The 109,036-nt window shown below is 40.6% G+C and overlaps 1 protein-coding gene and 1 long non-coding RNA gene across 2 annotated transcripts; both read left to right on the plus strand.

The window, feature by feature from the left end:
• Positions 1-26,453: 26,453 nt before the first annotated feature.
• On the plus strand, positions 26,454-47,188 carry LOC120304673. Its single transcript, XR_005555792.1, has 3 exons — positions 26,454-26,494; positions 44,897-44,918; positions 47,083-47,188. It is a non-coding gene; the product is annotated as an uncharacterized LOC120304673 (long non-coding RNA).
• A 1,622-nt stretch (positions 47,189-48,810) lies between these two features.
• TNRC6B (trinucleotide repeat containing adaptor 6B) lies at positions 48,811-106,781 on the plus strand. Its single transcript, XM_039335524.1, has 18 exons — positions 48,811-49,145; positions 59,646-61,970; positions 63,692-63,847; positions 71,081-71,259; positions 73,530-73,604; positions 76,784-76,829; positions 77,500-77,648; positions 91,832-91,957; positions 95,332-95,463; positions 95,860-95,967; positions 96,566-96,737; positions 99,818-99,955; positions 100,407-100,583; positions 102,187-102,333; positions 103,537-103,632; positions 104,337-104,561; positions 105,560-105,630; positions 106,638-106,781. Exons 1-18 carry the CDS (start codon positions 48,944-48,946, stop codon positions 106,779-106,781), a joined length of 4,668 nt encoding a protein of 1,555 aa, XP_039191458.1. The 5' UTR covers positions 48,811-48,943.
• Positions 106,782-109,036: the final 2,255 nt, after the last annotated feature.

Below are 109,036 nucleotides of genomic sequence, written 5' to 3' on the forward strand. Positions count from 1 at the left end.
ATCCAATATGATTTAGCATATACTTACAAGACCACCATATGTGATAAAATATACCTGGAGTTTGATTACATTTCCAATATTCATTAGAAGTTTATACATTTTTGCCAGTTTGTCCCGAGTCAAATACCATTGAGACATCATTTTATTAAAAAATTCTTTCAAACTGTAATTCAAAGTAAACTTTAAATTATTAGTCCATACATTCTCCCATTGATCTAACAATATAACCAAAGTTTAACATTTCAGAGTTTCTTTTGTCAGTGGTAGATTCTTTCACATTTTAAATTGATAATTTTTTAATAACATAGGAAACTGAAATCCTGTTTACAGTCTTTGTAGATATTTGATGTTACCCTTTATCATGAATCAACACTCTTTCTATGGAATTGCTAGCCTTTTGCCTGGTGGCTTTATTTATAAATGTGCAAAATTTTGTAAAGAGGAAGTACCTAAACTATATATAGGGAAATATTGTCAAATTCAAGCTCATTTACATAAACTTTAGTTTAACGAGAGGAGAATTAATATGGCATTTTCTTTTTAACAAGCATCTCTTTCTCATTTATCTCACAGATAAAATGGTGAAACATCTTTTCTCCAGCACCGGAGATGGAGAATCCAGCAATGTGTTAGCTCTGCCTTCCTGCCCATTAGACCAAGTCAGCCAAACTTGCCACACCTGTCTTGGGAAAAGCTCCTCCCAGTCTTGACTTGGTCTTCAGCCCAGACGGATGTGATAAGTTTGGCTCCTGGTCTAAGGCAGGTAACAGACTAAAATATTGGTGGATTCTGTTTATCTCATACCACAGTTATTTCAGTAGCGCTGGGATCAGCGCTGTGGGAAATACTTTGTGGAAGGCTGGGGGAGGTGGGTCTCCCCTCTCCCGCACCTGGGGTTATTGCTGAGGCTTCAGCTCCCCCCTAAGGGAAACCCCTGTTCAGCTGTTCAGGGCTGGGACCCTTCGTTGGAAACTCCATATCCATTTGTATTTGATCTGAGGAGAGTCTGCTGGGCTCCGGGGGGGGGGTGGAGATTCAGCCTCCATCATTCCTGAATCGAGGAACCTGCTGGGTTCCTCACCACTTCAGATTGGCGGCAGCTACACTTTGAAAGCAAATTTCTTACCCATCTCTTTGTGAGCCTTTTGAATAGCTGTGATCTTGCTTACTGATTCTCCTCACCGAAGCATTCCCGAGCTAAGTGGCTGCTTCACTACTGCACCAGTTCGTCCCGTTCGCCATTTTGGACACCGGGACACGCTGAAGCAACAGAAGGCACTTCTACCTTCTTCTCCTTCGAATTTCCCGCAGATAGAGCGGAAGCCTCTCTTCTCCAGCATGGAAAGAATGGAGAATCCACTAATGAGTTAAAGAAGTCCTCTAGCCCAATTAGACCAACCAATCAAGTTGCCACGGCCCTGCTGGGCTGGACTGTGCCCCAGTTTTGTTTGGTCTCAGCCCAAGACAGACGTGGAAATTGGCTCCCAAAGCAAACCTTAGGAGGACAGGTCGTATTTTCCCTTTGTTTAATTCCCATTGGTGGATTTTTCATTCTCTTGCCATCGGCACTGTCCCAGTTCGGCAAGTGTTCCAACAAGGCTTGTCTTAGCTTCCCTGAGGCAATATTCCCCTCGCATTGTCAGCTGCAGTTTTAAACGCGACGGGGTTTTTCTTTTTTTGGATTGCATGCCTCATTCCTAAGATTCCTTCTCTTGCAGGAGATCGTGTCCTTAGTTTATTGCTTTCAGTTATTTGCCAGCAAAAGGCTATTACTTCTGGTTCCAACTACTACTTTCAGTTTTCCTTCTGCGGCCGGTGCGGCCGCCATTTTGGATCGCCACACAGTCTGTGGCCATCTTAGTTTCGGTTTCATCTTTCCCTTCTCAAGTTGGTTTTCTCCTTGACAATTTAAATTACTGCTTCTAGATTTCTCAATTGTTGCTTATCTCTGGCTATTAATTGGATTCTTCATCTTAGTTTCGGTTTCTTCATTCCCTTCTCAAATTGGTTTCTCTTTGACAATTAAATTATTGCTTCTAGATTTCTCAATTGATTTTTTATCTCTGGCTATTAATTGGATCCTTCAGACTGTACTGTGGGGTGACTAATTCAGTCCCCACAGTGTGATTTCGCTGACAGGGCAATCCTTCTTGGGAAGGTGCCTTTATTTGGACAGGAGCACCCTGCAATTCAGAATAATTTTTTGCTTAAATAATTACTGCTTATCTCTCCCAGCCTTGAATTATTTCATCTATCAGCTGGGCTCAGTTGACTACTCAATCACAGCTGTCTGCATCTTGTGGACAGGCACTCCTTGGTTATAGCCGCCATTAAGTGAGACATGAAGGATCCGTCACTAAATTGTGTGTGTGTGTGCGTGCGTGTAGGCCTCAGAAAACACATATATATATCTAACAATATAGAAGGGAGGGAGAGGAGACTTCCCTTAGTGATGCGTGGCACCTGTCGCAAAGTGTGACTCGATGCTTAACGGTGGCCGGACTTCACAGATCCTCGTGTAGGCCTGTACCACCCAGGTGGGCTGTAGCCGCATCTCTTGCAGACCAAGAAAGCTTCAGCGATCTGCTGGAAAACTCCTGTTCATTATGGCGGACAATACCGTTCCACAGGCTTCCACCTCCAGTGGAAATAAGAAACACAAGTCACCCAGCCAAAAAGCAGCTGCAAAAATCAAGGCCAAAACCAAAGGGACCTCTAAGGTGGCCAAAAAGCAGACTGGTAGTAGACATCTGACCTGGGACAGTCAAATCCCCTTACATCTGCAGGGACTTCTCGGTCCAGGGATTATCAGTACCCAGATCTGGCCTCATCACCACCTTCCTGTGGGAGCGAGGTGTTCGACTATTCGGAGCAGGTCCTCGAGGAAGGTCTGTGGTCAGATGAGGAGGAGACACATAGAGACTTCTCCTTTGGTCGGATTGTTCAACCCTACTTCTTTCCCTCCTCTCTTACGCAAGGCCTGTGCCACCGGAAAGATCGAACCGGTGAAACCCCAGGTTTCCAACCTGGCATCCGGTCAGGGTGTTGGTCCACTGTTTTCAGAACCAGTCATAAAACACCAGCAGATCCCTTGCCCTCCCATGTTTTTGAAAGCCATACAGGATCAATGGGGATCCCCTGGCACCTTTTCGTCCCTTGGGGGAATAGACTGTAAGCTTATAGATACGGTTTCTACCCTCAATGATGCGCTGGAGGTTCCAGGAGTAGACGAGTCTCTTTCACCCATTTTGTCAGATTCCAAGATTCCAGGGGATATGTCTGAGGCTCTGAGGGCCAAGGACAAAAAAATCCGAGGTTTCTTTGTGCAGCACACACCAGGCTTCAGCGTGGGTGATAAGAGCTTCCACATTGAACTCCTTTTTCGCCAGGATTTCCCTGATATGGCTACGCGAACTCCAGTCCAGAATATCCCCAGACGAGGTAAGGGTACACCAGGGCGTGACCAAGTTGCGGGCAGCCCTAGAATATATGGTGGACGTATCTCTGCAAGCGGCCAAATTTTCGGGCCGTGCCATAGCCTCCAACATTGCCGCATGTAGGTTGTTCTGGCTTAAGAACTGGTGTGCTGACACCAAACGTGAGGGTGGCTGCTGCCCCATACCAGAGCGGTTGCCTCTTTGGGGAGGCACTCACTCCTTACTTGGTGGAAAACAGGGAAAAAAAGAGAGTACTATATCACCTTTCCGAAAGAACAGGCAGGCGTTTTGTCCCATATAGCCGCCGTCCTTCCTTACGGTCAGGTTCAGATCCGGCCTCAGGGAACGTAACGTGGCCCTTTCCGGCAGGACCGGACCGCTCCTTGGATTGGACCGGCTACAGAGACAGACCCAGACAATTTCAGAACAAGCAGCCGTTTCTAGGTAGGAGAGGTTTCCCCTTCCGCAGGTTAAAGTGACTCGGGGCGGGACCCTCCCATAGGCGGGGCGGGACCCTCCCATAGGCGGCAGATTGACATTATTTCCAAAAATGGGAGGACGCCACCATAGATTCTTGGATTCTCACCACCATCAGGGACAGTCTGTCCCTGGAATTCTTAACATCTCCCCCTCGACGCTTCATCACCTGCCCCTTGTCGCAGAATCCAGTAAAGAAGGGTCTCATGAAGGAAGCCATTCAACATCTGTTAAACATAGAGGCCATAGAGTGGGTACCATCAGATCAATGCGGGCAGGGGTTCTACTCCATCCTCTTCATGGTTCCAAAGACCTCGGAGGGATGGAAGGTGATACTCGACTTAAAGGTCCTAAATTCGTACCTATCATATCGCAAGCTCAAGATGCAAACGCTCCAATCCATCTTGGGCAGCATTCATCAGGGGGATTTCCTGACATCAATAGACCTTACAGAGGCATACTTGCACATTCCCATTCACCTGGGTCACAGACAATTCATCAGATTCAGTTATTCCAACCATCATTACCAATACAAGGCTCTACCATTTGGCCTGTCATCGGCTCCCAGAGCCTTTACCAAGGTCCTGGCGGTTCTTGCCGCACACCTCAGGTCAGTTCCAATTCGCGTTCAGTGTTACTTGGATGACATCCTAATCCAGTCGTCCTCAGCACCGAACGTGATGACGGACCTAGCACTAATGATCAAGATGCTTCAGGACCACGGCTTCTTAATCAACTTCCAAAAGAGCCACTTGATTCCAGTAACCGCTTGTTACACTTAAGCATGATAATAGACACCAACCTCTGTCACGTATTCTTATCTCAGGAGCGTCAGGTCAGCATCCGTACTCTGGTCCTCAAGGCCCGCAGAGAGCAATGGGTGACCCTGGCTTTGCTCTCCCAACTGTTGGGGAAACTGATTTCCTGCATTACCATAGTGCCCTGGGCCAAGCTTCACATAAGACAGCTCCGGTGGTTCCTGTTCCCCTACCAAAGGCGGGGCATAAGCTCCTTTCCCCAGAGAGTCCGGGTCCCAGCACAGATGCTCAGATCCCTTCTCTGGTGGCTATCCCCAGCTTTATCCAAGGGCTTCCTTTTCAGAGAGCCCGTTCGTGTGACCTTAACCATGGACGCCAGTCTATTCGGTTGGGGGGCACATCTCCAACTTCAGTTCACCCAGGGCCAGTGGTCCCAGCGGGACCTCAAACAAAACATCAATTGGTTGGAACTAAGGACTTTACATCTGGGACTTCGACATTTCCCCAAAACAATTGGGGTGCCACGTGTTGGTTCTGACGGACAACGTGGTGGCAAAGGCCCATGTAAACCGGCAGGGTGGCACTCGATCTCGGGCCCTGATGTCCAAGGCCAGGTTACTAGGCTCATGGGGGGAGCGACATCTCCTTTCCCTGAAGGCGGAGCACATTTCAGGGGAGGCGAACAAGCAGGCAGATTACCTGAGCCGATCTATGGTAGACCCTCAGTGGTGTCTACATCCCCATCTCTTCCAGGACATCACATATCGGTTCATTCAAGCGAGTGTCGACATGTTCGCCTCTGCAGCGAACGCCCAACTTCCCCAGTTCTTCTCCCATTTCCCCTCGCAAGAGTCGGAGGGAGCAGATGCCCTCTGCAGTCCTTGGCCAGAGGGACTTCTTTATGCCTTCCCACCGTTTCCCTTGATTCCGGCCGTCATCAGGAAGCTATTCCAGGAACAAGTGGAGCTGATATTTGTGGCCCCACATTGGCTGAGGCGACCATGGTTCACGGATCTCGTGAACCTCGCTGTAGCTCCTCCATGGGGGATTCCTCCAGATCGGATAGCCCTGTCACAAGGGGCCATACAACACCCAGACCCGCAGTGGCTCCAGCTAGCTGCCTGGCATCTGAACACCAGTTTCTGACACAGGGTTCATACTCTTCCAGAGTGATCTCAATGATTCAGACCTCTAGGCGGCCGGCGACAAATCAAATTTACGATACCACTTGGAAAAACTTCTGTCACTGGTGTGACCACAATAGTTTGCCCATTTCTTCTGTCACTATCCCGAGAATACTCGAATATCTCTTGCACCCAGCACTATCCATAGGCAAGTGGCAGCACTCCGCGGTTTTCACCTGTGCCAATTCTGCACCGTTGTCTCAGCATCCGAGGGTTCGATCCTTTATCAAGGAGGTTACAAACATCAAGCCTCCTGTAGTCCATCGCTACCCCACTTGAGAGTTACCTCGGGTACTCCAGGCTCTTACAGGATCCCCCTTTGAACCCATCAGATCTTGCACTCTGCGCCTCTTGTCTTATAAGGTGGCCTTCTTGATTGCAGTCACATCGGTGAGGCGTGTTTCGGAACTGGCAGCTCTTTCCATTAGGGAAGACATATGCACCTTCCACCATGACAGAGTGGTCCTGCGGTTGAACCCCTCATTCATTCCCAAGGTTAACACCTTGTTTCATCGGGCACAGGAGATTGTGTTGCCGGACTTTTGTCCCAACCCGTCACATGTCTTGGAGCGGCAATGGCATTCTCTGGATGTGCGCAGGGCACTGCAATATTACCTTACGCAAACTGCTCCCTTTCGTAGATCTGAGGCATTTTTTGTCTCCTTCCATCCGACTTCTAAGGGTCAGAAGGTTTCTTCTTCTACTATTGCTTGGTGGATTAAGGCTTGTATTGCAGGGTCATACCAGGTTCGCTCCTTACCAGTTCCAAGCCGTCTGACGGCACATTCCACGCGCAGTACTTCTACATCAGCTGTGTGGCAACTCAAGCTTCTATAGTTGACATTTGTAGGGCGGCAACGTGGTCATCGCCTTCCCCCTTCATCCGTCATTACAAGCTTGACAAATTTGCTTCTGCAGAGGCCTCTTTTGGCCGCCGTGTCTTAAAAGCAGCAATGATACTTGACCGGCCTGCGTCCCACCCGTAGGGTCACATGGGCTTTGGTATGTCCCATTAGTGGATTCTCCATTCTTTCCATGCTGGAGGGGCGTTGTCTTACCCGAACGCCTTTTCTCAGCATGAAGAATGGAGAATCCACCCTCTCCCCTTTGAAGTTCAAAGTCAGGTCAAGGTCAGTAGTTTGGGAGCCAACACATCACACAATCATTGGCTTCTCTGTTTTCGAAACTGGGGCATGGTCCAGCCCAGCAGGGGCGTGGCAACTTGATTGATTGATTGATCTAATTGGGCTAGAGGACTTCTTTAACCCATTAGTGGATTCTCCGTTCTTCACGCTGAGAAAAGGCGTTCAGGTAAGACAACGCCCCTTCGTGCCGAATTGCTGGCAGCGAAAGGGACACTTCCGCCTTCTTCTTGAGTTACAGGACTGCTCCGGCCATTTTGGTGGCCGGAACAAACGCGACAGCCCAGAAAACCAAGAGGTTCCCGATGGAGGCTTGAGCCTCCCCAGGAACAAGGATATAGTTACCGGCTTACCTTCTCCCCACAGGGGAAGGGAGGGCCACGTGGCAGCACAGGCCATTGCCAGCCATCTTTAGACCCCCCCATCGCCCCCCCTCTCTTCACCATACAAATTTAGACAGCGCTGTCACCATACAGTTAGGCAGCATTGCCAGGCCAAGTCCACCAGAACCAATTAATAAAGACATTAAATAATAATAATTAATGATAATTTTTTAAAAAATAAGAAAAGTTATATTAGTCACAACTCAAGTGCTGAACAATACCTGGTACAACTCGTTATCCTGACCACTCCTCCTCTTAAGCGCCATCAGGCGATCTACGAGCAAGCAGCCGTAGACAAGACCGGACTCAAAGGAGGGGGACAAACAGTCTGCTCCCTTTACCGGTTGGATGGTCAGGAGAGCAGGACAACCATCCCCTGCTTCACCTGCTCAGCCCATCTCGCCAACTGAACCCCTGCCAGAGCTCCCTCTCGGTACTACTGAGATAGCTCACCTAGCTCACCTAGGATGGAGGAGCCCACGGTGTCTCAACCCAAGAACACCGTCTCCCCACCCACCAACCGCAAAAGGCAGAAATCCTCCAAGCAGGAGATGACAGGAAGGATCAAGGCCAAGACCATTTCTGGAAGGAAGCCTTCCAAGTTGGTGGAGAAACAGGCTAGCAGAAGGCACCAGGCCCTGGAGAAGGAATTCTCCAAAGTGCAGAAGCAGGCCAGGGCAAAGGCAGAGCAAACGGATGAGGTGCCCTTCGACCTCCCCTTGGGGTCCTCCTCTTCTGCCCAAGAGATCTGGTTCCCGGAGGGAAACCCTCCTCTGGGACAGATCAATTCCAAGTGATCCAACAAACATCACCACAGGTCACACGTTCTATCCCAGAGGCCACCTTCACCCCCACAGCAACAGGGCTCAGAAGGGCTGGGCCCGAGGGATCTCCTTCTGAGGAGCGACTCCAAACACTAATTGCTCAGGTAGTAGACAGGGCGCTTGCCGCTAGGTCCCAACACCGGCCAAGACCCGAAACCTTGGCTCCCATACCTCCATCATTCTTCCAGTCAGGTCCTCCCGATTACCAGGGCCCTTCCTCTCCATCCCAGTCCTATCATAGTAGGGCCTCATCCCCTACGGAGGAGGACTAACCAGACATGGCTTGGTGGGAAGAGGAAGAACTTTCTCCAGATCCTCCTCCATTTGGAGGGATTTTCAACCCAGCCTTGTTCCTGCCATTGCTCCGCAAGGCCAGTTCCACGGCCAACATAGGCCCTGATCAGGTCCCTCAACCAGACCCACCATCCAGTTCAGACTCGATATTTGTTGAGCCGGTCATGACCCAGCACCACATACCTTACCCGTCACTCTTTCTCAACGCGATCCGGAAACAATGGGGGTCGCCTGGTACCTTTCCCCCTCTGGGGGGAACGGACAAAAACTATTCAGTGTGATGCCAGACCAGTCACAGGACCTCGAGGTACCAATGGTAGATGAACCCTTTGGTCCCCTTTTGTCCTCGTCCACGGTGTCGAGGGAGATGTCAGAGGTGCTAAAGGCCAGTGACAGGAGATGGGAACTGACATTCTGCAGAACTCACCAGGCAGCGGCGTGGACGGTAAGAGCCGCCAGCTGTGCATCCTTCTTTGCCAGAACCTCCTTACTCTGGCTCCGAGAACTACAAGATAGGATCCCTCAGGAGGAGGTAAGTACCCAGCAGGAACTGAGCAAGATTGTGGCAGCATCGGAGTACATCTTGGATGTCATGCTACATGCTGCCAGGTTCTCATCTAGAACCATAGCATCCAACATCTCAGCACGCAAGATGCTATGGCTCAGGCATTGGCAAACTGACCCCAAGGCCAAGTGGCGTTTGGCCACAGCTCCTCGTCAGGGTGAAAAATTGTTTGGGGAGGCCCTGTCGCCTTATTTGATCGAAAATAAGGACAAGAAGAAGGTGTTGGTCCATTCCACCAGGCGGGCCAAAAAGCGCACAAACCCGTACACCCACAGACAGTCCTTTTGACCAGGAATGGGCGTGGGGGCCCCTCAGCCTCCCCGTCCCTTCATGGCCAGACAGGACCACCCGTCAGACAGGACCCATCACATCACGGCTTGAACTATCTTGCTTTGCATATAATGAGTTTATCTCATATATTAGGTTCACCTTTTAAGTTGCATTATTGAAATAAATGAACTTTTGCACGATATTCTAATTTTTTGAGTTTCACCTGTTTCAAGGGTCTTCAACAAGATCCTGGTGGTGCTGGCCGCTCACCTTCGGACAATATGGGTGCGTGTCCAGTGCTACATTCTCATACAGTCCCCCTCTCTTCAGATCGCCCAATCGGACCTAGCATTGATAATCAGGATTCTCCAGGAACACGGGTTCTCGGTCAACTTCTAAAAAAAGTCAGACCAATCCATCCACCCGCCTCTTACACCTGGGCGCCATCATAGATACACTCGAGGGTCAGGTCTACCTGTCACAGGAACGTTGCGACAGCATCCAGGCCCTGGCACTAAAGATATGCAGGGAATAAGCAATCCCACTGGTCATGCTTTCCCAGCTCCTGGGAAAGATGGTATGCATTGCAATAGTTCCTTGGGCCAGGCTACACTCCAGTGAACTCCAATGGTTTCTCCTCCCATTCCAGAGGCTGAGACTCAGCGCCTCCAAAGGAGAATAAGAGTCCCACCCGAAACATTGCGATCCCTCAAATGGTGGGCATCACCAGCAGTAGCCAAAGGGTCACTCTTCAAGGAACCCGACCGGCTCACACAACGGACGCCAGTCTGTTTTGTTGGGGAGCGCATCTGCAGTCCCAGTGGGTAGAGGGACAATGGTCCCAGGTGGATCAGGAACACAACATCAATTGGTTGGAGTTAAGGGCCATACACTTGGCCCTCCACCACTTCCACAACAGGGTAGCGAGGCAACACATACTAGTTCTCACAGACAACGTGTCGGCAAAGGCACACGTGAACCGGCAAGGGGGCACCCAGTCCAGACCCCTCATGACCGAGGCCCAAGCCTCGGGATCCTGGGCAGAGGCGAACCTATTCTCCATCAGGGCCGAACACATCTCGGGGTAAGCAAACAGTCAAGTGGACTTCCTAAGCAGGTCAACCGTGGATCACTCCAAATGGCGTCTGCATCCAGACCTATTCACGGAAATAGTGAGGAAGTTCGGACAGCCACCCATAGACTTGTTCGCCTCCGAGGCGAACGCTCAACTCCTGAGGTTCTTCTCAAGGTTCCCATGGAGAAGCGGATGGACGCCCTGCGTTGCTTATGGCCGGGGGGGTCCACTTTACACGTTTCCTCCTCTTCCATTGATTCCAGCAACCGTCTGCAAAATGCTACAGGAACGGGCACAGGTCATACTCGTGGCCCCATAATGGCCACGAAGACCATGGTTCGCGGACCTGGTGAATCTCTCCAGATCTCCCCCATGGAGGATTCCCCCGAACCGAGTGTCACTCAGTCAGGGAGCTCTGCAACACCCAGAACCCCAGTGGCTTCAGTTAGCCGCCTGGCACTTGAATGCTGGATTTTGAGCAGGAAATCATACCCGTCGAGTAATTTCCATGATTCAGGCATCCCGCTGACCGGCGACAACCCGCATCTATGACTCCACATGGAGAAACTTCTACAGTTGGTGCGAGTGGCAACTACTTGATGCCTCGGATCTGACTGTCCCAAATATCCTAGAGTACTCATTTGATGGCCTGGACAAGGGCCTAGCTCCCAGTACCATCCGCAGACAGGTCACGTCGCTATCCACTCTACTTACATGCGCCAATGCAGCCCCCTTGGCACAACATCCCAGGATTCGCGCCTTCCTTAAGGGCGCCACCAACACAAAACCACCCGTAGTCCACAGGTACCCCAGCTGGGAATTGGCACGGGTTCTCCGGGCCCTCACCAAGGCACCATTTGAGCCCATCAAGTCTTGCACTCTGAGGGACTTATCCCTCAAGGTCACTTTTTTTGGTCGCGATCACCTCAGCCAGGCACATATCTGAACTCACGGCACTGTTGGTCAGGGAGGATCTCTGTTCCTTTCATTAGGACCGTGTGGTTCTCTGCTTGGATCCAACCTTCGTTCCCATGGTCAACACCACGTTCCATAGGGGCCAAGAAATCATCCTACCGGATTTTTCCCCCAATCCGTCCCATGCCCGGGAATGACAATGGCACACACTGGACATTCGTAGGGTGTTACGATACTATATCAAGCGAACGGTGCTCTTCCGCAGGTCGGAAGCCCTCTTTGTCTCCTTCCATCACACCACTAGTGGGCAGAAGGTGTTTGTCTCAACTATAGGTAGGTGGATCAGGGCTTGCATTGCGGAAGCATATCAATCTCTTTCCCTACCAGCACCAGGGCAGATTACAGCACATTCCACTTGCAGTGCTGCGGCCTCCGCGGCGTGAGCCACACAGGCCTCCATCGAGGAGGTTTGCAGAGCGGTGACATGGTCTTCGCTCTCTCCATTCATCCGACACTACAAGATAGACCGCTTTTGCATCTGCTGACGCCTCCTTCGGAAGGTGGGTCCTCCAGCAGGTAATCTCTGAGGACACAGCAGCGGCTTCTCCTGTTTTCCCCCCATTGGGACAGTGAGGCTTTGGTATGTCCCATCGGTGGATTCTCCATCTCCGGTGCTGGAGAAGGGGTGTTGTCTTACCTGAACGCCTTTTCTCAGCACGGAGATGGAGAATCCACTCCCACCCTTAAAAATAACTAGTTCATATCAGGGAACCGGGAGCCAACATATCAAATTGTAGTCAGCAGCTCCTCACTCGTCAAGAATGGGAGTGGTTACCCAAGGACGGGCGTGACAGATTTGACTGACTTGGTCTAATGGGCAGGAAGGTAGAGTTAACCCATCGATGGATTCTCCATCTCCGCATTGAGAAAAGGTGTTCAGGTAAGATAACACCCCTTCTTTTACCCATGTTAACACTGATGCCTTATAGTACAAAACCCACTCCGGTAAATCAAATTCTCCATTTTCCTTGGCATCTTGTAACATTTTCATCTTAATTCTAGCTTTCTTTTCTTGCCAAACAAATTTTAAAATTAGTGAATTTAAATCTTTAAAAAAACATTCTCAAGTTGTATGAGTATTGTTTGAAATAGAAATAAGAATTTTGGCAATACATTCATTTTCACTGTAGCAATTCTTCCTAATATTGACAGTTGCAAATTTTTCCATTTTTCCAAATCCAGTTTTATTTGATTCAATAATTGTATGTAATTATCTTCTTTTATCGTTGAACATCTTGCTGTTAAATGTATACCCAAATATTTAACCTTTTTAACTATCTGTAATTCTGTTTTTTCTGACATTTGTTTGTTTTTGTTTATCTGTAAATTTTTAGTATTACTTTGGTTTTTTCTGTTTATTTTCAGTCCTGCTATTTCTCCATATTGTTCTACCTTTCCCAATAATTTAGGAATCATCTCCAAAAGTTCTTATAAGATAAAGTATATCTTGTAGGGTTTTATATAACTCAGCCAGTAGTCCATCTGGTCCCGGTGTTTTCTCATTTTTATTTTTTTTTTTTTGCCTTCTTATGGCCTCTGTTATTTCCATCATTGTGATTTTTTCCTCTAACATAGCCTTAAATGTTTCTGGAATTTTTGGAAGATTATTTTTTTCTAGATATTGCATCATTTTCTCTCTTGAAGTTTCTTCTATATCATACAGTTTCTTGTAATATTCCTTAATTATCTTTTTTATTTCTTCATTTTTAAATTGTAGACAGCCTTTTTCATCTACTAAATTGTATATCACAACAGATTGAGTTTGTGTTTTATTGCTTCCATTTCTCTTTTCAAAGTCTTTTTCTGCAGGTTTTTTTGCAGTTCTTTTTCTAACTAGTAAATGAAATATTATTGATAACAAATACATATAAATCTTTGTTGTAATAAAGAGAGAAAAAACAGTGAAATAACATTTTTTTTGCTCAGATATGCAAAAGTAAAAAAAAATAAAGATATGAGCTGAATTTACAAACAATGTGGGTACACAGTTTTGGTTGGGTTGCTATTAATTATCCAAGAGGGTGGATTTAATAGGCTATGGTTAAACAAACTGAATTGTTAGTTTATTAAAATACAGTAAGTTTAGTGTAAGCCCTATATCTCATGTTAAGTCTTGAAATATTAAGTATTTTTAATGCTTATTACTGTATTTATTCTGAATAAAATTACAATTTTCTAGGGATTCAGACTACTGTTCAATTTCTATAACTTACCATATCACATTAGTGAGAAATTAGATAGTGCCTAATTAGATAGTGCCTTTATTTCCACATCTGTATTTTTACAAGTTCCTTGTTTCTATCTTCAGAATAATTACCAAGATTCAACAGTGTTTATAGTGTGAAATTTACACATACATAAACACATGCCACATTTGGTATATGAGTATGTTTTGCTTCTCCAGCAGGATGTCTGTAGAATCCACCGGATGGGTTATTAACAGCCTTCTTGCTTAGTAGACTAGGTCAGAACTTTGGCCACGCCCTTCCTTTGGGAGTGACTCCAGTTTTGACTTAGTCTTCAGCTTGGTAGCACACGTTTAAATTTGTTCCAGATAGGATTAGGTTTCCTTTTCAGTTTCAATCAATTAGGCTAATTTTTTCCTTAATTGGCTTCTTTCAAATTGAGTAATCAAATTGTTAGATCTAAATTCTTGGAGGCTGTAGGCAGCCAGCTGGCTGCGTGCCAGGTTTTCTGGCCGATCAGTCGGCTTGCCTGGGAGCGTTGGATCTGCTCCATTTAAAAGCACAGAGCTCCATTTTCAGCAGCTTGCTTTGGGAGCGTGGGATCAACTCCGTTTCAAGCTCAGAGCTTCGGCTCTTCGCCTGCTTCTTCAGGGTGCCCGATTCAGACCGTTTCGTTCGTTTCTCATATCGGCAGCACTAGTAAGACACGAAGAAAATATAAAGCCCTGGGACGGCTGAGATTCATTGAGGAGCCGGCGGATTCCTTTTCCAGACCTAAGGAAACGCAAGTTGTTCAGGGCTCTCCCTACTTACTAGGAGTTATTTGCATTTCTTTAGTATTCTTGTATTTATTTCCTTTAGCCTGGGTTTTCTTATTACGGATCCTACGTTGCTCACTAGTAGAGAGGGCAGCCGCCATCTTGCCCGCGCCGCGTATTCTCCACTGGGGGCGGCCATTTTGACGGTGTCTTTACCTTCTCCAGGACGCCATCTTGAGTGTGTCCTTAGGCCTTCGCCATATTTAGTGCACACTTTACACTGAGTTTTCTTCCTAGTATTTGTTAAAGGTTAATTAGCCCTCTGAGGGGGCTTACATTTATTCGGGAGTCTGTTTTCAGCCCCATATTGTGAGGGGGGGGAACAGCAAGACAACCTCAGATCCTAAGTGGAGAAGTTTCCAAAAATAAAAAAAAATAAAATTAAAAATTATTGAACTGATATATATTATTGACAATATCCGAGTACTGATACTCTACTCAATTGATACCTGGTGAAGGAGCGAGAAGAGAAAACTTTATTCCAACTGTTCTGTTAGTGTGGCATTGTCACAGGCTTAGCAAGGGGTTTTAGCAAATCACTTTACTGTCCGGCCATTGCAGTTGTACAGAGCGAGGATTGATTCTTTCCATCTCTGTCAATTGATCTGCGTACTTGGGTTTCCCCCTCCCCCACAGGTATTTCCTACTCGGTATATCTGTGCGCAATGGCAGACAGTGCCTCGCCTTCAGCTTCGCAGGGCTCCTCTATGCCTCCCCAACAACAACAAAAACGCAGATCCACGGAATCAGAGTTGGGGGGGAAGAAAAAGGCCAAAAGAAAACATTTAACACAGAAGGAGCCCTCAAAAACGGCTGAGCGAGAGGCCTCGAGGAGACATTTGGCATTAGAAAAACAATTTTCCAGAGCACAAAGGCTTAGGGCCAATGAAGGTGACACGGTTTCCCCCGCCCCATTGGAGTCACCCAGACCCGAGTCTGCATTTATTCCTCATCAGGAGGTTCTCAGGACCTGGTCTCCTCGGGGGGAAACTGAGCAGATTGGTTCTCCTCGCTCCTCATCATCTGCATCATTAGATCATTGTCCAGTCACAGTGGGCCGTACTACCAGGTCTCAGGAAGACATTTGGTCTGCTCAGTTTCAGGCCTTTATGCAGAATGCATTCAATCAGTTTATGTCTTCCAAAAGTCAACTGTCGTTTCAACCTTCCTCCCATAAGGGGAGGGCTACGGTTTCCGCCACAGAGGTTTCAGAAACTTCCTCTCAGTTAGGTGAGGTTGAGTCGATTGACCTTGACGTAACTGATATTCCCTTGTCGGATGATGAGACTGTTCCTGAGCAGATTCACACTGCAGGGCTCTTTGACCCTTCTCTTCTTAAATCCCTACTAATCAAGGCAATTTCCACCGTTAATCTCACTTCTGTACAGGAGGAGAGACCTTCCACGAGTAAGGAGTCCAACCCCCTATTCGCAAAGAAGGTGACAGAGAACAAATATATTCCTTGCCCAGAGGTCTTCCGTACATCTGTGGAGGAACAATGGGTATCTTTGGCTGCTCCACCTGCGCCTAACAGCGTAGAAAAGAAACTGTTCAATGTCTCTCCATCATTTTCTTCTCTGTTAGAGGTTCCTACTGTGGATAGTCCTCTGATTTCACTATTCTCTACATCCGCCATCCCAGGGTTCATGGCAGAGGCTCTGAAAGCCGAGGATAAGAAATTTGAGCACTCTCTCCATCGGGCTCACCAGGCTTCGGCATGGGCGGCCAAAGCGGCAACCTCTTCCTCCTTCTTCGCCAGGGCCTGTATCATATGGCTACGCGAATTACAGACCAGTGTCCCACCAGATCAGGTTAGAATTCATCAAACTTTGGCTAAGATTTTGGCTGCTTCACAATACGTAGCAAACGCCACATTGCTCTCCACTAAATATTCTGCAAGATCAATAGCTGCCACAGTTGCCTCACGCAGGCTCCTATGGTTAAAGCATTGGAGGACAGACTTGAAAGCCAAGTGGCGTCTGTCTTCATCTAGATACACAGGGACACATCTGTTTGGCTCCATCCTGGATCCACATGTTAGTGAGGGCAAGGACAAACGCAAGATCCTAGCACATCCCTCCAAGAAACTAGACAGAAGGTCATCTCAGGACTTCCGTAAACAAGCCTTTCATCTCAGCAGTTCCTGGGGGTGGAGGCAGCCCTTTAGATCAGGGCAATCCTGGGACTGGTCGAGAGGCTCGCGATCCTTCTATCCCAGACAGGATCGTTTCCAGGATCGCCAAAACACTGGAGCCAGAGGCCAGTTTCAGGCTAAGCGTCCATTCAGGGGAGCAGGAGGCCGTGCTTACAGGCGGTCTAAGTGACGCCAGGGAGGGCTCTCCCATTGGGGGCAGACTACAAAGTTTCAGCGACGTCTGGGAAAGTACCACCTCAGACGCTTGGGTAGTAGAGACTATCAAGTACGGTCTCACCCTAGAATTTTACTCTACCCAACGAATCGCTTCTTAAAATGCCCTCTCTCCCGAAACAGGGTCAAAACAGACCTGATGACTTCAGCCATATCTCATCTGGTCGAAATTCAGGCTATAGAACCAGTACCAAAGGAGCAGGAGGGAATGCGGTTTTACTCCATTCTGTTTCTGGTCCCCAAGTCCTCAGGGGGATGGAGGGTGATACTGGATTTAAAGGGATTAAATTATTTTGTGACCTACAGAAGGTTCAAGATGCAGTCCCTAAAATCCATATTGGCCAGCATCAGGAAGGGAGACTTTCTCTCTTCGATAGACCTCACAGAGGCTTATCTACATATTCCCATTCACCCTCAGTATCGCAAGTTCCTCAGGTTTTGCTACGCGCACCGACATTACCAGTACAGGGCCCTACCATTCGGCCTGTTCTCAGCCCCAAGAGTCTTCACGAAGGTTTTAGCAGTCATAGCGGCTCATCTCAGGCTGAGGCCGGTGCGCGTGCAATGCTACCTGGACGATATCCTAGTCCAGTCCAGCTCTTTTCAGACAGCAAAACGGGATGTTCAGATCACGATACTCACCCTGCAGAATCACGGGTTCTCCGTGAACTTCAAGAAGAGCCACATCACTCCAACACGGAGACTACAACACCTGGGAGCAATAATAGATTCGTCCCATTGCAGAGTTTATCTCTCTCAGGAGCGTCGGACCAGCATCAGGAAACTGGTTCATCTGGTCCACAACGACAAGAGAGTGTCTTTGGCACAGCTGTCAAAGCTCCTCGGAAAGATGATCTCTTGCATGGGCATTCTTCCGTGGGCCAGGCTCCACTCCAGGCTTTTACAGTGGTTCCTTCTTCTTTACCAAAAGCGAAATCTCAGTGCTTCCAACAGGAATGTCACAGTTCCGCACCACACATTGCGGTGCCTTCTTCGGTGGACAACATCTGCGATGAGCAAGGGAGTCATATTCAGGGAACCAAACCGGGTCATCCTCACAACAGACGCGAGTCTGTTTGGTTGGGGAGCTCACCTGGGCACCCACCTGACACAGGGACAGTGGTCCCGCGTAGATCTTGCCCAAAACATCAACTGGCTCGAACTTCGGGCAATTCACCTGGTGCTCCTTCAATTCTCTTTCCTAGTCAAGGGGAAACATGTCCTCGTCAGGACAGACAACGTGGCGGCCAAAGCACACGTCAACAAAGAAGGAGGGACCAGGTCCTGGGACCTGATGCAAGAGGCATCGGCCCTGGGAATCTGGGCAGAGTCAAACCTGGCCTCCATAAGGGCAGAACACATATCCGGGGAGGCAAACCGCCAGGCAGACTCTCTAAGCAGAGTCAAGTTGGACCATGCGGAATGGCAGCTGGATCCAGCTCTGTTTCAGGAGATCATGTTAAGGTTCGGTCGACCCCACCTGGACCTGTTTGCAACCCCGACAAATACACAGACTCCCAGGTTCTTCTCCAGATTTCAGACACAGGGAGCGGAAGGCACGGATGCCCTTCGCTGCCGGTGGCCGGCACAACTGTTGTATGCCTTCCCGCCTCTTCCTCTGATTCCGGTGACCATACACAAGTTGATCCTGGAAGGAGCAGAGATAATCTTGATTGCTCCACATTGGCCACGGCATCCGTGGTTTGCCGACCTGGTGGATCTTTCGGTATCTCCTCCGTGGAGGATCCCTCCGGACCAAGTGGTCCTCAGCCAGGGCAACCTCCTTCATCCAGATCCGCAGTGGCTCCAACTAGCCGCTTGGCATTTGAGCGGGAAAGTTTAGCCAGGCAGTCTTATTCATCTGAGGTGATCTCTTTGATACAGGCTTCTAGACGTCCTTCAACAAACAGGATCTATGACACCACATGGAAAGGTTTCTGTAAGTGGTGTCTTGTGCATACATTAGATCCACTCTCGGTCACCATTCCAAACATTCTAGATTACCTATTGGAGGGTTTGAATAAGGGTCTATCGCCCAGTACTATCCGCAGGCAACTAGCGGCCCTTTCTTCTATCCTTTCCTGCGACAATTCTAGCCCTTTGTCGCAACATCCGGCAGTCAGCGCTTTCTTGAAGGGCGTGGTCAATACCAGACCTCCCATTGTGCATCGCTATCCTTCTTGGGACCTGACCAAGGTGTTGAAGGCCCTGACTTCAGCCCCATTTGAACCTCTCAGTTCGTGTTCTTTACATTTTTTGTCTTTGATGGTAGCCTTTCTGGTGGCTATTACTTCAGCCAGAAGAATATCAGAATTAGCGGCTCTCTCAGTCAGAGAGGAGTTATGCACTTTCTTCGATGACAGAGTGTTCCTTAGGCTGGATCCCACTTTCATTCCAAAGGTAAAGACTACTTTTCACAGATTTCAGGAATTTATTCTTCCCAACTTCTGTCCTAATCCCAGGCACAGGTTGGAACGTGAGTGGCACAAGCTAGACGTACGCAGGGCCCTGCGTTACTATATGAACCGTACTTCTTCCTTTCGTAAGTCGGAGGCTCTATTTGTATCCTTTCAACTTTCAGCAATGGGGAAGAAAGTTTCTTCTTCTACCATAGGTAGGTGGATTCGGGCCTGTATATCTCAGGCCTATTCTTCCTTGTCTCTCCCTGTTCCTTCACATATCACGGCTCACTCAATACGCAGTGCCGCTGCGTCGGCCGCGTGGTCCACGCAAGCTTCGGTGGAGGAGATTTGCAGAGCCGCAACGTGGTCTTCTCCTTCAGCATTTGTCAGACATTACCATGTGGATGCCTTTGTGGCGGCTGACGCCGCGTTTGGCAGACGTGTACTTCAACAGGTTATTTCTTCACGTGATTCTAGGGCCTAGACTCTTCCCTCCCAAGGGGACATGAGGGCTTTGGTATGTCCCATCCGGTGGATTCTGCAGACATCCTGCTGGAGAAGGGGCGTTGTCTTACCTGAATGCCTTTTCTCAGCAGGATGATGTAGAATCCACACACATCCATATAAATAGTCTATGCAGGTGTATCACGATTGGAGCTATTAAGTTGAGATTCGTCAGAGCTGCTTTGCCTCATCAAAACTGGAGTCACTCCCAAAGGAGGGGCGTGGCCAAAGTTCTGACCTAGTCTACTAAGCAAGAAGGCTGTTAATAACCCATCCGGTGGATTCTACATCATCCTGCTGAGAAAAGTCATTCAGGTAAGACAATGCCCCTTTAGTTCATTAGCTCAAATAATTTTTACAATTTGTAAAAACATAAAAAGTTATTTGGTAAAAGTATAGCTGTAACTAATTTAAAAATACAAAAATATTAATTGATTCAGAGAAATGATGAGTCTTCATTGACTTCTTATTCTGAATTGAGAATAAGTGAAATTCACTGTGTGAATTATTGTGAGGAACTTGGGTGGGAGCTGAAATACATTTCTATTCAGCTTGCTATGTTTGGAAAGATCTATGACAGAGACCTACAAGGATGGATTGGAAAATTGAATTCATGGAGCCACTGACCCCTGCAGAACAAGTATGGAATGAAGCAAAATATTCTTACATTTAATATTTTAACATTGTACATAGTTGAAAGGTATTTTTGAACAATGGATTAAGAAATAATTTTAAGATTGTCTATCTCTATAGAAAGAACAATTCCACCTGACAAGATTGACATTGATTTGAAAGTGGATTTAAAAAGACAGGCTACAAAACTGACATGGAAAAAAATATGCTCCATTGTATATACAAAAAAAAAAAACCAAAACAAAACTCTGACAGATGTCCTAATAATTAAAATGGATATGAAATAAGCCAAGAGAATGATCTGGATAATTTTTCTATATTAGATTTACAAAAGAGGCTTGTTAAAGCTTTGAAGAAGTTTGTGAGATGGGACAAAGAAAAATGAAAAATCAAATTCTAGGACATTATCAGAAGACAATGAAGATAAAGATTATTCAATAAAGTTAGTTTATTTTATCAAAGTTAAAAAAGATTTGTTGTTATCTCTGGTAATCCTTAATGGACTTGTTATTGATATCAACTGAAATGACAAGGCTTTTTGAATTTGTTTATAGATAAAAAGAGAATATTTTCTTTTCTGCATCTTTTTTCTGTTCTTTTTTTTAGTTTGTATTAGTTTTTACTATAATTGTAATTTTAAATAAATTTAGTATTAAAAAAGGAAAGATCTATGATGGTAGATTTTAAAATGTCCTATGGCACAGCTCCACAACCTTTCTGGGTTGGTGACCCATAGGGAAAGGGAGGAGCAGGGAAATGTACGCACAAAACAAGTGCTTGCACAGTGGTGGCCCACGCATACGCGCAAGTGGGCTGCACACACCCATGACGATGCTGGCGCCTGCGCAAGCTGGGCACCAGCGCCCATGTGACACACAGCAGTGCTAGCGCCCCACCCATGTGCAAATGGGGCCACTAGCACCCATGCAACAGCACTAGCAGGAGTCGGGAGAGTGCATGCACATGTGCGCGCACTTGCCAGCCATTCCTGCGGCCCAGTGGCCAAGAGGCCACGGACTGGTACCGGGCCATGGCCCACAGTTTGGGGACTCCTGCTCTATGGGAAAGATCAGTATATAGCAATAATGTGACAAATGTTGCTTAATGCATTTCTGTTCCACTAGTTGCAGCAAGCTTTGTAAATTTTGGATATTACAACATCAGAGTGCTCTGGCTTCGTCAAAGTGGAACCTTCTTCATTTTAAGTAATTTCTCTACAAGTTGTGTTTGTGTATATTGTCTTTACAATATGCCAGGTCTGAAAGCCTTACGGTATTCCTCAAGGATTCAGCAGACTCTATGAATATTGTCTGAAATTTTCCTTTATTTTTAGCAGATCTTTGGGGACAGTTTGTCACCTTTGTTAAACCTATGGAAGAGACTAAAAACAGAATGACTCTTGATTTTTTTAAAAAAAAAAAACAATTTCTTTTATCAGCAGCTAACTGTTGTTAAAGAGAATTTGTTTTAGAGAAATAATTTTAATGCTTCTAAATTACATTTACATTTAGTAATTCTACTGAAGAATTATAATTTAAATGTGAACATCCACTGGATATATGACCGTACATTCAATGGTTGTTTGAAGTTAAAGCCGTGCTGAATAAAGGGACTTACGACCCATGCCCAAAATTGCAGTGGCCCTGTGACCATATGATCAAAAGTCAGGCCCACCTGCATGAACATGGAGACACACTTCAACTCCCATTATCTGCCTATCATTTCTCATCTCTGCCATGCAGTCTACCACATACCACTGCTGTGTTCCATTACTGCCTGTCATTAACTACATCTGACCTTTGTTGTCTTCTTCCTCCTGCTGATGGCCTGGGATCCAAGCAGTGGCTGAGTGTGCAACCTTGGGATGATAAGTTGAGGGTAACAGTGTAGTGGAGCCTTGTCTGCTGAAGGGAGTTTGCCAGCCCCAGCCAGAAAGGAGGCAGTGGGATGGCAAGATGTGGTGCCCTCCATTAACAGCCAAGGCAGGAGAGTCAATAGCAGCTGTCTTGGTGAAGGTGGTGGCTTTATGAAAGGCATTGTTTGGGGTGGGCAGAACTGGAAGAAGGGGAGGGACACAGGTTTCTGAAGACACAGTGTGTATTTCGCAGCTTGTGTTGCAAGCACTGCTGGAAAACAGGCATAGGATTGTAAAATCTGTATACCATATAGCACTTTCCGTGAAGCCTCCACCTTCACCTGGGGAACCGCTGCTGTCTTGCCTGGTGACAGAGGGGGCAGCAGGGATACATGCAGAGTTGAGGGCTCCCAAAAGAATAGAGATAGAGGGGAGAAAGATAAGCAAGTGGGAGGAGATGAAGTGAAGGCAAGTATAGTAGGACATGAGACACCTGAGGTGCTCACCTAACAACAGCAGTTTTTTAGCTTAGGTACCACATTGCTAAGGGGCAGAAGTTCCAGTTCCAATTGTAATCATAAGACAGAGATTGCCCAATTTAAATTGTTTTTAAATTTAAACTTAAAAATGAAAAGATGGATATTTGTAAACATGTGTTTAAAAGATAAGTAAAATAGTCCATCTGTATATCAATTATTGCAAATGTACAGGCACCTTTAGATTTCTGCTAGGAAGCAACAACTGCAATATTACTAAACCAAATTAGATCTATTCATGTAGGGTTTTCCTTCTTTTTGTACTCTTTTTTTAAAGAAAAAAGTAACTCCCTGAAGCTCAGACATGTAGCAGAATCCTTGGAAAACATAGGAAATTTGTACATAGAGAATAAGTATTCATATTACTTTATGTCTCTCAGGAGTTTCAAATTCCATACCGCTCTCCTATATAATTTCTTCTTTCTCTCTTTTATTTAAAATTATGACAACATCAGTATAGCACAGCAGAGAAAGATAAAATAAGTAACAGTAATTAAAAATCCTTTTTCATGGAAAAAGTGCTTTTTCACTGCTCTATGAAAAAATATTTTTAGTTGTCTTAAGATGTTTTTTCTTTCAATCAGCTAAGTCCTAGTAATCTTGAAAACAAGTTTTCACAGGAGAAGGAAGAATATAATATGACTTTGCTTATGGAATTATTCTTACTGACTTTGCTCTTATACATTTTTAATGTGGAGTAGTAACAATATTGACAAAAACGATGCCATGCTTGGAAAACAAGCTAGTCAGTCAGTTCCTTTTGGATCATCATTTCGTTGATATGAAAAAAGTGCACCCTCTATTTGCAGAAACATGTTTGGAAGACAGCAATCCACGCATCTGAGGAAATGACTGGATGAGGAGCATTCCCATACTGCATAGTCGTTTAATTACAAAAACAATGTTATTAAGCATAAGTTTAAGCATAACAATGTTATTAACCAATATTTAATTGGTAATTAAATTGCCAATACACAACAGTAGCAGATCTGGCTTATATTTCAGTTTGTTCAGTCTCATGCAAAATAGAATGATTTCCTAAGATTTAAAAATGCCTAACATTTCCCTAAAATTAAGCTATAAAAATGAAGTAGAATTTGTATCATTAGAACAGTAATGGCACTTCAGCTCTTGTATCTGAATTATTTTACAGGCAATTTAAATACTGGTAGTCCTTGAGTTATAACTACAATTGAGACCAAAATTTCCACTGCTAAATAGTGTTGTGATAAAGGATGATGTCATATGACTACATTGCTTAGCAATGGCAATCTTGACTTTCCCAACTGCCATCATTAAGCAAATTCCACTGGTCTTTAGTTAGGACCCATCCCCATCCCAATTAAAGCCATGCTAGGTTTGGTCCCTCCCAGACTCGAGCCTCAGTAAGGTAAGAGGCTACCTTCATGTCCACCCACTCACCCACCTATCTCCCCTCCTTCTCTGTCCTTTTGGCTACATTGCATCTTGCTTTGTGCTGTGGCAAGCAGCCCCAGAACTGCAAGAAACCCCTGAGCTACAGTATGGTACAAAGCCTCATTAACCTTAACCAGGCCCAGCAGTAGAGTGCAAAGCTCAGGAACCCCGAGCCACACAGTGCAAAGTCCCAAGCCCAGTTTCAGCCACCTTCAATGCCCTGCACTCTACAGCCCCACTTAACTGCTATTTTCTTGCTCCCACCGCTGACAAGGCATGCCTGCACAAGACCCTTTGCAAGGCAGCTGCTGGCCAAGTGAAGCCGTGTCCTCCAGTTCCAGCAAAGAAACTGCCATGTGTGACCTTTGGAAGGAAGCCTTGTGCAATCAGCAGCTGCCTCGCAAGGGACCAGTGTGGGCATGCTTGTCAAGAGTGAGAAGACAGCAAAGGTTAACTAGGGTGACCGATCTTTGAATGCCAGGGGCCAAAAAAGCATAATTGAAAGGAGATGGGATGAGGGGGGAGTTGAAATATCCCTATAATTGTAAATGCAGGTAGACTGCCAAGCATCCAAATACTTGGCAACCAATCACATGACTGGGGATTTGCAATGGCTGTAACTTTGGAGAGTGATCATAAATCCCTTCATTTAGCAACACCATAACTCAAATAACTGCTGAACAAATGATTGTAAATCAAGGGCTACCTGTTCAGCCTCTAGTCTCTACAATGTTTAATGAAGCATCTGCTGTTTGAGCAACATATTGCAAAGTCCATATCAGTTTGAATCAGGAAAATCTAACATTCCCTAGCAACCCTTTTTTTCTAATGAGCCTCTATAACATTGCCTTCATGACAATCTCAATCTATATTGGAGGTAGCTTAATTTATCCTTGGGTGTTCCAGGATTAAAATGGTGTTATCTTCCATAAGACAACATTATCAATTTCAAAGTGTGCAGACGCTGTTGTGAGTTGCTATTTGTAATAGAATCAGGTGATTGTATGCAGTGGGATCAGTCTTGCATTCATCTTACATTTTAAGAAGAGGGGGAGTTTTCACACTGAGCTCTTCCACTGTGCACCCTACCTACTAGACTCTGCAGACTCTGTAGTTCCTGGGAGAGTAAGAACAGTAAACCCATACTCAAACCCATATGACAGATAATCCATGATGTGGAAAATCAGTAAAGGGGGAAAGTTTTTTCTTCATTACTGGGCAGCTCCAAATATCATCTGCTGGTTAAGCTTCTTTTAACAGAAGGTTTAGTGTGTGCTAAATCAGCATACCCTTGAGAGAAATATTGCCCAGTAAAATGGGAGAAAACATTCTGCTTTATTCTTCAGCCTCACTTCTATTGGCTGTCTGACAGGGGAAGGGGTCACAATGGGTTTAGCTTGAAAAGAAGTGTGCCAGGAGCTGATTTTCCAAGAGGCCCACTGAAGCAGCGCTGATATTGGCAGACTGTTTCCCATTGTCTAGTTGCATTCAGAAAGGAGGAATGCATGTATTTCATACCTGAAATTAGAAGTCAAGTTACTTGCTAATAAGCCAAAATAGAGGTAGAATATGAATTGATAGGAAATGTTATACCTGCCAGCTCAAGGATGGGTGGGTAACACTTTGAACCATAATGAAAAGTCCTAAGTGACAACATGAGGTAAATTTTCTTTGTGGAGATGCATACTTTAAAAAAAGATTATCTTTTCTGTGTTATTTCAGACTCAGGGCAGGCATATTTTTGTAGCTTCTCTACCACCACCATCCTGCCCCAGCTGCTGCTGCTATTTTGCTTTACTGGCTTGTTCAGTTGTTTTATATCATTACATTTTTAAAAAAATACTGTAGGATATAGTAAAATTGAAGCAATATATAAATAAAAATAAATCACTTTATTTTTAGTGGTGCCTTTTAGATATTAAAGAGGAGAATCCTTGTAACAGTGTGGGACTGAAGGTCATGTTAGGGCCATATTTTTTTATTGGAGTATATTTGCCTGAAGGTAGTAATATACATTCATGGAGAAGCATCTCACAAAAATAAGTACTAATTATGTTGCCAGTGTGAACTTCTGCCAATTTTAAACATCAGTTTGAAATTAAGAAAGTACAAACTGCGAAAGTTAATGTACATATACATACTAATATACATATAGTATAGGACAGTTTTATTTTCAATCAGCTAACCCTATAATTGATTAAAATATTTACATAATGTAGAGTCAGTCAGTATTACAATGTATTAGTATCTTTTTGGGAATAGAGCGCACACTTAGGAATAAGTTTTAATTTTAACCTTTAACAGAGAGAAGGAGCAAGAAAAGGAAGAACAGTTAATGGAAGACAAGAAAAGAAAAAAAGAGGATAAGAAAAAGAAGGAATCTACTCAGAAGGTAAGGGTATTTGGCTGTTTGTCATTAAGTATTCATTTTTTATAATCAGCAGTTCACTTAAAATAACTGCCTTTATGCCCTCTACATTTTCTACTTGTCCAGCCTTCATTCAGTTTTGTGCTCACAATAAGAAGCCTTTGAGTACACACGATACCTCTTGAATTTTGCATACAGACAAGTGATGATTTGCTATGTATATTTTTCTGCTTGTGTGTTTATCTAAAAACAATTGCTATTCTTGTTGGTAGGTAAGATGAGTAGAAAACGTGAGGATATCACTTTAAACAAAAACAATCTAGAGAATTGGTTTGGGTCTTGAAGGGAGTCCTTTATATATGTAACTTGTAATATATTTTAATTATTTGTTATGTAATAATATTTAGTTGTTAGAGACCAATATTTTCTGCTTACATTTCTTAGCAAAACTTATTTGAACTAATGCAGGAAGTCCTTGACTTACAGCAGTTCATTTAGTGACTGTTCGAAGTTACAACAGCATTAGAAAGTTACTTATGACCATTTTTCACACTTAGGACCATTGCAGCCTCCCCAGACTGAAAAAGATTCAAGAGTTGCTTTTATAAACAAACTCCTGCAGTTTTTAGTAAAAAGAACCACCTCTTCATTCGTTCATCAAAAAACCTTTAGAAGTTAGCTAAGAAAGCCTCTTGCCTAACATATTGGGGGATAAATTGATTCTATCTTGGAAGTAGTTCAGTTACTGTCACATTCATCTTAGGATATTTTGTTAAAGAAGATTCTGTGAAAATTTGCTTAGAAGAAATAATTTTGGTTTAATTAAACTAATATTTGTAAAGGACTATTGTTTGTATATATCAGTATTAGCACCATTTTAAAAACACTTGCTTTTCTAGGTTGTCTATTTCTCTGGTTCTCAGCCTTTTAGGAATGTGTTAGTGATTTTTTTCACCAGCCTGATTATGTATATTTGAAAATAATTGCTAGTATTTAGACAATTAGCTGGACTCGAAAACAAATCCTATCACCAATTTCTGAGAGCTACAAAATATAAAGTTCAAGTAATTCAATATTTGTAGACATCGACCATTTATCTTTAGATACAAAGATATACAGGAACCAAGATAATTTTTATCGATCAAAGATAGCAACTTTGCCAGAATACGAACCGTAACTTTTTCCCTAATCAATTGCTGGTAATTTCAAGAAAACGTTCTGGCAATATCACATATATTATTATCATAAGAAGATGTAGAGTTTTTCATTTGCTGTTTTTCTGAGATTTTAAGGCCAGAAAGTCATGTCTAAAAGAGGAGCACACAACCTGATTTAGGATAACGGACATATTTAATAAGCAGTAGCTTGTGAGATAGGGATAAAAATAATACTATAGAGATAAAATAAATGTTATTTCAGATTCTATTAATTAAAAATTAAGTAAAACTAATATAGTTGATTGCATTGTATTTATCTGCATTGTAATTATCAAAGGTTTTTGCTGCAATATGATAATAAACTTTATACCTAATAAGCCATCCAAGAGGTTACTGTGAAGTTGGATCTCATCACCTTACCCCATCCACCATATAGTTCACACTTGATATTACATTACACTGTGTGTACAATTATTAGGCAAGTGAGTATTTTGGAGGATTAATTTTCTTGAACAACTACAGTGCTCTCGGTCAATCCAAAATGTTAATGAACCTCAAACCTAAATATTTAAGAAAGTAAAAGTGAGGTTTTGGCTTTCTTCAGAGAATATGCATGCAGAATTATAGGGCAACTATTAGTGTGCAGAATTATTATGCAACTAAATGAAAAATGAAAATTTGCCTATCTCACTTGTTTATTTGCATCTGTTAAAGGAAGAATAATAAACAAACAACTCAAAATGTACAAATAAACATTTCTGATATTTACAAAAAAATCAGTGACCAATATAGCCACCCTTCTTTTTAATAACAGTCATAAGCCTTGCACTCATGGAGTCTGTAAGTTTCATGACCTTTTGACAATCAATGCTTTGTGAAGCAGCAACCACAACCTCCCAGACACTATTCAGAGAAGTGTACTGTTCTCCAGCATGATGACTGAAGAGTCCACCAATGGGTTATTTCAGTCCTCCTGCCCAATCAGACCAAGTTGTCAAGTTGTCACGCCTCCTTATTATCTGGGACTTCCCAGTTTTCATCTTGGTCTTCGCCCATGAGGACGTGATTTCTTGACTCTCAGTCATTTGGAGCAGGTCAGACTAGACTTTATTACACCATTGGTGGATTCTTTTTGTTTCTTTTTTTACTTTTGGAGAAAGATTTAGTGGAGATCATTTCCTTGAAAGAATATCTGAATCCCTTTCCTTTCCCTGTAGGGATAGAGTAGCACTCCTCTCCAGGACTGGGGGGGAGTTCCTTCCCTGAGTTCAACCTTCTGAACTCTCTAAAAACTTTTGAATACAAACAGGGGGAGTTTTTTTTCCTTCGTTGCAGAGTGCAGGGGGATCAATATTCATACTCCCCTAGCAGGCGGGCATGTTTCCTAGCTTGTGGCCGCCATTTTGAAGCCTCATAGCTTCTTCTCTGACCGGGCTCACTCAGGGATTTCTGTAGTGGCCGCCATTTTGAATTAATTAGCACAATTTTGCCAAAAGTTCTTTTTTTTTCCGGCCGAAGTACAGCTGTTGCGTCATTTGGAGCAAGCGCCAGGGGGAATTTGACTATTTTTGTTTGCCTTCTGGCTGAAACTGAAGAGGAAGCCTCGCTTCAGCAGCGCTCCATTTTCGCACCTAACAGCTATTAGGCGCAATTTCCAAAACCGCTCTACTCGCTTCAGAAGAGCCTGGAAGCTTGTTTCTTTACATTTTGGGCATGTTTTGCTCATTTTAGGAGCCTAAATTCTCTTCATCTACCCCCCCTCCCCTTCCTGGCTCAGGGAACTCTAGGCGTCCGCCATTTTAAGGCCATTTCCATAGGAAAACGCCCATTCACACCCTGGCCGGATGCCATTTTGTAAGGTTCAACAACTAGTTCAGTTATTTATAATTGTTCTGAATAATTTCACTGATCTAATTGCATAGCTTCGCATTGACCTTGTATCATTTGCACTAATTTTGCGTTTGAGATTAAGTGTTTCAGATTTCAACATCCCTATTGAGGAAATCTATTATCAACCAGAGTGTGGAATCAGCAGAAGCAATGTTCCTTCAAGCCCTGCTCGCTATATTGCCTATATCTGTCCCTCTGCATCTAGTGGTTGCTTCAAGATCCTGACCATCGCCACTATTGTGGGACACGTGTGATTTTGTCACCAACCTGATCCAGGTCCATTGCTGGGTGACAAGTGCTACTGCACCAAGCGTGAGCTCAGGTTAGCCAGTGGGCTGACTCACGCTAATCCACGTAAAGTCAGTCCCTCTTCAAGGGGGTTCCTGACGTCCCTTGCAGAAACGAGTCAGTCCCAAAGTTATCTCTGGGTTGCATCTCGACTGATATGGCAGAAACCACTGAGCCACTTGGACACTGACAACAACCCCATCCAAGCTGAGCCGGCACCCGAGGTGCCTGGAGGTAAGGCCAAAGCCAAATCGAAGTACGGCAGGAAGGCTGGCAATGCAAGCGATAAGCAGGCCGAACATACACACCGAGCCCTGGAGAAGCAATTCTCCCGGGCCCAATGTTTGTCTGCTGAACCAGGTCATATACTGGCATACTCCACACCACCTGACATGGGAGTGCCTCGGCCATCCAGATTGGGAGCTTGGTCACCTGAGAACGTGTATCAGCAGGTCTCGACTCAGACCTTTGGTCAGGAAGGACCACCTCTGTTGGGGGAGGAACTTGAATTGCCCGGCCCGTCAACTGCACCTACTGCTGCCATCGCACCAGCTGCTGCAGGATTACGGCTTCCGCCAGAGCAGTCCCTCTCTGACCAGCTCCAAGGATGGATATCGCAGACTGTGTGCCAAGCCATGGCGTCTGCGGGGCGACAGCAGGCTTCTCCCATTCCAGGGTCTTCTTCAGCACCCACCACCTCCGGACGAACTACATCCCATTCCCCTGAATCCGACTCTTCAAACGCTTCGGATTATGAGGGAGGTAGAGACGGTTGGTCGGATTGTGAGGAACCTACCCATGAATCTCAACCAATGGCGGAGTTCTTCAACGCTTCGCTGTTTCCTTCTTTGCTGTGCAGAACCTGTACTGCGGGCAAGCTTTCCTCCAGTCTGGTCCCAACCCCTCAGCCTTCCTCTGATCAAGAAGCTAACGCTAATCCCCTGTTTGCCGTGCCAGTAGACAAACACCTACAAATTCCCTGTCCCCTATTATTCCTCAAAAATATTCAGGGACAGTGGGAATCACCGGCTGCTCAACTGAGCCAGGGAATGGCGGAGCGCAAAATAGTGGATGTGGCTAAGAATTTGGCAGATTTATTGGAGGTACCAAAAGTAGATGAGTCATTAGGTCCACTTTTTTCGACTGCCAGTCTCCCGGCAGATGGCTCGGACGCCCTTAAGGCGGAAGATAAAAAATTTGAGATGGCCTTACGCAAGGTCTACTTGACATCTGCATGGGCAACTAAGGCGGCAATGGCCACTTCTTTTTTTGCCAGGATTTCAATTACCTGGCTTCGTCAGTTGCAGGACAGGGTTCTGCTGGAAGAGGTCAGAATCCATCAGGATTTAACTAAGTTAATAGCCACATCTGAGTATATGGCGGATGTCTCCCTGTATTCAGCTAAACACTCAGTCCGAGCAATGGCTTCCAGCGTAGTTGCTAGGAGACTCCTTTGGCTCAAAAACATAAGTGGCAGGCGGCGCGGCCCCCTTCAAAGGTGGCAGATTATTTGGGGAGGCCCTAACGCCATACCTCATAGAAAATAAACAAAAGCAAAAGGTTATTTCTCACTTGGCAAGGAGATCTAACAGATGCTTCTTCCCTTACAGTCGCCGGCAGTCCTTTCGGACTGGGACCGCAACAGAATCTGCACAACCATACCGACCCCCAGCCCCTAAGATCGAGCGCTCCTTTGACAGGACAAACTATAAGGACAGAACCCGGTACCAACCCCAAAACAAGCAGTCCTTTCGTGGCAGAGGGAGTCGCCCTTTCCGTCGCTCCAAGTGACTCAGAGGGGACTCCCCCCATTGGCGGCAGACTCACTCTTTTTTATCCGCCAATGGGAAAACACGACCACAGACTCCTGGGTTCTGCGCACCATAAGAGAGGCCTATCCCTGGAGTTCAAATCCAGACCAGTAGATCATTTCGTGTCTTGTCCAGCCATGAGAAACCCTGTAAAAAGGGGGCTCATGGAGGACACCATCCAACACTTACTCACCATCAAGGCTATAGAAGAGGTTCCTCTGAATCAGGCGGGACAGGGGTATTACTCCATTCTATTTGTGATCCCGAAATCTTCAGGGGATGGAGGGCAATCCTCGATCTCAAGGGCCTGAACCTTCACCTGCAATACCGGAGGTTCAAAATGCAGACATTACACTCCATTTTATCCAGAATAAGACGGGGGGATCTATTGACTTCAATAGATCTAAAGGAGGCTTACCTGCACATCCCCATCCTTCCACACCATCGCAGATATCTGAGATTCTGCTATCTCAACCGCCACTTTCAATATAGGGCTCTTCCATTCGGCCTGTCCTCAGCACCCAGAGTCTTTACCAAGATCCTGGCAGTGTTGGCAGCTCATTTAAGGTTAGTCCCTGTTCGGGTCCAGTGCTATCTGGACAATATCCTGATCCAGTCCCTGTCGGTTTCAACCGCCCAGTCGGATTTAGCCCTCACAATAAGAATCCTACAGAACCATGGGTTCTTGATAAATTTTAAAAAGAGCCAACTGACGCCCTCTACCTGCCTGTTACATCTGGGCACGATGATAGACACAGAAGCTTGTCACATGTACCTATCAGAGGAGCGGCGCAGGAGCATCAGAGACCTGGCACTCAGGGTACGCAGAAGCAGGACTGTATCATTGGCCACTTTTTCTCAACTCCTGGGGAAGTTAATATCATGTATAGCCATAGTACTGTGGGCCCGGTTACACGCACGGGACCTTCAGTAGTTCCTGCTCTCGTATCAGAGACAGCGCACCAGTACGTCCAACCAATTGGTGCGTGTTCCTCAACAGGTACGGCACTCGGCTGGTGGACGTTATCAGCCATTCACAGGGGGACTCTATTCAAAGAGCCCAATCGAGTCAAGGTGACCACGGACACAAGTCTCTTCAGTTGGGGGGCACATCTCCAATCCCAGATGGCTTAGGATCAGTGGTCACAGACAGATCTCAGGCACAGCATAAATTGGAGCTCAGGGCGATCCACCTAGCCCTCAAACACTTCCACACAGTAGTCAGGGGGCAACATGTGCTGGTCCTGACGGACAATGTGGCTGCAAATGCTCATGTAAATCTGCAAGGGGGTACCCGGTCCAAGTCCCTCATGACAGAGGCTCGAGCCTTGAGCTTCTGGGCAGAGAAACATCTGCTCTCTATCAGGGCCGAGCACATCTCGGGAGCAGGCAGACTTCCTCAGCAGGTCAACAGTGAACCATTCGGAGTGGATGTTACGTCCAGATATCTTCAAGGAGATCTCGGATAGGTATGTTCATCCGATAGTGGACCTGTTTGCCTCACCGGGGAACAACCAGCTGCCAAGATTCTTTTCTCGGTTCCCCTCCCGGGGAGCAGAGGGGACGGATGCCCTGCGCAGCCAGTGGCCTGTTGTATGCCTTTCCCCCACTGCCTCTACTTCCAGCAGTTATCAGGAAGATCCTGGAGGAACAGGCGGAAGTGATCTTTATAGCTCCTCACTGGCCCAGGAGACCGTGGTTCGCAGATCTGGTGAGTCTCTCATTCTCAGCCCCTTGGAGGATTCCAGACGACCAGGTACGTCTGACGCAGGGGATCTTCTGCATCCAGACCCCCAATGGCTTCAATTGACCTCCTGGCACTTCAACGCCGCACCCTGACCAGGGGTTCATATTCGGCGGAGGTGATAGATATGATCCAGGCGGCTAGGAGACCGGCGACTAACCGTATTTACGACTAACCATATTTACGACCATACGTGGAAGAACTTGTGACAGTCACATGAGTCTGTCACAGGTAACCTTTCCTAGGGTACTAGAATATTTGATGGAGGGCGTCAGAAAGGGGTTGGCGCCCAACACTATCCGCAGACAGCGGCACTTTCCTCGGTGTTCTCGTGGGACTCCTCCGAGTCCTTATCAAGACACCCGACCGTACGGTCATTTCTCATGCGAGTCACCAATAGTAAGCCTCCCGTGGTTCATAGATATCCTTCTTGGAATTTACCTCGGGTTCTTCAGGCACTACCTCACCTCCCTTTGAACCACTTAAATCATGTTCATTACGACATTTGTCGCTCAAAGTCTCATTCCTTATTGCAATTACCTCGGCTAGATGCATTTTGGAATTGGCGGCCTTGTCGGTCAGGAAGGACCTGTGCACGTTTCATGAAGACAGGGTGGTTCTCCGGTTAGACCCTTCCTTTATTCCAAAAATAAAAACAGCATTCCATAGAGCACAAGAGGTCATTCTTCCTGATTTCTGTCCTCATCCGTCACATGACTTGGAATGGAAATGGCACACCCTTGATGTAAGGAGAGCCTTACGTCGCTATATCAAGCACACAGCGCCTTTTCGTAAATCTGAGGCCCCGTTTGTGTCCTTTCAGCCTTCTTCGATGGGTCAAAAGGTGTCAGCCTCCACCATAGGCAGGTGGATCAGGGCCTGCATCGCAGGCGCCTACGTTTCTCTGGCCTTGCCTGTTCCTTCTCATGTGACAGCCCACTCCACATGTGGGCGACCCAGGCATCCATTGAGGACATTTGCAGGGCGGCGACATGGTCTTCGCCATCACCTTTCATTAGGCATTACCGTTTAGACAAATTTGCGTCGGCTGAGGCTGCTTTTGGTAGGCATATTTTACAACAAGTAGTCATACCATCTGGGGGTCGGGCCCCAACTGTCTCCCACCCTTAGGGATTCTGGAAGCTTTGGTACGTCCCATTGGTGGATTCTTCAGTCATCATGCTGGAGAAGGAGTGTTGGCTTACCTGAACCTCTGTTCTCAGCATGATGATGAAGAATCCACGCCCTCCCTTTTAGGAGTCAGTCAGGGGCGGGTTGGACACTTGTTATTGTAGGTTTTTTTCCTAATACCTGTTTGAGAGTCATCACGTCGAACCGTTTTCATTGGCTACACTGTGAATGAAAACTGGGAAGTCCCAGATAATGAGGAGGCTTGACAACTTGGTCTGATTGGGCAGGAGGACTGAAATAACCCATTGGTGGATTCTTCATCATCATGCTGAGAACAGGCGTTCAGGTAAGCCAACGCTCCTTTTCTTTCACCGTAAATCTCCCATTTAAGAAGGGCCCACAAGTTCTCAATAGGGTTTAGGTCACGTGAGGAAGGGGGCCATGTCATTATTCTTTCATCTTTGAGGCCTTTAGTGGCTAGCCACGAAGTGGAATACTTTGATGCATGTGATGGAGCATTGTCCTGCGTAAAAATCATGGTCTTCTTGAAAGATGCAGACATTTTCCTGTATCACTGCTTGAAGAACGTGTTTTTTTAAAAACTGGCAGTAGGTTTAGGAGTTGATTTTGATTCCATGTTCATCCCAAAAAGGCCCAATTAGCTCATCTTTAATAACACCAGCCCATACCAATATCCCACCTCCACCTTACTGGCGTCTGAATCAAAGTGGAGCTCTGTACCTGTTACTGATCCAGCCACATGCCCATCAGTCTGGTCCCTCAAGAGTCACTCTCATTTCATCTCATCTCAATCCATAAATCCTTTGAAAAATCTGTCTTCAGATATTTCTTGGCCCAGTCTTGCTGTTTCAATTTATGTGTCTTGTTCAGTGGTAGTCGGGCTTCAGCTTTCCTTACCTTGGCCTTGTTTTTGAGCACAAGAAGCACCTTGGACTTGTTGCAGTTCCGGAATATGACAGCACTGGAGGATAATGGGTTTATGATAACTTCATGTTTGATTCTTCTCAAATCTTTGTCAGTTAATGTGCGTCTTTTTTTCTCAACACGTTTTTTGCAAACCTGTTGACTATTTGCAACAAAACATTTGATGGTTCTGTGATCACACCCCAATATCTTAGCAATTTCAAGAGTGCTGCATCCCTCTGAAAGACTTTTTACAATTTTTGAGTTTTCAGAGTCAGTTAAATCTCTTTTTTGACCCATTTTGCCTGAGGAAAAGAAGCTGCCTAATAATTATGCACACCTTGATATAGGGTGTTGATCTTAGGCCACACCCTCCCTCTTTACATAAATACACATCATAATGCTTATATCCACTAAGCATTCAGGTTTATACAGCTTGGAAGTGGAAAATATGCATGAAAATGATGATATGGTCAAAATACTCACTTGCCTAATAATTGTGCACAAGTGTATTTCTACCTTTCATGGGTATCTATTTAATTCAAATGAGCTGAAAAGACTGTCAGGAGCTGGTGAAAGAGTCTGTGTATGAAGTTCTTTGGGATGGCATTCAGAAGTTTGTCCATTATTGCTAGTAGTGTGCAGTAAATAGTGTTGATTTATTTGGAGAAGTAAATACTAATAACGAGAGGTAATTTCAAAACTATTTTCCATTCAATTTATTAAAATATTCCTATTTAAAATTATGAGGGTATAGTTATGACTTCATTCAGCCTTGAATATTCCACATTTCTTCAAGAGCTCAAAAAATTTATATGATAATCTTCCTTCGATTAACTCCATAACACCTTTTGTGAGATAGCATTGAGTTGAGAGTAGAGATCCATATTCACCCAGGAAAGATCTCTAGCTTAAAAAGTTTAAATATAGATTTGTCCAGGCCTAGGTTATAATATTTACCAGTACAATACGCTTATTTTGTGACAATAAAAGACACTTGTTCTCCAGCATGATGAATGTAGAATCCACCGGTGGGTAATCTCAGCCTTCCTGCTCAGAAGAGACTAAGTCAGAACTTTAGCCACGTCTCCCTCTGGGAGTGTCCTCTAGTTTTTGACTTAGTCTCAGCTCAGTAGGACACAATTCTTGTGGCTCCTCAGATTAGGTTATTGATGGTTGAATTTCTAATTGGAATTTATTTTTTCAAAGTTTTAAATTAATGTGGCTTATTCTTTATTGATATTTGGAATCAAATTTGGCTTTACATATTCATTAAGAGATTGCCTGGAGAGAGTTCTTCAGGCCTTTCAGGCCTTAATGAGCCTAACAGGCTCCTGCGGAGCAGGCTATAGGCCGTTTTATTGTTTGGGGCTTTTAGCTCCGATTGAACTGCTCAGCAGGAGCTCGGATCAGCAGGACAGCTGGCTTGCTGTTTACAGAAATCCATTGGAGATCAATCATCAAAGCCATGAGGCTCCCTTCGGAAGCAGCAAGTCGGATTGCAGCGGAGGCTGCGCGACCAAACAGCAAGTGCTTTAAGGAATGGGGGGAAGAGGGCTCTGTTTTTGATCACGAGTGCTTTAAAAGCCGTTTCCTTGCCAGGGACCTTGTATTTTCCTCTTCCTCTTTCTTTGGTGCGATAGCCATTATAAGTAAGCACTGAACAGGCGCGGCCGCCATTTTGAATGCATGTTCAGGGCACGGCCGCCATTTTGAGCACGGATTGGGCGCAGACGCCATTTTGGCAGGGACCTCGTGTTCCCCTGAGCTCCATTGGGGCCTGCCATTCTCAGTTGCTCTGGCCTGCTGTGTCAGGCTTTTACTGGGGGGAAGAACTTGTTGCTCCTTTCTGGCTATTTGGTGCTTATTAAGAGAATCACATCAGTGATTGCCTCATTGCACTTGCATGATTATTTTGACTACTCATTGAAATTCAGGTTGTATATCCTTTTTTATTAGTGTGTGTTGAGCAAAGGGGGATTTATTTTAGAATCCACCTGTTTCTGTTTAGTTTGTGGCCTTGGCCCACAAGGCCTTGACAGGCAGTTCTAGTGAACTTTCTGGCTGTTTTTACCATTGCTGTGGTTCAGAGCGAGGGTCAGTTTCCCATCTCTGACTACTGGCTGCATGCTTGGGTTCCCCCCATTTCTAGATATCTCTTGCCCGGATTATCTAGATTGCCATGGCAGACAGTTCCTCGTCCCAGGCATACCAAGGCTCTGGTATCCCCCCCACACAGACAAAGCGCAGATCAACTGATTTGCATGTAGGGGGGAAGAAGAAGAAAAAAAGCCAGGACAAAGTATTTATCTACCAAGGAGATTGCCAAGGCAGCCGGGCGAGAGGCCACAAGGGGACACTAGGCGCTGGAAAGGGAATTCTCCAAAGCCCAAAGGCTCATGTCCAGTGAAGCTGAAGTAGTTCCCCCCGTTCCATTGGACTCTTCTCCATTTGAGCCTCCATTTGCGCCTTCCCATGATGCCCCTAGGGCATGGTGAAACCACGTATGCCTCAACTGAGGCTGGGGTCAGTTCTAGGACCAACAGAATATGTGCTCGGTACAATTTCAGGCATTTATGCAACATGCATTTACTCAGTTTATATCCTCCTCTAGGAGTCAACCACCTTCTCAAGTGGGACATACCTCAGTCCCTGGTTCTGGCGTCTCTGAGACTTCCTCCCAGTTAGGTGAGGAGGGGTCAGTGGACCTAGAGATAGCCGACATGCCTATGTCTGAGGATGAGGAGGCAGCGCCCGAACAGGCGCCAACTTCGGGTCTTTTTGATCCATCTCCTTTCAAGTCTCTACTTATGAAGGCCTGTACCACGGCCAACCTCACTTCGTTGCAGGAAGACAAACCTTCCACCTTCACTAGCCAAGAGTCTAACCCTCTGTTTGCAGAACAGGTTGTGGAGGAGAAACAGATTTCTTGTCCGCATGTCTTTCGTGCTATGGTGGAGAAACAGTGGTCATCTCTGGCTTCTTTGTCTTCTCCCAGTAGTTCAGAGAAGAAACTGTTCAATGTTTCTTTCTCATTCGCTTCTCTCTTAGACGTGCTTTCTGTGGAAACTCCTTTAACTCCTTTGTTTTCCACCTCTGCTATTCCAGGGGATATGGCTGAGGCCCTGAAGGTGGAGGACAAGAAGTTTGAGTTCTTTCTTCGTCGAGCTCACCAATCTTCGGCCTGGGCGATCAGGGCTGCGACTTCATCTTCCTTTTTTGCAAGGGCATCAATCATGTGGCTCCGTGAACTCCAGGCATTCGTTGCCACTGATCAGGTTCGAACACACCAGACACTAGGGAAACTAGTGGCAGCGTCAGAGTGTATGGCAGACGCTTCTCTTCATTCGGCCAGGTATTCTGCAAGATCCATTGCAGCTATTGTCGCTTCTCGCAGACTAATGTGGCTGAAACAGTGGTGGACTGACTTAAAGTCCAAGTGGCATCTGTCGACGTCCGAGTACAGTGGTACACACCTATTCAGTTCAATCCTCAAACCACACATAATTGAGGGCAAGGACAAACGTAAGAGCCTGGCACATCCATCCAAAAGGTCGGACAGGCAGCCCCAGCAGGAGTTTCGTAGGCAGGCCTTCCATCCCAGTGGTTCCTGGGAGTGGAGGCATCCCTTTCAGACCGGCCAGTCCTGGGATTGGCCCAGAGGCTCGCAATCCTTTCCCCCCAGGCAGGATCGCCAACAGGACCGTTAGAACATTGCAGCCAAAGGCCAGTTCCAGTCTAAGTGCCCCTTCAGGGCCTCTGGGGGCCATCCTTATAGGCGGTCCAAGTGACGCCAAGGAGGACTCTCCCATAGGGGGTGACTTGGCACTGTTCAGTGACGTTTGGGAGGTCACCACCAACGACTATTGGGTCAGAGACCATAAAACACGGGCTTCCTCTAGAGTTTTTATTCACCTCCCCCAGATCGTTTCATTCAATGCCCAATATCACAAAACACAACCAAGAAAAATTAGTAGCCACGGCCATCTCCCATTGGGTAGAAATCAAAGCAATAGAGCCTGTACCACAGGAACAGGAAGGAGAGGGGTTTTACTCCATCCTGTTCGTGGTTCCCAAAGCCTCACTGGGATGGAGGGCAATACTGGACTTAAAGAGTCTGAATTACTTCTTGACCTACAGAAGGTTTAAGATGCAGTTCCCAAAGTCCATTCCGGTCAGCATCAGGAAAGGGGACTTTCTTTCCCCAATAGACCTGACAGAGGCATACTTACACATTCCGATATTTCCGGACCATCGCAGGTTCCTTCAGTTTTGTTAGCGCACCTGCATTACCAATACTGGGCCCTTCCCTTTGGCCTCTCTTCAGCTCCAAGGGTCTTCACAAAAGTTTTGGCAGTATTGGCGGCCCACCTCAGGTTGATGCCGATGCACGTGCAGTGCTACCTGGACGATAACCTCGTACAGTCCAGTTCCTTCCAGTCGGCTCTGTCAGACCTGGAAATCACGATACATACCCTTCAGGTTCACAGGTTCTCTGAGAACTTCAAAAAGAGCCACACGATCCACACAAAGCGTCTCCTTCATCTAGGAGCGATTATAGATTCAGATTTTTGCAAGGTTTATCTTTCACGGGAGTGTCGGATCAGCATCCGAATGCTCGTGCATCAGGTTCGGAGAGAGAGAACAGTGCCTTTGGCCCAGCTGTCTCAGCTCCTGGGAAAGATGGTTTCTTGCATGGGGACCGTTCCGTGGGCTAGACTTCACTCCAGAAGCCTTCAATGGTTCCTCCTTCCCTTCCAGAAACGGAACCTCAGTTCATCCACCAGAAAGGTCAGGGTTCCTCATCACACTCTGTTGTCTCTTCTATGGTGGGCTTCATCCGTAACGTCCAGGGGACCATTTTCAAGGAGCCTCTCAGGCTCACCTTGATTACAGACACAAGTCTGTTCGGTTGGGGTGCCCATCTTCAGTCTCACCTTGTTCAGGGACAGTGGTCCCGATCGGATCTACTCCACAACATAAATTGGCTCGAACTCAGAGCCATATACTTAGCTCTTTGTTGGTTTTCCTCCCTAGTGACAGGACAACATGTCCTGGACCTGACAGACAATGTGGCTGCCATGGCTCACGTCAACAAACATGGAGGAACCCGGTCCTGGTCACTCATGCAGGAGGCCTTAGAGCTGGGTCTATGGGCAGAGTCCACTCTGGGTTCCACCAAGGCGGAACACATATCAGGGGAAGCAAATCGGTAAGCAGATTCCCTGAGCAGGGTCACAGTAGACCACTCTGAGTGGTGACTGGACCCATCACTGTTCAGGGAAATTTCAGACAGGTTTGGCCATCCACATCTGGATCTCTTTGCCTCCCCAATGAACGCCCAACTTCCCAGATTCTTCTCCAGGTTTCTGACAAGGGGAGCAGAGGGAACAGATGCCCTCCGGTGCAAGTGGCCGGGGGGGGGCTGCTCTAGGCCTTCCCTCCCGTTGTTGCTGGCAACCATTCGCAACCTGATTCAAGAAGAGGTGGAGATAATTTTACTTGCTCCTCATTGGCCAAGGCGTCTGTGGTTTGCAGACCTTGTGGATCTAATTCTCTCGCCATCGTGGAGGATTTCCCTGGACTGAGTGGCTCTCAGTCAAGGGAATCTTCAACATCCAGGCACACAGTGGCTCCAGTCGGCCACCTGGCACTTGAACGGGACAGTTTAGCTAGGCAATCTTATTCGTCCGGGGTGATCTCGATGATCCAAGCCTCAAGACACTCCTTCGACTAATAGGATTTATGACGTCACGTGGAAGAACTTCTGCATGTGGTACACTAAACAGCAGCTCAAGCCATTATCAGTCACCATTCCTAACATATTGGAGTGTCTCTTGGAAGGTATGAATAAGGGACTATCACCTAGTACCATCCGCAGACAGGTTGTGGCATTGCAAACGGTCCTTACCTGTGACAACCTGGTCCCTCTATCACATCATCCAGCTGTAAGTGCCTTTCTGAAAGGAGCGGTTAATGCCAGGCCACCTGTGGTCTATCGTTATCCCTCTTAGGACTTACCTAGGGTGCTACAAGCCCTGACTTCTCCGCCGTTCGAGCCCCTCGGGTCTTATTCACTTCATTTCCTTTCCTTAAAGGTAGCATTCTTGGTGGCTATCACATCGGCCAGACGGATTTCGGAATTGGCCGCACTCTCAGTTCGGAGTGACTTGGGTACCCTTTTTTTGGATAGGGTGGTCCTTCGTTTGGACCCTTCCTTTGTTCCAAAGGTTAACCCTTGGTTTCATAGGTCACAGGACCTAGTTCTTCCAGATTTTTGTCCTAATCCGTCACATCGTCTGGAGAGACAATGGCATAAGTTAGACGTGCGCAGGGCTCTGCGTCATTACGTTAAGCGAATCTCGGCCTTCCGTAAATCAGAGGCCTTGTTCGTGTCTTTTCAGCCCTCTGCCATGGGTCAGAAGGTATCCTCTTCTACCATTAGTAGCTGGATCAGGGCATGCATTGCTCGGGCCTATCTTTCTCAGTCACTTCCAGTTCCTATGCATATCACCGCTCATTTGACGCGCAGTGCAGCTGCGTCTGCAGCCTGGTCCACTCAGGCATCCCTTTCAGACCGGCCAGTCCTGGGATTGGCCCAGAGGCCAATATTCGAAGAGATTTGTAGGGCAGCGACCTGGTCCTCCCCTTCTTCCTTTGTGAAACACTACAAGATTGGTAGGTTTGCTGCGGCGCATGCCTCGTTTGGTAGGAGAGTTCTGCAGCAAGTAGTTTCTTCTCAGGACACACAAGCCTAGACTTTCCCTCCCCCTAGAGACATGAAGGGGCTTTGGTATGTCCCAGTGGTGGATTCTACATTCATCATGCTGGAGAAGGGGCGTTGTCTTACCTGAATGCCTTTTCTCAGCATGATGATGTAGAATCCACACCCTCCCTTAAGGCAGTTTAGGCAAGTGTCATGTTAATTGGAGCCAGTGTGTCAGACTTCGTCATGGATGCTTCGCCTCGTCAATAACTGGAGGACACTCCCAGAGGGAGGCGTGGCTAAAGTTCTGACTTAGTCTCTTCTGAGCAGGAAGGCTGAGATTACCCACCGGTGGATTCTACATCATCATCCTGAGAAAAGGCGTTCAGGTAAGACAACGCCCCTTTTATGAAGTAAAAGACAATATGAATAAGAGAATAAAAGAGTTGAAAGGCATTGTGGAGGTCTTCTAGTGCCACCCTCTGCTCAAGCAGGAAATCCCATACCATACTGTCTCGGGTACTTCAAATGCTGCTGCTGAGTTTAATATTTAATCTTAAGGCAAAGTGGAAAAGTGTGATACTGGTTTTCCTGATCTCTTTGGCCTCTTAACAACTGATACTAACAAGCTTTTCATATCTCCTTTAACTAAATAAAAGTTAAACAAATTATAAACTATATGATTTGTATCCATTAGTTGAACTGAATGGCAGCAAAAAGGAAAGTGTTAGTTGTATGTACCTTATTCTGGGGATTTGGCTAAGCTGGTTCAAACAGTGGTCACATTATGACTTTGTTGCTGTGTAAATACCCAGCATTGTCAAGAATTAGCAACAAATCAGTACATTATTTTGAGATGAAAACATGACATGTGTTGTTTGAGGGTAAGGAGCCCACTTCATTGTCTTGATTTTTAAAATATATAATCAACTCTTTCAACTTACACTAAGCAAATTTAATATTTAATATTTTATTCTAAAGTAAGCATTTGGAATAGCAAATAGTAGAATTCAAATCAGAATACATATCCCAATTTTATATTGATTCAGCTTTATTTAAAGTTTGTTTGGTTTAGAATCATACCAATAAAAATTTAATAAAAGAACCTAACTATTTTTGTAATTCATATAGGAGACAAAAAGTGGCTTGATCATATGAGATAGCATATGTACTGTATATGCATGTACACTCAAACCTATATATTGGAGAACCGGTGTGGCATAGTGGTTAAGGTGTGGGTTAAAAGTTGCAAGGCCCAGGTTCTGGTTCTTTAGGCACAACATTGGATTCAGGGTTTGGAGTCAATTACTCTCTTAGGCCTAGACAGGAAAGTTGAAAAGAAAGTTATCAACCACACTGGTAGAATACAGTCTACAATCTAAATGAAGAGGCCTTCAACCTGCAGTGGATTGAGTCAGGCTGACAGCTTTTAAACTTTTTTTCCGGTTTACTTTATTGTACTATTTAAATTAAGTAAATTATAGTTACTATTGATCTCCAACCATGATTGATAAACATACTACATATCACAATTTTGAGGTTAATTATAATTATAATTTTTCAATCGGGATGTCATGGCAAGTTGTGGTAATTCAGAAATGAATGGAGCAGACATCAGAACTGACAGTGCATCCTGATCTTTTTTTATTACAGTTTGGGAGAAAAGCAAGGATCAATAGTGTCTGCAAATGGTGGCTTATTGCAGTGAAATATTTACAACACTTTGTATTAATTTAAAAATCTACAGTAACGGAGTTAGAAGTATAATGTTTCTGGTTTATCAGTTAAATGTTGAAAAATAGTGTTTGGCTTAAGTGATCAATTGGCTTGTGGTATGATATGTACCACACTAGGAGGTGGATTGTGATTCAAGATACTATATTGGGATTAGAGAGAAAGTAGCTATGGGTATACTGTACTGTGGTTTTGACTTAGAACCAGTGGTCTGCGGAGCCCTGGGGTATCATGATGTCATCACGGGGGTCTGCGAAGGCTTGAAGAAATGTTATGATTTAAATCTTAAGTCTTGGTGATCTGTGGCACAAAAAAGGTATTTAAAGAGGGGCTATGGTGAAGAAAAGGTTGAGAACCACTGCTGTAAGTGATTTATATAGCCTGCATATTTAACAATAGCAGTAACTAGATTACATTTATATCTCCCCCTTCCTATTATTAAAATGAACAAAGTTTAGGATAAGTGAAATTGGATTATGGATGATTTATGAACAGATTTTTCTTTTGGTACTAGTTCTTTAATCTTAAAAATATATCTTATATCTGCTTCCTGATGAATTAAATAGTTCAGTGGAAAAAATAATACCTTCAGAATTTAATCTATATTGTCATATTCCATAGGATAGTTCACTTTTGTGTTTATATGCTTTATATGTGGCCTTTTCTTCAGGAGGTCAGGTCAGTTTATTTGGGATTGATATGCATTTTATCACCACAACAACACCTCTGTGAGGTGGTTTGAGCTGAGATTGATTGGCCCAGAGTCAATCAGTAAGTTTCTATGGCTGATAGAATTGAATATGGGATTTTCCAGTCCTAACCCAGCATCATAATAGCTACATCATGTTATTAAAAGATGAAAGCTTTTTAAAAATGCATATATAGTATATCTACTGATAGAAATAATAAGTTGCCGGACTGAAATTTTAATATTGGCAGGTACCGCTGTATGTTAGCATTCCACATTTAATAATAATAGTTTTTTAAAATTTTGATAACTTACAAAAACCAAATGACTTTTGTTTTTATTTTTACTTATAGGTCACAGATCAAAAAACCAAAGGTAAGAAGCTTTAATTTTTCGAAAGCTATAGCTTTTCTTGCTATTTTGAGAAATCATTTACTTCTTAAGAAAAATTCATATCCCACATTTATTACTTTTATAAATAACTCAAGGCAATGAACATACCTAATACAACTTCCGTCTCCCATTTAACCACAAAAGCAACTTGAACCAAAGATACTTTTTGGAATTATGGCCAAAATGTTCAACTTTGGTCCTTTTGTGTTATCTAACATAGATGTGCTGTTATCTAACATAGACGTTGGCACTTTTTCTTAGCAAAATCCAATTTGTTCTTTGATCCTCTGCTAGGATATTTCTTCTCAGATTTACTAGCTCTTTGATTTATTGGGAATTAAGAATAGCTCTTTAATTTATTGGGAATCTTTGCTGGCTGGCTTGGAGAGGTACTTTTCATCGGAATTTGATATGTTTGTTTTCCAACATATTTTTAGCTCTCCTGCTTACAATCCAATTTTAACTTTAAAACATTTAAAGCAGAAATAAATATTTTAAATAACTAATTAATAACATGTAATTTGTATTTATTGTAACTTTTATTACAGTATAATTTATTAAAAATGTAAAGATAGCCTCTAGACAAGCTTCATTTGCTGAGAAGTGGGTTAGAAACTGCTACCTGCTGAGATATAATCATATCCCGTATGACTTAAAATGCTTCATACTTACACTGAAAAGAAATGTATCCCATGTAAAAGCTGTACATATAAAGTCCATCAATTTGCTCTTTAAACTCATTTATCACTTAATTTCCTATTTTACTGAGACTGAAGAGATTCTTTGAGGCTTCTTCATGGCTTGTCTAAATAATAATATGTCATCTGACCATTTGTGACCAGATTATTTCTGAACAGGTTTTGTACTAGTAATTAAAGCTATGCAGTCCTATTTTCTCTGAATACTAATCTTCCCATTTTATTAAAAGCTATGTCTACTTAAATAGGATATCTTTGAAGATTTTGATAAAAGATTGTCAAAGTTATTTCATATTTATGTATTTTTAAGATTGTGTTAGGATGGGGGAACTTTTTTAAAAAGTAAAAGCATGCATTTGTTATGTCTCTACTTTTTAGTCTGAATTTGTCAAATGTATGTTTAAACTTATTTTAAAATCATAAAATGAACAAGATGTAAGATACTGAACAAATAAAAAGGTTTTTCTATGTATACTTCACAGAATCCAATCTAATGTGAAAACAAAATTTTTAAAAAGCTATATTTCTGGTTACAAAGTAGTTATTTCTTATAGTGTTTGCAGTATATTTGTCCCACTTAAATACAATGGTGGAATATAGTCTGGTTTCTCAGGAGGGAAGGCTGCTTTCCAGAGAGCAAAGAGGCAGCAGAGGTTGGAAAATTTGATCTGCAAGAAGAGGGTTTAAAACTATTGCTCCTTAGCAGTTCCCACAGTATATCTATAGTTATGCAGACAGTTGCTTTAGTCTGTCAAGTTTTTGTCTACAGATGAAGAACAATAAATGAAATTATTCAGAAATAACTCCACATGTCATTCTTTGTGCCTGGTCCTGACAAATACTGATAGAATAAACATTTTTAAAATACTATCTGAAATGAAAAACAATACAAATCAAATAGTTTTTCTGTTATTTTATTCCCTTATGGACTAGCAGTTGTAATCATTGCTTATTTGCTTTCATTATTTTTTAAAACAAATTTGTTCATATTTATAGATTTTTTTTCTGGATGGGTGTTTCAGTGACAGACTTACTTGGGAAAAGGACATTTAGTCTTTCAGTTTCGCATTCTGGGGAAAAAGCTTCAAATAATTAACAGATACCACTTTAACATATTAATTCATAAATCAGTTTGGGAATTTTGCTTATTTAGCTTCTGTATCCTAATTCTTTAATGCCTAAATTTTCCTTAATTGAGGAATCCCCAGTCCCCATACCCAATTAATGAAGTTCCACATGGATTTTGTTTCCTTGATTTTCCTATGCTGCTAAGGCTTTAACATTTGGATTTTAGTTTGCATTCTTCTCATTCATATGTGCACACATACCATGTTTCCCTGAAAGTAAGACCTGGTCTTATATTATTTTTGCCTCCAAAAGAGGTATTAGGTCTAATTTTGGGGAAGCGTCTTATATTTTTTTCTGACAGTTGCCTTGCCTTGCATCAGTGGCACCAACAGCCCCATCCAGCAGGAGGCCGTGTGGCTGCCAGCCCATTTCTGCTGTGGCCACTCACTGCAGGAGGCCACACGGCACATCGCACCGCTACCCGTACAACGAGGTGAGGCAGATGAGGAGGGGTGGAGCCGCCCCACACACCCTGCACCCGCTTCCTTCAGGCCCCCCCAGCCAGGCCATTCCTTGCTCGGCGACCTTCCCTTTCACTCCCCTCCTGAGCTGGACTGCCATGCTATGGAGGATAGGCGGGGTAGGCCCGGTCCCACTCCACCATTTGGGAGCCATGGGTAAGTGACAGTGAAAGGCTCCGCTGCTGCTGTGCGCCGCTGGAGAGGCTTTCTTCGCACTTTGCCCCACAGATCACCTGCCCAGCAGCAGCAGCAGCCTACTTCTCCGCCAACTCTCCCATAGCTTGCGCCATGACCAGGTGGCATAAGCCTCCCTCGCTGCCTCCACCAGCCCTCCATCGCCGCCGCTGGAGAGAACGGGGAACAGAGTGTCTCTGTGCAGCGATGCAGAGCAGAGAAGAGCACTTGCTTGCTGCCCTGCTTCGCCCCACGTCTCCCTTCTCCATTCTGGAAATGGCAGCCCCGTTTCCTGCCGCTTCTCCCAGCACTGCTATAGACCTTGGCGTACCACCACTCAGCTTCTCCCTCTTCCCGAAATTTCTTCACTAACCTGCTTTCCAGCTCCGGTGTGTTTCTCTCTTGCTGTAGAGAAACTGATAGAAACTGATTTTGTGGGACTAAAAAAAGTTCAGTCAGACCTTCCAACTTCTCACAGGATTTTTTTTTTTTTGCGAGAAGTTGAAAGCTCCATCCCCTCCCCCACCTGCCTCACCTCGTTGTGCCACAGTGGCGCAATGCACAGCATGGCCTCTGGCCCCATTGCAGCAGCAAGGTGGGACAAAGTGGGCGGGGTCCTAATTAGGGCTTATTTTTGGAGTAGGTCTTATATTAGGCCCATCCCCAAAAATCAGGGTAGATCTTTTTTTCAGGGTGGGGCTTATTTTTGTGGAAACATCGTATATACTAACATGCAATCTGCTAACTTTTATCTTAGTTAACTTTAGCACAAAAACTTATTTATTGATGCTGAATGCTCAAGGTGATATTCCTAAATTTGTTTTTTTTTTCTTCGAATTTTCTCCAATAATGGGATACTTTGAATTAATATTCTAATACTTGACCAGAAGGTTGGAAGTTTGAGACCCAAATATGTGTGATAGGGTGAGCTCCCATTCTTGCTCCAGCTTCTGCCAACCTAACAGTTCAAAAGCATGCTAATACAACTAGATAAATAGGTACCACTTTGGTGGGAAGGTAATAGCATTCTGTGTATAGTCATTTTGGCCATGTGACCACGGAAGCCTCTTCAGACAATGCTGGTTCTCTTGGCTAAAAAACTGAGCTGGGTACTGCCCCCTAAAGTCAGACTGAACAGGGGAAACATTTACCTTTTTTCCCCTCTGGTGGAGAATACCATCTTGATAACTATAGCTTGTGGACTGAAAAGCTTTTAATGGATTCTTGGCAAAGTTCTCCAATTTTGATTTTTTTTTTCTTTGTGAATTCATGTCATAGTGATTCTTAATTTTCTTCATGCTTAAAGTTAGAAATATTTCAATAGATCTTATTTATCGTGATTTTATGAGACCGTTAAATTTGCAAACAATACTAAATTCCACCCAATATTTTTTTCATTATAGTGCCCGAAGCGACAAAAACAAGTTTAAGCCAACCAGTGGCCGCCAGCCCAATTGGCAGCTCTCCATCGCCACCTATAAATGGTGGCAATAATGCCAAAAGGGTGGCAGTGCCGAATGGTCAACCACCAAGCGCTGCCCGCTACATGCCTCGGGAGGTGCCGCCGCGATTTCGTTGCCAGCAGGACCACAAAGTGTTATTGAAACGTGGGCAGCCCCCTCCGCCATCTTGTATGCTCCTTGGGAGTGGAGTAGGGCCTACTTCCTCTCCAGCACCTGGAGCAAATCCAAACAACGCACAACCAGTAACAGGAGTGCTACTGCCATGTGACAGTGGGACTGCAACCGGTATGAAACCATTAGCATTCTGCTTATTATTTTGCTATCTGTGCTGTGTCATATATTTTTGTATTTTGAATTTAGAAATTGATTTTTTATTTACTCATTTATATTCTGAAAACTTTGTGGCAACATTTCAAAGAGAATCATAGTCATTGGGAATAAGGCAGGATACAAATCAAATAAATATTGCAATAAATATTTTTAGAAAGTTTTTATTTTAATTATTCACATAATGCTAGGTAAGTAGTTTTTTTATAAAAACAGATTACATTTTTCCAGCATATTTCCTTAGAGAGAAATGCAAAACATTCTAATTTCAAATTATTCTAATTTTACATCAGAGATTTGAAATTTTCTGAATCTGAAAATGTGAATATTAGTTCATATGAATTCAAAAATAACCTGATACTAGATCAGGTTGTTACCAGAACCAATGAATAGATTAAAGTTATCAACTGCCCAAAAGAGACTTGTTTCTAGCAGGAGAAAGAACCATAATGAAATTGAACATTCGATTATGAAATGAACTTGCATTTTGAAACAGCACGGTCACTAGAATTTGTAATGCTGTCATTGTTTTTAAGTTAAAACAAAAGAACGTTTTTATTTCCAGCATGAAACAAAATGTTTCTTTTTCAAGACCTCTCACACTGAGTGCCTGAGGCATTGTATTTAAGTTGTTTTGCAACATGTGATTGGAAATCAAATAAATAAAATAAATATGATTGGACATTTTTTCCTCCAAATCTTTCCAACCTAGCCAGCGCAGGTGTGAGGACTAGTCTTTATTGCTGATGGCTAGGCCAGATTGAAAGATGTGAGTATTGAGAAGAAATAAACACTGAACATGTCCAGATAGTAATAGTAATAATAAAAAAAGTTGGAAGGGACCTTGGAAATCATCTAGTCCAACCCCCTGCTCATTTCAGACAAATGGTTATCCAGTCTTTTCTTAAAATCTTCCAGTGTTGGAATATTCATAGCTTCTGGAGGCAGGTTCTTCCACTGGTTAATTGTTCTAAGTGTCAGGAAGTTTCTCCTTAGTTCTAGGTTGCTTCTCTCTTTGGTTAGTTTCCACCTGTTGCTCCTTGTCCTGCCTTCAGGCGCTTTGGAAAATAGCTTGAATCCCTCTTCTTTGTGGCAGCCCCTGAGATATTGGAACACTGCTATCATATCTCCCCTCGTCCTTCTCTTTGTTAAACTAGACATACCCAATTTCAGCAACCGTTCCTTATATGTTTTAACCTCCAGTCCCCTAATCATCTTTGTTGCTCTTCTCTGTACTCTTTCTAGAGTCTCAACATCTTTTTTACATCGTAGTGACCAAAACTGGATGCAGTATTCCAAGTGTGGCCTTACCAAGGCATTGTAAAGTGGTATTAATACTTCACGTGATCTTAATTCTATCCCTCTGTTAATGCAGCCTAGCACTGTGTTGGCTTTTTTGGCAGCTGCAGCACACTGCTGGCTCATATTTAAATGATTGTCCACTAGCACTCTGAGATCCCTCTCACAGTTACTACTATTGAGCAAGGTACCCCCTATACTATACCTGTACATTTGGTTTTTCTTGCCTAAATGTAGAACCTTACTTTTTTCACCATTGAATTTCATTTTGTTAGATAGCGCCCAGTGTTCAAATCTGTTCAAGTCTGATGCTTTCTAACGTCATTTTTCTATCTTCTCAAGTAGTAGGTTGTGGTCTACTTGTCAAATTCCTTACTGAAGTCCAAGTAAATTATATCCACAGCATTCCTCTGGTCCACTAATTTTGTCACTTGGTCAAAGAATGCAATAAGATTTGTCTGGCATGATCTATTGTTTGCCTGTAGGTGTTCGCTTATTCGTTGTTTGATTATCTTTTCCAAAATCTTCCCAGGTATTGAGGTCAGGCTGATAGTCTGTAATTTCCTGGGGGGGGGGTTCCCCTTTTTTTGAAGATGGGAACTACTTCAGCTCTTTTCCAGTCCTCTGGTAGTTCCCTGATGCTCCAGGATCTCTGAAAAATATAGTTCAGTGGTTCTAAGATCACTCCTGCCAGTTCCTTAAGAACCTTGGGGTGTAATCCATCTGGTCCTGGTGATTTGAACTCGTCTAGGCTGGACAAGTGTTCACTTACCATTTTCTTGCCTATCTTAACTTGTATTTCTATTTTGTTTTTTATGGCACTATTTTTGATAGGTTGGTCTGTTTTTTCCCTTTGTGTAAAGACAGATGCGAAAAACGAGTTAAATAGTTCTGCTTTCTCCCTGTTACTTGTCACCTTCTTGCCACTTTCACCCACTAATGGACCAATCGTTTCCTTCACTTTTTTCTTGTGTTTTACATGTTGAAAGAAACTTTTTTTGTTATTTTTGACTTTGGTTGCAAGCCTTAGTTCATTTTGAGCCTTAGCTTTCCTCACTTTGTCTTTGCAGGCTCGGGCTATTTGCTGATATTCTGACTTAGTTATGTATCCCTCTTTCCACTTTCTATACTTGTCCTTTTTATCTTTCTTATCTTATAGTTGCTTGTTGTTTTTTGATTATTGCTGTGAAGTTAAGATAGTTAGGTAAGTTTTATATATGAACCTGCTCCATTTTGCATGTTAGTCTTGTAAAGGTAAGTGTGTGAGTTACTTTGCTTCAGGGTCACATAACAATATTAACTGTGTAAATTAAAAACATTCAGACCCAACTTGTGAGACCTAAAAGTCTTAATTTCTCTAGGACAACGGTTCTCAACCTGTGGGTCGCAACCCTTTTGGGGGTCGAACGATGCTTTCACAGGGGTCGCCTGAGACCATCGGAAAACACATATTTCCGATGGTCTTAGAACCGAGACACTAGTGAGAATTTCTGCTCAAGGCTAGCTCCGCCAGCCAGCTCGGGCAGACAGGAAAGCAGCCGCCTCAGCAGCGTGGCGGGGCTGCGCTACCCATCGCAGAGCAGCTACTGCTGCATTGCCACGGCTATGAACCTCCTACTTGGCATTTTTCAGGTCCTCTTGCCTGGCTTCTGTCTAGGAGAAGCGCAGGGCCAAGGTTAAAAAAAAAAAAAAAGCCTGGCGAAATACTCCTGAGGAGTAGCGTCAATCTGTAGCGGGAGGTGAAGGGGGTGGGTGGGTGGGTGTCGACCAGAAGGGAACCGGGTCTGATAAGGGCGAAAGTTGACTGAGATTTTCCCCCTCGCCCCTCTCTCCGCCTCCCTTTGTGCAGCGGCGTCTCTGGCTGCTGCCTTCCTGGTTGCCGAGAAAGGGGAAAAAAAGAGCCGTGAGCGAGTTCCTCTTTCTGCCTCGTTGCTTAAAGCTTTTTTTTTTAACGACCACTCTTTTAGAACTCCTCGGGGCTTGTTTGCACGAGCTTGTGGCAGTTCAGTAAATAAAGGGGTGGGGGAGCCAAACCATCCAAGGCATTTGCACCCTGAACGTGTGGACGCTGCTTTCATGACTTGCCACCACTGCCCCCTCTCTTCCCACCCTGCTCTAGCAACGCGCTGCTGCTGCTGGCTGAGCTGAGCTGCGGCGCTGAGCCGGTCCCCATGCCTCCTGGTTGCCCGGCCGCCCTCCGCGCCATGCCGGACCCTCCCCCGCTCCACCCAGCCCGCCGCCCTCGCCATCGGAGGGCATCTGTGTGTGTCTCCAGACCTTATTGGATTACCATCCCCAGCAGCCCTAAAAAGCACTGTGGAAGAGTGGGGAATGCTGGGAGTTGCAGTTCATCACCATCTGGAAAAACATGACTCTCCAAAGATCAATCCTTCCTTTCTTCCTTCCTTTCCCCCTCAATCTCCATCTCCTTCCTTTCCCCTTCAATCTTCCTTCCTTCCTTTCCCCTTCAATCTCCTTCCTTCTCCATCCCTTCCACTTCAATCTCTTTCTCCTTCCTTCCTTTCCCCTTCAATCTCCTTCCTTCTCCATCTCCTTCCTTTCCCCTTCAATCTTCCTTCCCCTTCCCTCCCTCCCAACATTTTTGAGCAAGGAAGAGTAAGCTTCTCCAGCAAGCATTGCTATATTGTTTTTGTGATTAATCACTATGCTTTAATTATGTTCAATTCGTAACAATGAAAATATACCCTGCATATCAGATATTTACATTACTATTCATAACAGTAGCAAAATTACAGTTATGAAGTAGCAACGAAAATAATTTTATGGTTGGGGGTCACCACAACATGAGGAACTGTATTAAAGGGTCGCGGCATTAGGAAGGTTGAGAACCACTGCTCTAGGACTTTCTGTGAGAAACTGCTTTGAATTTTTATAAATTCCTAGTTTTGGGGTGAGGCACACATGTAAAAATCAAGCTAGGGCAGGGGTGGAGCTGCCCACGTGCCCCACACCCACTTACCTTAGGACTGTTGCAGCCAGGCCTCCCACGTCCCGATACCTATCTTGTTGCTGCCTGAGTTCTTCTGTGGCCGCTTGCGGCTGCACGCCATGTGGTGCATTGCACTGCTGCTGCCATTTGCAGCAGGAGGCTTTGTGGCTCATTGTGCCATCGCTGATGCTAGCAACAAGAGGCCCCATGGCTCATCGCACCAATCACGCCGCTGCTGCCAGTTGCAGCAGGAGCCAACAAAGCTCATTGTGCCTCTGCCACCGCTCCTTTTCTTATGGTTCATGGTGTACACATCAATTTTCTCCCAACATTGAAATTCAAAGGCATCAATTTTTCTTTGTTCAGCCATTCTTAGGGCCCTATTTTCATATCTATATATTACCACTAAGATGTAACAAGTACCATACCTCTATTTTATAGCTTCAGTCATGAATTTCTTTACCCAGGAAAATAATTTATTATACTTCACCTTCATATATTTGTTTGGGTTGGCATTGCCTATTACAGTGATGGCAAACCTATGGCACGGGTGCCAGAGGTGGCACTCAGAGCCCTCTCTGTGGGCACACACGCTGTTGCCCCAATCCTAGGCCTTCAGCTGGCTTTTATAAAACCTTTTCGCTTTAGGCCTCTGCCACCATGTGTTAAAAAAAAAAGGTTCAATCAATCAATTTCAACTTCTCGTGGGGAAAAAAAAGATCTTGCAAAGTTGGAATTGATTGATTGAACTTTTTGTCTCACCCAGTCTGCCGTTACCACCGCAGCCACTCCCACCCAGTGGGCCACGCCCAGCCAATGGGCCATACCTACACCGCACTCGACGATGTATAAGTGGGTTTTGGGTTGTAGTTTGGGCACTTGTCTCTAAAAGGTTCGCCACCACTGGCCTATTATTTTAACCTTGCTTTCTGTTAATATTCAGCAATAGTATACTACTGCTGTAGTATCTTCTTTCACCTCCAATAAGGGATTTCTTAGGTTTTCCTTGATTTCAGCTGTCAAGGTGATATACCTTGCATATAAATTAACCTTGGCAACTTCTCTCCCAATTTTGAACTATTGAATTGTTCCATATTTTGTTCTAACTGTTGTTTCCTTGGTCATCATACAACAGGTAGCTGGCATTTTCTTGTTTTAAAAGGGTAGGTCATACAATAGTTTAAAGGGTAGGCCCTAGTCCACATAATCGGTAACTTTAGTATAATCAAGAAAACAAATAATTGCCATCCTTTTGAAACTCTGTGATATGTGTTATTATTTCTTGCTTTTAAAATTTTAAAAATTTGACTTCCGGTTTGCGCCGTCCCTAGTCGTACGAGGAGACTTGTCTCCTCGTCGGCTAGCCTTTTCTCTGCTGGTAGACCCTTATGCGAGTCGAAAGTTGCCCTGGAGGGTGCAATTTCTGTCGAGGAGGCTTTGCTCGGTTGTGGAGGAGTGGCAGCTCCTCCAGCTGTCCGAGCTATCTCTGAGGGCCGACAGAGAAGAAGATCGACCAGTAAAATGGCCGAGCACTCTGCCGCTTCAAACCACAAGTCAAAGAACAAGCTGTAAGAACTCCCGTGGTGAATCCGGAAGAGACTTTTCCTTGCTACTCTCTCTACTCTATTTTGTTGTTTGTGCCTGTAAGAGCCTTGTTGGAATTATTTCCCTGGCTTGAAAAAGCAGCTTCTGCATGTTTGGGAAGAAAGACGTTGTATAAAAATAGAACAAAATTCTAAAGACTATATTTTAATTCCATATTTTGGGGGGGTACAGAAATTTTTTTTCTCTTCCTAAGAACTATACTATCATCTTATGCTGGAAGATTATTTCTTTTTTCACATTATACTTTAAAAGACAGAAAAAAAGGAAATGGTGTCTGGAAAAGATCTTTTTTTAACCTACTGAGGACATCTAGTGGCGAAAACTTAATACTGTAACTTCTGGTTATTCTTTGAAGATGGAATAGATCTGACCTTCCAATTATTTTTGAAGAGAAAGGATAAGCTGTGTAGCTGTGGGAATTGTGGGGGTGGACACTGCCTAATTTTTATTAAATATAGCCTCTACAAAAAAGAAAAAAGAGACTCTTTTTAATTACTATCAAAATGGAGAAACCTCAGTTACAGTTAAACTGTAAACTTATATTGGAAAAGATTTATGAGGCTACTACAGAAATATGTGCTACAATGAAAGAGTTTACTACAGAATTAAGATCCAGAAATCTCACTTCAAACATTCATACTGATGTCCAGACTACATCTGACTATTCTATAAATCGAAACATACTAGAAGAGGAATCAACAGAGATAAAAGAGGAACTTATTCTATCTTATAAACTTTCCATCTGTAACTTTGAGGAACAGAAGAAGCAAAGACTGAGATTTGAAACTACAAAGCAACGAAGCTTTAAGGATCAGAGAAATAGATGCCTAATGCAGAGGATGGGACTCCTATTCTTTCAAAGGCCACTGCAAGCAACAAAGATAGATCCACTGGCTGAAAGGGAAGCTTGGTTATGGAAACCTGTCTGGCACAGAAAAAAAGCCAGAATCGGACTGAAAAGAGAAATTTAAAATTGTGTAATAGATTAAAAGGCAATGTTGGATTTATGGACTGTTTTAAGGATTAAGATTTAGAGTCAGAAGTAAGAAAAAATATACAGGAGGGTGATTATTAGAATAGATATTTTAAATAGATTAAGAATGTACCTTTTGGAATAATAGTTTTATTTTGATGAAACTTATTATGTATTGGAATTGAAAAAATGTTGGCTTTTTAGATTTGGATTGTTTCAATAATTAACTGAGTGTTTTAAATTAGTAAGATGACCTTTCTGTATGATTACATAGATGTGATAAGGCATGATAATCAACTGGATGAAATTTGAATTTTGTTTAATGAACTGAAATGATTTAAGGTTTAACATTATTTTGTTATCTTAAAGAGATTGATCGATTGTGGGATTATATATGTATAGGGTAGTTTAATATTTTATTTTAATTAGGATATCTATTGTGTAGTGGAAGAAGAAATAAATGAGATTGATGATAAAATGAGGAATGTGAGAGATTAAGAATTAGAATATATCTGGAAGGAATACCTGAATTGATAATTTGTTGATTTAAAGTTAAATTTGATTATGATAATTGTAAACTGACAAAGTTTTAAAACAGGTTTAGCAGTAATAGAAATTTAAATTAGAAATGGAATATTTTAAACGTATTTGAGGGAAATAGAGAGGGAACAGTGAATGTATTGAGTTGAGTTGTTTATATATGTTTTCACTTTTGAATGTTTGATTACCCAAACACCACGGTGTGTCCTGAGTACTTTTTCTTAAAAATTAAAAACCAATAAAATGTGTTTTTAAAAAAAAATTGTAAAAACTCCCTCATCTTTTCCATTATCCATCAGATGTTAGCAATGTAATCTTGGATGCCTGTGCTTCTTCTGGGTCAGATTTGTATGTCTGTCAGTTCTTGTTCAATGTATTGTTTAATTTTGAATTTCATAGTTTTACTAACATGTGAGATACATACAATAAATGATTCTACATATAGAAACACTGGAAAGTGATCTGTGTTAAACTAGGGAATGATCTCAAAGCCTGCAAAATGGAATACATTTCCAGTGAAAATTATTTAATTTTCAGTCATTCTGACCAATCCAAAAGATGAATTTAGAAGGGTTGGGGGGGGGGCTTTAGAGTATAGACTTTAGTCTGTTAGCTGTTTGAGCCAAACATAACCCTCTGTAGTTTGGATTACTATAAAAGCCTATAAAGAGGGATGCATCTTCTTTAGTTTGGTGGCAGAATTGATAGCATATCATTAAGCAAACTCATTGCTTGCTGTGGAGCATTTTGCAAGAAACTGGAAGTAAATGCCGAGTTTTGGCAAAAAGACCATAAATCAGGGTCATGGACCAGTTGTAGTTCAAGGACTACATGTATAGCATTCTACCATTCTCTCGCTGCAACTTCCTTCCAAATAATTTCATGAATTTTATTTTTAATTCCATTCATTTTGTTGGAGGCTCTTTTTTTAAGCTTCATTTTCCAAACAGTTTTTAAATCTTTCCATAAACATTGCTCTGCATAATCTCCGGATTTTTCCTTGTTCTCTTTATATTCCTTGCAACACTTTTTTTCTTAGTCTAAATCTTATACAATCACTTTCTCTCAGTCTTGGTATTGCAGCAATGATTATCTTATCTACATTTTCCCTATCTATGCCTATTTCACCTTCCTCATTCCACTAAGCATTCTTTTTCATTAATCTTATTAATGTTCCATCTCCTATTTCTGTGGCATTCTGTAATTTACTGTTTCAAGCAGCTTCCACATCCTCTTTCTATAATTATGTCTCTCTTTCATTCTGATGGAAGATTAACTTATCTTCTAATTCAGGGGTCGTCAACCCCCGGGCCATGGCTTGTTCGAAACCAGGCTGTGTGAGCAATGGGCAAGTGCACGCGTGATGTTTCATTCATGCAAGTGGTGGGTTCTTGCACTTGTGCATGAAGTTCCACTTGCATGAGCAGAAAACATACACAAAGCTGCATTCATGTGAGTGGACCTTTGTGCACAAGTGCAAGCACCCTCCACTCATGTGCAAAGCTCCATTCATGTGAGTGAAGTGCATCCATGCCCACTGCTTGCACCAATGAGCTGTGCTCCTACACGTATCTGCAACTCATACGCCTGCCGCCCCCTGCGCGCGCCCTCACCCACCCACTGCACCTGGTCGGACCACTAAGGTGGAAAGGTTGTGGACCACTATTCTAATTCTCATAGAGGTCTCATATATTGTTTTTGTGCCTTTTTTTACTTTCACTGTTGTTTTTCTCCCAGCCTTTTCCTCCATATTGATTTTGTCCCCAACCCCATTCTTGGCATTAGTAAATAACTCTGTCCCATATTCAGAAACTCTCATCACTATTTTATCCCTCACTAATTCTCACTTTTCAGCACAATTTAAATCAATAATACTTTTAAATTTATATTCATCCATCATGGATATGTATAAATTTATGCTTAAATTGTATACTCAAATTAAGTATTTTTTAAACAATTATCATTCTCATTCTTTCCAGTAACTCTTTCTTTACACACTCTTCATTCCTTCTCCTCTATTTAAATTGTTGAGCAGAATATTTTTTTTTCTCCTTGGTCATGATCATTCATCAATTTGCATAATTTTATCAAAAACCTGGTTTACCTGGTTCTTTTGTTATCATAATTCATTGGAATATAATATTACTAATTTATAGATATCTAATTTCATAAATATCTACAACAACCAATATAGATAGCACTGTTTCATACTTCATGAAAAACACTTTACATTGTTTGTTTATAATTAATTTGCATCTTTACTTCCCTCCAAATGTTCATGTCCACAAGAATACACCATTCCAATCATCCTTTTTACCATTTTCTTTTTTTTTATAATCACATTCTCAATCTTTAATCTTTTGTATAATAATAATAATAATAATAATAATAATAATAATAATAATAATAATAATAATGAAGTTGAAAGGGACCTTGGAGGTCATCTAGACCAACCCCCTGCTCAGGCAGGAAATCCTATAGCATTTCAGATAAATGGCTGTCCAGTCTCTTCTTATTTACTTCCAGTATTGGAGCATTCACAGCTTCTGGAGGTAGGTTGTTCCACTGATGAATTGTTCTGACTGTGAAGAAATTTCTCCTTAGTTCTAGGTTGCTTCTATCTTTGGTTAGTTTCCATACGTTGCTTCTGGTCGATAAATAAAACAACCTAACATGCCATGTTTATCACCATGTGACCCCAAAGGTACTGTCCTCCACTGCACTGATTGTGGATTTAGTTAATTTGGGCTTAGATTATTAGTTGTAGTAGTACCTACACGACATGCAGAATTCTTTTACGGTATCCAATCATTTTGGCATATTGTGAGCAATATAATACAAGTACAACCAATACTAATTTTACTCCAACGCTTTCCAACTATTCAGTGCAGGTTAGGATCTCTTATCTGGAGACTTTAACTTGCAAACCCATGTACCATAGTCTGCATCCAATCAACTAGAAAGTATATGCAGTGAAGAATATCTTTCACAAGATTGTGAAACATTTAAAATTTAAAGTTTCAGCAAATTTGTATATATTATCTAAGATCTTACATGAATTTATAAATAATTTGGTCTGTTGCCTTTTTAGATTCAACAACTGGAGGTGCTGCTGCTTCAAATTATGCAAATTCCACTTGGGGTCCAGGAGTGTCCTCCAACAGCACCAATGTCAACCCTACTCACGTCTGGGACAAGGTGATTGTAGATGGGTCTGACATGGAAGAGTGGCCTTGTATTGCTAGCAAAGATACTGAGTCTTCTTCCGAAAACTCCACAGACAACAACAGTGCCTCAACCTCCAGCTCAGAGAAGAGCGCTCTGCTAGGAAGCACCAGTAGCAACAAAGGAAAAGGAAACCAGTGCCAGTCTGGAAGCTCTGGTAATGAATGTAATCTTGGGGCCTGGAAATCCGACCCTAAGGCTAAACCTGTTCAATCTTCCAGTCCTTCAGCAGAGAATAATGGTAGTCTAGCAAGCTGGAGAAACTTGAGTGGGCAGGATAGAATTGGCCCCAATCCTGGCTTCAGCAACTTTAACCCAAATAGCAACCCATCTGCTTGGCCAGCACTAATTCAGGAGGGCAATTCAAGGAAAGGGACTTCAGAAACTGATAATGGTGGTTCAAATGCACAGATTAATACAACAGGTCAGACTTCTAGGGAACAGCAGTCAAAGATGGAAAATGCGGGTGTTAATTTTGTCTCTGGCAGAGAACATGCTCAAATCCACAACACTGATGGACCAAAAAATGGAAATGCTACATCCTTGAACTTAAGTTCACCAAACCCAGGAGAGAATAAGGGAATGTCCTTTGAAATGGGCTTTGGGAACCCCTCCAGGAGCACTGATACCCCTTCACAAAGCACTGGAGAGAGAAAAACTGGGAATATTGGGTCTTGGGGTACAGCTAGGGGGCCTTCTGGAATGGACAGTGCTTCTAATCAAATTAATTCTGGAAATCATGGGAACAATGGGAAGGATAGGGAAGACTTATGGAAGGGAGCTTCTGTTCAAAAATTGAATGGGTCAAGAAATGAATCTTGGGATAATAGTAATAGATCTACGGGTGATGGGTCTTGGACCATTGGCCCTCAACACTCTGGTGAAAGTAAATGGAATGAAGGGAACAAAATGACATCAGGGATGTCTCAGGGAGAATGGAAACAGCCGTCTGGGTCTGATGAACTGAAGATTGGTGAATGGAATGGTCCAAACCAACCAAATTCTAGCACTGGAGCATGGGACAATCAAAGGGGCCACCCGCTTCCTGAAAACCAAGGTAATTCCCAAGCTCCCTGTTGGGGAAGATCTTCTAGTTCTGCAGGAAGTGAGATTGGAGGTCAAAGCACTGGAAGCAACCATAAAGCAGGAAGCAGTGATAGTCACAATTCTGGACGCCGATCATACAGGCCTACACATCCTGATTGTCAGGCAGTTTTGCAAACTTTATTAAGCAGGACTGATTTAGATCCCCGAGTGCTTTCAAATACTGGTTGGGGTCAAACTCAAATTAAGCAAGATACTGTTTGGGATATAGAAGAGATGCCAAGAGCTGAAGGCAAGTCTGATAAAGGTACTGAGGGGTGGGAGAGTTCTGCCATACAGACAAAGAACTCAGGGGGCTGGGGAGATGCACCCAGCCAAAGCAATCCAATCAAGTCTGGATGGGGTGAGCTTTCAACTCCAGCAGAATGGAAAGAGCCCAAAAACACTGGAGGATGGAATGATTACAAGAGCAGTTGTTCTAACTGGGGAGGAGGAAGACCAGATGAAAAAGTCACAGTATCTTGGAATGAAAATTCCAGCAAAGACCCAGGATGGAATGGGCGGCCACCTAATCAGGGATGGTCTTCTGGGAAGAATGGCTGGGGAGAAGAAGTTGACCAAACAAAAAATGGCAATTGGGAAACTTCAGGAAACAAGTCAACATCAGGTTGGTGTGAAGGTGGCCAAAATGAGATTGGCACTTGGGGTAATAATGCAAATTCAAATTCTTCTAAAGCAGGGTGGGATAATAATAAAAGAACTCCAGCATGGAATGATACTGGTAGACAACCCAGTTCCTGGAATAATCCACAACAACATCATCAGCAGTCAGAGGCACCCAGTTCCTGGGACCCACCACCACCTCCAGCACCACAGCCTCCAGGTAATGGGAGGCTACCCAATTCTAACTGGAACAGTGGGCCACAGTCAACTGTCTCAAAGGATGAAGAACCCAGTGGCTGGGAAGAACCATCCCCCCAGTCAATTAGTCGTAAAATGGATATTGATGATGGCACCTCAGCATGGGGAGACCCCAATAGTTACAACTATAAAAATGTGAACCTGTGGGACAAGAACTCGCAAAGTGGACAAGCTTCACGAGAACAGAACCTCCCTCCTCCAAGGCCTAGCAAAGTAACAGCCTCAGGTAATTTTTTTTAATGATCTTCATGATGATGCAAACTTTTTTTTTTTTTACTAAATTTAGATCTACAATAATTTTCAAATATGTTCTGTAGTTTGTCATACATCTAACGTGTCCTTGAAATAACACTGTAAATGTTGAATACTATGCTTATGAAATGCTTAACTGTTTGTAGGCAATTTTATTCTTGTGACTGCTATGTTGGGAAGAGGAATTTTGGGTTGTCTTTAACTTTTAAAAAAGAATAGAATGACCCAGAGTATGCCAGAATCTAATTCACATTGGCCAAAGAATCAGATTCCTGTGTTGTTCCCATTACTAAGTCGTGCATAGTACATAGATGACGTAAATAAAATTCATAAAGTGTTTATTTCCATAAACTATGAGCTTCTTGTTACAGTTTCTGTTAAGGGGAATAATGGGAGCAGCAGAAGATGGAGTCTCCCCTTGATCAGGACTGGTTGGTTCCTTGGAACCTTCTATCCTCAGGATTGCACACTTTTTTTAATTGCTAGATGGTTTTTTTTAATATAATCTACGAATTATTGGATACTTAAATTTTTCTGATTATTTCTTATTTAGGAAGGGAGCATGAACACACAAAGGATAGATTTCCAATTCTCTGTCCAACAGATAGGTGCTTTTCAGGCTAAAACTGTTTCATCAGTTTACTGGTACAATTCACTGGTATAATATAGATTGGGTGCTTGTAAATATTCATAACAGTAATAGCAATTATTTTGTTATAGAGGCTAATATTGATAACTTTTTCTGTGGAGAACATTTGAGCAACTTATGTGATTCCAATTAGTTATTTTGCTTTTCCAGACATCAGAAGGAGGAATTAAAACCATATCTGCTTATATTTTCTAAATATCATGCATTACTACAATCATGCATATATAAGAATATGTTATATTTTTGCCAATATTTTTCTGAGCAAATTGTGGATTACATAGGTTATATATGATTATGGTATGATATATTCCATATATATCATTAATATTTTTCTGATGATATTCAGAGAATTCTAATCTGAAGTTCTCCTTTTGTCTATTACACTCAATTTGTGATTATATTGAATTCTATTGGCTGTAAATTCAAACTTTACTTTTGATGTAATAACTGTAATGGTGACAAACTGTTAATTTAATTCTTTTGATTTAGCACAATAATGTAGGATTTAGAATAGATACTAAAATTGATGTATGATAAAGTAGAATCAGCTGTGTAGAAAGAGAAAGCTTTACAGATAATCCTCAATTTATGACTACAATTGAATCCCAAATTTCTGTTGCTAAGCAAGATAGCTGTTAAGTGAGTTTGCCCCATTTTATGAGCTTTCTTGCCACAATTGCTAAGTGAATAACTGCAGTTTTTAAGTTAGTAACACACGTCAAGTGAATCTGCTTCCTCACTGAATTTGCTTGATAGAAGATCGCAAAAGGGGATCATGTGACCCTGGAACACTGCAGCCATCAAAATTACATGCCGGTTGCCAAGCGACTGAATTTTGATCATGTGACTATGGGGATGCTGCAACACTCATAAATTTGAAAAGCAGTCATAAGTCACTTTTTTCAGTGCTGTTTTAACTTTGAACAGTCACTAAACAAGTGATTGTAAGTCAAGGCCTAGCTTATTTTGAGATTATGTTGCTCTGAACATTAAAAAGGAACTTTAGTGAATAAATAGCCTAGAATGAAAACTCTCTCTGTATTTAGTCTGGAACAAAAGCACACCTCCTGCACCAGATAATGGTACCGCTGCTTGGGGTGAACCAAATGAAGCCAGTCCTGGTTGGGGTGAAGTAGAGGATGCAGGGACTTCTACCACATGGGGAAATGGATCCTCCAGTGCATCCAATGCCATAAAATCTAGTAAGTAAAATCTAGTTTCCTATTTTAAAACAACAATAATGTTGTTTTTTACTTAAAACTAATTGTTGAAAACGCTAAAAAAAATAGTTCCTAGAAAATAATATAGTTTTATAAAAATATTTTAGAATAAAAGCAATATATGAATAATGTTTAGAGACTGAAATAAAGAACCACTAGTGATTATGATATGAAGTCATTGTTAAATATCAATGACTTCATGTTATAATCACTGGTGAGCCTTTTTGAATATTAGTGCTGATATGGACTACTAGATTTAGTTGCTATTTTATTCTGATTTCAGTATTTACTGTTAATCAGTGGAACAACCTGCCTCCAGAAGCTGTGAATGCTCCAACACTGGAAGTTTTTAAGAAGAGCCTGGACAGCCATTTGTCCAAAATGGTATAGGGTTACCTGCTTGAGCAGGGGGTTGGACTCAATGACCTCCAAGGTCCCAACTTTATTATTATTATTATTATTATTATTACTTTCAGAATTGTCAGCAGTGGCTGCCTTGATTTAGAAGTTCTGGAGGTTGGAATCCATACATTTGAGAGTATGCAAGTTGCAAAAGGCTGGCTGATGGAACATCTGTCTTGGATCCATATTAATATGAAGTGCAGTATTGGAACTAAATTATATGTTTAAACATGCTTATACAAACTTAACTGGATGGCAGGTGAAGTTCTTGTGAGATTGACAGGGACACTCCTCTAAATAGAGCAGTCCTGAGTGTTATAGGCAACTAGGAATTTAATTTTAGAGCAGATTTTAGAGTTACAGTATTTAGTCTCTGATGTAAACATGCAGATAAACAGTGTGGAAAGAGGAAGCAAGAGGGAGAATGAGCATTCTAACAATCAGGAACATTGAGTTATCAGATATAGCTGGAGTCAGTGTTGCTAAATGTATGTGCTAATGTAGTATCTAGAGTAAAAACATAGATACAGTATATTTAAAGGACCTTTTTCATTCAAGAATATGTCATACAAGCTGTTGCTGTTTCCATAAGAAAAAATAGGAATCTAAAGTCATAAATAGATAGGAAGCAAATTAAGTTATCTCACTTTTTCAAGATAGGGTAGATAAATAGTGATTTATGGACTAACTGTTAGTTCATTTTGGATAAATAGGGATTTATGGACTAACAATGTGAGAAGAGGTCCTTGGATTACTAGTTTCATTGGATCCAAAGAAGTGTTGGGGATATTTTTTGAGCCTTTTTCTGGATAAATTGGAAGAATAAACATGTACAAGACCAGGTCTAGGTTTTTTTTCCTGTTACATTTTGGCACTATAATCCCAGAAGGGAACTTCTGAAGAATGCATAAAAAGGTGGCTTGTTGGGCGGCTCACAGTGTGCTGTTTTGCATTTCAAATGAATGAAAACAATCCATGCTTATTTCCATGGTATTCTTTCCACCAACACATAGGAACTGATTTTAATCTCAAAAACAATTCATTACCATGGTTTCTCTGTAACTAAACAAATCTGGGTTAAATGTTATAAAAATTTTATTCCTCTTTTTTAACTTGCTACTTTTAGGTATGTTAAATAATCTTTTATGATCAGTATTATTCTAATATGTTTGTTTGTTTGTTTGTTTTGTATTAGTACCTGTACTTTTTTTATCATATCTACAAAAAATATACCACGGTAAACTGGTGTGTGTGTGTCTGTATATATATATATATATATAGGTCTTTGGTTGTTCAGGTTTTCTCCCACGTAAAATTGGAATTTTACGTTGGAGAAAACCCGAACAACCAAAGACCTATATACAAATACCTGCGAAAACCTCAGAAAACACATATTACAATTACACTAAAAATATGATCCCTGGGTATAAATGTGAGCACCAGGGAGTGCTAAAAAATTTAATAAAATTTAGTAAAATGTCAATAAAATTACAATAAAACCAATAAAATGCCTAGCTTTCGTCAGCAACTGCTGACATCATCAGGGCTCAAAATGCCGGTCAGTGGGAGAGTCCTCTTTATAGATTGGCCAGAGTCTGCACCCGGCTCCTAGATCTTGTCATTGGGCCTGCTGGAATAAGCTGTTTCCCGGTTGCCGGTTTCTCATTAGCAATAATTGCTTTCTTGCATTTCTTGCTTGTGTAACTGTCATCGGATGTTTTCTCTTTGCCAAATTCGGGGTTTGATGGAACGTCCCCCCTCTCTTTTTTTGCTTTATTGCCGCACCCATTTTGTTTAGTTACACCCCTCCATCCTCCCCTTTCCCCACTCCGTTCTGATTGCCCCGTTGCAACACACTGTCTCTTATTTTCTTTGTGTTTTCCCCAATCATGGTCTCCGCAGATGTTATTCAAGTTAATTGCTATCACACCCCTTGTTTCCTCCTTGCTCCCTGCTTGCATGGTGCCGCCTTGAGGGCTCTTCCGTGTTGCCTGTTGATACGGGCAGATCGGCATTGCGAGGTGGGGTGGGCGGGTCATATTCCCCAAACATGCTAATGAGGCTGTTTCTCCCCTTTTTGAGTACGATCTGGTAGTTGTTGCTCCCAGGCGTCTCCTTTCTTTATCTCCGATCTTTATACATTCCATCCTAGTTTTAACCAACTCACCCTGGATGTTCTCTGTACAGCAATCAGGAGCATCAGTCTTCACCACTCTCTCCCCTCCATTCTCGGTGTTCCTCCCATGTGCATCCTCATCGGGGTCACTCCACACCTCCCGTTGGCACATTTGGGTTGGTACTGCTGAACGGGGTGGTCGAGTTGTTACAGGCAGTGGGGCTGGAGAAGCTGCCCTTTCTCTTCCCAAATACGGCAGGCAATTCAATGCCCCCGTCAAGGGTATTTTAAATATGGATCTCTTATCAGGCAGCACTCTCCCCTCCTGATATCCCGGGGTGTGTGTGCAAGCCCCTAGTCCACACGTTAGTGCTCCTGCATCTCTTGACCCTCCTTTAGCTGCTTGGAGATGTCTGACCGTTCTGGGGGGGGGGTCTCAATCGTTGTTTGTGTTCCGTCTGAGTACTCCCGGGCTGTGGATGGTGAGAGGGGGAAGTCTTCTCTACAATCCTCTCCGTTGATATATTCGGTGTTTCCTTAGGCTGTCTCCAGTGGGGTGGGGGATTGCCCATGCTCCAAGCTCTCAACGTTAAGTGGGCTGGGCAAAGATCGATGTGCCGATTAATTGAGTCCTTATTGGATAGCCATGCCTCTTTAAGCAAGCAGCCCCCTTTCGTATTGTCACTGGCCAAGACACGTACGTTTTCAAAGTCAAATCGGTGGCCTGATTCAGTCATATGTGCCGCAATCTGAGAGTATTGTTCGCCCCTCTTTACCGCTAATTTATGTTCATGGACCCTGGTTCTTACTCTCTTGGCGGTCTCACCAACATAGTTCCTGGGGCAGTCCTCACAGTCAATTCTGTAGACGACTGCTGACTTATCCATGGTGGGGAGTGGGTCCTTGGGGCGCATGATTGTGGCATGTAGCATCTGATTGGGTCTATGGGCTACCTTAACATTGTATGGTGCTAGTAATCTAGCAGTTGCCTCAGAAACGTTGCAGATATAGGGGAGGGTAACCAACGTCGTCTGTGGTGTAGGTTCATTTGTACATGGATCCCTTCGAGGTTCAGGTGGCACACTATAGTGCCTAATGAACCTTGTTGGATATCCATTGCGTTTGCATATATGAAAGAGATGGTTTCTTTCCTCTATTTTTGCTCTGGCAGTACTACAGTGGGACTCCACCCATTTAAACAGGGCTCTAATGCAACTAACTTTATGGGCCACTGGATGATTACTCTTATGATGGAGGATTCTGTCCGTGCACGTTGATTTTCGGTATACCCTGGTGTCAAAAGTTCCATCTGACTGTCGATGGACGTCCAGAAATGCCAGTGAACCCTGATTTTCTTCCTCCATCGTGAATTGAATGTCTGGGTATACCGAATTCAGTATGCCTTACCGTTCAGCAGTACCAACCCAAATGTGCCAACGGGAGGTGTGGAGTGACCCCGATGAGGATGCACATGGGAGGAACACCGAGAGTTCGAGGGGAGAGAGTGGTGAAGACTGATGCTCCTGATTGCCGTACAGAGAACATCCAGGGCGAGTTGGTTAAAACTAGGATGGAATGTATAAAGATCGGAGATAAAGAAAGGAGACGCCTGGGAGCAACAACTACCAGATCGTACTCAAAAAGGGGAGAAACAGCCTCATTAGCATATTTGGGGAATACGACCCGCCCACCCCACCTCGCAATGCCGATCTACCCGTATCAACAGGCAACACGGAAGAGCCCTCAAGGCGGCACCATGCAAGCAAGGAGCAAGGAGGAAACAAGGGGTGTGATAGCAATTAACTTGAATAACATCTGCGGAGACCATGATTGGGGAAAACACAAAGAAAATAAGAGACAGTGCGTTGCAACGGGGCAATCAGAACGGAGTGGGGAAAGGAGAGGATGGAGAGGTGTAACTAAACAAAATGGGTGTGGCAATAAAGCAAAAAAAGAGAGGGGGGACGTTCCATCAAACCCCGAATTTGGCAAAGAGAAAACATCCGATGACAGTTACACAAGCAAGAAATGCAAGAAAGCAATTATTGCTAATGAGAAACCGGCAACCGGGAAACAGCCTATTCCAGCAGGCCCAATGACAAGATCTAGGAGCCGGGTGCAGACTCTGGCCAATCTATAAAGAGGACTCTCCCACTGACCGGCATTTTGAGCCCTGATGATGTCAGCAGTTGCTGACGAAAGCTAGGCGTTTTATTGGTTTTATTGTAATTTTATTGACATTTTACTAAATTTTATTAAATTTTTTAGCATTCCCTGGTGCTCATATATATATATATATATGTTTTCTGAGGTTTTCGTGGGTGTTTGTATGTAGGTCTTTGGTTGTTCGGGTTTTCTCCCGCGTAAAATTGGAAGTGTCTTGGCGACGTTTCGATGAAGTCCCATTCGTCATCTTGAGGCTGGTGTTTTCAGCTTCGTGCTTTGAGCAGCACGAAGCTGAAAACACCAGCCTGAAGATGACGAATGGGACTTCATCGAAACGTCGCCAAGACACTTCCAATTTTACGCGGGAGAAAACCCGAACAACCAAAGACCTATATATATATATATCTAAAGGGTATTAAAACTTTGTTTTGCCAATTGGCTTGAGGTTCCAAGGGGGGTGATTATCACTGGAGATGGTTGACAAGATAAGAAGACCATGTCTCTTAGTTTTGGTTTTTCTAAAGTTTTAAAATTTTAATCTGCATAGTTTTTATATTGTAATATATTTTAATTATTAGAAAAATAATTAAACAAATATACATTTTATAACACATAAGCTACCTTGAATTGCCTTATAGGGAAGATAGGCGGCATAAAAATTTAATAAATTTTAAAAATAATGCCTTTAGCTTAAAATAACAGTTTTGAATGAGTAACCATCTTATTAGTATTAGTCGGTAGTTGATTAGAATTATTTAATCACAGCAGAAAGGGTTGGCTGCATTCATACTTAATGCTGAGCCAAACATTATGTATGGCACATTACAGTTTAGGGTGACATGCAACCCCTACCCATTTTAATTCAGATTTCTAGTCACCTTTTGGTATGCCAGGATTAGAAGAAGCTGACTACAACTAGGAACTGAGTAAATTGTTTAGATTCAAGGAGAGTTTGAATAGTATTTCAACTTAATTATATCCTGCTTTGCTTTTTGTAGAATTGATTTTGCAGAATTAATTATCAGTTAGCCATTCTATCTAATCACTGTAATAAGCAACACAATGTAAATTGGATTATGATTAGCTTCAGAATTGCCATTCAGTTTATTCTCACATTTGGAAATAGTGGAATAATTCACTAGTAAAAACGTTTGGGGTTATTATAAAAGAATGGATTGTCTTTTAAAATGGAATGATATGTGATACAACTATAGCAATAGCACTGAAACGTATATGCTGCTTTACAGGGCTTTACAGCCCTCTCTAAGCGGTTTACAGCACATTGCCCCCGACAATCTGGATCCTCATTTTACCGATCTCGGAAGGATGGAAGTCTGAGTCAACCTTCAGCCACTCAGAATCGAACTTCTGGAGGGAGCAGTGAGTGAGTTAGCCTGCAGTATTGCATTCTAACCACTGCGCCACAAACTGTAGTTATAAAATGGAAATTATAACATTTTATTCATAACCCATTTTTAAAAAAATATTGAAACGTGCAAGCAAGAATATATAGAAAGAAGAATTGTAAAAAGCCAGACATTAATATTATCTTAATATTCCTTCCACATATTAATATACTTTACTGTCAAAGAATAACATTAGTCATGAATTATATAACATGTAACATTAACTATGATGATTATAAGTTAAAAGAACTTTCTGGCTTCAACCTGACCTGAATAAAACGCCTTTGCTATGCCAGTTTGCCAGGCCTTATGAAATGAATCTAAAATCATACTGTAGTTCTCTTTTTTCCAAGTTAGCTATGGATATTCTAGTACAGTCATAAAATACTGCTAAGCCTTTAGACAAAATATATTAATTGATTTCTAGAAATATATTCAGAGTGCAATATCTGGACACAGATATATTTTTTTCTTTATGAATTACCGATCTCTGAAAAAAAAATTAGGACCGAAAGGAGGCCTAATGACTAAATATCATTTTAGCAGCATAAACCAATTTATTTATTCATGCATGCTAATTTATCATGTCCATATCCCATCTCTGAAACAATCTAATAAAAATGTCCTTATTTGGGACCAAGAAGGATAGCACTGGTTTCCATTGTTCTGTTTTATTTCTATCTTATTTCTGTCTTGGTCATTGATCTGTTAGCACTCATTTTGTAGGACATTCTAAGACCAATTAAATACGTAAATATTTGTTCCATACTAATAATATACAGTGTTGAAATAAATCTGGTATATACTAGTGATTCTAAAATTACTGTATGCTAGTAATTCAAAATTAGTCAAGAAATCTTTTTCTTTGGGCCTTTATTTCTGGATTAAAATGGAGGGATCTACAACTGCAAATGATAATTTCCAGGAAAAACTGTAAAAAGTTAACCTGTCGGTTACCAGATCCAAGTTAACAGGTTTACTGAAAGTTAAAATCCTTCAATATCTACTGCTGCTTATTCGATCCTGGATTGTAAAATGAAATAATAGAAATAATAGACGTGGGGAATTTAGGGTGGCTGTTGGTCTTTTTGTTAGTATTTTTTTGACATTTATTTTCCATTATAGATTCCAAATCACCTCAAGATGGCTGGGGCGATAATGATGGGCCAGTATCAGGAACACGGCATTCCAGCTGGGAAGAGGAGGAAGAGGGAGGAGTCTGGAACACAGCAGGCTCTCAGGGAAGTAATTCCTCCCATAATTCAACTAGCTGGGGACAAGGAGGAAAGAAACCACAAATTAAGGTGGGAAAAGTCTTGTGTGATGTAGTCTTATAGATAAGTGAATATCATTCTCTTAAACTGCTAGTGGTACAGAATGTTAACTATGTAGGTTTATGCTAAAGGGTAGTATTTAATGTATTGGCTTGATAATTTAATGTATTGAAGGTGCATAATTAACAATGCTTTGACGATGACATGGATGGGTGGGAATGAGAAGAAAGTAGGAAAAAATTGATTGGGCCATTCAGAGGTTAAATGGAAATAGTGAATGATGGTTATCTCCTTAAAAGGATGTTGATTTCAAATGCATGTCCCAAAGGTGCTTTTTCAGGAGGCAACTGGACTTTCTTGTTTTTTCTTTGAAGACATTTCACTTCTCATCCAAGAAACTTCTTCAGCTCTGGCTGGATGGTGGGGAATGGAAGGATTTATATTCCTTGCAGACAGCTGGTCCATTCCTCCCCATCCAGTCAGAGCTGAAGAAGCTTCTTGGTTCAGAAGTGAAACTCTTCAAAGAAAAAACAGGGAAGTCCAGTTGCCTCATGAAAAAGCACATTTGGGATAACTATGACCTGGGTGATTGAGAATCTCCATAGACATTTCAAATGCATGGTTTAAACATGTTTGCATACATATACATGTGGCAGAGGATTGAGAAGAATTATAAAAACATGATTGGCTTTATTGTTTATTACTTATTTTCTGTAGTTTGTATACAATTAAACTGAAGTCATAACACCATAAAACCACATCATTAAGATACACTACTCTGAAACAGATGACAAATAAACTGCAGATAATACTTCTCAAATTTGTCAGAACTGTCTTTTAATAGTTCTGAAGATAATATAGTAAGAAAGGAGTCCTATTAGGAAATAGATTACTTCCTAATAGAATGAAAGTAAAGAAGATGTAAAAAAAGAAGATACTGAAAATTCTTGAAAGAGAATGATAAGAATTATGTAATGAAGTGCCATAGAAGTATGCTTGGATAGAATGAGAAAATTAAAAGTTGCACATAATGAGAAGTGCATGTCAGAGAACCATTGCTGCAGAAAAACAGATGGTAAGAAAGAAACATGCTGAATATTTTCTGAAATTTATGACACTGAAAAAAGATATCAAAAGAAAAAAGGACACACAGAAAAAACTGTGATTTTAATGAAACTGAAAAATAGTTTTGGACATTGATTGAAGAACCTTCAGCAACATGAATAGAATTAAAAATAAAAGCGATGGAATGATTTAGTGAGAGAATGCTGGAAGAATATTTTATAGATTTATTGAGAATGACAGTTGAAGAACAGAACGGAAACAAATGCTATAAACGTTTAGTTTTCAAGAAAAAAGGCACAAGTTGTCAGTACTGTGAGAATGTTGAATGTATAAGTATTGCAACTGAAAAAACATTAAAATATGGATGTAGTCTGTTGATAAAGAGACACTGTGACCTGTCTAATGTGTGAGGTTTGCTTATAGCATTTATGTGTGACCTGTTTTTATAAGTGAATGCTTCATGTATGCATAGTAATTGGAAAAGTGCTGCTATTGTTCCTCTAAAAGAAGGGAAAGGGGACAAGACAGGGAAAAACAACAGGGAAATTGGATTGGAAATTGGAAATTCTGATGTAGAGGGTATGAGAGGTGCCAGTGAGCAAAATTTAGGAAGTACAACGGAGCTTTATGGTGCAGAGGGATGTTCCAACTAGAATTTTATTCTTCAGCAGATAATTGAGAAATAGAATTTCTTTTATTCCAGAGAAAGTATATGATGAAGCATATGAATAGACTTGAGCTATGGAATATTTTTCATGAATAGAGATACCAAATGCAGTAAGACCACTAAGTGAAGCATCTTGAGAATAATTGGAATGCTTAGCAAAAAACTCAACATTGAAGATGGAATAAAACAAGGATGTATGACATCATCTTATTTGTTTAGTGTATTTAAGAATAAAGGCACGTGTCTGGATTGGAAATATAAAAGTATAGATACTTTTGTATGCAGATCATGTTGTATTATACCCTGAGAAGCCAAAAGATTTGCAGTGGATATTAGATAGATTTGATAATAGTAACTGCAGTTAGTAATTCTATACAGCACCTGTAATGTTTTCCCCTAAATAAATCAGTAAGCTATAAGTCTATACTAAACTTGATTGCTTTTTAATTAACAGCTGAAATTAGGATCTGCCAATTTCAGTTTTGTGATGAGTATACAGGATAGCATTATTTAAATTGAAGATTTTGCAGCATAGAATGAAATTTAAACTAATCATTTCTGTTTTCAGTGTTCATTAAAAGGAGGAAGTAGTGATTCGTGGATGAATACCTTATCTGATCAGATTTCAAATATGGGATTGTTGGTAAGGCATTCTGTGTACTTCTTGGTGCAAAAATTATTTACTAATACTTGAAAGGCAAAAATAGCTACCGTACCCAACTGCAAGTGGTGCAAGTGACTGATTTATAATTATTTGTGAAATTTTATTAGTTGTTTATATAACACACACACACACACACACACACACGATAGACTTGTATAATACATAACAGATCAATACCTAGATTGAAGGTTTGTCATTTAAAAAGAAACACAGAACAGCAGCACTAGAAGGGGGGGACCCAGGTAGAGGTATAAATGAGGGAGAGAATGTAGAACTATTTCATTACACATAAATTAACAATTACAATAAGATCAGAGATTATGGCAGATAGGACATCTAACAAAACCAAACACCAGTGATTTTAAAATAGTTGATTTCTGTACTAGTTGAATATTGCTCGCTAAGCTTTAAAAAAGTTTAGAATTTTTATTTTTGTAAACAGGTATTTGGATTCATGTATTGATTATATGTACATTACAGTTAACCAGAATGCTTTTTTTTAAGTAATACCTATCTTTTTGTGCACAACCATAAAAGGGCAGGTGAAATGAGTTTCTGTTTTACAAGAATAGGCTGTGAGAAACCATGGCAATCTAAGCACTATTTACCGTGGTGCTATCTTTATTTATGTGGTTATAGTGCTGCTATTTATGTGCATATGTTGTTGCTTTCTTGGCAAAGGAGTTATGATCATATGTTACACATATATGCTTCTACTTGTTTTCTTCTCTGCATTAGCTTTGAATTGAAAGGCATCCTTCATGCAGTTCCACATGAGAATGCTTTTGTCCCCAGGCTTTGTGCTTGTCCCCTTACTGCAGAATAAGAAGCAGGCTTTTTTATAAGGCCTCTAGGATTGTCTCACTTGCCAAGACATTCTCTCTGCCTATCTGCCCCAATTCTTCTGAAGCCAAATCACTAAATTGACTTAAAGCAGCACATTCAAATAGTACAGAACACAGCAGTAGAAAAATAGAAAATTTGGAAGATTTTTATTTTAGTTGTTTTTAAATCAACTTAAATTGTGTTGGCATGGCACAGTGCCCTAACGTCCAGCATTTTTTTTTCCAATAATGCATCTGAGCCTTGTCAGTTGCCTTCTGGGAAGTAGCTCTCTCTAATATCTATTTTTAATATAAAAATATTATCAAAATTCTGAACACGCACACTTATTAAAAAAAAAACAACCTGAGAGGCCCTCATCTGAATAGGTAACTATGGTTATCAGGAGCCATACTAGCCTGCTGTGTTTATCTGCAGAAGGAACAGGGACAGACCCTATTTTTCAAGTACCCTTCACTTGTCAGTTGAAACTGCAAGAAGCCCTGAGTTGTAGCACAGGACAAATCCTGGAATCCTAGCTGGCCCAGCAGCATGCCCCATCCCAGCCATTCTGTGATCCATGGGTCCTACTGTGCTCAGTGGATCTTCACTGTTTTCCTGTTGCTGCTGACAAAGCATGCCTGGCCTGACTCTGTTACATGTGAGGAACTGCTAGCCACTGAGGACTTTCTTCTGGATGCCACGTGTGCCATTCTCTAAACTACTCATGCTGTTTATTCTCCAAACCATATGCCCCATTTTCACAATCTTTTGGAAAGTTTCTGGTCTTCCTCAGATCTTGCAAGTATGGGTGTACTATTTGGAAAATGGCAGGTAACCCATTCTCACAACGCTTTAGAACTAGGAAGCTTTCTGAAGATCACAAGAATGGGACACGCTATTTGGAAAATGAATGGCATGAATGGCTTGAAGAATGATATAAATAGCATTGGGAAGAAGACCTGGCATGGCCTGCAATCAGTTTACATACAATAGAATCGGGCAGTGCATCGGCAACATCAGGAAAGCAGCAAAGGTCAGCTGGACACAGCGGGGCCAATGGATCACAGATGGCAGGGGTAACTTTGCACAGTGATGCTGAGATGATTGACTGCAATGTGCGATTTGAAGTGGCATTTCTCACTGATAGAGGCAGCACTGCAGTAAAGTAGAAGCTTGGGTGCAGTGGTAGCTGGCTGAGACTGCTGGACAGTTTCAATTTCAGTTCCAGTCCTGATGCTACCACTGAGAAGTGCCACTATGGGGGTTAGCCGTAAGGGCATAGATGCAGGGAAAAAATAGGACAATTGCATTGTCACTGTAGTCATAAGTTCAGGTGGGCTGCCAAACACCCGAATTTTGATCAAGTGACTTGGGATTGCTCTACAGCCATAACTTCAGGCATGGGTAATAAGACCACTTTTTTTAGTGCTGTCAAAATTTTGAACAGTTGTTGAACGAATGATTATAAGTCAAGCACTACTTGTAGGGTGAGCTGTCTTCAGTCTAGTGTTTTCCTTTTGTATTTCCAAGCATTATAAACTTCTCCTGAGAGCCAGTTCTTCACATTATGTCTCATGGTTTGAACCTGTTCATTGATGTCATGAGTAGGAACTCTGGTTTAATTTGTTTTATGATCCACTTGTTTATTTGTTGGGTACTTATGGCATTATTAGAAGTGTTCTTCAACACCAGAATTCAAAAGCATTAATTTTTTTCTATCTTGCTTCTTCGTTTTGTTTGCATAAAACGTAACAGGGAATGTCTGCCCAATTCTCATGTTTTTAGATACAGAATATATCTTCTGCAAAGGAGTAGCCTCCTTTGTCAGTGTGAAGCTAGTTTGTTCATCTTCAGTCTGTACTGTGGCTTCTTAACCTAGTACAGGTTTCATATGTTATGGGATTCCCATAATTCCCTGCTCTTGAGACTTTCTCACTCAAAATTCAGGTATAGATAGCATATAGATTTTAGTTCGAACTCAAATAATTAGTATTGCAGCACTATAGCTTTGTGTCTTTTAAACGTTACAAGAACATTTCATCCCAAATTGCCAAGCAAAGGCTATACTTGGCAGTATAAATTAAACAAATCTAGATTTATCTTTAAAATGACATAACATTCTAGCCAATAGAATATCTTAACAACAGGGGTTTATTTCCAAAAGACTGGGAAATTAGTTTTTCTAGCTTTATGGGTTTTTTTAGACATTTCTTGCTATATTTTGGACATGTCTTCAGTAGTAAAAATAAACTGCACACTAAGATACATTATTTTTCATACTATGCCAAGCTAGAGATTTCTGAGAACTGTTCTTTTTTTTTTTTTTTTTTCAGAATCAAACTGAGGATACTTCAGGCAATAAGGTGGACTTATCAGTAGGTATGTATCTAATAGCACAAGGATGCAGTTTCACTTTATTTAATATTTTTAAAAATAAAACTGAGCAGTATTGCAAGCTTTATGCCAACAGGCTAGTCTTTTTGAATAACTGTGGATCATTAATGTAATTTCCACATAACAATAGAAAAAAAGAAAAAAGAGCTGAGTTGAAGTGGTAACACCTATGGAATGTGAATGGTAATAATCTATTTATTTTTGCACTGATGTTTTGGGAAGTCATGATAATTTGGTTTCATTCTGCTAAAAATTATAAACAATTCTTGAAATTCTGTTGATATTCTAATATAAAACTTCTGTTATTAGATATAAACAGTTATATTTTGCTTAGATGTAATCAGAGAATTATTAGATTATTCATGCAAAACCAGGAAAAGTCAGGGTCTCTTTATGTGCCAGCCAATGCCAAATCCAACTATCTACACATCTATTTCATCTATTTATTCTTCTGTGGAAAAACTATAGGATATTTTTTATTCATAATAAATTTGTGGACATTTCAGTATATTGTTTCATGGTTTTAGGGAAACTTTGTATTTAGGATTATGTATAAATGTATAATTTTTAAATCATTTAATTCAGTAGCATTTTAGCAATTAACAGTAATGTATAATGGTAATTGGCAAGAATACATCTTTTCATACTTCTTCAGGTGGTCTCCAAGATAAGAAGTTTGAGGTAGACAAACGAGGCATGAATCTTGGAGACTTTCATGACATAATGAGAAAGAATAGATCTGGTTTTCGTCCTCCTAACTCCAAAGATATGGGAAACCCAGAAAGTGGGCCTTACTTTGAAAAGGTAAGACATACTTTTATATGATAATCTAAAATAAAAGCTTTTACCCTGTCTAAATTTTCACAGGTAGAAAGCCATGTTTAAATACAAAATTATAGGGAAAATACTGTTTATATGATATAAATTGAAGATAGTGTTTATATTAGTTATTTGGAAAAAAGAAGACTTTTATGAAGACTCAGTATGTTTGTGTGCGTGGTTGTAAATAATTTCATTTATTATCTTACAGTCTTACTGTAGAGTCATCTCTAAGCAAGATGGGTTGCATATAAGTTTAATAAATAATATGAGAATACACCTACAGATACACCGGTTCGTTCTTTCTGACATATATTTCAGCCCTCCTTTATTCATGATTAAACCTACATTTTTACTTTTATACATAAATCTACTGCACAAGATCAGATCTCCTACGTCCAGATGTGTTTACTATTTGCTGTTCTTACATTTCAAATCCATATACCAGGGTTATCAACTATGTTTTCCATTCCACAGCTTTTCATATAAAGTTTTATAATAAGAAAAGGACTAGACTAGATTACCAGTATTAATTACACCCATGTATATGCAGCATTTTCCTACAGCAGAGCTAGTGACTCCACACAATGATACATCTCCCTCACACTTGCTCCAGAGTCAAAATTAGAAGTTTCTGAGGATTTTTTTTTTCCTGTGAACAGCATACTTGCATTCTTAATTATGTCCCTGACTTTTCTCTGGAAAACATATACATCTACAAGCTCTACTAGCCACCTGTATGGTAGATTAGCCAAATATCCATTCTTTTTTTCTGTATTGTTTTTCTTCCATGTGGCCTGCTGCAATTAATATATCCAATAAAATCTGAGACATTATCCATAGTCACAATCTCTGACATTTGAGCCAAGGGATAGCATACCTTTATTCCCTCTAATCTCACAGCCTTATTCCTCCCAGGAGATTTAAACACATTCTGCTCTCAACACATATGACTCTGTTGCAAGGTGCCCATGCTTATCCTCCCTTTACTGAGGGTTGTATATTTGTTTTTATAAAATTTCATATTTAATCTGTATTTTATATTGTTTATATTCCTTCTTTTTCTATTTTTTTTTACTGTTGAACACTTTCCAGAATTGCATTTGTATAGGTGGCTCTACAGATTTGACTAATAAATAAAGGATTAATTCACTGATCTAAATTCAATATATTTGCAATATTGAGAAGTGTATCATTGGTGATACATTGTGGTTGTGTTTTTTCTATTCTAGTATTGAGAGTAATCAAAAGGTGTATAATAAGATCAATTGGTTTTGATCTTATGCTACTCACAAAATTTCACAATTTCTGGACATTCTGGATAGATCATAAGCTTATGAGTATGCTGGATCATAGCAACACGCACCATTTAGATCTTCTCTGCATAGCCTGGAGTATTGATATGTGGATATTTGACAAGTGGTATTTCTGTTGTCTTAAAGATTGCAAAACCACTATGAGCCTGCAAGTTGTATGGTACATTGGTACAACATGTCGAGGATCCTCAATGTTACCCCAAGAGGTGGAGCTTTTACTTGAAATAGCATCCTTAAATGCAGTATTTTAATTTCATCTTTCTTCTTAGCGTTCTTAAGGATTACTTTAGAGTAACATTATGGAACAATAATTATTAATTAATATTAATAATTCTACTTGCATTTAAATTCCAGCAATTATTGGAGGACGGGGGGAAATTACTTACTTGCAGCCTCTCGTGGAGTTTATATGCGATTCTGTTGGCTTTTAGAGCCAATTGCTTCTTTTAAGTAAAGTTGCTTTTTTTCTAGCAAATCTAATATTCAGCTCTAGTAAACTTGTACTTCAATAGATTCTCAACATTATAAGAAAGTTATTTTGTATCTTATATGGCTTTCTTTTGAAAAATTGTTTTTAGATTTTATTTGGGTTAGGATATCACTCTTCATATCTTTAGCAATTTCAGCTTTACATTCTTTATAAATGTGCCATGTTTTAGCTTTTTGTGTGGTCAGGATCTGCTCATTTCTAATAATTAAGATTTTTTTGTTGTTGGAGACCAGCTAGTTGCTTGCCAGCATAATCTCCGAGTAGTTACTGTATTGTTGTATTGTCTTGTATATAACCTGGTCTTTCCCATTTATGTGGAAATTCATTCCATAAGAGTCCATGCTACCTTAATAGCAGCATGGCCAGGGATTTCTACTTATTTGCCAAGTTGCTAAGTGGACTTAGCCTTTCACTTTATTAAATTCAGCTGTCTGAATACTGGAGCCATATTGGATATATTTTTGGAAGGGTACTTCTCTGTTCTACACTAAATTAACTTCCCATCTTAAAGTATAGCTGTTCAGAAATACGGCACACACAAGCACCATATTAAGAAGACCATATTGCTTATCTCTAGTTTTAGTTCTTCAAGTGATCTCACAACTTACCTTTCCATTTCTCTGGAGATTCATTATAGTTGCGTTTTTGTTTTTGGTTTTTTGTTTGTTTGTTTGTTTGTTTTGAAACACATTTTATTGGTTTTTTGAATCTTAGAAAAAGGTGCTCAGGACACACCGTGGTGTTTGGATAATCAAACATTCAACAATAGAACCATATATAAATAACTCAACTCAATACATTCAATGTCCCCTCTCTATTTCCCTCAACTAGCATAATACATTTAAAATATTCCATTTCTAATTTATATTTCTATAATTACTAAACCTGTTTGTAACTTTGTAAATTTACAATTAACGTAATCAAATTTAACTTTAAATCAACAAGTTATCAATTCAGGAATTCCTTCCAGCTATATTCTAATTCTTAATCTCCTATATCCTTCATTTTATCACAAATCTTGTTTATTTCTTCTTCCACTACACAATACATATCCTAATTAAGATAAAATATTAATCTACCCTATACATATATAGTCCATCAATCAATCAGTCTCTTTTAAAATAACAAAATAGTGTAAGTCTTAACTCATTTCAATTCATTAGACAAAATTCAAATTTCATCCAATTAATTATCATGCCTTATCACATCTATATTATCATACAAAAACCTCATCGTACTAATTTAAAACAATTATTAACACAATCCAAAACTAAAAAGCCAGCATTTTTTCCATTCCAATACATAATTTTCATGAAAATAAACCTCTTATTCCAAAAAGTACATTCTTAATCTATTTAAAACATCCGTTCTAATAATCAACCTCCTCTATTTTTTTTCTTACTTCTAACTCTGAATCTTAATCCTTAAAACTGTCCATAAATCAACATTGCCTTTAAACCCATTACACAATTTTAAATTTCTCTTTTCAGTCTTATTCTGGCTTTTTTTTCCTGTGCCAGACAGGTTTATATCACCAAGCTTCCCTTTCAGCCAATAGATCTCTCTTTATTGCTTGTAGTGCCCTTTGAAACAATAGGAATCCCATCCTCTGCATTAAGCATCTATTTCTCTCATCCTTAAAGCTTTGTTGCTTTAAAGTTTCCAGTCTCAATCTTTGATTCTTCTGGTCCTCAAAGCTGCAGATGGAAGATTTGTAAGATAAAATAACTTCCTCATTTATCTCAGTTGTTTCCTCTTCTAATATATTTTGATTTATAGAATAGTCAGATGTAGTCTGGAGATCAGTTTGAAGATTTGAAGTACGACTTCTGGATCTTAATTCTGTAGTAAACTCTTTCATTGTAGCACATATTTCTGCAGTGGCCTCATAAATCTTTTCCAATATAAGTTTGCAGTTTAATTGTAAATAAGCTTTCTCCATTTTGATAGTAATTAAAAAGAGTCTTTTTTCTTCTTGTGGAGACTGTGTTTAATAAAAGTTAAACAGTGTCCACCTCCACAACTCTCACAGCTACATCAGCTTATCTTTTCTCTTCAAAAGTAATTTAAAGGTCCATCTATTCCATCTCCAAAAATTAACCAAAAATTGCCACTAGATGTCCTCAGTAAGTTGAAAAAAAAAACTTTTCCAGACACCATTTTTCCCCTTTTTTTCTTTCTTTTGAAATATAATGTGAAAAAAGAAATAATCTTCCAGCATAAAATGATAGTACGGCTCTTAGGGGAAAAAAATTTTTTTTCTGTACCCCAAAGCATATGAAAGTAAAATATAGTCTTTAAAATTTTATTGTATTCTTTTGTTCAACGCCTTTCTTCCCAAACATGTAGAATCTGCTTTTTCAAGCCAGGGAAATAATTCCAACAAGGCTCTTTCAGGCAAAAAAAAAAAAAAAAAAGCAAGATAAAATGAAGAGAAGAGCAGGAAAAAGAAAAAAAAAATCTCACCCGGATTCACCACGGTGGTTCTTACAGCTTAGATGTTGTTTGACTTGCGGTTTGAAGCGGCAGGGTGATCAGCCATTTTACTGGCCGATCTTCTTCTCCGTCAGCCCTCAGAGATAGCTCGGATAGCTGGAGGAGCCGCCGCTCCTCCACAGCCGAGCAAAGCCTCTTCGACAGAAGTCACACCCTCCAGGGCGACTTTCGACCCGCATAAGGGTCTACCAGCGGAGGGAAGCTAGCCAACGAGGAGACAAGTCTCTTCGTACGGCTAGAGGCACCGGAACCGGAAGTCGAGATTCATTATAGTTTTGATAGACCTATAGAAGTCTCAAAAATAGAGGTAAGATATTAGGGAGAGGTTGATCACTTTGGACCCATAAATAATTAGCTTTGATCTACAAAGTAATGAAGTCTGGATAGAGGCAGAAAAATAAAAATGTCTGAATGCCAAAATGTTCACTTGAAAAATCAATTATAATTAAGCTATCTTTATATAACTTTTGAGAATAGTTTTGAAACTTCCAATCTCAAATCATGCAGCAGGACTCCAAGAAAACTAATATTTCCAGCTAAAGATCTTTGACTTACTAACAATTACTCTAAATGCATAATCACAGAGTCCCAAATTCCAATAAATACTGCTGCCGATGAACCACTAATGATTTTTCCCTGAGACCACAGTTCTAATTGTGTCTTTTATAATCCTAACCCCTTGAGATTTTTAGAAATTGTTGGGTTGGCTCATATTCATTTTATGTGTAGTTAAATGCAAAATAAAACTATGAAAAATCTACCATCTTTATTTTTGTTCTCATGCAGTTTTGGGTGATATTGAAATTGACAGTTACAGATACTAGCGTTAATCTGTATTACCAGATGTTTGTTAACACTGGTCAAAAAACGACATGAAGCAAGCAAATAATCGAGCTTTTACATTCTGCCTAGCCCCAAGTGTACATTGCAAGTTCAGTCTATGGACAGTCTAAAGGGGTAAATGTGTACTAAGCATTTATATTAGTTCATCTGCTTCTTAATGTACCTATTTTGGCATGCATGAATAAGAGAGTAGGCTCCCTGATGAGGAGGGAGCTAAAGTCTTTTGGAGAATTCTGCTTAGGGATGTGGTTTCTGAGATGTAATTCAGATTATCTTGTTCCTGGGATTTTAGTCCAGTATATATGAACAGTCAGTGAGACTGCCTGGGTTGTATGATCTGGAACTGATGATAGTGATGTTTCTTCTCGTTTTCGTTTTGGAGCCTTCTACTCCTTTCAGCATAGGGCTTTTCCTTCAGGAAAGCAATTTTTCAGCTCTGTTCTGATCTCTGATAGTGTTACAGGTAGTTTTCAAAGATCTCATTTGCATACGTACCTGAAACACCCTCCCCCACCTGTGGGAGCTACCCACACACCTTCTCCCTCCTGGCAGCAGTCACAGTCACACCACACCTTAACGGTCCTACATGCACCCCGTAGCTGCCATGCTATATTTGCACTACTTTGATCACGTGTGCATCTGGCAGTAGCCAGCCTCACCACACCTTAATAGCCACCTATGCAGGTAGTCCTTGAGTTACAAATGGAATGGAGCCTGCCCATTCCATTTATAACTCAAGAATTCGTGGGAATGAATCTCGTACCTTGAACGAGATCACTCCCTGCTTTCGCCCACGCATTCGCTAATTGAATGTGTGGTTCGAGGTTCCGGTGGTTCCAGCGATGACGAATGGCGGCGTTTTACAAAGCCGCCCGTTCCTGGTGCGTGTAAAAGCCGCGGGACTTTGACAATCAGCTGTCCCGCGGCTTGAATCTCCTCCCTGGGAAAAAGGGAGGAGGAGAGCTCTCAGGTAGAGGTAAGAGCTCCCCTGGATTCCTGTTATTTTGGGGATCGGAGGGTAGAGCTCCCTCGGAGCCTGAGCAACTCCGCGTTCCAGGGAGACTTCATTCCGAAGTTTTTGGGATGAAGCAAGTTGCCGCTTCCACATCTGCTTTTTTTTCCAGCTGCTTGTGAGTATTTGAAAGCAGACGGAGCAGACCAGGAGAGACTGTGCTTAAGTTTGATGGTGCCTTTAACTTCAGCAAGTTTCCTCTTCCTTTTCTTTTGTTCACTTTCCCTTTAGAAGAAAGGGAAAGTGAAAACTAAAATGGCGATCGTCTTTCTTGCCTGATTTGCATTACAGAGTAAAACCTGAATACAGATTAACTCTTTAAATACAGAAGTAAGAATTTGGCTTTTATTCTTTCCTCTTTTTTTCTCTATTTTTTTTTCTCTTTTTTTTTAAGAACACTTAAAAGAACTGTGCCCTTTTTTTTTTTTCAATAAGAATCTTTCTTCTTGGAACTTAAGAAAATGGCTTCAAAACGTCTACCTCCCGCCCCTAAGGTTCCTATTTCTTCTCCAATGCCTCAGCCTGCATCTCAGAAACCAAAATCACCTCCACCTTCTCCTCCTCCTCCTGCAATTTCTCTTAATGATTTACAAGGTGCTTTAAAACAGCATGCCTTGGATATTAAGGAGGAGGTAAAAGATCTTATAATTGCAGAGAGGGCTAATACAGAAGAATTATTGGAGAAAAAGAATAAACAAGTAAGAGACCATATCCTTCTGACCTTTCAGGGCCTAGCCCTGCACATAGAAAGGATTGATGACCAGATGGAAAAGATTACTGAAAATGCATCAAGGATGGAATTTAGAATGCAGGAGGTAGAGAACAAGATAGAAATTACACAGGATGAACAAATCATTTCACAATATAGGGAGATGGAACACGCATTGCGTATCAGAGGCCTGAGGGAGAACCCTCAGGAAGACTTAAAGATGCTTATTGTGAAAGATATTGCTCCTAATATTGGTTGGCGGCCTGAAATAATTGAGAATGAGATAGAAAAAAAATTTTAGAGTTAATTCACGGGTTGCTAGACAGAGAAATCTACCAAGAGATGTGGTTATTTATTTTTCTAGAAGATCTATCCGTAATGAAATTATACAGGCTTTTTACAAACAAAAGTTTCAAATTGCTGATCAAGACGTGATAATTTTAAAAGAGATACCTCCAAAAATTTTAAGAGCCAGAAAAGATTTTACTTTCTTGTCTGATGAGTTGAAACATCGTCAAATTCAGTTCAGATGGGAGATTCCAAGAGGAATAATAGTAAATTATGAAGGGATACGTCACAGATTAACTACTGTTTCCAAAGCAAGAGATTTTTATCAGTCTATCTTAAAAGCAAGATTGTCACCACCTCCACAAATAAGGATGACGGAAGAGTCTCTTATGGCAGGAGCCTCATCAATGATGGTTATGGAACAAGCTGCACCGAATTCTGACATAAAAGAGCAAAGGATGACACGAGCTGCCCATAAACGTAAAGAAAAAGAGCAGTTGCAGAAGAGTGGTGAAAGTTTGGTTGTTACAGAGCCTGTGGGAGGGGCAAGACCAAAAAGATCTTCGACAGCAGATCTGCAGGCCATGCTCCAGAGGCTCCAGGCCGGTGGAGATGGTCAGGTTCCTGACCTGGAATGTTAATGGCTTAAACGTGCCCCAGAAACGAAGAAAGATTTTCCATTATTTGAAACAACATAATAATGATTTGATATGTTTGCAGGAGACTCATATAACTTTAAAGGATTCTAAATTTTTGATGAATTCCCGTCTGGGCACACATTTTACTGCTCCAGCCCCTGGGAAAAAAGGGGGAGTGGTAATTTATGTGAAGAAAACTTTTTCAGCTAAACTAATTGAGGCTGATTCTGAAGGAAGATATCTTTTTGTGGAATTATTATTACAAGGCCGAAAGGTTCTTATTGTTGGACTATATGCTCCCAATCAACAACAGAAACAATTTTATAAGTTGCTGCATGGCAAGATATCTCAGTTGGATTATAAATCGGTAATTTTGATGGGTGACTGGAATGGGGTTTTAGACCCAACTATAGACAAAAGAAGTTCCTCTAAAACTTTTATTCAAACTAAATTACCTATGACTTTCTTTGATTTGAAGGAAGAATTGGAGCTTATTGATATTTGGCGAGAAAGGAATACAAGTGATAGAGACTTTACCTTTTATTCTGATAGACACCAGTCATTTTCAAGGATTGATTTTTTTTTTATTACTAGTGACTTCCTCCCTAGAGTGAGGAAGGTGAAAATTTTTCCTAGAACATTGTCAGATCATAGTCCCATGTGGATGGAGTTATATTCGGAAGACGGGAATAGAAGATCCTGGAGATTGAATGAGAACTTATTTAATCGGGAGGAGTTCGTACAAAAGTGTAAAGAACATTTAAAGGATTTTTTTACTATAAATATGAATAAGGGAACATCGATGTCTATGGTGTGGGACGCTAGTAAAGCATATATGAGGGGAATTTTGATTCAATTGAATAAAGTTTTTAGGGAAAAAGGGTCACAAAGACGTAGAGAAATAGAAGAAGAGATCAAATCAAAAGAACAAGAGTTGGTTCTTAACCCTACTGATAATAATTTAAAGGTATCTATAAAGATGCTTAAGGAACAATTTAACATGTTGATGGCAGATCAGGTGGCTACCAATCTGTCGTATATGAGACATAATACTTTTTGCAATGCGAATAAGCCTGGGAGGTGGTTGGCTTATCAGTTACGAAAGAAACAGAAAGCTAGAATTATAGAGAAAGTAAAATATAAAGGTACTGAGGTTTTTCAGCAAGATTTGATTAAAAAAAGCTTTTTGGACTTTTACACAAAATTATATTCAAGTGATAATATAAGGGGTTTGGATATAGATAAATATTTACAATCAGTACATTTTCCTAGACTTTCAGAGGAACAACAAAATGGGATGAATAGTTTAATTACTGTGGAGGAAATTGGCTTAGCTATTAAGCAGTTAAAGGTTGGAAAGTCTCCTGGAACAGATGGACTGACTTCTAGGTATTATAAGATTTTATCTGAAGAAATGATAGAGCCACTAAAGGAACTCTTTAATAGTATTTTGTTGGGTATGCAAGTTCCTCCTTCTTGGAAAAGAGCTTTTATATCACTGATTCCGAAGGAAGATCAGGATCTTACAGAGCCTAAGAATTATAGGCCAATTTCATTATTGAATGTTGATTATAAGATCTTTACAAAAATTTTGGCAAATAGATTAATGCAGGTTATGAAAGACTTGATTCATAGTGATCAAGCAGGATTTATAACAGGGAGATATATGAAACATAATGTTAGACAAATTATTAACTTAATTGAGTACTTGGATAAGAATAATCAGATTCCTGTGGCTTTTATCTTTTTGGACGCTGAAAAAGCTTTTGATCAATTGGACTGGCAATTTTTATTTTCTTTGGTAGAGAAAATGAATTTTGGGGATAATTTTTTACATGCACTTAAAGCTATATATCAGCAGCAATCTGCACAAATTGTTGTAAATGGGGGATTGACTGAGAATTTCAATATTCAAAAAGGGACAAGACAAGGATGTCCATTATCCCCATTGTTATTTGTTTTAACATTGGAAATTTTATTGATTCAGATTCGGGAATCGAAGTTAGTTAAGGGTGTAAAGATAAGGAAGAATGAGTATAAATTGCGGGCATTTGCGGATGATTTGGTTTTAATTTTGGAACAGCCGAATCAGGCGATTGATGGTTTATTAGAACTTATAACACAGTATGGGAATGTTTCTGGTTTTAAAGTTAATAATTATAAGACTAAGATATTATCTAAGAATATGTCAGTTAAAGAAAGGGAAAGTTTGATTAAAGCCACAGGTTTTCAGATGGTAAAAAAGGTTAAATACTTGGGAGTATATCTAACTGCTTCAAATGGAAAATTGTACAAGAACAATTATGAACCACTATGGGCAAAAGTCCAAAAGGATTTAATAGATTGGAAAAAATTGCAATTGTCATTGTTGGGGAGAATTTCAGCTGTAAAAATGAATGTTCTACCAAAGTTTCTTTTTTTGTTTCAGATGATACCTATTCTTAAAAAAGAGGCAAATTTGGAGGAATGGCAAAAGGGTATCAATAATTTTATATGGGCCGGGAAGAAACCAAGGGTTAAATTTAAGATATTACAGGATGCTCGAGAAAGAGGGGGACTTAAGGCACCCAATTTGAAATTATATTATGATGCAGCCGCCCTAACTTGGTTAAGTGATTGGCTTAATTTAACAAATATGGATATTCTTTTTTTGGAAGGTTGGGATTTAATATATGGTTGGCATGCATATTTAATTTTTAATAAGAAAGTTGATCGGACTTTTAAATCACATATTTTGAGGAATGCCTTACTTCGTGTTTGGAAGAAGTATTATTATAGATTAAATTATAAAATACCTATCTGGGGGATTCCCAGACATGCAATTGAGGGAACCTCTAAGGGGACAAATTTTGATAAAATTTCATATAAAGAATTGTTAATTTGTTCTGGTTCGAATTGGCATTTGAAATCCCTAGATGTATTAAGGCAGCAAAATATTCTACAGTCATGGTTTCAATATTTACAAATAATGGATAGATGGACTGTAGACAAGAAAGAGGGAATAACACTAGAAGATAGACAATTGGTTATTCAGATTAAAAACCAAGGTCCGGCTCATATAAAAAGAATATATAATGTTTTATTAGAGTTAGATTCGGAAACAGAATTGGTTAAAGATTGTATGATTAAATGGGCTCAGAATATACAGGAGCCGATCTCATTGGATTTATGGGAGATAATTTGGATAAGAAATGTTAAATTTACACAAGCTCAAAATTTGAGAGAAAATTTTTATAAAATGTTTTATAGATGGCATTTAGATTTGGTAGAATTGTAAAAAAGTAAAGGCTTTTTGGATTATGATTTGGTGGAACATTCAAAAGATTTTTAGAAAGAAGATAAAGTTTACTCCTCAACTATTTTTACTTGGTATTTTTGTTGACTTAAATGAAAAAGAAACTACTTTGATGTTGAATTTATTAACTGCAGCAAGGTTACTAGTAGGTCTATATTGGAAGAAAGATTCTTTGCCTACTTTAGAAGAATGGATATTTAAAGTATCTAGTTTTGCAGAAATGGCAAAAATTTCTGCTTATTTAAAGGATCATACACAAGAAAGATATATTACTGTATGGGGAAGGTGGATAGATTATATTCAGAAAAAATATGGAATTAAAAAGTTTTATTTATTTTATGAATGAATATCAAATATTATAGAGAATTGTTTTATAAGTTATGGAGTTAAAGGTTAATTATGATATTTTTTTCTCTTTTTTTTCTTTTTTTTTAATTATTATAATTTTCTTTTTTTTCTTAACACTGTATTCTGCTCTGGGAAGTGAAGGGAGGGGGGGTGGGGGTGGGAGGGAGGGTAAGGGGGGTTCTCTATTTTAAAATTTTATTGTATTTTTATAAATGATTGTATGTTTTAAAAAATAAAAATTTCCAATAAAAAAAATGTGTGGTTCGTTAAGTGCACATGAGGTATCTCAGGGTGGGGAAGACCATGGGGGTCCTAGTGATGGAACAGACCCTCATGGCCTCCCTGACCTACTAAGATACTTCATGCTTCCCCCTGCCTTCCTGCTATGCCAGACTCACTTACCTTGCAAAGATCTGTCTCATCTCTGCCGTGGTTTTTGCCTTTGAGGGAGAGGAGAATCGATGGAAGCTCCTGGGTGCCATAAGTTCAGGCATCCATCCTCTTTTGTAGATAATGGGTCCCCCCCCAACTCCTTTCCGCCACCGCGTTCCACTCCATTTCAAAGTGCCTCATAGGCGCTCAAACACTTTTTATCCAGACGGAGACCTTGGGGAAACTGGAAGGTCCGTCTGCCTACAAATGGGGCACTTGGAAATGGTGTGTTTCGCTCCATTCCCAAGCACCCCATTTGCAGGCAGACAAAGCTTCCAGTCTACCCAAGGTCTCTGGCCAGGTGAAAAGTGTTCCGGCAGTGGCGAAAAGGTGTTGGGGGCAACTAGGAGACAGGCACCACAAATATTTTTTGCCTCCAAAATGAAAGTTTTTGGGATCCATAAACTCGCAAGAATTCAGACATCCATTATCCGCAAAAGAGGATGGGTGCCTGAACTTGTGCGATATTACGGCACCCAGGAGCTTACATCAACTCCTCTCCCTCAAAGGCAACAAAACCACAGCAGAGAGGATTTTTGCAAGGTAAGTGAATCAGGCATGGCAGAATGGGAGGGGGGGAAATAAGGTGAATGTTGCAGAGCCTCTGCAGTTGTTCGTAAGGGCAAACAACTGCTGTGGTGCTGCAACATTCGTAATTTTGGGACTTGCTCGTAAACACTAGGAGTTGCTTATTGTGTAACTTCGAACGAGCACTGAGTGAATGCTCATAACTCGGGATTATCTGTATATACTCCATCACTCAGCAGGAGCCGTCCCCAGGCCTGCTGCACTTCAGTGGCCCCAAGCACACTCAGCAGCAGCCGCCTATCTGCCTCCTGGCTTACTTGAGAGCTGCCTGGCACTTGCAACTTTCTAACAGCTTCCTCATTGACTTTTCTTGTTAGAAGTTGACTGGAAGTTGCAAGGAGGCCCTTGCGTAACAATCACAATGGGGAATGCTGGAATTACTGTAGCTTAAATGTTGCATTAAACATTTGCATTAAAATGACATTGCACTTTACAACTTTATCACTTAGCAACAGAAATTCTGGCCCCAATTAACATAATAACCCAAGGACTTTCTGTATGTGTCTCGGCTGCTCTAAGTGTTACTTAATTGTATGTATGCTGAAAAGGAACGTTTATGATCTGTAAATGGTCCATGGGAATTGAGGCAGTGGGTAAATTGTACAAATATATAGATGATATTTTCCAAAAATCAGGGATACGGTATTTATACCTTTCATTGAAGACTTTTTTCTGTGAGTTTGACATTAACTATGAAAAAAATATTTAAAATAATGTGGTTGTTTGTTTTGTCTCCTTTTAGACCACATCTCCAAAATAAGTAGCATAATCTATTAGAAACTGTCCCTTTAATGCTAAGCAAATACATTTTATGTATTTTTGATCATTCACTGTCACTGTTTTTCTTCTTGCATTCTGTTGCTTCACTAACCTTCAACTGCTACTGATTGGCTAACTACTGCTTCAGCTGACTTTGCCTTTCTCCAATCAAGATGGGTGCCTTGGGGATGAGGCTCCCTGCTCTCCCTTCTCCCCTTCTCCCAATTACAAGCTATCTCCCTCTGGTTCCACATTACCAAATGTCTGCCTTGGGGCAATCGGCTCAGGGCTCAACCCCCAAAACTTCGCTGCTAGACAAGTAAGAAAATCACATTCTTGGTTATATTACTGCTTGGCTAAATCATATATTGATTTTGGAAAGCTGGATTTTTTCCCTCCTGACTCATTTTTAATTAAAATGTGGTTTATGACTATACTAAAATAAACCAATATCTGTTCAAGAGCCTAATGTTTAATCTTTTTCTCTCTCTTCACCTTAACCCCATTTTCTAATAATTCTGTATTTTGCTTTTGTTCCCTTGATCTCTTACTAACACCTTCCAGCAAACCTTTATTTAGAGTCAGTAAATAGACTATTGGGAAATACTACAAGAAAAACTTCTTTTCCTCTTGTTCTGAAGATGTAACTTGAAACTAAAAAGTCAGATTAAATTTGTGCAGGGAAGTCTTTTTCTAGATCCACAATGAAGAGGGCTATTATGTTTTTGTTTCTACTTTTAAAGAAATGAGTGTGATATGAAATCAGCTTCTCGGAAGGGGATAAAGTTGGAAAAAGCTAGTCAGAGCAGAGTGAATTTAAGGTAACCAGCATTCATATGCCCTAAATAATGTAGCACTTAACTGCACATTGAAATATTCCATGAATAATACTAATTAGAGACTGCTTGTAAAATATTTATACAGTTGAATTCATAGTTACTGTTCTGTTTTTAGGGTGGCAATCAAGGTCTGTTTGGAAATAGCACAGCACAATCGAGAGGGATGCACCCACCAGTGCAGTCGCTAAATCCTTCCCCCAATATTCGGGCACAAGTGCCTCCTCAATTTCTTTCCCCCCAGGTAAGCAGCATAAAAGCTTAATTGTAAATAGTTTTACAATTGGTCTCTACAGATCAACATAAGAGGTTACAATTAAACAATTATAAAAGTAGAATTTTGTTCAGTCTGCCTTTTCTCTATATGGTTTCATTAAAAGCCAGATAATAGATGCACTCACTTTCTAGTTAATTCTGAGCAAGAAAATTGCTTTATTGCAATTCTGAACTCAAGATGCTAAATGTGTTTAATCTTATTTTTACATACTTTGCTGTCTCTAGACTATTCCAAATGGGGGGGGAATCTCCCACTGCATTAGCTTCCTTGACAATAAGGGCCACTTCAGTGCAATAGCTACAGTTATTTCCAGTTGACAGACTGTTAGAGGTCTATTGTGATACTTGAAGTATACTGAGCAATACAGTGATGTCTCTGTATTTTAGTTTATATTAACATTTTAAGTTAACTTTGAATGACCTTAGCAGTTGAAATAATTATATTTTCTTATTCATAAAAGATTTTCTTTGGTTTAATTATCAGTTTATTTGACTACAACTCAAATTCAAACGTTTTATCAATTTGCAGCATCAGATGAGCTCTAGCTGCTAATTCTTTTCCATCTCTAGAAATTGCCTTGACAAAGACAGATTTGTCTACCATAATATTTCAACAAGCAATCAAAAAGTCCTTAATTATCCTTACTAATTACAATTCTGCTTTTCATTAAAACATTGGTTTTAAATACCCAAACTGTTTGTGTATATTTACATTTTAAAACAAAAAAAAAAGTCTGCAACACGCAATAAGGGAGTCATATTTTAGTCCCGGAGGCAGGTTATTCCATAATTGGGATATAACTAGAAAAGCATTACATTGTAGGAGATAACCAGTTATTCTGAGCATCCTTTTTTTGGGATTAGTGAACTAAATGGATCAGTTCTACCTAAAGTAGGTCTTTAGGTACCAAGCCTTTAAGGATTCTGTAGGTTAAAAGCAGAATATTCCATGTACCAGAAAACAACCAGGTGCTGTCTGGAATCCATCTAGATATATTGGATGCCTAGAGTGAACCATCCTTGTCTGATTTCCCACCATCTGGAGACTCTTCTAAGCAGTGACTCTCAAAATAACCAGGAGTGCTCTCATTATTACAAATATTACTGAGAAGTAAACACTAAATTTAACATCTGGACACTGTGTTAATCAGGCTTAAGATTATCTGTGACAAGCCCATGATGGCTATAGACTCCTAAGACTGCCCAGAATCCACCCACCCACGGTAATTGAAATACCTTATACTAAAAACTGAGGAATTCCACCAATAGCTCCAAGAGGAGATCCAAGAGATCAGGAAGAGACCCGCAGCAAATTATGCAATATAGTCAGACCCCAATTTAACCCGATGGCCCAATGTCACAACTTCACAGTCCATCACCCCTAAAACCGGGCCCCTGTAATAAGCTGTAGGAATATGCCCTAGTAGAGGGATCCCAAACTCCTGGTCTGTGGGCCAGCACTGGTCCATGGCAAGCCAGTAATCGGGTTGCGCAAACAAGTGAAGCTTCATCCGTGGGATGCAGGCAGTACACGAAACCACACCCCTTCAGGTCCACGGAAAAACCTCTCTCCACGGAACTGGTCCCTGGTGCCCAAAAAGTCGGTGACCACTGCTCTAGTAACATACTCCTTGTTTAGCGACTATCTCAGTTATCTTAACAGTAATAAAAGGTAATTAGAAAATCATTTTCCAATGCTTGCACACATTTACAACCAAATTTTGTGCACTTGATATTGTATGCTAGAGTGAGAATAACACTGACAGCTGTATGAGTTAACTTTATCTGAATGAGATGGTGGCATTTCACTTAAGGATCTGGACATTGGAACAGTTGCTTAACGAGGGGGAGGTTTAACTTTGAGGAATAGGAAGAAGATCTGCATCCAAGACAATGATCAGACGAAAGAAATGTAATTTCTTGTAAATGCATTTCAAGCTTGACCTTCTCTAATTCTCTTGAAGATAGAGAATGTCAAGCCTGAGATATTTTCTTAGGTTACATTTCTGTTTCAGACTCAAATTTCTTTTCTCTGACTGTTGTCTTGGTTGTAGCTCTTCTTCCTGCTGTTCAAAATTATCCCTATATCACATTATAACCCCTGACCACTGCCAGAATGTCCTGAACAATAATCATTACCTTACATCCCTTGATTTGAAGACTGAGGCATGACCAAAACCTGGAGGGACAAATTTTGGAGAGACAACATCCCCACCCTTTCCTAATCAGACTGAGTAATACATGCCATGTATGTTCACTCCAGCAAATTGTAGACAAACGTGATCCTGATATTTACCAACAACTGTGTGATGCTGAGACCATCAGCAATCCAGTTGCCTAGGCACTGGGTTGAAGTTGCTGAGCCAGAAGAGATTTATATACCTTCCCCTGGAACAATCTTTCCAGTACATCTCACCCAAGGGTAATTCTTCTTCTGAGCCTAGAGCTGATCAGATAACATTCACTGTCCAGCTTTTCTCACCATTTGACTGAGACACATCCACCATCTGGCCTCCAACTTCTTTTTCCATCTTCACCCAATCTTGTTTTGTTGGTTGAAGAAAGTCTTAGTCTTGGTCCACCTTCCATGTTGCCACCCATCTCCATTTAGCCACTTTTCATCTTTTAATTCCATTTACCTACCGTATATGCCGGCGTATAAGGCGACTTCCGCAAGCGCTAAAATCAGCGCCAAAGACGGGGGTCGTCTTATACGCCGGAAATACTGGTAGTTTCCGGCGTATAAGACGACGTTCTAGGAATGCGGCCCAGCGACAAAGACGGGGGTCGTCTTATACGCCGGGTCGCCTTGTACGCCGGCATATACGGTAATCTTCACAGATCAAAATTCAAATCCCATGAGTAATTTAGATTCCATAGTTCTATTTTAATTCAAAAAATAGTTCAATTTTATGTTCAGTTTTCAAATACATTTACCTTTATATGGTGGATGTGGAATAATTAATCCACAACCTCTCCTCAACCCAGTTAACTGTTCCTGCTGGCTTTCTATAATTCAGTTGTGAGCTGCCTTCCAGCAATTCCTCCTTGTAAGCAAAAACTTTACAGTATTCTTACATTTTAGAAACGAAAACGGGTATACCATAAATTATTGTGATTGAGTATTGGAAAACCAACCCTGTATCCTGACATAAATCTCAATAAATCCCCAAAATAATACAATGGAAAAAAAAGAGCTTTTACCACTTTAATTTGGCTAAGTTTGGTATATCTTTTTTAAAAAAGTACTAAAGTAATTTGGATTTAGAAGTATTTCTATTCATAAATGATTTTGTTGTTCTGTTACTTATTGGAAATTTGTTTTTTTCTCTCTTCATACAGGTTTCTGCCTCTATGCTTAAGCAATTTCCTAACAGTGGTCTGAATCCAGGCCTTTTCAGTATGGGGCCCCAACTTTCTCCTCAACAGATTGCTATGTTGAGCCAACTTCCACAGTTTTCTCAGTTTCAGCTTGTAAGTAGCTGTTCTCATATGGTGGCCAACTAAATTTTCTTATCCCCCATTCCTGTACATTAGATGCACTTAAGATAATTTTATTGTGGTTGTGTTTTAAATATATGTTGTGGAAAATACATATATACACATAGAAATATGCATGTGCATCAATCCTTAGTAGTAATTTGATAACCATAGTTTTCCAAAGATTATATTTGAAACAAGTATAGATATTAAAAAGGAACAACTCTATTATGTAAAGGCTTTGATAAATTAGTATTAAACATCAGGCTTTTCTATGATGATGTTTTTAATTGTTTTTTGTTTATTTTTGTTATACAAATGTACACTATTCAATTTGAGCTTCTACAAAGTAAACTAGTTTCTTTTCCTTTTTTCATTTGTATTTTGAAGGCTTGTCAATTGCTCCTCCAGCAGCAGCAGCAGCAACAACAACAACAACAACTGTTACAAAATCAGAGAAAGATTTCTCAAGCTGTACGCCAACAACAGGAACAACAGGTAATGTGTGACCTGTGAAATCTGGCAAGTTAATCAGGAAGGTTAATTATTAAGTTCAACTATTTTATGTAATATTCCTTCCATGGAATATAATTGAAGGCCACACTACCTTTTATTTAAATCTTTCTTTAAATATAGTGAATACTTTTTCAATACTCACTAAAACCAAGATCTAATATTGAAATAAATTGAATGTTGCATCAATTTTAAGATTTTAAATGAGTTTAGAAGCATATAGTAATGATAAATACCATCATACTCAAGCTAACACATTCTATTCAGATTATATAGTAATGGATGTATTACTTGAAAGAGAAAATAAATATTTAATCTTGATAAATATTTTTTAGATATTCCTCATTTTTTAAACAAAATAGCCTAGATAGAATCTCATGAACTTGAAAAATTAAAAAACAGTGTTTTAAACTAAGCTTTGAAGCATAAGCATAATTTTATTAATATAGGAATAGGTATTTTCAATAAAAATCATACAAACGTTTTCTTTTAGGTCTGATACAAAATGATTCAAAATATCTTTGCAGCACCAGATTGCCTATTTCTGAGGTCAACCAATTTTTGTTTGTTTCCTTAACTGTAGCTTGCCCGTATGGTAAATGCCCTTCAACAACAGCAAAGACAGCCGGGCATGAAACATTCTCCATCCCATCCAGTTGGACCTAAGCCTCATTTAGACAGTATTGTATCTAGTGGTCTAAATATGGGTTTCTCAGATATATCAACCAAAGGGCAGATTCCTGGATATAATTCAGGTAAACGTTGTAAATATCTGTAATTATTATTTCTTTTTATTTTTACACAATAATAATATAACACTGTATACATGCTGGATTTGCTCATGTTACTTCTTTACTGAAATTTGCCATATTGCATGAAACACTAGCTTTGGCTTCTGTGTTTGCTTAGCATAAACTACCATTATACTGACAGTTTGCTAATCTTATTTTAAACCTATCTTGCTTCATTTGGACTTTTTAATAAATAGTTTATTTGTACAAGGATATAAACAAGTGATTTAGGAGGTGCATCATTATAACCATTCACATGGTTCAAAAACCTAATTAGGAAACACCGTGGAGTTATGGCCTTTTATAGATGTTTAATCTTTTTCTGTTTTCTTATGAAAATAATGTTATGTATAAGAGAATAGAAACAAAAAAATCAGTAAAGGTCAAGCAAGCATACTCTGATTTCTAGTTAATGGCTGCTACACTATAAATTTCTATACATAATGTATCTTTATGGTTTTTCCACAATATAATACACTGTCATCTTTTCATGGAGAGAAGCAACCTAGAACTAAGGACAAACTTCCTGACAGTTAGAACAATTAACCAGTGGAACAACCTGCCTCCAGAAGCAGTGAATGCTCCAATGCTGGAAGTTTTTAAGAAGAGACTAAAGGAATTACAGCCATTTGTCTGTAATGATATAGGGTTTCCTGCCTGAGCAGGGGGTTGGACTAGATCAGGGCTTTTCAACCTTTTCACCTATTGTACCACTTTTAGGATATGGCAACATCCATGTACCACCAGTTGCCTAGCAAGGTGTCAAAAACTTGATGAACAAAAAAAAAATGAAAAAAGTGATATAAGGTACAGGTAGTCCTCGACTTACAACAGTTCGCTTAGTGACTCTTAGAAGTTACAATGGCATTGAAAAAAGTGCCCCCCAAGCCACAGCCAAGCAAGACAACTGCCTGCCCACCCGGCGCCACTCTTCCTCCTGTCCGAAGTTTTCGTTGTTGTGAGAATTTCTGTTGAGGGGTGGCGTGGGGGGCTGTTTGGTTTTTATTCCCCCCGTCTGATGGGTGGTTGCAGCAGGTTTTGGTCAATTCACATGACCCTGGGACACTGACCATCATAAATATGAATCAGTTGCCAAGCATCTGAATATAAATCACAAGACTCTGGAGATGCTGCAACATTCCAGCTGATCGGCGCTTCTTCTGGGCTCAGCAGAAGCGCCAGGATCAGTGCCGCATTCGAGCTGATTGGTGCTTCTTCAGGGTTCAGCAGAAGCACCAGGATCAGCGCCGAGCTCCAACTGGAGCCTGGCACTGATTCTAGCGCTTCCACTGACAGCCCCGAAGAAGCACCAATTAGCTGGAAAACGGCACTGATCTTGATGCTTCTGCTGAGCCCTGACAACCCTGCAGCTCCAGCCATCTCTCGCTCAGGCTTGTGCAGTGCTGCCACCAGTTCAGCTCATTCCCCTCCTCCGCTACCACTTTTCTAGGATGGTCGCGTTACCACCTGCAAGGTGCCAATGTACCACAGGTGGTACCATAACACTGATTGAAAAGCCCTGGATTAGATGACTTCCAAGATCCCTTCTAACTTCTTCTTATTGTTATTATTACTATTATTATTATTATTACTATTACTATTATTCTTGTTTGTGATACAAGTTATTCTATATATGAGATGTTTTGTGTTCAAGCCCTGAACAAAACCAAAAAAAAGAGGGAAAGGTTCTGTGGGTTTGGTTCCAAAGAGTGTTCAACAGACATGTTCCTAGTGAGGAATGAAACCTGATCTCTACTTAAGAATCATCTATAAACCATTGTGAGCGCTTCGAAGGGAGACTAGAGAAAGATACAGGAACCTAATCTAGTCACAATTCAGAATTGAAATCCGTAGAAAATCTCAGTATTTAATTCCAGTTTTCCTTTTCTTTCGATCAGACTGGGATATAAATTACATACGTAGATAATGATGAATATATTGAGTGGGATTAGAATTTAAATTATTTCCTGCACTCAGTAGGGTACATATAAGTTATTCAAATAGCTTTGAGGACTCATAATAAGAATGGATTGTGACAAGATTTATTAAAAAAAATTCTACCACATGTTCTTTTAAAAGTTTTATTTTATCACTTAAAAAGTGGACTTGATTAAATATAAATGAACAATTAATTGTGTCATAATGCATGTAAAATATTGTAAGCCCATTTCCTGTCATCTGCAAATAATGCTGAGAAAGACTTCTATCTGAAATGCTGGGAATCCCTGCTAGCCACTATTAACAATACCAGAGTAAATGGGACAATGCTCTTACTTGATATAAGAGAGGTCTCTATCCCACTAACGTGGGAATATCTGGGTTACATACTTGTGTTTGCAAGAACAGGAAAGTCTGATATTCCATGATTTATAATAGTTCATTTAGTGGCCATTCAAAGTTACAATATCACTGGAAAACTGACTTATGACCATTTTCACATTTATGACCATTGCAGCATCCTCATGGTCATATGATCAAACTTTGGATGTTTGACAACTGATTCATATTTATGACAGTTGCAGCGTCCCTGGGTCACGTGATCACCTTTTGCAAGCTTCTAACAAGAAAAGACAATGGGGAAGCCAGATTCATTTAGCAACCATGTTACTAACTTAACAACTGCTGTGATTCACTTAAGAACTGTGGCAAGAAAGGCCGTAAAATGGGGCAAAATTAACTTAACTGTCTCAATTAGCAACAGAAATTTTGGGCTCAGTTGTGGTTGTAAGTTGAGGACTACTTATATTTTTAGTGAATATTTGAACATAATTGTACTGTTTCAATTAATGTGTTTTGTGTTGCTTAAATTATAGGTTAATATATTCTAAGTCTTTATGTGATCATTTGGTCAGTATACAGCATGTTCTTTTTTTAATGTCAGAATTGCTTACATTACATTAAGGTGCAGGTTAGAGGAGAGAATGAACAATGTTGTTTACACAGATTTATTTAAATTGAGCAAAGGTGTATAGGTTTCCTCATTAGCACTATCCCTATCATCATAGTTGCTCATATATGCATTTAAATGCATTGCTGTTTTAAAGGTTTTGGTTCAAGTAGCATGGATTATGGCATGGTAGGAGGGAAAGAAACTGGAACAGAATCTCGCTTTAAACAGTGGACTTCTATGATGGATGGATTGCCACCTGTAGCTTCCCAAGATGCCAGTATGCACAAAAATGGTGAGAAATTCCATCTTAGATGGTCAGAAACGCTTAGTGATACATTCAGAAAGCAACTTCTTTTTGCTAGTGAAATACCTATTAGAATAACCTGAACATGCTACGATAATGTGCTTGAGTCTAGTAGCATTTGTTTAAACTAGATCTGATTTTAATAGATAAAACTTTTGAAGCAAAATTTTATTTATTCATTTATTAAATTATGTTCCACCCATCTTGCCATCAAGCAACTCTAGACAGTAATAAAATATACTTGTAGCATTCGATTCTACTTTCTACCCGTATGGCCTGCTTGAATGAATTTATTCCAGCTTTCATATGTATCCAAGGCACAAGTCAGCTATATTTCAATATATAGAATTACATAATAGCATTGGTGACAATATGATAACAGCCTCAGCTACCAGCCTGATCATCTTCTATCAGAACATATTTTTCTTCTGTTTTCCAGGGACAATTGTGCCCCCTGGAAAAGCTCGAGGGGGATCTCCCTATAACCAATTTGACATAATTCCTGGCGACCCACTGGGCAGCCATACAGGTCCTGCTGGTGATAGTTGGCTACCAGCCAAATCCCCACCAACAAGTAAAATTGGAAGCAAATCCAGCAATGCCAGCTGGCCACCAGGTAATTTCAGTGTGCTCTATGAATGAGTAGATGGAAAAGGAATGATATCCCTGTTTATATGTTAACTTATTTGTACAGTTTCGACTGTTGAGCAAACACTGTCGTTTGATTCTAAGTCTTCCACTATTTGACCATCTGAATTTGTATGAAATTGCTTAGTTATGAATAAGCTTTTGTATATTCAAATTCAAATAATTGTTTTCTACAGTTTACCAAATTATTTAGTATTATCCCATGATAGTTAGTTACAAGTTAGCTGAAGCTGCTGGTTTAAATACAAAAAATAAGCTGACATAAATCTTGAAGCCAGACAAGTCATCATATAGGATGGGACTAAAATTATCTTCTTGTATTCAGTTTAGTTTTTTCTTTTCATCTGCATCATCTTTTCTGTGACATACTCTTTGATTCGTATCTCTGTTGCTAATTTCTTCCCACTAGGTATTTGTACAGTTATCAAATACAACATAATACACATTAGCTACTCCCTTTTGGAGTGAGAACATTATACAAAACACAGAAAGAAATATGAAGCCTAATATATCAAAGACTGAAAGCCTTAAGAGCCAATTTGGTGTAGCAGTGAAGGTATTGGTCTAAATATCAAGGGATTGTGAGTTCTAGTGTTGCCTTGGGCATGAAAGCTGACTGGGTGACTTTGTACTAGTCACACACTCTCAGCCAACTCACCTCACAAGGTGATTGTTCTGTGAAAAATTGGAGAAGGAAAGAGTATTGGTAGGTTCTCTGTCTTGAGTTGTATGGGGGGGGGGAAGCAGGATTAAAATATTTTTTTAAAAAGATCTGAGATAAGAAAACAGGGAGATAACTGAACTAGTTTATACCTATATGTACCTATATTTATACCTATTTGTAAGATCATTTCTGATCTTACAAACCATCCTTGATTCCATCATGTTCATACACAACTGCATATATTCTCTTTTGATCTTTAGAGTTTAACAAACTACTCATCCAAAATAGTTTAATAAATCATTTTATGAAGAAGATAAAATATAGGCCAATGTCACTGTCTCTTAGCTCTAGGAAGAAGGAAATATCAAACCATTTCCAAAAATGTTTCCCAGTCTGCAAGAACATGTTCTTCTCATCACCACGAGTCAAAGATGACTTGATGGATCATAACATAATAATATTGGAGTATCACCCCCAACAGTCAGCTCCATACATTTCTTATGGGGTTAATAGATTCCTAAGGCTTTTCAAGTCATAAACAACATGTAATTTTTTGGATAACCTGATGGAATTAAATAATGGTGTTAACTACATCATATTAAGGTATGCATATACACAAACCCATCTTGAATAATGTAATATTTCTTTAGGATGTTCAGTTCAGTTTAGTAATTCTGAAAGAAAGGGAGAAAATAACTTGGTGAAATTTTATGGTATAATTGTGCCATCACAATTGTAATCAATTTTTTTAAAAAAATTAATATATTTTATCTGTACTAATACAGATTTTTTTCAAACTATAACATTTTGAGATACATAATTCTGCTTATTGCAGAATACAGTGTATTATTGGAACAATATCATAAACACATTATTTTAAACAGCAGTATTTACTGTTTTGTTTCAGAATTTCAGCCAGGAGTGCCGTGGAAAGGTATTCCAAACATTGATCCAGAATCTGACCCTTATGTGACCCCAGGAAGTGTGCTGGGAGGTACAGTCACAGCCCCCATTGTAGATACGGATCACCAACTTCTGCGGGATAACAGCACAGGTTTGCTGGATTGTAATATGTATTCTATAGTTGCTAGGATTAGAGCCATGCACAATACAGATAGTCCTTGACTTACAATAGTTTATTTAATGACAGTTCAAAGTTACAACAGCACTGAAAAAAGTGACCTATGAACCTTTTCACACGACCTTTGTAGCATCACCATGATCATGTGATCAAAATTCAGATGCTTGGCAATTGACTCATAATTATGACCATTGCTGTGTCCCAAGGTTATGTGATCACTTTTTGCAACCTTTTGCCAAGCAAAATCAACGGGGAAGCTAGATTCACTTAACAACCGTGTTGCTAACTTTCTATGGTGATTAACAGCTGTGACAAGAAAGATCGGAAAATGGAGCAAAACTCACTTAACAAATGTCTCATTTAATAACAGAAATTTTGCGTGGTCATAAGTTGAGGACTACCTGTACAAGCAATAGCCTAATTGTTGGTTGACTAATTATGGAAAAAAAGATTTATTTACTGAAAAGAAAAGTTTATTTGATTTATATCCTCCCTTTATTTATTCCAACTCAAGGTGGTGTGTGTGTGTGTGTGTGTGTGTGTGTGTGTGTGTGTGTGTGTGTGTGTGTGTGTATGTGTATATATATATATATATATATATATATATATATATATATAGATATATATATATATATATATATATATATATATATATATATATATATATATATATATATATATATATATATATATATATATATATATATATAGTGCTCGTTCCTCCTTCTATTTTTCCCACAATAAGAACCTTATAAGATGGGTTGGGCTGAATGAGTGGCCCAAAAATTCCTGATGCTTTAATTTTTCTCATAAGTGCTGATTCTTCACTGCAACTCTTTTTTTCCCTTCTTATGTGATTAGTTTTAAAATCTGTCGCAAGGAGGAAAAAGAGGGGAGAAAGGCTTGTCTGGGAGTGTGACATGTTGCCATGTGAACAATTGAGAATTGCCCATGCAAGATAGTAAAGTACAAACTGGAAATCTTGTTTTACCTCTTAATTTACAAAAATGTAAATTCTAAGATATGAAAACATGAAAGCTGCTACGATTCTAATTCAAAAGGCATATACACAATGGAAACAATTTTAACATGTTATATTCATGTCATTTATAGAAAGCTTTTTTTCAGATTTGAGTATCACTGAGTTTTCTTCTCCTCCTCCATTACTTTCCATAGGGTCTAATTCTTCCCTCAACACCTCGCTGCCTTCACCTGGTGCCTGGCCCTACAGTGCCTCTGACAATTCTTTCACAAATGTTCATAGCACTTCAGGTATAAGAGAATAAAAGAGAGTTGTCTTTCTGTCTCTCTGTAACAGTAAAAAAAGAAAGTTATGATTAAAAGATGGGAGGGGAGGGTGCAAGATGTGCAGGGGGAGAGGTGAAATCTAATATTAGTCCATGAACCACCTCCAACATGATTTAATAGACTGTCCCATAAAACAAGAATAATTGTTTGCTTAATAGTAATGTAATGATAGAATGTAATAATTAAGTTAGTAACAAAATAAAGAAGTACCAACAATGAATACAGTTTACTTAACCAAAGCAAAAACTTCATCACATCCCTTTAGCAAATTTTGAAAGTTTGGAAGCTTGAAAGGAATGTAATCTAGAATAATGTACATGTTGGAGGATTGGTCCTCTTTTTTGTAGGAACTTCTGTCAAGTAAAAAGAAATACCATACATTTTCTTCATAATGTCTATTTTCTCCAAATCTTCTACCACCCCCTCTGTAAAGCATGGAGTGGTAGTCATCTTGTTATGGAAGAAAATCATAAAGTAGCTAGAGACTTGCCTTTATTTTTTTTTCTTAGTCAAATGTAGAGTGATGACAGATGACCCAGATGTATTGCTTCAGATTTTTTTTAAAATCAAGCATTTTATACAAATAGCCTTTGACAAAAACAGCACTTGATTTGTGATGTGTTTATTAATGACTGTTAATTATCACCTTTTCCTTTTATTTGTTTCAGCAAAATTCAGTGATTACAAATCAACATGGTCCCCAGATCCCATAGGACCTAATCCTGCTCATCTCTCTACCAAGTTATGGAAAAACCATATTTCCTCAAGAAACACTACAGGGCTGCCACGCCCACCTCCTGGTCTGAGTAATCCGAAAACATCCTCTCCTTGGAGCAGCACAGCACCCCGCTCACTCAGGGGATGGGGTGCACAGGATTCAAGGCTTGCCCCTGGTGAATATTTTTTTTTTTTTAGGATTATTATATGCCAAAGAAGAGTGTATTAATAGATCAGATAAGAGATTTTTAAGTTTGTTCAATGAAAAACTACCTAATCTATAAAAATCAATTGAAATTTTATTGAGAAAATAGAATGAGAAAAAAATCATGAGAATTCTAGAAATACTGTGTAATTGTGAGGAATAAGTATATATGTATGTTCTTGAAATAAATAATCTGTGTAGTCGCACATATCAGTTTTGAAAGCATGCAAAAAAAATTATTTTGAATACACAAAGGTGCAAATAATATTTTGGTAGAAGCTCACCATCAGCATTTAGTACTTTTATTTAAAAAGCTGCTGACAAGAACTTTTCCTTGTCTTCAAAATAATGGAAGCAAACGGATAATACCCCAGGTCAGAGCCCAGCCCTTGACAGGGCTCACAAAACTTACTTCAGCCAGTAAAAATTGTACACTACTTTCTGATATTGGATGCTAATATTTATTTTAGTTTAATCTAATTTTAGCCCTACCCTCCTTGAAACTGATTTAATGTTCTTATTCTTTTGCCGTAAGGTAGAAGTACAGAAAGTAAAGAAAACTTGTTTCCATACCTTTTGTGTAATGCTCATGTGTGTCTAACCATCCACCTTCCTTTCCACTGCAGACACTGTGCATTGCTCTTGGCTTTAGTATAAATAGCTGCTGCAGTGATCTGTTAAGAACAAAGCAGAAGAAAGGATTGAGGAGCCTTGTTACTTTAACTGTTGGGTACTTGAGGTGGACTTGCCATCAAAAAAGAAAAAAGCCTTTTCAGTTAGCAATAAAATGTTCTTAATATCAATCTGATTCTAAATTCTCTGCAGATGACCCTTTGAACAATTGCAGATAAACAACCAGCCTTAACTTTCTTGGCAAGTTAAATAGTTCCTATAAAGAATAGGATTTATTTTGTTTCTAAATCATGAATTAAGATGAGTACAAATGCTTGCTGTTTTAATATTTTGCAGCCTCTACTTGGAGTGATGGTGGTTCTGTACGTCCCAGTTACTGGCTGGTTCTTCACAATCTCACTCCGCAGGTATTTCTACTTTCATCCCCTTTTTCTTACTAAATCTTGTAGATAATGTGTTGTGCTTTTTCAAAGGCCATTGCCCTGTACTTACTTCAATATGACAATACTTAAAAACCAAAGAATTTATTCTTGAGTGTCAGATTTATCACCGTTATTTCCAGTTCTGCACCCAATCATAACTGCCAGTTTCTTCCCTCTTTTTTCCTTAGTGAGATTATAGAATATTTCTAGTACAACTGTCAAAACATTTTTGAACTTCAGATAGAATAACTGCCTATATATGCCTGATTTTAACTCTTTATTATAACTTTATCTTAGATAATTCCCACCAGTACAATTATGCAGATTCCTTCCTTGTATACATTTAAGAGTCTATGAATAGCCACTCAGTGTGTAAAGACTGCTTAAGACTGGCTTCAATTGAGCAAGCCAACATTAGGTCCTATCACATAATCACAATCCAGGCACTTGATACCTGGCTTGTGATTATGATATCACAGTGAGCCACATTCACACAATTTCCAACATTTCTTGCCAGCTTCTCACAAGCAAAGTCAATGGGGAAGCAGGCAGGAAGTCCTTCCCTTTCTGCTGCTTTATTGCCTGCCCACACCATAGTGCCTGCCCATGGTACCCATCATCACAGTGGAGTACCTGCCTGCACACCATAGAATCTTCCTACAGCACATACACTCCTGCCCACCTAAACTCTTATCCATTCACATACTTGCCTGGTATTTCTGCCCTTTTGTGCTTAACAGCTCACACAATCCTGGGGTATGACTGCAACTAAGACTGCCCTTGCTAAGCAATGCAGTCAGGTGACGACATGCTTTATAAACGCATTGCTTAACAATAGAAATTCAGATCCTAGTTGCTGCAACTCAAGGACTACCTGTATAATATGCTGCCTGATTGCTTTTCATTCTGTATATTATTTCTAGTATGTTTAAATGATGAAAAAAACCTCAGTCTCTTTATTTTAATAGCCTGTCTTTGCTATTCTTTTTAAGATTGATGGGTCAACTTTAAGGACCATCTGCATGCAGCATGGTCCATTGCTGACATTCCATCTCAACCTGACCCAAGGCACCGCCCTTATCCGGTACAGCACCAAGCAGGAGGCAGCTAAGGCCCAGACTGCACTGCACATGTGAGTTTTGTAACAATCTACAAACATTCATTGACTTCTTTTGTCAATATATAACATTCCTGGTTCATTTGTTTCATCTATGCATTATTCAGGTATGACTGATAATTACAGAAGAGTTTCTTTTTGAAAACTATTATTTTTATGCATTTCTTTGAATAGAGATGGCCCTGGTATGCTGTGCATACTTGAATAGAACTTGCGTTTAATAGTGAGTCTAGACAAGAGAGATGGATGAAATCCATTGACAAGTTAATATTTAGCTTCCTTCTTGATAAAGTTTATCATTCTACAAATGCATTCATCTTCAAGATCACCAATTTAAAATTTGGAAAATTAACAACACTGAGATTTTAATTGCCATTCATAATTTTTACTTGAATTAATTGCAAATCAAAATTAATGTTATAAGTTTTCCCAGATAGAATTATATTTTGCTCTTCTCACCACAATTGCAGTTTTAGAAATGCAATAAAGTGTTCAAAAGTCATTTAGAATTATAAATTGGGATTTGTATTATTACCTTTTTCATAAATAGTTAGTATTATAGAAACGTATGATCAAAAAAAATAGCCTTACTTTTAAATGATTGTCATAAGGCTGTAAAGAGTAACAAATATCCATGACTTACTGCTCTTCTTAATGCAGAAAAGTTGAAACATTTGGAACGTTCTGTTCTGTAAGATTGAAAATTGTTGATCTGGGAAATGATAAATCCTTTCTTAAGAAAAATTATGACATGGAAAAGTGGTTGGAAATTTTCCTTCCTCATTATACAGTGAAACATTGTTTGGAAGTAATTTCAAAACAACTAAAAGGGGGTACATCACACACTTTCTAATTAAGTTATAACTTTGCTATTGCACAATTAAGTCATAGGCACTGGCTTAGATGGTTTATACAGGGAAATGGATAATTTAATGAACAGAAACATCTTCATACTTTTTCTGAATAAGATACTGGGCTTAGTTGAACAAGGAATATTATTGTATCTTGCTTGTGGACTTATCAAAGGAATCCTACTAGTTATTGAACTAGAAGTATCTTTTCTGGTGTAGTTGAATAAAATTATTTTTATACAATATTTTGAAAAGAAAATAATGGGCTATTTTGTTATCTGAATGAACTACTCTGAACTGTAGACGAAGTCCATTTAATGACCTTCTGCTAGTTGATAATTACTGAAAAAGCAAACAAAAAAAACTTTCTGTTAATGTAAGTTTTTTAAAAAGCTGAAATAGCATTCTCAATACTAGTTTTGAAATATTTTAGTTAAATTTTAAATAATACTAAAGTAGTTTGAAATTAACAGGAATCTCCAAAGATTTTAAACTATCTGTATAAGATAGTCACTTATTTCCAATTATATTTCCGCAGGTGTTTGTTATAGTATGAATGTAAGAAAACAAAATCAAGAAGCCATAATACAGGGGACCTTGGGGCTCTCTGAGCTTGGTTGTTTTCTTGTAGACTTCTCATTAACCAAACTAGGTAACATCATCAGTGCTAGTAGGGAGTGGAGTTTGCTCTCAGTTTATATTCTGATGGCTTGCCCTATTAGTGTTGGTGGGGTGATCTTAGAGGGCTGGGCTGTTTATTGCCAAGTTATGGAAAAGACCAAAGACTGAAACACCTCCCCACCAGCAATAAGCACCCAAATGAGCATAGATTAACTCCAAGAGTAACATCAGATCAACAATCAAGTAAACGATACCCCAATCAAGGAACTGCCAAACAAGCCAACAGTGAACAGGCCAGTTAAAGAACTTCTAAGACCACTCCCACCAACACTGACATTTCAACCCTCAGCTACAAATAATTCTCCTTTATTGGAGCCATAATACACATGCAGAGGCTGACTATCCCATTTCTTCTTTACTTCTTCTTTTATCTCATCGGGTGTCAAGGGAAACTATTCCATTGACATCCCAACTAAAATCCCTAGTATTGTGTCACGTTCCAGAAGACACTTTTATCTGCTGAAGTATCTTTTCTGGATGTAAGACTTGAAATAAAAAGCAAGGTAGAAGATGACAGCAGCAACAAAATAATAACAACAACAACAACAACAACAATAACAATCAGACAAAATAATATATTACTATGAATAGTGGATTATCAGTGGGCAATTAGAATCTGCCTAATTTTGTATACAGTAGAACAAAATTTAGTCACATTCAAAGAAACTATTTTGTATTAATTTGATAATAGTAGTTGTTCATAAAAGAGATCAGTATTTCCTGGGTATTTTATTAGGTGAGT

The sequence above is a fragment of the Crotalus tigris genome, unplaced genomic scaffold (genome assembly GCF_016545835.1).
Source record: "Crotalus tigris isolate CLP2741 ecotype Arizona unplaced genomic scaffold, ASM1654583v1 scf7180000017644.4837335, whole genome shotgun sequence".
Taxonomy (NCBI): Eukaryota; Metazoa; Chordata; class Lepidosauria; order Squamata; family Viperidae; genus Crotalus; species Crotalus tigris.

What these genes read in the sequence shown, in the direction of transcription:
- TNRC6B (XM_039335524.1), top strand. Translation starts at nt 48,944, where the DNA reads ATGCCTCGGGAGGTGCCGCCGCGATTTCGTTGCCAGCAGGACCACAAA. An exon ending in TTTCAAATATGGGATTGTTG is followed by an intron (nt 73,605 to 76,783) that starts GTAAGGCATTCT and finishes TTTTTTTTTCAG; the next exon opens with AATCAAACTGAGGATACTTC. An exon ending in CAATGCCAGCTGGCCACCAG is followed by an intron (nt 100,584 to 102,186) that starts GTAATTTCAGTG and finishes GTTTTGTTTCAG; the next exon opens with AATTTCAGCCAGGAGTGCCG.